The following is a 144,179-nucleotide window of genomic DNA, read 5'->3' as shown; positions in this document are numbered from 1 at the left end:
ACAAAAGCCACACCAAGTAGAGCTTCTTGAATGGAATGATCACTTGAGCTGGGTGATGCAGCAACAGCTTTGCACCTTCAGGTGGATGTGAAGGCAGAGATTTTGCACTCTGACTGGATGTGCTCTGTGTTGTACCTTCTATCTACAGGGAGGAGCCCAAATGCTCTGCTATTGTCTGATACCTCTCTCCAACCATCCTTTGGGAGAGCCCCGCCACCCGGTATACTATCACAGGTCACATTTCCCAGCACCTTGGGGGTATTGCTAGAATATAGTCTAGTTTCCAATATTGATGATGCAGTATCTGCTGTTGATCTAATATTTGTTCCCTTGTAGTTCACCTACTTTATTTTTCACCACAAGTTTTTAGTTTAATTTAAAATCTTAAAGGATAAGAACACAGGGATTCTAGAATAAAATAATGTACCAGTAATACAATGCAGAAAACTTCATAAGCATGGAAATAGCAACAAGTAGACTGACATAAGACAAAGACATGAGCAGACTGTGTCCTTAACCAGCCCAAGCATATAAAACTAGCCTATGAAAAAAGAGAAAAAAGGAGAGGATGGAATATTGTGAGCCATGTTTTACTTCTTTTGTGCTTGAAAACTTAAGAATAAGTTGGGCATGAAGAAGTATTGGTGGTAAAATAAGCATGGGGCCTATATAACCCAGATTTTATAGGATAATCGTATTTTCTCTTCTTGATAAACTATTGAATTATCATGGAAATTTTATTTTCTCAGCAAATAGCAATTAAATGAAGTTGTGTAGTTGACCTACTTTAAATGTGCACTTCCTTTCTTCCTCCTCCCCACCCCTCTTTCTTTCTTTCTTTCTTTCTTTCTTTCTTTCTTTCTTTCTTTCTTTCTTCCTTCCTTCCTTCCTTCCTTCCTTCCTTCCTTCCTTCCTTCCTTCCTTCCTTGATAGGCAAATTATAAGGGAAAAAGCTGGTGAATTGAACTTTGTCAAAATAAAAATTTCTGCTTCTTGAAAGATACCATTAAGAAAATAAAAAATATTCATAATACACATATCTGATGATGGACTTGAATTCTGAATGTATAAATAATTCTTACAACTCAATAATAAAAAGATGAACAACTTAGTAAGATATTAGTAAAATATTTGAATACATACTGCACCAAAAAAAGTACATGAATGTCCAATAAAAATACATGGAAATATACTTAATAGCAATAATCAGAAACACAAATTAAAACCACCATGAGTTATCACTTTACACTAGACTGGCTAAAAGTAAAGAGTCACAATGCCCAGTATTATCAAGGATGTAGAGGAACTAGAAGTCTGATAATTACTACTTGGGATTTAAAATTGTTTAATCATTTTGGTAAAAGTTTGGAAGTTTCTTATAAAGTTAAACATACACTTACCATGAATTTAGTGATTTTACTGCTAATTACCCACAGAAATAAAAATTTATTTAAAGCTGCTCTGAGAATCTGTGTAGTACAAAAAGAATGTAGTAGTACAAGACACTAATAATTTTGAATTAAGACAAAAAGAATGTACTACACAGATTAGCAGAGTGGCTTTATTCATAAAGCAAAAACAAAAACCTGGAAATAAACACTCAGAGGTAAATCCATGAACAAACTGGAATATTTATACCATGGAATATTTCTCAGCTATAAAAAGAAACAATTTCATACATGTTAGATTGTTCTCCAAAGTGGCTCTTTAATTTATATCCCTACCAGCTTTGTATGAGAATTTCCAATGTTCTATATATTTTCCACATTTGGTATTTTCATATTTTTGTCAGTTTGATGACTATACTTGAAATATTATTTAAAAAAGAGCCACAGTACAGAAATAAACAAGTCGAAGGAGGAAAATAACCCAGAGATAGACCCACTCTTTGATGGAACCTTAGCGTAAAAGAATGGATCATTTATTAAAATAAGTAACACTATAAGACTAAAGAGATTAATTCCTATCTCATATCAAATACAAAATAAATCCTAGATGAACAAAGGACCTCAAGGTGAAAATCAAAACTTTACAGCTTTTAAAAGATCGTATAAAAGACTATCTTTATCACATCAGAGTATGGATAGAGTCTCTGATCGGATACGGAAGGTATCTGCCACAGAGGAGAGGATCTGTATGTCTGACTACATCACAGTTAAAACTTCTACATGGCAAAGAGTGCTGTAAACAAGAGGAAATTTAAAGATTAACTTAGATGTTTTCAACATATTTACTGATAAACTGTTTCATATCAATAATAAAAAATTCATTAAGAATTCAATAGAAAAAAAAATGTGCAATTCACAGAGGAAACCCAAATAGTAACACAAAAAAAACCCAAAACAAAAAGATTTTGACCCTTACAAGTTCATTGTCATAAAAATTAAAACAAACACATGATATAATTTCTGATCCTCAAACTGGTACATATTTTAAATTTGATGCTCACAGGGGACTTGTCAGGGGACTGAGCTGATCACAGGGTTGGGACTTCGTTTTTGAGGTCTCAGTTTAAGAGACCCTACCCTTTCAAAGCCCCAATTCTCCCCTGCCTTCACATTCCTCTGGAACAAAATTGTTTCTTTGCTTTGTTCCTTACTGTTCATAAATTTTTCTATAGTTTTTTCTCTTGTCTGTGTATCTGTCTATTCAGTTAAACAAAACATCAGCACAGGGAAAGCACATGTGTCTGCTCCTGATACTGTTCATGGCTTGCAGTGGGCTTGCAACCAATGTTCACCACATTGAATAGCAACCTTCTTTTTTCTTTGAGAAAAGTACAGTGGCAAGTCACCAGCAAGTTAATCTGAGTTTTTGTAGATCGGACTGATGACATAAATTATGGATGAGCCTACTTTAGGACATACATGGCTGGGGAAGAAGTGGATTGTTAGAAACAAATGCATGGGGTGTTTCTGCGGTTTATCTGTACTCTCTGTACTTATTCCAAAGATTATTGGAATATAATCTGGTGGGAGAGACTAGGAGAAAAGGGGCATCGGGGGCATATATGTGAGGCATTAATAATTTGAATCTAATTTGAAATTGTCTACAAGTTTAGCCTTTGGGTCCTGAGATCAACGTGACATCAATTTTTAAAAGAAATACAAGACACTGATAATTTTGAATTAAGACAAGGTCCCATGTAGCAGAGGAAATTAAAACTCTGGTTTTGCTCAGCTGTCTCTCTTATGGAACTGTTTTTGAAGATCTTATTTCATTTTTAATTCAGGGATTTTATGGGGCCTTTAGAGAGATGGAGAGACAAGGAGAGAGGAAAGCAGGACATAGTGCTCTGGTCAGTTATATCAAGCAGAGGAAAAGGAAGTAGGGTATGAACTTCTGGTGTGTGTGTGTGTGTGTGTGTGTGTGTGTGTGTGTGTGTGTAAAGAGAGCAAGAGAGGGGATAGGGTGGTAGGGCAGCAGTGGGAAGAATGATTCACAGCTACTTGATTATATATCTGTCTCTGGACCTAACCAAAGATATTTTTCTATCAATCAGAAACCAGCTCTTAGGAGAGAGATCAGGGCTGTAGATACAGATCTAGGAACCACCTGCAGAAATGTCTTAGCTGGAACTGAGACGATAGATGAGACCTTGGGAAAAAGTGAGAGAAGAGGCTAAGGACAGGGCCTTGGCAAGCTATTCATTCAGCAGGCCTTTACTTGAGACCGTTATTATAGAATCTGGAGCAGACAGCCCACCTCTGCCATTTACTTGGGCAAACACTCTGTGCCTCAATTTCCTCATCTATAAAATAGATATATCAATAGTGAGAATTTTAAAAGCTAATACATGTAAAAATGTAGAGTATAGCAGACCTCTTAGGGCAATGTGTGCTAGTTACTATAGAAGGGTGAGCTGCTCCTCTCACAGTAGTTGCTAGAAGGGTTGGGCCCTGAGCTGGATTCTGTTAATACACCTCTTACTGAGCAGCACGATGGTGGAGAGAGCAGGTAAACAGCCCATATGGTAACATGTCCATGCTACAGTGGAGGCACATGCAGGCCTTTCTCCAGCTTATAAATTATGGATGAGCAATCTACGTGTTGTGGGAGGTCAGGAAAGCAGCCGATTGTCAGAAGTGAATGCATAGATGGTTTCTGTTGCTTACCTGGATTCTCTAACACTCTGTTCTTATTCCAAAGAGTGTTTTCTCCTGGTGGGAGAGTCTACAGGTAAGAGGGATATGAAGCGGGTCAGGCATCAGGACCATTCCATCAGGCATTCATATTTTGAATGTAATCGGTTCTGAGGAGGGGTGCCATCCCAAATAATGAGGTGCAGGAGCTACTTCCTTTGTTCTTTTCTGGAGCCTGTGCTTCTGACCAGCCCCACCCACACACATGGGTCTCCTTGGCAGCCCTGAGGCCTAAAGAGGCTGGAGACCCAGGCATCCTCCTGGCCCCCAGGCTGGGAAAGGCCTTGGCCTGAGCCAGGAATTCCAGGCGTCTCTCCGTCTCTCCGGAGCTGAACTGGCCAGCCTTGGAATTCAGCCTTACTTAGAACACATTCAATCTCTTCTTGCCTCTGATTTCATTTCCTTTTTATCCAAACTGCCTTTCACGGTTTCCATAGAAATGGAGGCTTGTGGCTGGGCTGAGATTAACAGGCTCCATTGCCATATTCTGTTTCTTTCTCACTTTCTGGTTTGATAAAACACTCACAACTCCAACTCTCTATCTCCCTGGTGTAAGTGAGGGGAAATTCATCACTTTCTTAGCAGGTTACACATAACATACACATCAGATTTGTGGCCGGTGCTCTTTGGTTGTGTCAGCATCATAGTTGGTGGCTTGGAGTAAGAAACATTAATTTCCATAGATGCTGATGATAAATGAAGTGTTAGCTGATGGGATCCTGATTAACAGGGCACCATGCTGTCCGTAGGTGAGGATGGTCGTGCTGGTTCTGAGTGGCCCTAGTATCACTCCAGATCACACATGGCCCTTCCTTCCCTGGACCAAGTCTGTGTTCCACAGAGTGACAAGTTCCCCAAGACATGGAGGTGTGGGCAGGCAGTTTTAGAGGACGTAGGAAGTATGGGGGAAAACAGGCTTGGACTAAGCTCAGCAAGCTCAGAGGTGCCATCTAAGCCCATGGGGCTGTCTCCAGCGGCTGGCATGAGAGAATTATTGTGTCCATGCCTTTAAATCTGCCATGATTTTTCAAAGCAAGTTTACTGAGTTCTATTTTCTGCACAGTGAAATTCATCATTTCTATGTACAGTTCTGTGAATTTTGACACTAACAGACATGCAGCCATCACTGTAATCAAGATGTATAACAGTTCCATCACCCTCCCCCCCGCCCAAATTCTCTTGTGCCCCTTGTCCACCCTTCTCTCACCCATCACCTCTGGCATTCCATGACCTGTTTTCTGTCTCTTTAGTTTTGCCCTTTTCCGAATGCCATGTGTGATGTGGCCTTTTGAATCTGGCTTCTTTTCCTTACCATAATGCATTTGTGATTCACCTGCGTTGAAGCATCTCTAATTCTTATAGTAACTCCTCAAGGTAGGAGTCATCTGAATCTCAGAGAAGGGGTTCACAAGGCTCCAGGGGATGCCGTAGGGGAAGAAAGACTTAGCCTCTGCCCTCCTAGTCTAGGTCCACGAGGTACACTGACAATAGGCAGATTAGCAGGAGGAAGGTATACACATTTATTCATTTTTAATACTCTGTGCACAAGGGCACCACAAACAACATTGAATACCCTCTCAAGTGGTGAGGTTTGAGAGCTTATGTGCCATCTTAATAGGGGAAGGGGTGTGGGCAACTTAGGGGAGAACAAATGGTTTCTAGAAAAGATGAATGAATGGGACTCCCTCTCCCTCTCCCTCTCCCTCTCCCTCTCCCTCTCCCTCTCCCTCTTCCTCTCCCTCTGCTGTTTTTCAAGCGCTTCAGCTCAAAATAATCAACATAGCAAAATGGCACATTTGAGGTTGGCATGTTTTTAACTCCATTACTAAAGCATACCAGCTCATAATCAAGGGTGGAAATAAAGACCGCCCACATGAGAACAAGTAAAGGCTACTTATTCAGAACTTGCTCTATTAAGGGAGTCAACCACCATCACTTGCATCTAAACAGAGACTTAAGAGCAGGCAGGGGAGTGGGAAAGCTTTGTAATGGACAGAAAGAAGGCTTTAATTGGCAGCTGTTGGCATGAGGAAGCTGGATTCAGGCTATCTAGAAGCAGAGCATCCTATGCGATTGGTTAGGAGAACATATTTAGCTTTCTCTGGTTGGTTCTCAGTTGGGAGTGAGGACAAAGCTTAGGGAAGCTGCCAGGTATTGATTAAATCCCAGCCACACAGGACCGATTGCCTATAGAGGCTGTGATTCAATGTCATGGACTGGCTGCTACAGGCTTCACCAAGGAGGTGCCCTTTAGGCTGAGACTTGAAGCAGGAGCAAGAGTTTGCAGGTGGATACATGGGGCTGGGAAGGATGGTGTCTGAAGCAGAGAAAATGGCAGTGCAAAAGCACAGGGGACTAAGACGACTTGATGTTTGGGGGCACCCATGTGTGGCTCCATGCAGCTAAAACAGGAAGTGCTAAAATGGGTGAACAAGACGGGGGGAGTATAGGGATCTGTCCTGAAGTCATGAAAGGTCCTAGAAGCAATGCCGAGGGGTTTCTATTTTTATTTGATGGGTAAAGACAGCTACTGAAGGAGGTTAGTGTGGGAGTGACATAAATCAACCCAGTGTGCTAGAAACATTACCAACAGTGGAGAGCGTAAATTAAATGTGAGCTACGTTATGATCAAGGGAATATGTGGGAGGCGAATGCAATACTCAGAAAAGAGATGCAGGCTTTAATTATGTCAGTGGTGGCGGGGCTGGAGAGAAGGGGGTAAAATAAATCAATAGGCCTGCAGTGATTGGATATGACAGGTAAACCTTAACTTCCAAGATGAGAAATGCCGGAGAACAATGGGGAATTAACTCTGCACTAGACTTGTGGAGTTTGAAGAACCACGGTCCAGCAAACCTCTGATCCATCTTCTCCATAGTCCAAACTGTTCATTCTAATGAACATACCCGATCGTGTTACTAAAAAGATATCTTAGGCTTCTCTTTCTGACCTAATCTACTTTTCTACTACAAACTCATACTTCAGACCCACCCTGGAGCATATCCTTGCCCAAATATCCTCATGCATTTTCAGGCAGCTGTGCCTTTGTTTAGGAGGTCCCTGATACCCGTGCACCCTTGCTGTCTCCTACTTGGCTGCTGGGGCATTACACATCCTTTAGAATGTAGCACCAATATCTGTGCAGCCATCCTTCACCACCACTACCACCCCAAACTTGGGTTCAATTCATCATGTTTCTTTAAATCAAATTTTCCATATTTATACGTGAACACTCAACATAATTGGACTTGAACACTCTGTCCTTGCATCTTTTCTGCAAATCTAAAATTATTCCAAATAAAACATTTAGTTTTTTTGGTTTTTTTTATTTTTTATTTTTTTATTAAATTATTATCTGTGTACATATTTTAACATTGCCCCCCCCACATACCCTCCCTCCCCAGAGTTTTGTGTCCATTAGTTGTACTTATATGCATGTATACAAGTCCTTCGGTTGATCTCTTATCTCTCCCAGATCTCCCTACTCTCCCTGGTGTAATTTTACAGTCTGCTTGTTGCTTTACTGTCTTTATATCTATCTTTTGGTTTGTCAGTTTATAATGTTTTTTAATGTCCATAAATGAGTGAGGCCATGTGGTATCTCTTTTATTGACTGGCTTATTTCACTCAGCATAATGTTCTCTAGTTCTATCCAGGTTGCTGCAAATGATGAGAATTCCTTCTTTTTTATGGCAGCATAGTATTCCATTGTGTAGATGTACCATAGTTTTTGGATCCAATCATCTGCTGACGGGCACCTAGGCTGTTTCCAGATTCTAGCTATTGTAGATTGTGCTGCTATGAACATAGGGGTGCATATATCCTTTCTGATTGGTGTTTTTAGTTTCTTGGGATATATTCCTAGGAGTGGGATTACTGGGTCAAATGGGAGTTCCATTTTCAGTTTTTTGAGGAAACTCCACACCGTTCTCCACAATGGTTGCACCAGTCTGCATTCCCACCAGCAGTGCACGAGGGTTCCTTTTTCTCCACAACCTCGCCAACACTTGTCGTTTGTTGATTTGTTGATGTTGGCCATTCTGACAGGTGTGAGATGGTACCGCATTGTTGTTTGATTTGCATCTCTCGGATAATTAGTGACTTTGAGCATGTTTTCATGTGCCTTTTGGCCTTCCTTCTGTCTTCTTTTGAAAATATTCTATTTAGGTCCATTGCCCATTTTTTAATTAGATCATTCATCTTCCCTTTATTTAGTTGTATAAGCTGTTTGTAGATGTTGGAGTAAACCTTTATCAATGGTAACATTTGCAAATATGTTCTCCCACACAGTGAGCTTTCTTGTTGTTTTGCTGATGGTTTCTTTTGCTGTAAAAAAGCTTTTTATTTTGATGTAGTCCCATTTGTTTATTTTCTCTTTAGCTTCCATTGCCCTAGGGGCAGTATCAGTGAAGAAGTTCTTTTGGCATACGTCTGAGATTTTGTTGCCTGTGGATGCTTCTAGTATTTTTATGGTTTCCCGTCTGATGTTTAAGTCCTGTATCCATTTTGAGTTTATTTTTGTGCATGGTGTAAGTTGGTGATCTAGTTTCATTCTTTTGCATGTATCTGTCCAATTTTCCCAACACCACTTATTGAAGAGACTGATTCCATTGTATATTCGTGCCTCCTTTGTCAAATATTAATTGAGCATAGTGATTTGGATTGATATCTGGGTTCTTGATTCGATTCCATTGATCTATATGTCTGTTTTTGTGCCAGTACCAGGCTGTTTTGAGAACAGTGGCTTTGTAATACAGTTTGAAGTCTGGTATTGAGATCCCTCCTACTTTACTCTTCTTTCTCAGGATTGCTGTGGCTATTCGGGGTCTTTTATTGATCCAAATGAACTTTTGGAGAGTTCTTTCTAGGTCAGTGAAATATGCCGTTGGTATATTAATAGGGAGTGCATTAAACCTATAGATTGCTTTAGGAAGAATGGACATTTTGATGATGTTGATTCTACCAATCCATGAACATGGTATGTTCTTCCATCTGTTTACATTTTCCTCTATCTCTTTTTTCAGTGTCGTGTAGTTTTCCACGTATAGGTCCTTTACTTCCTTAGTTAAGTTTATTCCTAGGTATCTTAATTTTTTTGGTGCGATGGTAAATGGAATTGCTTTTTTAGTCTCTGTTTCTATAAATTCGCTGTTGGTGTATAGAAATGCCATAGATTTCTTGGCGTTAATTTTGTATCCTGCTACATTGCCAAATTCATTTATTAAGTCAATTAGTTTTTTAATGGAGTCTTTTGGGTTTTTTATATACAATATCATGTCGTCTGCAAATAAGGATAACTTTACTTCTTCTTTTCCAATTTGGATGCCTTTTATTTCCTCCTCTTGTCTGATTGCAATGGCTAGTACTTCCAGTACTATGTCAAACAGGAGTGGCGAGAGTGGGCATCCCTGTCTTGTTCCTGTTCTTAGAGGGAATGGTTTTAGTTTTTGCCCATTGAGTATGATGTTGGCTGTGGGTTTATCATATATAGCTTTTATTATGTTGAGGTATGATCCTTGTACTCCCACCTTGTTGAGAGTTTTTATCAGGAAAGGGTGTTGGATTTTATCAAATGCTTTTTCTGCATCAATTGATATGACTATATGATTTTTATCTTTCAATTTGTTTATGTGATGTATCACGTTTATTGATTTGCGGATATTGTATCAACCTTGCATTCCTGGAATAAATCCTACTTGGTCATGGTGTCTGATCTTTGTGATGCTCTTCTGGAGCCGATTTGCTAGAATTTTGTTGAGGATTTTGGCATCTATGTTCATGAGGGATATTGGCCTGTAATTCTCTTTCATTGAGTTGTCTTTATCAGGTTTTGGTATTAGAGTGATGCTGGCTTCATAGAAGGAGTTTGGAAGTGTTCCTTCCTCTTGAATTTTTTGGAATAGTCTGAGGAGGATAGGTTTTAGTTCTTCCTTGAATGTTTGGTAAAACTCTCCTGTGAAGCCATCTGGCCCTGGGCTTTTGTTTGCTGGAAGCTTTTTGATGACTGCTTCAATTTCTTCCCAAGTCACTGCTCTATTGAGATTTTTAGATTCTTCCTGATTGAGTTTTGGAAGTTTGTATTTTTCTAGGAATATGTCCATTTCCTCCAGGTTGTTCTGTTTGTTGGAATAGAGTTGTTCGTAGTATTTTGTAACGATCCTTTGTATTTCAGCGGGATCTGTTATTTCACCTCTTTCATTTCTGATTTTGTTTATTTGGGTCCTCTCTCTTTGTTTCTTGGTTAGCCTGGCTAGAGGTCCATCTATCTTGTTTATCCTTTCAAAGAACCAGCTCTTGGTTTTGTTGATCTTATGTATTGTTTCTTTGGTCTCTATGTCGTTTATCTGTGCTCTGGTTTTTGTTATTTCCTTCCTTCTACACTGGGCTTTTCTTGTTGCTCTTTTTCTAACTCTTTGTGTTGTAGAGTTAGATCATTTGTTACCATTTTTTCTAGTTTTTTGCAATAGGCTTGTAGGGATATGAACTTCCCTCTCAAAACTGCTTTTGCTGTGTCCCATAGATTTTGGATAGTTTTGTTTTCATTGTCATTTGTTTCCAGGATGTTTTTAATTTCTTCCTTGATTTCTTTGGTAACCCAGTCCTTGTTTAATAGCATGCTGTTTAGTTTCCATGTGTTTGATTTCTTTGGATTTTTTTCATTGTAGTTAATTTCCAGTTTTATGCTACTATGATCTGAGAAGATGCTTGATATGATTTCTATCTTCTTGAATTTGAAGAGACTTTGCCTATGTCCCAAAATGTGGTCTATCTTTGAGAATGTCCCATGTGCGCTTGAGAAGAATGTATATTCTGTGGCTTTGGGGTGGAATGTTCTGAAGATGTCGATTAATTCCATCTGGTCTAGCGAGTCATTTAGGATTGATATTTCTTTGCTGATTTTTTGTTTAGATTATTTGTCAAAGGGTGATAGTGGGGTATTAAAATCTCCTACTATAATTGTATTGCTATTAATCTCTCCCTTAATGTCCTCCAGCAGTTTTTTTTATATATTGGGGTGCTCCCGTGTTGGGTGCATATATATTTACCAGGGTTATTTCTTCTTGTTGGATTTCTCCCTTTAGTATTATGAAGTGGCCTTCATTATCTCTTGTTATGTCCTTCACTCTGAGATCTAATTTGTCAGATATAAGTATTGCTACCCCAGCTTTTTTTTCATTTCCATTCGCCTGGAAAACCTTTTTCCATCCCTTCACCCTTAGTCTGTGTGCATCTTTCTTTCTGAGGTGGGTTTCTTGTAGACAACAGATATATGGGTCTTGTTTTCTTATCCAATCCGACACCCTATGTCTTTTGATTGGAGCATTTAGTCCATTTACATTTAAAGTTATTATTGATGGATACTTATTTGACGCCATTTTTATTCTATACCCCTGTGTTCCTTCTTTGCTTTCTATTTCTTTAATTTTACAGTAGATCCTTTAGCATTTCTTGCATTGCTGGTTTGGTGGAGATAAATTCCCTTAGTCTGTTTTTGTCTGTGAAGCTCCTGATTTCACCTTCACTTTTGATTGATAGCCTTGCTGGGTATAGTATTCTTGGATTCAGACCCTTCCTTTGCATGACTTTGTATATTTCATCCCATTCCCTTCAGGCCTGATAAGTTTCTGTGGAGAAATCAGTTGCTAGTCTGATGGGGGTTCCTTTATATGTAACTTTCTGTCTCTCTCTGGCTGCTTTTAAAATTCTTTTTTTGTTGTTGGTGTTTACCAGCTTAATTATAATGTGCCTAGGGGTTGGTTTTCTGGGGTTCATTTTGCTTGGGACTCTGCGAGCATCTTGGATTTGTGTGGGTTTTTTCTTCTCTATCTCAGGAAAGTTTTCTGTCATTATTTCTTGAAATACATTTTCCATGTCTTCCTCAATTCCCTTTCCTTCTGGAACCCCTATTATTCTAATATTGTTTTGTTTTGTATTGTCCCAAAGTTCCCTTAGACTTTCCTCCTGTTTTTTAATTTTTTTCCCAGAAGTTGTTCTAATTGGGTATTTTTTTCCATCTTGTCTTCTAGCTCGCTGATGCGGTCCTCTGCTTCTTCTAATCTACTCTTGATGCTTTCTATTGAGTTCTTTACAGTAGCAATGTCATTTTTCATTTCTTCTTGGTTTTTCTTCATTTCCTCTTGGTTCTTACTCATATTGTCAAATTTGTCTTCCATTCTTTTTAGCCATCTTATGATCATTACTCTGAATTCTTGCTCAGGTAGGTTGCTTGCCTCTATCTCGTTTACTTCCTTTTCTGGTGAAGCCTGCTTTTCTTTCATATGCGAGGTGTTTTTTGGTCTCCCCATGATCTAGGATGTCTGGTTGTGTAGTTCTCTTTCTCCTGCTGGCAGGACAACCACATCTCCGGCGGCGTCCGCAGCCCACCGCTCAGGCTTAATGCCGGTCCAGGCGGGGGCCAAAACATTTAGTTTTTAAAGAAGTTTCACGAATGTTCCCTTATGCCCCCAAAGGATGAGAACCACAATCCTAGGGTATCAGAGAAGTCTGATTGGACACAAACAGATCTGAGCACCAGTCCTGGCAAGACCATTAGAGGACCTTTAAACATTTATTTAAAGTCTCTAAACATCAGTTTCCTTATCTCTAAGAGGGAATGATACATCTCTAGAGTTGCTCTGAAAATGAACTGGGAGAGCAAAAATCTAAAATGCATAGTTCATGCCTGAGATTTAGTAAGTGCTCAATAAATGATGATAATAGTGACCGATACCACTGCTGCTTCCACCACTTCTCTTCTTGCAATGGGCACCCGAAATAATGAGTACCACTACCTCTTCAAAGTTGTCCTTATCAGAGATTCTGGTGTTGGAAAGAGTAATCTCCTGCCTTGATTTACACAAAATGAATTTAAATTTGAACGCAAGAGCACCACTGGAGTAGAGTTTGCAACAAGAAGCATCCAGATTGATGGGAAAACAATAAAGGCACAGATATGGGACCCCGCTGGTCAAGAGTGCTATTGAGCTATAACATCAGCATACCATCATGGAGCTGTGGGTGCCTTGTTGGTTGATGACATTGCTAAACATCTCACATATGAAAATGTAGAGCGGTGGCTGAAAGAACTGAGAGATCATGCTGATAGTAACATTGTTATCAAGCTTGTGGGCAATAAAAGGTATTTGCATCATTTTAGGGCAGTTCCTACAGATGAAGCAAGAGCTTTTGCAGAAAAGAATGGTTTGTCATTCAGTGAGACATCAGCTCTAGACTCTCAAAGTTAGAAGCTGCTTTTCAGACAGTTCTGACACAGATATACCGCATTGTTTCCCAGAAGCAAATGTCAGACAGACGTGAAAAGGACATCTCCAAGCAACAATGTGGTTCCTATTTGTGTTCCACCAACCACTGAAAATAAGCCAAAGGTGCAGTGCAGTCAGAACATATAAGGCGTTTCTCTTCTCCCATACAAGGCTGGGTATAGTCCACTTCCCAGGTCTGAGATTTAAATATATTTGTAATTCTTGTGGTCAAAAATAAACAAACAAACAAACAAACAAATAATGATAATAGTAATAAATATTAACTATTCTTGAAAGCTTCTAAAAATAAAGCTAATCGCTCTTCCACAATCCAGCTGATAAGATGTTTATAGGAAGTCTCCAAGGACCTAAGAGGAAAAGGGATTGTAAAAAAAAAAAAAAAGAAGAAAGAAAGAAAGCCTAATGTGAGATAACATGAATAAGCCCCCAGCACAGTGCCTGGAACACAAAAAGTGTTCCATTGGTGTTTGTTAACTCTGCAAATGTAAATTCTAAGGTTGATTAGAAGGCAAGACCCGGAAGGAGCCCATGCTTATAGGTCAAGACCTCAGCCAAGGTGCGAAATATTTTATTAGCTTCACTCCACCCTCGAGTGGAGGCAAGATTTCACCTGGAATACCAGCTCCTTGGCCTGTTACAGTAGGTGAGTAGCTGTTGGTAGGAAAGAGAAACTTCACAGACACCCCAGGGGACACCCACATTCTCTGCCGAAGGGACTGAATCCTCAAGCTGGTGGCTTTCCAATCTCCCAAAGGAACCACCTCTATTCAGTACATTACTGGCACCAGTAAAGGGAAATACCTTCTGCTGGGCACATTCGCAGTAGAAGTGAAGATGGTACAGGGGGAGGGCCCAGCACAAGCCTGAAAAGAGTCAGGGAAAAGACTGGTTAACTTGAAAGAAAGCCTGCTCTTTTCCAAGTTAGAGATAATATTGATATAATCAAAGTTTAACCAAGGCCCAGAGTTCATGCGTTCTCTCTCTATAGCATCACAAGGGCTCGCCCAAGCCCAGTGCCAGCCCCTGCTGGCGGGAAACAGAGACTGAGCTAGACTACTGGAGCTTCTAATATCAATGCCCAGGCAAGGAAATAGCATCTCTGGACCCTGGTCCTCCTGGCTTGGTGAGGACAAGTGTGGGCCTGAGGCCCCAGGGGCTGGACTTCTTTCACAGTGAGACCACCTTGTTATGGCTGAGACATGGCCTAAGTCCTTCCTTTGTTTTTGCCCCAATAAATCTTGCCACAATGCCACACTTCCTCCTATACCTGTATCCTTGAAATGCTTTTCCTACGATAGTGAAAGAATCCTCTTTCCACTACCAACAGTTCCACTGCTCTACAACCACACCGGTTCTGAGAGAAACATGGACTAACTGACTGGAGACCCACCAATTCCAGGAAGACTGCTCTTTGATACTTTTTCTCAGGAAAACAACTGTAAGAATTAGAACAGAGCCAATAAATATGGAAGCTTACTAAAATCACACATGAATGATCAGGCAGGTGAGTGGTGGCACCTCTAAGGCAGAGATGATCGGTTTTGACTTTATATTAAAAACATCTGGGCTGCTCTGAAAAATCCCAACACCCAACTCAGTTCAATTAATTAGAATCTTGGGGGATGAGGACCAAACATCAGTATGTTTTAAAAGCTCCCCTGAGCATCTTGTAGGTTTAAATAAGGTTAAGAGTCACTGCTCTAAGGGCAACCCTTGGCTAGCTGCCCAAGAGAATACAAACAGCCCATCCTGAACTTCCTCCTGAGCATTCGTCTCCTCTCTCCCAGGTTGGTGTCTATTGTGCCTCCCCACCCACAATTCACTGCTGGCCACACTCCCACTCAGCTACTCGTGTTTGTCTCTACAGACAGCTGGCAACTGAACTGATTTTACGCTGATATCCTAGCCTGATTCTCAAGTGGGACGTGACTCTTACCCCCACTGTAGTCACAACCTTCAGTCTCTAGCTTTGAGCACCAAACAGATTCACCTAGCATTCTATGCTACTGTATATAATTCCAAAATTACTTCCAGAAAGTCTCACTTCCTTAAAGAGATTTTTAAACTCCTCAAAATCTGAGTCTTAATCTATTTCCAGAAGGCACTAGTATACTGTTCAGCATATAGTGGACAGAGCCAGTGTTTTTATCTGCAAAATGAGAATATTTGTAAAGTTATTACAAAACAGAGATATCTATACAATTTGCAGACATGCAAATTATATCCTATTTCAACGGACATATTTGAGGTGATGCATGCAAAGTGCCAGTATGCTCTGGAACACCTGCTAGTGTCCCGTAAGTGGTAGCTATTGTTGGATCAATAATAGGCAGTGTGCCTTCCAGATTTGTGCTTCTTCTAGATCTTAGCGAGTGACCCATGATCAGGAAATTCAGTCTTCTTCAAGCTGTAAGTGGAAGTGCTAAATGATTGGCTTCATTGATTGGCTACCAACTACAACCTGTGCCCAGGAAATGAACATTTTGACCAGTGAGTTTTGCAAAGCCAACCGTGATGAGAATTTTATGTCAATATGACCTACCAGAAAACAATAGTGCCTGAGTCATTCAAAGTACTAATGGTGTGACACAGGGACTCCCATTAGCCATTTCAGCATGCCTGTGAACATCATGCCAGGCCCATGCTTAACCTACTCTATGAAAAACATGAGTGGCTGGATTAGACCCTCTCCCCTCTCTTCATTCTGCCTGGCTCTTCTGGGAAAATTGTGAGGACAGCTTGTTCTGCCACTCAGCAGGAGGAAGGACACATGCTTTGTCATCAAAGGAAACAGTAGTGTAGCCAGAGAGAACGGAAAACTTCCCAAGTCCTACCTCAGTGTAGTTGTTTTTATTAAGAAGAATGAATAGTTGTCAGGTGGGAAAGAACAAGGTTATGTTAGCCAGAGGGCACAGAGATCCAGGAGGAACAAAGGTCACATAAGGGCTCAGAATTAATCCAAGTGACTTGGAGACCCCTCCTCCACTGATAAAATATTTTCTATTGTACTGGGAGACATTGCAGTTGAAATTTTGGAACCTTTGTTGGTGCCTCAGAAAAAGAGGGTGGAAGAGAAGTACAAGACAGAGGAGGCCAGTTATCCCACCTATTTTAGTGCAAGTGATACTAGCTGCTATAGCATCTCAACCCCAAAGTCTCAGTGGCTTAACACAATAGAGTTACCCATCTCTATTACACAGTCTGATATGAGTAGTGTGGCCCAGCCACCTTCCACATCAATATTCAGGGACCCAGGTTCTTTCCATTGTGTGGCTCACCCTCCTCATATGTCTGAGTTTTCCCTATTCAGCTTATAGATGAGGGCAGAAACTCTAAAAATGTATACCTCTTTATTTGCTTCTGCCCAAACATCACCTCTGTCATATTTCATTGGCCAGGGCTCAGTCACATGGCTTCATTTAGCTGTGTGGGCTCAGTATGACAAAGCAGCAAACCAATACATAAAGGTAACTGAAATAAAGATTCCAGACCACAATGTCAGCTTAAGCCTCACTCCTCCTGATATACCATTCTATTTTCTTTTGAAGACAGTTTGAATTTTCTTGCTGATTCTTTTTCTATTCTTACTTTGTCCATTACAAAGCTCAACTGTAAAAGCTTACAATGTGTGCTTCTAGTATAACTAGAGGCCTGGTGCACAAAATTAGTGTGGGGGGGGAGGAAGGGGTCCCTTAGCCCAGCCTGCACCCTCTGGCAATCCGGGACATCCCTCTTTGCAATCAGGGACCACTGGCTCCTAACTGCTCTCCTGCCTGCCTGCCTGATCTCCCCTAACCTCTTGCCTGCCTACCTGATTGACCCTAACCACTTCTTGCCTCGGCCTCCTCCACTGTGGCTTTGTCCAGAAGGACATCTGGAATGACATCTGGAAGGTCACTTGCTTGTCCAGTCTAATTAGCATATTATGCCTTTATTATTATAGATTTTTTTCTTCTAGCCTTATATTTCAGTTCTCCATTTATTCCCTCCTTTATAACATTTCTTTCTCACTCTTGGGGAGACAGATTTGTGTATGAAGAAGATACCTTTGGGCTCCTACTTTTGGGGTGAACCCAAATCATGTTTCAAAGTCTGGTTGTTTGCTAAGGATCTTATAGATTTGTTTTGGGCTCTGCTAGGGTCTAGTTTTATAAATTGATAAGAATAGGTGTTTGCTTACCTCTATGTTTGGGAGGAGTAAGGGAAATTAAGGGAGTGGAGTTGTGTGTCCTGTGCTTGAGGAGACATTCTGAAATGATGTCCATTGAGAAAGTGTCCAGATATGAGCCTCTGTGTGAATGCATAGGACCTCCGGCTGCAGGGGTTGGCTCAAGATGAATTTTATAAAGTAAGGCAATGAGGTGACAAAGTGCAACCAGAAGGGAAAAAGGGGGCCTAAGTTCCTTCCACCACCACGAACCACAGTGCAGCGCTGCCATGGAAATGCCGTAGGCCCAGCAGTGGCAAGTACTCTCAGGATGTCCCCAGCCACAGAGGTGGGGAGACATGGCTTGGTGCAGAGCAAGAGCACAGGAGTGTGAGTGTGGTCTTCCCCCCTGGTGGGAGAATCGCTCTTAGGTTTGTTGTTCAGTTTGGTTTTGGAAGGGTGCTGAGGTTCCCTTTAAATGGGCAGAGAGAACTTGTTAGTGTAATTAAGAGATTAATGCTGGTATGAATACAAGCCTCTCAAGCTGGTGAGAGGCTTGGGCTATCACAGTTACATTCATTTTTGTAAGTCACTTCAAACATTTTGAAAATGAGATCAGGCTTATTGTGAGTTTTTGTCCCCCAAAAAGATATGTCAAAGTTCTAACCCCTGGCACCTGTGAATGTGACCTTACTTAGAAATAGTGTTTTTGCAGATGTAATAAAATTAAGATGACCTCATTATTAGAGAGCCCTAATCCAATATGACTGGTGTCCTTATAAGAAGAGGAGAAGAGACACAGGGAAGCAGAGATTGGAATGGTGTGCCTATAGCCAAGGAACACCAAGAATTGCCAGCAACCACCATAAGCTAGGAAGGGAAAACAAAGGAGCCTTCCCCAGAGCCTTTAGAGAATGCATGATTCTGGCAACACCCTGATTTTGGACTATTGGGTTCTGTAACTGTGAGAAAATACATTTCTATTTTAAGATAGACAGTTTTCGATTATTTGCTATGACAGCCCTACAAAACCAACGTGGGGCTGTTAATAATCATTAAAATGTGAAAGTAGAACATAGCAGGCTAACTGGAGAAGATTGAGCTGCCCAGGAAAAACAACTGGGAAGATAGGGCTCTGTCTATGGTGCTGAATCAGCTCCCAGCCAAGTTGACCCCATCTCCTCTCTTACTTAACCCTGATCACTGCTCCTTTGATCTTTTACTTTTTCACTGGTCTTGGAACCATAATCTTTACCTCATCTCATTAGGCCCCTGCAACCAATCATGGCAAATTTGTATGTGTCCTGACCAGAACTTTTACCACACCTGAGGGTGTCTCTGTCCTCAGTCATGCAGAAATCTACCCCTTCCCCAACTCTCCTGCTGTACCTATGGCTTTCAATGTGGTAACTTAAGGCTCATGGTACAAAGAGCCAAGGGCATTGCTGAATTGGAGAAGGGAAGTGCAGCTGGGCATGGCTACATGTGCTTCTTTGTATGCCAGTCTGAGCTCTACTAGAGAGAATGTCAGTCCAGTATGGAGTCTGCCAGTACTAGTCAGGATAGGGCAGGTCATGCTCTGATAACAAGCAATCCCCAGATCTCATCTGACCACAGGAAAAGTTCTTGCTGAAGCAACATCTGCTGCAGGACCAGGTGGTTCACCAGAGCAAATGTCCTCAATATGCTGGCTCATCATTTCAAGCTGCTTGATCTTATGGCATCTCCATATAAAAGCTTGCTTCCATGTGTTGAAAGTTGTAACAAAGAAAGAGGGAGGTCCTGGTGAGTTGACCAGTGAGAATTAAGTGCTTTGGTCCAAAAGTAATGCAAATCCCTGTTGTTCTCATTTTATTGGCTATACTGGCCAATATGAACAACCATGTCTAGCTTTAAGAAGGAAGGGAAGGGCAATTCTCCATTTACCTGAAAAATAGAGGAGAACCATGTGTGGGTAATGATTTGTATTGTCTACCACACTGTTGGTGCAATGAATTCAAATCAGACATACCTTGTTTACCAGTTCCAGCTCTGCCGCTCACGATAATGTGTCCTTCCATTGCCCTGAGTCTTATTTCTTCTCTTTGTGTAAAATGGAAATGACACCTGTCTTTCTTGTTGAGATGCAGAGGAACTCATGTAATTGCAAGTGTTCTGAAAGCTGTACACACTGGCTTTTGTTAAAATTAATAGAAATTCTTGTCAAGATTTTAATAGAAAAGGGAGCTGAAGTTTCTAAATAGAGAAACAAGGAAATACAAAAATAGCTTTAGGGAAACTACTGCTAGCAGCTGTGATTAGAAAAGGGATTGATTTTTCATTGGGTCCTTAGTCCTTACTGCCTCACACAACTATTTTTTTTACATTCCTTTTACTCATGAATTTGGTGTGTGTGTGTGTGTGTGTGTGTGTGTGTGTGTGTGTTTGTATGTTCTTTTTTATTGCATTTATTGGGGTGACATTGGTTAATCAAATTATATAGATTTCAGATATACAATTCTATAATACATCATCTGTATATTGTATTCTGTGTTGACCACCCAAAGTCAAGTCTCCTTCCACCACCATTTATCCCCATTTTCTTTTACTTTCCCCAACCTCCCTTTCCTTCTGGTAATCACCTTACTATTCTGTAGATTTTTTTTCTTAATCTGTTTATCTTTTTCACCCAGCCTACTCAAGAATTGATAGACTCTTCATGAACATATTTAGAGATTAGGGGAAAATAAATAGCATTCATCATCTTACATGATTTTGGGAACTAACTAAATGTAGAAAGGAGTGAGGCTCAAGGAGAATAAAATACTAGTTTTGTTCATAATAAAGTTGACATTGGAGAAGATGAGTGTATGTGTAGCAGTGGATTTCTGAATCCTAGAACTAGACAGAAATAGCTCCTAAAATTATTCCAATGTAACCTAAATGTGATGGGATAAAATGTATGTAAGGAGCCATGGAAGCAGGAAAAGGTCAAACCACTTCCCAGACTTTTGGTGCTTTAATAGAATAAATTACTGTAACCAGTCTTTCTGATTCTATCTTGCTTGTGCTTGCCCAGTTCCCATAATATTCCTATTAGCACTTCTGCCTAGTCCTGCACATAGATATACACTATTCATTTAAGGGATCTAACCTGTAGCCTAGGAATTACTGAAACAGCTCACAATAGTACTGGAAGATAGGGCCCTGTCTATGGGGCTGAAGGAGATAAGGAAGATATCTATAAAATACTGATTATTTAGCAAAAGGTTTATAGGAACATTGTGACTGGGACCATGGCCATCAGAGTTTGTTGACCGAAAGCAAAAAAGTTTCACCACCCCCCTGGGACCCTTGCTGACATCCAGATGTCTTGAGTTATCAATCACCTACTGACCCCAAACCCCTCCCATTTCTCCCACCCCACTTCCCTTGACATAAAAGAAGCCTGAAGTCTGCATTTTCTCATGATGGTTCTTTAGGATGCTAGTCTTCCATTTTCTAGGCTTGCTGGCTTTCTGAATAGTCACTTTCCTTGCCCCAACTCCTTGTCAGTTGACTTATTGGCTGTCATTGTGGTTAGCAGAAGCAGCTTTCACTTAATTACAATGCCAACTATAAAATGAATGTAGAATAGAATGCAGGCTCGCTGTCCATGGGTGTGCATTGCACAACACTGGGGGGTGTTATAGTCTATGTGAAGCCCTCCCGTTCACCTGGAGTTGTGGCTGCACACAGTGACACTTGTAGAAAGAATGGATAACCTTTTGGGGTCTAAACTGCTTTGAGGGTCTGATGAAAAAACAGGAATATCACTATCCCTTAGAAAGGTGCACATCCTATGGTGAATTCTACAAATAATTTCCAGAGCAATACAAACTGCTGAAGCCCATCTCTAGAGAGGTAGTTAAGAATTCCTTGAGAAGATGATCTATAAAATACTATATAGCTCTGACATTCTTTAATTCTGGGGCAACCTTCTTATTAGATTGCAGGCTTTGCTTGCCAACAACCTGGGGGAAATGCATGAATGCTAAAGTTAAGAGACCACCTACAAAACCCAAGGCATGCATTAGGACAGAGCCCAAATGGCTAAATACTGAGAAGCTCATGAAAAATCTACAGTCGTCATTAAGTTGGCTTTTGAAAGGATGGATTTGTTTCTTTCTCTTTTGACATTTAAAAATTACACTTATTTTCATATTTAAAAGGAGAAGGATGGAGACAGAGAAACAACCCCTGTGGTTTCTGTGCTGCTGGCATTTATTTGGAACAGCCTTAGTTGCAGGGGTCATGAGGCTATATCACTCCCTGAATTGCTATGGCTGTTGACTTTCCAGTGGTTGCTGTCATCTCCATGCCCTGCTCCTCATGTGGTTTTGCCTCTGGAATCATGTGGAGGAGAAAGACAAACAGGGTTATGTGAGGGGCTGACCTTGATGGAGCTTTGAGATCTCCCAGGATGTGGTGGATATCCCCGGGAAGAAACAGGCAGATGCATATAAATATTCCTGCTGCTTTATGTCTATAAAAAAAGTGCCTCTTTTCTTCCCTTTCTTTCCTCTGTCAGTTAACACTCATTTATCACATCACATAAAAGAAGTGCCTCTTTCCTTCCCTTTCTTCCCTCTGTCAGTTAATCTATCATGAAATGACAATGCAATATTTTAAAGCATATTTTTTAAGACCTCACTCTTAATGTGAAGCATACCCCCGTCTTTTTGTGGGAAGAAACTGATTTTCATTTCTCTACAGACATAGGACCACTGAGAGAGCAGACAGAGAAGGCACATAATCCTTGAAGTCCTCAAGGACACAGGAAAATATGAGTGGTGATAATGTGGACAACAGTATTGATATTTTCTCCTTAAAATGACTTTCTTCTTCTGAGAACCCCCGTCCAGAAAATTGAGAAGGCAGAACAACAAGCAATAACCTGCTGGGGAGTGGTCTCAAAGAAATTAAGGTCCTCCATCCTTATCAGCTTGACTGGGCTAAATAGAAATTTTACATCCTATAAAGTGGTTTGAACCAGCCATTCTCAAGCCTCAGATTCATCTGGATGTTTGTTAAAATGGTTGGTGAAGATAGTTGGCACCACCCCCAGAGTTTCTGATTCATTGGGTCTGAGGTGGGGACCAAGGATTTGCATTTCCAACAAGCTCCTGAGTGATGCTGCTGCTACTGGTCCAAGGTTGCACTTTAAGAACCACTGGTTCAACTGCTCACATTTTCCCATTTCCTATTTTCAATCTAAACCAAGAGGGGTTTGAAGAGCATATACAGAGAATTAGGAATGCTGGTGCCCATTGGGCAGTTTCAGAGAAAGGCTGGGGTAGAGGAGGTGGTTTGAAGGATAAAACGAGGATCCAGGGCTCTGGGCTCTGGGCACAGGCTATTGATGATTGTTGAATAATCAAATTCAGGTTCAGGCCTCTGATTTCTAAGTGTGTAACACTCATTTATCACATCACATAAAAGAAAATAAAGCAGTAAGTAAAAATACATAGGACATCTACAGATTGTGGTATTGGGTAAATTATATTACAACACTGGACATAAAGCAATTCCTAGGCAGAAAGGAAAAGAGGTACAAGAGGAACGGAGGAGAAAGGTGCAATAATATGGGGGTGGGAGACAAGGTTTTGACGTTTCAAGAAGGAAGGCATTTAGTAGTAACATATTTGATTTTTTTGTGGGTTTTTTTTTTTTTAAATATGTTTTATTGATTTTTTTTACAGAGAAGAAACATCGATGAGAGAGAAACATTGATCAGCTGCCTCCTGCACACCCCCTGCTGGGCCGGAATCGATCATGGGACCTTTCAGTCCACAGGCTGATGCTGTATCCACTGAGCCAAACCAGTTTCGGCAACACATATTTGTTGATGAGTGAATGGATGCAAAGCTGTGTAACTTAACAGTGTCAAATTCAAAACTGCCAAAAGGAATTAGAATGGGGCAAACCCAGTGCCTTAATGGCTCTGAGCTCACTGGCTTTGAGATCATGAGAATGAATAACCCCATTGGACCTCTGCTTCTTCACACTGCAAAAGGAAGACTCATAGCAGAGCATTTTGAATTGACAGGAAGATGGTGGCTCTAGAAAATCCCTAGACTAGAAGAAGTAGCCCATGTCATCTCGTTTTGGATATCTGCCTTTGATAGCCATTAGAGAGTTTGTGTCCTCCATGCCTTCTAAATGTCCCATCCTGATCCTTATCATTCCCTTAACTGCCAAGTTATGAGCAGATCTGGCCCCAGGTTCACACTGAGTCCCCCCTCCACCATCAGTCTCTACCTGCCCTGCTCCTGACATGATGGAGACTGACACCTCGCCTGGAGCAGCTCAGTGATTCTGAGAACCAAAGAGATTTAAAATGTCTTTGCTTGTGAAACAATTTCCAATTTTTTCCCCCTGCAGTTAATTCCTGACATTTGGCAGGATTGTTTCTGGATGTTGTTTCATTTTGTGCTGCATATGTCTCAAAAGCTGAGAGATAGCTTATGGCACTGTCTCCCCTGGATTTGGTTCAGAACTGAGGAACTTTATCTTCAGCATGTTCTTCTGATGGGTCATAAAGAGTGATTTCTATGGGTAGTTGGGTTTCAGAGCCCTATAAACTCTGGGTAAAGTACAATAGAGCTTTTGCATTAGATTTTAGTATTTCACTTTTTAAAAAATCCTCACCTGAGGGTATGTTTTTATTGATTTTGGGAAAGAGAGAGGAAGGAAAAGAGAGAAACATTGCTTGGTTGCCTCCAATACATGCCGTGACAGGGGATCAAACCCACAACCCAGATATGTGCTTTGATGGGGAATCAAACCCCCAAACTTTTGGTGTATGGGATGACCAACTGAGCCTCCCAGCCAGGGCAGTATTTCACTGTTTTAATAGGCTTGGTTAACTGTGCACATGAGAAGCCTGGCTGTAATCCATGTCTCTTTTTCAAGCCCAGCAGTTCATCTCATGAAATCTGTTGGCATCTGCAATGAGCCTCAAGGCAAACACTTCTGTCTCCTTATCTTCATTTCTATACAAGGGGGAAAAAGTACTTGAAGCTTTCCACAGCCAAAAATACTCTGTTTTTGGTATTGGTGTAGGCATACTCAAATCTAAATTTAGCTTTTTAAGAATGTCATGTTCTGCACGTAGTATTAAGTAATGAAAATAATGTCTAATTTATATGGAGCATGTTCTGGCCTAAGCACTTTACATATATCATCTGATTTAGCCATGACATTGGGAACAATAACATCTGCCACATGGTGTGGATTTCCATAGACCTCAATGCCTTCTGTAGATTATCCAGTCGATCTTCTCAACAACTCTCTGTTATTGTCCCTATGTTATAAGTGAGAAAACTAAGGGTCTAAGAGGTTAAAATAATAGTACAATAGCAAACACTTATTATGTGGCTGAACTGCAATTTGAACCCCAATCTGTCCAGGGCAAAGCCCATAGTCTAGGCCTCCCTGGCTGCCTCAGAGGGCAAAACATCATGGCATGCCCAGTTTATCCAAGCCCTAAACTCCACAACCTTAGGGCACTTGGACACAGTTGGCTTAGCCAGTCATATCCTGGCCTGAGGACAGTCATGGCTCCTAGTAGCTGATGCACAAATAGGGAGAACAATGTCAGACCACTGGGAGTGTTTCATTAGGGGTGCCATGAAGGCTGTTATAGGTGTGGTTCCTGGCATATTCAATTTGGCACTTTTATTTATTTTATTTTTTACATTTTCTTTATTGATTAAGGTATTACATATGTGTCCTTATTCTCCCTCTTGCCCTCCCTCCCCCCACCCTGCTCATGCCCTCACACCCCTAGTGTTTGTGTTCATTGGTTATGCTTATATGCATGCATACAAATCCTTTGGTTGATTTCTTCCCCTTACCCTCACCCTCTTCTGCCTTCCCTCTGAGATTTGACGGCCTGATCAATGCTTCTCTGTCTCTTGATCTGTTTTTGTTTGTCAGTTTATGTTGTTCATCATATTCCACAAATGAGTGAGATCATGTGATATTTATCTTTCTCTGACTGACTTATTTCTTTAGCATAATACTCTCCAGGTCCATCCATGCTGTTGCAAATGGTAGAAGTTCCTTCCTGTTTACAGCAGGATAGTATTCCATTGTGTAGATGTACCACAGTTTTTTAATCTAGTCATCTGCTGATGGGCACCTACGCTGTTTCCAAACCTTAGCTATTGTAAATTGTGCTGCTGCAAACATAGGGGTGCATATATCCTTTCTGATTGATGTTTCTAGTTTCTTAGGATGTATTGCTAGAAGTGGGATCATTGGGTCAAATGGGGGTTCCATTTTTAGTTTTTTGGCCCTTACTTTTTAATTACCACAGAAACATTTTGTGTGATATTAATAGAAGGCCTTCAGTCAGGTCAGTCCCTCACATTTTTTAAGCCACCTGACAGGGCACTAGATGAGGGACTACTTCCCTCGCCCAGCAAGTCCTCATGACTGGTCATTTGGCACAAGATATCCCCCCATCACACCTTCAGAAGCCCTCCTGATTGCTTCAGACATCTACTTTTTCTCTCATTAAAATATATATTCATTTATTCCTCAAATATTCTATGAGTGTCTACTATGTGTCAGATACTTGCTATTGGCTGGTGCAAAGTGCTAGTAATAAATAACCCTGAATTGATATCGTCTTTTTAGAGCTCATGCTATATGTCCATGACCTCTACCTGTGCTGGTCTCAATCCAGAGCCCGGGATGACAGCCACTGTCTGGAACATTGCTAATTGCTGTGGCAGAGGGAAAGGGAGCACTCACTACTCACTGGCTCTTCATTTGACTTGTCAAACTCACAAGGCCACCGTTAACTCCAATGGGGCAGAGGGAGAAATAAACACCAGGTGAACAGTGTTCATTGTTATTGCTCAGAGGTCTGAACAGATTGTGCTGGGAGCATGAGCAAGGGCATTACCAACTCTGAGCCGGTAACTGGGGGGCTTTTCAAAGGGCAGCTGCCGCTTGAATGGGATCCTGAAGTGCAAATACTAGTTACAGGGTCTGGGAAGCCAAGACTTACAGGGTTTGGTCTGTAGGTAGGTCAATCACGTTTGTGCTGCCTGAAGGTGCCCAGGTGTTCCCCCAGTGCAGGTGTGCAGTGCATAACTCTGCAGGAAGAGTAATGGTTTCTGCTTTGCTGATGCTTAAAGTCACTGATGGTTGTTGAAGCGCTGGCTCTGTGCCCAGAGAGGTTGATTGGGAGCAGAAAGGGTCACCTGAGTAGCTCATTCACAGAGGACTACACATTTAGACTATGAGTGTTTTCAAAAAGGTTATAAATATAACCACAGAGATTTCCTGAGAAGAGGATATTCATCGTACACTGTTTCTGAACATAGAGTCTACAAACTCCTTGAGTTAATATTTTCTAGGATTCCTGAAATCATCTTTCATTGTGTTTTTGATATGAAAGTTATCATTCACTAACTAAATGTTCACATTTAAGCTTTCCCCAATTTATGAAATATTGTTTAGCTGTTCATTTTCTATCCAGAGCCTTAAGCAATGGAATGGACTGAGCCCATCTTGACTGCACACCCATCTCACTGTTTACTTTACTAGGTTTACCACCATCCCCACCTTTCTCTTAGGGCTTCTGCTTACAGTTGCTCCTCTGACTCAGATGGGGTGGCGCTTAGAGAAGAAGCAAGCCCAGAATCAGTGTGGGCAATCTGGAGTGTTTGTTTGTTTGTTTGTTTGTTTTAGCATAAAGTCAGGAAGGAGTCCCACAGTTCTATTAGAATCTGATGATTCCCATAGCGACAGAATGGATGGGTCAACCAACAAGAAGTTATTGAGTGTCCCTGTAAACTCAGCCCCTTGTTGCAGAGCCCAGTTGAGGAGTTTGGAAGAGGGGAGTGGGTAGGGAGTTGAGATATGAAGACAGGGACACCTGGGCCGGGCTGTGGTGTGGGTGTGGCTAGTTCTCAGATCTGTGCACAGATGGTGGCTGTGATTCAGAGAGGCAGACAGACATCATTTGGAGCTGCTGTTCATGGATCTGGGCCCCATAGCCACCGGCTGGTCCATTGTGGTCAGGTTTTGTGTGTGTGTTTTTTTTAAAAAGTTGTTGTTGTTAATCCTTGCCCCAAGATATTTTTTCCATTGATTTTTAGACAAAGTGGAAAGAAGAGGGAGATAGAGAAGTATATATCAGCTGTCAACTGCACAACCCCTACTGGGGATTGAGCCTAAAGCCTTTTGGTGCATGGGAAGATTTTCTAACCAACTAAGGCACACTAGGCCAGGGCAGATCCAGGTATTTTAACAGGCACCCTGCAGTTCCTGGATGTTGATAGAAAAGGTAATGGGGCAGCCATATAGTGGGTTTCGGTTTTGTTGTGAAATTATATTTACATGCCAGGCATACTGACTCTGACTTAAATTGAATGTAAATTTGAGAGGTGGGTCTGCTGAAGGTTATGAGGGATTAAGGAACCCCATAACCACACTGACAAGTACAATATTTACTAAAGATCTGTTAACCTCACATCATTGTGCCTTTGCTGGGGATTTCACGGGCAGAACAAAGATTGAAAAGAATTGAGCGAACTCTAAGGAATGAGGAATTTAATATATTTATACCTTAACCATGAATTTAAAAATTGAAATATACCTTACTCCAGTGCAGCTTGGATGCCATCTCCAGTTCTTTCTCCCTGGGCAATGGGTAACATTCTCAGCAGAAAAGGCTGGGGCCTGGGCTCGTTCTACCCACTGACCCACAGCAGGGGACAGAAGCCACGCCAGCTGCAGGCAGCTCTCTCCCCATTGGCTGCAGGGAGCAGAGTGCCCGCTGCTTCCGTGGTGATGGCTTGCAGATGCTTGTTTAAAAGTGGAACTGCGGTGTCAGGGGAACCAGTTCCCAAGGCTCATGGCACAGATGAATCACATGCAGAGCCTGTGAAAGTACGCTTCCCATCAGTGCTGCATTTCATCAGTGGATTGGAGGCAGCAGGAATCTGCATCTCCAGACACACCGGGGGATCCTAGTGTGGGTGGCAGTTAGGACCATGAATTCCAGTCAGGCAAGTCTCAAGCCTGTGCTCCTGCCTCTGAAGCCACCTCCTCTTGATTTTAAGTGGGGAGAAGGGCACCTTCCCTTGGGAGGCCAGGCAGCCACCCAAGATCATGAAACTCATCAGTGGCAGGGCCAGACTAGCACTCAGGTTTGCTGGTCCTGATGCTGCACTTAGCCTGGTGGCAGAGCAGCTCCAGAGGCTGTGGGTGGCTCCTCCCCAGGTCTCCATCCTCTGCAGGTCATGTGGGAGCGCTTGGCACAGAGGCGGTATGAGGAAACATCTGGATGAACAGACTATTATAGTGGTATAATTTTTTGGTGTCCCTTCTCTGGGCCTGAGGAAGCACTAGCTGGCCTACCCTACCTATCCATGAAGTGACCACTAGGTGATGGCTACCAGCTTTCCCTCTCCCCATCTCAGGACAAATCAGGGCATGACTCCCTCATGCAGCCTCTCTTACCCTCCAATTTGCCTCCCCATTCCCTGTGTCAGCCCTTATGCTCCTCATCTGTAAAATGGGCATAATCAGCCCTCTCACCTGCACAAGGAAATGGCACCAGTCCTAAAACATCATGCAAAGGGACTTCCTGACCCTTTTGGTTCCCTGCTCACTAAGGATGGCCTTCACATTAGCAGCAACTAGCCCTGAGTTCAGAGTGGGCTCCACAGGAACCAGGGGTATGGTGCACAGGAGGGGAAGGGCTATGGTGCACAGAGGAGGGGAGTGGAAAAGGGTATGGTCACAGGGCCAGCAGGGTGCCCCGCCCTTGAAACGGTTCACTGGTGCTGTTTTGGGGTTCTGTGAATGCCAGGGCCCTGCAGAGCACTGGGGATTTGTCTGGTCTTAGAGCTGGCGAAGGAAGTTAGAGTTATGTATGTGAGAATGTAGGGGTCAGCAGGCATCCAGAGGGTCCTGGGTAGGGGTATCCTTGGGGAACTCGTTGTTTCTGCAGTTCCTGAAAGCTTCAGTTTTCCTAAGCAGATTCTGCCACCTCTGCTGGAGCAGCCCCCCTCCTTCCTTCCTTGGCCCAGGGCAGGGTCGGTGGTGCGGCACAGGGAGGTCACTTCATTAGAACAAGGCATTCCCATCACCTAGGAAATTACCAGGGTTTCAGCATCCCTGTGTCAGGAACTGGGGTGAAAGACCGAATACCAGAGCAAAAGATGCTCCTCATGCTCTTGCCACTTAGGAAGTTATCAGGGGCAGAGAGCAATACATGTATTTTCTATTATCTCACCAAGTGATCCAATGCCTGTAAAGTATCCAGTGCCTGACACATGATAAATTAATAATCCTAACTCTTGTCAACTTCTCTCAAGCCACATATATTAGTGATTTTTTGTTTTGTTTTCTGTGTGTGCTCTCCAAATACCCCCCCCCACCCCACCCCCATGAGCATATATTACTGTTCTAATTAGGGAAACATGTATACACCCGCTGGCAATTCCCACCCACCAGCCCTGACTCCTCTGGGCCTGGATGCTGGATCATCAGAAGCCTACAGCGCCCCATCCTCCTTTTTACGTCTGCAAATTGGATGGATTCTTATTGTGAGACACCCACTATGGACCTGCAAATGCAGTGGAAGATTACCACCTGTGAGTTAAAATAGGACAAACACAATGAATTCTGATAAAATAATGAGAACTCGCATTAGGCTTAGACTCTCTGTGCCAGGCACAGACACTGTCATAAACAAGTAGAAACCCACTTATGTGCTCCCACATTGAATCCTCACAATGGTCGTCTGAGGTAGGTGAGATTATCCCCATTTTCCTGTTGAATATGGAGCCGTAATGAGCTTTCTGAAGTCATGCAACAAAACCACAACTGGGAGCCAGTCTGTCAGCCCGCGGAGCCCACTCACTCAACCCTCTTTAAATCTATTTGGGAAAGAATTCCTCCCAAGCCAGCAATGCTTGACTGAACTGTTGTGTGTTGACAGAGAAACACATTCGAAGATTACGATGTGTGTCCTCTTCCTGAGTAATTCAGTCCCCAAATCATTACGTGGGCAAAACAAGGCAGGTGTTTATGGAGAGCTGTGGCTCCATGTGGAGTGTGGGTACCAAGGTGAGTGAGATGGACAGACACCCAGTCATGACTGTGACTCCGGCAGGACAGGGGGGCAGGGCCTGGGAGAGGGAGCAGTGACGGCAGGATTTTGACTCCTTATGTTTCTGTATTGCCTGATTTTTTTAATTTTTGGAAATGAATATGTAATCATGAAGAGCTTAATCATCTTTATTTTTTTAATTAAAAAGAAAAGAAGAGAGAGAAAGGAAAGGAGAGACCAAGAGTAACAGTGACCTGTTTGGGGGTGAGAGTGGGGAAGGCTGGAAGGGAGCCCAGGGCTGGGAACAGGAGCGCTGATGTCTGAACTGTGTGGTTTCCATCAGCGCCCACAAAGGCTGCACAGGGGTCTGGGGGCGGGGTTCCCCTGTAGCTTCTCCAGCCTCCGCTCCAAATGCCGGAGGTTCTCGCCCACGGGGCCCATCTGATGTATCTCTGGGGACTCTCTGAGTCAGGGATATTCCTGAATCGTTTTTGAAAATACCCGTCACTCTTACAATTCTCCGCTGTCTTTGCTGCCATTCCCTTGGGACTCAGCCACAAAACTCCCCTCTTGGAAAAAGTGGAGATTTCCTTGTCTTAGAAATGAACTTTCCACAATCCTTATCCAGCCCAATGCCCCACCACTGGGTTCTATGAAGACATGCTCAGTGCCTGCCCTTGCAGTTTACATGTTGTGAGTGGTTTATTTCTATTTGAGATAAGCTAATAGGTATTATTTGTTGACTTATTGAGTGTGACCTTGGTTTACATTTTCTCACCACAGCCCTGAAAGACAGACATTGGTACCGAAAGACATTTATTTTAAATGACTAACCCCAGTCACTTCTAAGTATTAAAGCTAAGGCACCAACCCAGATTTTCCTAATCAAAACCCAAACTGAATCTTTCAACATACCACACCGCCTTTTTATTATGCTGCAAAAGTTTGGGATTTTTTAGGTTCAAACAAAGTTTACTTTGTCCTATTTGACTTTTTTTTTTTTTTTTTTTTTTTTTTTTTTTAACTATTGAATGTTTCTATGAACTGACACTGTCTATTGCCTATATTTAGACATCTACTCCAATCCTCAACCAAACCCCCCGACTGCTATGTGACAGATGAGGAAATCATCAACCAAGATCTCACAGTGGCCACTGGTGGCCTTGAGACAGAACTCAGGCAGCTTGTCATAAGCACCCTGTCCCTTAACCACTTGACTATGTGCCTCACCCCAAAGCTAAGGAAACATTCTCACTGGCTTGAGAAGATTTAGTGAACTAATGTACATATTCACAGGTTGTTTATGGAGACCCTTACTGGGCAGACAGCTCACAGAAGTGAAATAATTGGAAATTTAGCCCGAGTCTTTCTCGTCCTTCCCCTTCCTTTTTGCCACCATCCTTCCTAGAAAACTCCATGAAGCCCAGGGCCTGTTAGTTTGTTCAACTTTATAGCCTCTTCGCTGGTCACAATAGCCTTTGCTGAGTGAGTGTATGCACAGAACTTTGCACATACACTCAAACGAATGCATGTAAAGCTGGGTGAAGGGTAGAGAAGACCTCTCTATTGTTGCCATTTCCTGAAGGTCTCAATGATTTTCACCTGCAGATGGAAGATCTGAGGCTCTTGGAGCTCACAGACCTCTGAACAGGGCAGTAAAGATTCTATTCCACTTCTCCTCTGACCCCTGAATTGTGAGCTTCTCTCTGCTCGGCAGGCCTTGAGCGTGGAAAGGGAGCTGCCAGAAGGTGGCCCACACAATCCTGTTATTCTCCACTCCAGGGGAGGGTGTGGAGGGTCCATTTCTTTTTCCACCTGGGCAGTGAGACTGATGACTCAGCCAGCTCATAGGTGGGAACACCCTTGTGGAGGGTGTAAACCATGCGCTCTTATCACCCTTCTTTACCCACCTTCCTCAAGGCTTTGATTGAAGGAGAAAGAATGATCCCTGAACACGTACAGTTTGATTGCTCTCAAATTTCTTTACTTTCTCTCAGCTACTTCTCATCTCACTTCATCTTTCTGTGTCCTTGGCACTTGCTAGACTGAGGCTGGGTGGAGAGATCTATGAAGACACTTAGCTAAAAACTGACAAGGACTTAATGGAGCCTATAGCCTGTTTGAGTAGAACAAGAGCAAGTAGCAAAAACAAACAAAATAGCGACAGCAATTAATTCAAAAGAGTATGTGGGTTGGGAAGCATCCATCAGCTCTTACTCCAAACTAAAGCTGCTTCAAAGGGAGAGGTCTTGTGAGCACGTGGTAAGTACTCACACACTTGTTGAGTTTCAGGATAGTAGAGAATACACATCCCATTGTTTCTGATGGGAAGGACAGATAATCTTTCAGAAAGGAGTTAGTCTTCCAGGGAAGAGAATCCCAGGCCAAAAGAACATCTACAAAGACACAAGTACATTAAAATGCATGTCATTGGGTAGCAGCAGCCATGGGTAAAACATTGATTTGACCTATTCTGTCCCTTATGGTGGCCACTGAACACATGTGACTATTGAACACTTCAATTTTTTAAGTTTGAAAAATTCTCATCTCACCCCTCCCCTTTGGTAACCATCAACTTGTTCTCTATATCCATGGGTCTGTTTCTGTTTTGTTTATTCATTTATTTTGTTTTTATTTTATTATTTTTTAATATATATTTTTTACTGACTTCAGAGAGGAAGGGAGAAGGAGAGAGAGAAATATCGATGATGCGAGAGACTCATTAATTGGCTGCCTTCTGCATACCCCCTACTGGGGATTGAGCCCACAATCCCAAGATGGGCCCTGACCTGGAATCAACCACTGAGCCATACTAGCTTGCTGGGCTATTTATTTTGTGTTTTTAAATTCCACATATGAGATCATACAGTATTTATTTTTCTGTTTGATTTATTTCACTTGGCATAATACTCTCTAGGTCCATCCATGTTGTCACAAATGGCAAGATTTCATTCTTTTGTATGGCTGAGTAATATTCCATTATTTATAAGTATCACATCTTCTTTATCCATTTATCTATCACTTAACTAGGCTGCTTCCCTATATTGGCTATTACTGGTAATGCTGTAATGAACATGGGGGTGCATATATAATTTTCAAATTAGCGTCTTAGTTTATTTAGATAAATACTCTGAAGAGAAAATGCTGGGTTATAAGATAATTCTATTTTTAATTTTATGAGGATACTTCCATACCTTTTCCCATAGTGGCTGCACCAATTTGCAATCCCATTGTCAGGTTGCGGCCCCTCTGCTAGGGACTGGACCTTCGGCGACACAGGAATTGAAAGAAGACATGAGTAGCAGAGGCAGAGGCATATGGGAAAGACTTTACTGCAGACCAAGGAGCCATTGCTAACACAGGAGCCATCAGACAAAGCAGTTCTTCAAAGTAGCCCCCCACCAAGCAGCCACCCACCGCCTGGTCAGCAATGCATTTGTACCAACTTAGACAAAAGAGGCTTCTTGCCAAATGGTGACACCAATATTTGGGTTATAGAAAGGTACACCTGTGCAGAGCATACAGTAAAACTGCTGTGTCATTGCCTTTGCACATGCATAGGGCACATGGGCCTTGGAACATCCGGTGTACTCTGGTCCGGGTACAGAAAAGGAAAGTAAACAGGACAGTATATTCGTTTCCACTTCTCACCAACAGTGCACAAGGGTTACTTTTCCCCACATCTTTGCCAACACTTGTTTGTTGATTTATTCTGACAGCTGTGAGGTGATATTTCATTGTGGTTTTAATTTGCATATTCCTGATGATAGTGAAGTTGAGCATCTTTTCGTTTTTCTACTGGCCATCTGAATGTTCTCTTTGAAGAAATGTCTATTCAGGTCCTCTGCCCATTTTTTGATTGGATTGTCTGGGGTGGGGGTGGTGTACGTTATATGAGTTCCTTATATATTCTGGATATTAACCCCTTATCAGACGTATCATTTTAAAAATACCTTCTCCCATTCAGTGGGTTGTCTTTTCCTTTTGCTTTCCTTTGCCATGCAAAAGCTTTTTAGTTTGATGTAGTCTCATTTATTTTTTCTTTTACTTGGTATTTCTTTTGCTTGAGGAGATAAATCCAAAATGATTGCTAAGAGCATACTGCTTATGTTTTCTTCTAGGCATTTTATGGTTTCAGTTCTAACATTTAAATGTATAATCCATTTTGAGTTTATTTTTGTTTATGGTGTAAGAAAGTGGTCTAATTTCATTTTGTTGCATGTATCTATCCAGTCTTGCCAATACTATTTATCGAAAACACTGTCTTTACCCCACTGTATATCCTTGCCTCCTTTGTCCTAGTACTGAGCTTTTTAAATGAGGCTAGTCTGAAATGAGATGTGCTGTAAGTATAAAGTCCACACTGGATCAAAGACTTAGAACAAAAAAATGTAAAAAATTCCAACACTTCTTATATTGATTACATGTTCAAATAATGATATTTTGGATCTATTAGGTTAGTTAAAATTATTACTTGTATTATTGTCAGGTGTTTCATTTTTTTTTTTTTTTTTAATGTGGCTTCTGTTAGAGTTGCTGAAGGATGAATGCACGAGGCCAAAGTGATTAGGGATTATAAATGTATTAGGTCATCTGCATAACAGATGGGCTGAACCCCAAAATGGCGCCAGCACCCAGGGATGGAGAGTCAGAGATTTTAAAGGACTCTAGGCGGATTTTTTCTGGGCAGAGAATTCTTTGTGCAGGTCCGCATTCTGGGAAAGTCTGGAGGGGAGAGATAATGAACTTAACAAGTGGAATGTGGTCTAAGTGAAAGGAAATGTCTATTGTGAAGTGGCCTAAAAGGCAGTTTCCAGAGGGAGGGGGCATCAATCCAGTTATTTGACTAAACCTAACAGCTAGCAGAAAGTTAAAATGACTTATGTGGCTCTCATCGCAGGCTCTTGGGTAACCTGACTTGGCCATCCTTTTTCTTTGTCTAATGCTTGCTCTTTTTTCTGCTCATTTTCGAAGCAGCCATAGTTTGGGGCAATTTCTTTTCTTTTTTCTTTAATGAAGCCTTCCTTATCTCAAGAGATGATGATATTTATAAAGTACTTAGAAAGATGGTAAAGAGCTTCAACAGCCTCTGTGTTTATCAGTACTTTCTTAGTAACATACAGTTTTGATATTCAAAATGAATAAATGCATTGACAATTAAAATCTTTAGGGTCTCTTTACCTCTGAAATTACCATTAGAACACTTCGTTTTACATTCCATAAGTTTCCATGGAAGCTGGGGTTCTATTGGACTCCTTGTTTCCTGAAGTAATGCAAATTACATTTCTGGGGATTTGGAAGTGATTTCTGACAGCACTTTAGTGACTCTTGTTTTTTTTCTTGTGTCTGAGAAGACACAGTGAAATGCTGGAACAGGTCTGTTGCTTTTCCTACATTCCCCACACTTGAGTTGCTTCTCCTTTCCCGAGGGCTCTGCAGTGTCTAGTGTACCACACAGTAGCATTTATTTGTTCCTTCCCTTTGTTCATCTCAAAGTCAAGAGAAAAGCATAGAGCCAGAAGCCCAGATCAGTAGCCTCCACTTCGGGATCTCTCCCTGAACCCTGTCCTCAGCCCTGGGTGGTGGTGGTGGTGGTGGAAAGCATCATAGATGAAGCCTCTTTTCTGCCTGGGCACAAATCATGAACAGAAAAGGTGTTATCATTCTCCTCTCACTACAGTGGTATCAGTGTTCAATACTAGTTCCGCCTGCAGGGTTCAAAAAAAGTGGTATATGTTAGTGAGGAGACAAAAGCAAGCCAGTAGTCAGGATTTGAACATAAAGTCCTCATCCATGTTGTAGCATGGGTCACGGTGAGACTTTTAGAGGAATTCGGGAAGTGAAGGGGAGAAAGTAGACTCAGGAACCCAGCTAGACAGAGTTACTAAGGCAACCCAACTGGACAGGGTTGGGAGGGTACGAGAGGGAGACATAAATTTTAAAATGTATTAATGATGTTAAGACGGGCAGCATGCAGATAACTAATCACAAGACAGTGAGATATAAAACCAGTCCCGAGAATGTTATTAATATAGAATTCTTTGAAAGGACCAATCAGAATCTAGCAAACATATATATAAAAAAAGCACACCCCCTTCGGCTCTTCACTCTTCCTCTCCCCCTGCCACACACACACACACACACACACACCACAATCTCCCTCTCCCTCACCCTCTCCCTCTCCCTCTTTTGGGTTGATGGCAGGAGACACACTCCCCTGCGCCCATGTGGCCTGTGGCCATGTGGGATTCCAAACATGTACTAATAGACTTTGATTTGCTTGAACTACACCAGCTGCAACATGGAACCCCAGCTGCACCTTTCCCAGGACTGGCTTCTCTCAAACTTTGCTTCTGTTAACCGTTTTTGTTTGTGAATTCGTTCTCCAGTTTTGTGAGACAATGGGCTTGGACTGGAACCCAATATTTTGGTTTCATTAGAACCTGTAGAGCATGAAGTGAGGCAGCTCAGATGTCACTGAGCATGAGTGCAGGTAGAGGAACCGCCAGCTCCTTCTGAAAGACCCCCTGTAAGCCCTCCTTCACTAAAGTGGGAGGACGGAGGATGCCTTGTCCTTGGCCACCTCACACTGGTCCAAACGGAGGAGCAGTAATGAGAACCATGATGGGCCTGGGGTCAGTTCCCTTCTAATATGGAGCTCCTCTCCACACTGGGCATCCTCAGAAGGTATTCATGGGAAACATGAAGGCATAAGTAATTCCTTAGTGTCAGGCCGGGGGCCAGATGCTGGGGATACAGGAAGGCACCACCCCTGCCTCCGAGGGCCTCCCCCGCTGGTGGGAGACAGACAAGAACACCAGGGCAGTACTGCAGTGCGCTGAGCATGGAAGCAATATGAGAAACACCTGAATCTGGGAGAGGTCACTGAGAATTTCCCTCGAGGCACATTACAGCTTTGTTTTTCTATTGTGGTAAAATATACACAACATAAAACCTACCATCTTCACTATTTTTAAGTGTACAGTTTAGTGGTGTTATGTACATCCACATGGTTGTGCAAATCTTCAGAACTCTTTCGTCTTGCAAGACAATGCTGTATCCATTAAACAACTACTCTCTGTTCTCCCCTGCCACAGCACATAGCAACCACCATTCTACTTCCTGTCTCTATAAATGTCATGGTTCTAGTGACCTCACATAAGTGGAATCATATGTATGGTTTGTTTTTGTTTTTTGCTTTGGTGTGTGTGAGAGAGAGTGGCTTATTTCACTGAGCATAAAGTCCTCAAGGTTCATCCATGTTGTAGCAGGGGTCACAGTGAGACTTTGAGGAATTCAGGAAGTGACCAGAGCCTGACATTAGCACTGGGAATGGAGAGAGGCCTCAAAAAGATGTGGAGGTTCTACCACAGGTTCTGAGACAGAGAGGTTGGGATTAGGACAACTTCCATAGCAGGCAGACCCTAGGGTGGCCCCCATGGTCCCCCTGATGTTCATGCTCCATGTAATCTCCCCCCACCCGACCCCACACCAGGGGTAGGTGGGACCTGAGACTTGCTTCTAGGCAACAGAATATGGCACAGGTGAAGGGATTTTACAGATGTGGTCAAATTCTCAAAGCAGTTGATTCTGAGTTAACCAAAAGGGAGAATTATCTTGAGTAGGCTGATGTAATCAGGTAAAAACCTTTAAAAGGGGGATGGAGCCCCAGCAGAGGTGAGAGACATCCCTTATAGGCTTGAGGACGTCAGCAGTCATGTCAAAGAAACTCCTCATGTGGCAAGGATCTGTAGGCGGCCTCCAGCCAACATTCAGTAAAAAGAAGTCAGACAATCAGAAGGAAATGAATTCTGCCAACAACCTGTGGGAGCTTGGGAGCTGCTCCTTCTCCAGTCAGGCCTCTGATGAGAATGGCACCCATCCACACCTCCACTGCAGCCTTGTCAGACCCTGAGCGGAGGACTCAGCTCAGCCATGTCCAGACTCTTGACCCAGGGGACCTTGAGATAATAATTGTGTTGCTTTAAGCTGCTAGGGTAGTGGTAATTTGTTATGGAATGATAGAAAACGAATACAGCTTCCAAGGTTCCTGGGATGCCGCCCTAGGAAACAGCCAGGAACAGGAGGAATATCACCGCAGATACCATGCACGGAGCACTCACTCGATGGCAGGCACTGTGCTAAGAATTTGAATGGCTCCGATTTATTACCCACAACAATTGTGTTAATTGACCATTGTACAAAGGAGTCCCCCTCTTGAGAGAAGTGGGCAGGCCAATCATGTTTAGCAGCCCAGAGTCTGTACTCCTTCCTCTCCAAGCCCAGCCAAACAATCCCCAATCAGAAAGCCTGTGATTTCTGCTTTAGAAATTCCAGAATCTGTGGGCCCTTAATCAAGCCTTTCTTCCTTCCGTTGTCACCAGCTGGATTTTAGTAAGTACCATGGAGCCCACTGAATTTTATGCATCCAGCGGAGAAGAATGAGCCTCAAGACATTTCAGGACTCATCTTCCCTGAAGAGGAGGCAAGGAATATTCAGACATTTTTTTATTACTCAAGAGAAGTTTTATTTAGGTGGACACAATAGTGCAGAACCAAAACAGCATTTCACCTTTATCTATGGACACCACAGCCTTGATTTTAGCTTGTTATCCCCCCCTTAAAAGAAGTCAGCACGACCAGAAGGAAGACCTGGACAATTGACCCATGTGGGAATGAATACAAAATACAAGAGTGATAACCACCCAAACACAGAGCTTTCAAGGTGCTCGTACTGGTTTTAAGGATCGTTTTCTAAACCATGATATGTTCTCATCCTTTGTGGAATAGAAGCCATCATTCTTTCCAAATGGCACAGCAAAAAGAATAAACATATTTTCCTTTAAAACTTTTGAAGAAATTTAGTCACTAAAAAGAATTTAAATTACACCTAGAAGCACCACTTACAGAATACCATTAAATTGTACTTAGGATGCTTTTAAAAAGCCACCTCGCTACAGAGGAGCTGATGGCTTCAGTTTTGTAGGGACGCCGGTGACGCTGTACAACTCTACAAGATTTTCCTCTTCTGGTGGGCGGCTGGGAGACACTCAAGGCACCAGGAGCTTTTATAACTTTCAGGAACTTGAATAACAATTACTGACCAAGCCCGCATGCTTTCAGTGGCAAAGCATTTTCACTGCTACAAAGAGAACCCAGAACACAAAACATTTCATTTCAAGCAGGCAAAACCAGTCACAGGTGAACATTTATGATAGTCCACAAATAACACATTATCTTCTTTCTTTAAAGGTTTCACTTTACATGTGAACAAAAGGAGCCAAAAGGCCAATGATTGCCCAGCAGGAGCTAGTTCATCTCAATGACCAGAGATTAAACCTCAATTACCGACAATGGTGGCACCATTCAATCAACGGTTCTCTTCATGAGGTTCTTCGGGGAAATTACGGAGACCAGGACCTTTACAATGTTCATTGCCCTAATCATTGCAGGGCAGCATTGAACTTATACTGAACTTGGGAGGTGGTCACAACTACCTCCACAATAAAAAGCTAAGAACGGTCACTACTTATCAGTATAAACCTATTCATCTTCCCCCTCTACCAGGAAGCTAAGTGAGCTCCCTTCCCCTCTCCTGCGGAGAACCATCTGCCTTTTAACATCAAATCACAGTTGCCAACAAATGAGGAGTTATCACACTGGTGTGTTTATGGATTCAACAAACATTTGAGAATGCCTATTACACGACAATCATTGCTTTAGGAGCTTCAGGTACAGCAGTGGATAAAAACTCTCAACCTTGTGGATTTTTCTATTTACTCTGGACTGACAATAGCAAAATGAACCAAACATGCACGCATTAAAAATGAACCAAACATGCACACATTAAAAAAAAAAAAAAGTGTGCACCCGCCTCTAAGCGCTGAACTAATTCTCCCAGGAACGAGGCAGTACTGCCCTGCAGTCCTACGTTGGCTCATCCTTCGATAGGAGAGGATACCCCGTCAAAAGGCTGCTTCCACAAATGAAACATGAACATGCCACAAGACCCACCACACAACCGGAAGTTCCCAGCTTCCTCACAAGATCACTACGAAGCAGGACAAAGCATTTTACAAGTGTTAGTCCACCCTCCTCACATTCCAGCGAGGCTGCCTGGGGACAATGATTCTGATATAGAATAAGCAGCCCCTAGTGGCCGGAGAGAGAACAGTGGTCAATGCCAACTGCCTGGCCGATCCAGGCTACCCACGCCAACTCTTGTAGCTTTTCCATCTGATTTAGAAAATGAAGTCAGTTACTCAATAGGAACACTTCCCTCAAAAGGGAGCCTTCCGCTGAGGTTCACTGTGGAAACACAAGGGCAGTGGGGGCCTCCATGCTGCTGTGCAGTGGCCTTCAGCCATTAGAGCACAGCTTAGCCCTGGGTGTGTGGGCTGTGACCCCAGAAGGTTTATGTAGATCTGAAAAGAAGGTATTTAGCTTTAAAAAATATTTCCAAGCGAGTTTGTGACCTCCCAGAAGTTTAAGAACCTCCGCGTTGGAGGGTCTCTGTCTGTTCTTGGTAGGATTATACACGCAGCTGGTCACTGCATTCAGAATGAAGGGCTCAGTCCCAGCTGCAACTCGGGTGCTACGAGTCTGGTTCAGAGGCTGCCTGGTGGTTTACTAGGCAGACCTGGCTCAGAGATAAGGTCAAGTGCTAATTGAGGGTAAGGATAGAGGGATGAGAAGTTCATTTAGGAAGTTTGTCTCCTTTTATAGAGCAATGAATGTCTCCTTACTCTCAGGAATCTGGCTGCTCAAATTGGTTCACTAAGCCAGCACCACACAGTGGATAGATGGGTTAACTTTCCTAGGAACACTTTTTTTTTCTAAGCAAAGATGTATGCCACCCACCTCCACTTCCTGGCGGCACGACTGTTGTTCTCAGGCAACCAGCCCATGGGCTTGTCCTCCCCACCCCATGCCAGGTCAGGTGTGAAAGGTGATCGGAGTGACTGGAGCTCTTCACTGTTCAAAATCACCGCCTATATCGTGGTTTTGTCCAGGCTTCCACGTGGGGGCACATGGCTGTAGAGCTTCTGGGAAAAACTGGAACTAGACTCTCAAAGCCATCAGCCTAAGACACTATGAAAAAGAGAAAAACGACAGGCATTTCCCAGGAGCATAGAGCAGCGGCTGTGCGTTTTCTGGAAGGGTCTTTATTTTGGCTCCTCTTCTTCTTGCACCTGCCTGTCTTCGCTGCCTTTTACTAGACTCTGCTCTCCTCGAGATGGGGACGTGTCTTTTTCATGCCCACCTAGTCGGTGATTAGTGTCACAGACCCTCTCAGAGCTCTGAGAGTGGGAACGGGGACACGAACAGAAGCCCATTAGAACCCTGATGGGAGGATGACACATGGCGGGACTTAGAGAGTTCCTGTCTCCTAAATAATGTATCCACTTTACTGCTTCAACATGCACATCAGGGACCGTCTACAGGAAAGATGAGGCTTTTTGGAAGAAAAGCGTAGCATAGAAAAATATGTATTTTCAAATTATAAAAAGCAATGAATGTAGAGTATGGTGACTTAACACCTCAGATACAATGACATGAGCATGTAGCAAAATTGGTTGCTTAGATTACTGCCATTTTCACTATAATTTAGTGGTAATAAATATCATATAATAAGAATAATTTAAAGCATAGATTGCATCCTTAATTATTTATTATTAGCTCTCCATCTCAGAAACCATCACAGAAGCACAAATGAAACCTGCCTGCCTTTGTGAGTATTTTGAAAGACAAAGAGCAGCTTATATAACTTTTGTTCTTCACAAAACTGTTATTCCATCAGGTCAACACTGTCCCTAAGAGCCACATGTAAACTTCGAGGTACCTGAGGATTGCTTACATTAGCAATGTGTTCACTCTCTAAGAATAAAAATGGGGAGGTCCACAGATGTCATTTTTTAAAAGTTTGTATAAAATGTAAACATAGTTAGGATGTCTTTACATGGTCAGAATTGGTTAGAGTTGTTATATATTCTTAGCTTGAAAATGTTTACAAAATAACACTTGTATTTATAATAGGTACCCTTTTGTCACATTTATTCTATAATTCTCCATCAATGTTAGAATGCTCTTCCCAAATGGCCTCAATTCTGACACCGTATGACACTAAATTAAATGTGTAAAAGATGTGCTTAAATATAAATAAAATACACTGCCAACCTGTGCTGGCTTCAGGCACACGGTATGGCAGCTGTCATTTATACGTTCTGATCACAGAAGGTAAAACGTTCCTCATTTTAAACATTCTGTGTTCAGTTAAGTTTGTTTACGCAGCACCCTGTTTCAAATGCTTTTGCTAACAGGGACTGCACTGTGAACGCCCCTTGGACAGTGCCTGAATCAACCTGTGCTGAATGTCCGGATTTCCTCAAGGGCTCTTTCAGAAGCCTTCTTTCCGGCACAGAAGTTACAATTCAGTACCCTTTAGACTCTGTCTTATAAACTAACTTGTCAGGCAGAGCAGCACAAGGGCATACCAAGCTGCAACGAACAGCGGTTAGTGTGGCTGGCCAAGGCTCTCAGGTGACAATGTAGAGAGCGCCAGGGTGTGCGTCTCTCCCAGTTTAGGACAAGTTTCTCCCAAGAGCAGGTCCGCCTCTGGGTCCACAGCCAGTGAACGTTTTCCTTGTCCAGCAGTACCGAGGGCACGTAGGAGGTGCACAGAGTTGTGGTCTGACATGCTTATTATTATTTCACAAAACAAAACAAGTCTCCCATGTCCATGCTTTCCCGAGTCTCATCACCCCATCGGTACAGAAAGGTGTTGCTCTGAGGCACAAAAAGGGCTACCACTCTTACTCTGATTAGTCTCTTCCCTTTTCATCTGATGAGAGCTCACATACTTGCTGCGGCTTACTCATCTCTGCATCGCTTCTCAAAGGAAGTGCATAGACGGCTCTCCTACAGCATTTGGAGGGCCATCATTTTCATCAGGGACTCTGTAAGTAGTGTCCCGCCATTACCAAGAGCCATTTCCTGCGAACCAGATGAAGCCCAGCAGAAGCGCTGCAGCCAAAATGAATCCCACATCACAGAAGTCACGGCTCTGAAGTTCCTGAAAACGATCATCAGCAAGAAGAATCCAGGAGTCTCTGTCGAGCATTCTGCTCCCCATTATTTGCTTTAGTTTCACTGTGTGCATTCAAATCTGTCAAAATGGAAAGAATATGTCTGTGACAGAAGTCACGCAGCACAAATTAACTTCTCTGCTGCTCTACATCTATCTCGTGTTCTTTGCCTTAGCCAACTTCACTGCACAGTGAAGTTAGGTCGGGGCAACAGTTAAACCAATACACTATCATTCCCCACGCCCCACCCCCTCTACTCTCTTTTTAAAAATATATATTTTTATTGATTCCCGAGAAGCAGGGAGAGAGAGAAAAAAGCTCCCTTTTATGAATGAGAGAAAAAGCATCAATGATGAGAGAGCATCACTGATTGCCTGCCTCCTGCACACCCCTTACTGGGGATTGAGCCTGAAACCTGGACATGTGCCCCGACCATGACCTTCAGGTCGACAATCAAACAACTAATCCATGCTGGACTGGTCTTCCATTCCCTTTTGAAAGAGACAGAGAATAAAAGACAAAAGGATCCGGGAGAAAAGACAAAAGGTACAGGGAGAAAAGCCAGTAAAACAAGACCGAAAAATAAGCAAGAATGACAGTAAGAAGAAATGCCTGAGCAAGAGGCAGAGAATGGAACAGAGAGGAGGAGAAAAAAGAGAGGACAGTCAAGAAAAAGCACAGAAGCTTTCCTTCACTGGAAATTCGGGGCCGCCCCAATTCTTTCCCTTTCTCTCTTAGTACTGAACGGTTAAGATCACACTAGGAAAATGGTTTAATGCAGAAGGGTGGGGGGGCAAAGACTGTCAATCATTCATAAAAGGGAGCTGCCAAGGCTCTCTGTGGGTTGCTTCAGGTGGAAGCTAGCCCTACCTTTGAGCTCTGCCGTCTGGTTCCCCTGCTCCTCTCCCGTCATCTCAGACTGCTTGCGATTTTTGCCGTCGACGGCATCCACCTTGATCATGCCAAGGTTAGTCAGGAGAACCATGGGGTCGATGCCCTGGCCGTCACGTTTAATATTCTCCAGTACCTTGAGGCACCTGTATGACTTGAGTTCACTTATATTCTCCTCCAAGAAAAGGTTGTAGAGGCTCAAGTCGTTGTACCCTTCAGACTTGTAATGCAGAACACCGAAAGTGGGCAGGATTTCATACACTTTGAGAACCTCCGTCTTCTGCCGGAATGGAACAAACAGCGTGTAGACAACCACGGGGACCAGCAGGATGTAAACCACCAAGTTAATGGAACTGAGCAGCTGGAAGATGCCGACGGCGATGAGTTTGCACTGAATCCGATCGGGGACGGTGCTGTCGTTTCTTAGGATCCCTGTCTTGATGCTGCAGACAAACTCGTCGGAGAGGGAGGAGAGGCTAAAGTAATAGCCCAGGTAGATGCATGCTAACACTATAATGCTGAGGGTCAGCAACCGGCAGGTGATGTACTTGACAATCAAGTTATTAGATTTTTTCTTTGTCTTCAGGTATTGTTCCACGATTGGGTACTTGAAGTGGCTTTCAGATATCTCCCACAAACTAATAAGAAAAATAAAAAGTGTTTAAACCCTTACCAAGACCACCAAATAGTTAAAGACATAAGCACATTTAACAATAGCATACTGAAAATCTCAAAAGCCTTCCTGCCCAAACTCCTCTACTGACAACTTCACTCGCACACAAGAGAATCGAATCAGGTTTGGAAAAACAAAGAATGAAAAGCAATAACAAAACACCTTTCCCCTTAATATTTTTTAAAAGGTCTACTTGGTTAAATGAGTTACATTTGTAAATTCTTCGAACACATGTTACCTAGGGAATGTACATGTTTGTTACATAAATTTTATAGTTCTTATTCTGCTGTTTTTAAACTGTAATTTTCTGCTCACTCAAATGTGCAGAATAAAGAAGAATATTCTGGCCCGGCTGGAACACACGTGCTTCCTGTTGGCAGGGGCGGGAGGGGAGGCAGACCGCTCAGTGGGTGTGGGCCCAGGCTGTGGGCCAACAGACCTGGCTCAGGCCCCATCTCGCTCACTGATTGCTACAGGACAGTGTTTTTCTCTGCAAAGGGGGAAATAATTGCTTTTGATGCTCTGAGGATTAAACGAGATCATGCACTTAGAGAACTCAGCATGATGTCTGGGATAGATTAAGTATTTTTTAAATGAGCTATTGCTAATAACAAGAATCAGAGGAAGAATGTAAAAAAGGCATCACCTACTAATTCGCTTCTGTCACACCTGCTTCCTAAGCTCAATGGTCTCATAATCCTCCGTGGTCCCCCATTAAGGTGTAGGTCAAAGCAAGTGAGCTACACCTGGTGCCCTAACTTGTTACCTCTTCCAGTGAAACAGTGATGGTTCACTCAACAAGGAGAGGACTCGATGTGAGGACAGATGCTGGGGCATACAAGTGGGGGCGAGCTTCACCCCCCACACACACACACACACCAATATCTACTAGCAATGGGAGCCCGAAGCCCAGATGGGCAGGAAAAGGGCAGAGAATGTGTGTAAAACAAAACCTGACTCGGTGCCTGCAGGGGACTAAGTTACCTTTGTCCTACGTTCTCATTAGAACCGGGAACTGCGCAGGGACCATCTCTCAGGTCGCGGTCACACATGCTCTTGGCGGCTTTAATGGCGCGGTTGTACACTCTGTCAAGTTCTTCTATGGTGAACTTCAAATCTGAGCAAATGTGCGGAGCAGCTGCAAAGCGCCAGAACAGGGAGGGCAGGTAGAGCAGGATGGCGACCAGCAACAGGATGTAGGGGAAGAACTGAAACACAAGAGAACACACCGTGGATCAAAATTCCTCTGAGGCCACCTCGCCACGCGCGTGGCTTCCTCATTCTGAGACAGCGGTGAGCGCCCGTGCCGCTGTGGGAATCAGGCTCATTACCGAATAACCGCTGCTAATGGCTAAGTCCATTTGTCCAGATAAGCTTTGATACTGGCAATCACCTTTCTCCTTCCTTTCAATAGACTTTAATTGGAAATAATTGGCCATTACAGGATGACACAGAAAGAAACAAAAATATATAAAAGTACTCCCATATCCTTTTGAGTAATTCCTCAACAAAACCCCAATCAAACTAGAGATCATTGTCACAGTGGCCTCTGCTAGGCTCTATTTTAAAAATTGCTCTAGCTTTTAAAAGGTCACTAAAATTAAGAACTCTACTTTTTTTTTTCTTTTCTTTTCCCTCTCACTCCTTCTCTGGAATCTGGGAGAATGACACAGAAATGCATAACTTTGCTCACAACAAATGAGATAAACTTTGGCTTCCGTGACTTAGGAGTCATCCCACCAAAACGCTGAAACAAGCAGCTCACCATCAGGAAAAGAGAACAAACCTTCCAAACCGGGACAGACCTGAGCTGGGCTCGACCCCCGACCTTTCCCAGCTGGACAACCTCAAGATGGGAGAAGCCGACCACATGGGCAGCAGTGTTAGGAGGAGGAGGGCATCCAGATGGAGATGGTTGTGCAAAACAAACAAGAGGGGGTCCGGGAGTTGGGAGACAGCAAAGAGCACCCTGCACCCAGGTCTGTGGGGTGGTCAGGGAAGGCTTAGCTGCAAGAGAAGACACAGGACATCCAGGAACTACAATCAGCACCCATCTGAATTTCAGCTCAGCCAGTGGCCTTGGGCAGTGAGGTCATTGAGCCTCTGACCTCAGTTTCCACAGCTATAAAATGGTCATGCAATACAGATATTAGGAGAATTAAATAATTTATGAAAAATGCTTGGCGTGGCATGTAATAGGCACTAAAACATACCAGCTAAAAGCAACGAAGGGCTCCCTGCCGGGCATGTCATCTTTAGTCCTCACGATGACTCTGGCCAGGCCTTGGTGATGGCTGCCTGCTGCAGGGAGGGGAGAGAAGTCCACAGCCATTTCCTGGCTGCAGAGCACGAGGCTGGTGACAGACAGAACACAAAGCCTGGCTTCGGACCCCAGAGGCATGCCTGTCCCACCATAATACGCGGTGAATTAGTTTGATTCTCTGGAAAGCCTTTTCCTGCTTTTGGATTGCTCCCTTCCCACAGTTCCTCGGAGTTGGATCGGGAAGAAGCCCGAGCTGACACAAAACCTCCACTCTACACCTCTCTGAGAGCGGCATTAGCCCGGGTACAGAGAGTTCTCGAATAGCCTGTTACCATCTATGTTTCTGTGGTACGCCCGTCAAGCCTAAGAAACCGTCATTGGCACATTACTGGGAACTAAATTACAGATTTTACTTAAATTACTCCAGTGTTCCCATGACTGTCTTCTTTTTGTTCCCAGAGCCATTTTGGGGTGTCCATTACACCGAGTTGTCACATCTCCCTCGTTGTCTTGGTTCCGTGACAACTCCTGAATCTTTCCTTGTTTTCCATGGAGAATAATATTTATAAGTGCATAAAATACTTCCAACCATTTTGCATGTGATTCTTTTTTATTTTATTGTTTTCAGAAAGAGAGAAGGAGAGGGAGAGAGAGAAACATCAATGATGAGAGATATCAATTGGCTGCCTCCCGCATGCGCTCCACCCCCCCCCCCCCCCCCCCCCCACTGGGGATCAAGCCTGCGACCAAGGCACATGTCCTGACTAGGAGTGGAGCAGAGACCTCCTGGTTTATGGGTCGACACTCCACCACTGAGCCACACTGGCCAGGCTTGCATGTGATTCTTTACTAACACATTCATAGAATCTAACAGATGGTCTCACAGCAGTAACTCTGAGTTATGAAGGGGAGACAGTATTCCCAGTTGTCTGTGGTTTCTGTGGGTGAAAAGTCCTAAGTACCACTCATACTATTATGGATTGTGGCACACACACTTTAATGTTAAGTTAGTTAGAAGTGCATAAAAAATAAAGCTGTCGTGTGTTTCCTATCCCAGTTACAAACTCCCTGATGCCATCACAGACCCCAGGTTAGGGATCCCTGCCACAGAGGAGAGAGAGAAATTACACGAATGGCTCGAGTTTTGCCAAGCCCTCTCACCAACATAGCGGCTTTGCCCAGGGGTTCTGGCCTGGGACGGGCCTTCTCAAGATTAGTAACCCAATTTGCATAGGGCTGCTGCACACTGACACCACAGCCAGTGGTTAGCTGAACTGGGGCTGCATAATTCGGGGTTGGCTGCATTGAGAAAGAAGCAGTGTTCCTTCAACCCTTGCCCACTCCGAAGGGTGCCCATTAGCATCAAAATGTAACTGTGCCACAGAGTTTGTGGTGTTTCCACCACCAGGCATTCTTCTTCTTCTTCTTTTTTTTTTTTTTAAATACATTGTATTGATTTTTTACTGAGTGGGAGAGGGATAATAGAGAGGTAGAAACATCGATGAGAAACATCAATCAGCTGCCTCCTGCACACCCCCTGCTGGGGATGTGCCCGCAACCAAGGTACAATACATGTCCTTGACTGGAATTGAACCTGGGACCTTTCAGTCTGCAGGCCGATGGTCTATCCACTGAGTCAAACCAGTCAGCTCCAGGCATTCTTCTTGAGAGTCACAGAGGGAACTATTGATATTTCTAACTCAGGGATGTGAGATCTTTTTATAGAACACTTTTCCTGTCAAAGCTATGTGAATAATAGCATTTTACCTCAAACTGTTCTGAATTAAAAGGTTACTTTTTACATGCAATTTTTCTAACATGCCCACTTGGTGTGATAATTAGTACCAATTGGCCATTCGGCCTGGCTTATTATAATTAGGAAAATGAATGTTTAAAGGTATTATGTAGTGGATGTTTGATTTCTCCCCAAAATACCTTTGTACCTTGACCACCCCTTGGAAATGTGGTTGAGCACCACCATTCCTTGGTGTTCTCCAGTTAAAGCTTATTTCCCACCATCAAAAATAAAAAGCAACTTTCAGCCAAAACCGATTTGGCTCAGTGGATAGAGTGTTGTCCTGCGGACTGAAAGGTCCCGGGTTTGATTTTGGTCAGGGGCATGTACCTTGGTTGTGGGCGCATCCCTAGTGGGGGGCTGTGCAGGAGGCAGCTGATTGATGATTCTCTCTCATTGGTGTTTCTAACTCTCTATCCCTCTCTCCTCCTCTCTGTAAAAAATCAATAAAGTAAAATATCTATCTATCTATCTATCTATCTATCTATCTATATAAATATGCAACTTTCAGTTAATCTGTAACAAGGTGGTATTAAACTCAATTCAATTAAAATACAAATTGAAAAAAGCATTCAATTATAGCCCAACCTTGGTTCTCGAACATCTCCCATCTTGAACAAGTTGACTCTCACCTCGAGAAGCCTTTCATGCAGACACCTGTATGACCAGTCGTGTTCCTCAGGTGACAAAGGAGCAAATGTGCGAGTAGGAGTCCGCTTACCGCTAAACCTCACGCTGTTAACATCTCAGGAGATTGTTCTGTGAAAATTTTTGTAATTTTTTTTGCTTTTGTTGCTGCTTATTAGTATTAAATTTTCAATTTTTACTGTACATTTCATTTTTTTAAGTTTTCATTTGCATTTCATGTCCTTTTTGTTTTAAAAGTGTTTATTTTTAAAAAATAATTCTTTATTGTTGAAAGTATTACAAATGTCTCCTTTTTTTCCCCATTGACCCCCTCCAGACTGCCCCACCCCCACCCCAAGACCACACTGCCCCATTGTCTGTGTCCATGGGCCATGCATAAATACACACACAGTCCCTGGTTGATTACCTCCCACCCACTCACCTTCCCCCACCTTCTCTCCAAGATTCCACATTCTGTTCCATGCTTCAAGTCTCTGGATCCACTCCCTTCATCAGTTTATTTTGTTACTTAGATTCCACATATGAATGAGATCATATGATACTTGTCTTTCTCTCACTTAGCAGGATACTCTTCAGGTCCCTCCATGTTGTCTCAATGGGTAAGAGATTCTTCTTTATTACCGCTGCATAGTATTCCATGGTATAAATGTACCACAGCTTTTTTATCCATTCATCTTCTGATGAGCACTTAGGCTGTTTCCAGATCTTAGCTATTGTAAAGCATGCTGCTTTGAACATAAGGGTGCACACATTCTTTCTCATTTGTGTTTTGGGTGACTTAGGATAGATTTTTAGAAGTGGGATCACTGGGTCAAATGGCAGTTCCATACTTAATTTTTTGAGGAAACTCCATACTGTTTTCCATAATGACTGCACCAGTCTGCATTCTCACCAGCAGTGTACTAGGATTGCCTTTTTCCACATTCTTGCAAGCACTTGTCATTTGATTTGTTGATGGTAGCCATTCTGACAGGTGTGAGGTGATACCTCATTGTCATTTTAATTTGCATCTCTCTGCTAATCAATGACTTTGAGCATTTTTTTCACATTTTTTTCACATGTCTCTTGGTCATCTGCTAAAGTGTTTATTTATAAACAGTATATTAGACATGTCCTGTATATAAGAGGGGTTAAAACAGGTAATCATTTGGGGGTCTGGAACAGATTTATTAAATTTATGTTATTTTTAATGGGAGAAAATGATTTGGTTTTCCAACAGCCTTTTGGAACGAATTAAGTCCGAGAACCGAGGTTCCACTATACAGTCTTTACAATCTTTTCACCCAAGTAAGCTGAGTTTTATGACTCCATCTGCTGGATGGACACAGCTCTGTCCACAGCTCCCTCTCCACCCAATTAGGTCTGAGATGTTCAGCACCTCTCACAGCTGTGACAGCAGGTTTTTGCACGATGCCTGAGGGGCACTGAGTTCTTCCAGTGATGATGAAGCTTCTGAAAGCAGCGCGGGAACAAGCAGTTGGCACACTTTTTGGTCTAACTGTCTTAAAAAATTGTGTTTTGCCCAGCCAGTGTGGCTCAGTGGTAGAGTGTCGACCTATGAACTAGGAGGTCAGGGTTTGATTCTCGGACAGGGGTTGCAGCCTCGATCCCCAGTGTAGGCATGTAGAAGGCAGCTGATCAATGATATTTTATCATTGATGTTTTCTTCTCTCTCCATTTCCCTTCCTCTCTAAAATCAATAAAAACATTAAAAAATTGTGTTTTTTCCTATAAGGGCTATCATGAGACCAATAGAACTTCCAGGTAGGAGGAGGCATGGAGGGGATCCAGTACAACCTCCCTCCATGTTCAAATCTCTTCTGCCTCATAAGGCGAAGAACTGTCCAGTTAGGACTGAACAACTCCTCCCTGAAACGTATATGATCATGTCTATGGGATTAAATGCAGGTGGGAAAATTCATTCAAAAACATCTCCTGGGCACCTGCCAGGAGCTAGGCAGTGGGCCGAAAGTGTACAACCAGCATGTCAAACTCACGGCCGGTGTGCCTCATTTATTTAACCAATCAAAACATAAGAGCGATGGCAGCAAGATACGTAGGTACTAAGTATTGAGGGAACAGAAATGTTCTTGGGGAGGTCAAGGAAGGCTCTGTAAAGGGGGTAAAGTCTGAGCTATGCTTTAAAGCAGCGGGCGCCAACCTATGGGACTTCACGGACCACCAGTTGGCAACCGCTGCTTCAAAATACAGCGAGGCAAAAACAACCCCCCATCCCCCCCACACACAAAATATAAAGCATTATTATATTAAGACTCAGCTATATTATATATACTATATTATATTTTCACCTTCTCTGTGGCCCTTCAGACATCCTCTTTCCCCTACTGGGATCCTTTCTCCTTGCTTGCTTGGTGAATTCTCTCCCATCCCAGGCACCAAATGTAGAGAGTGAGCCCACAGAGAGCAGCTGTCAGAGCTGAGGCTGCAAGTGTATACTAGGTCGAATGGCGTTCTCCAAAACTCATGTCCACCTGGAACCTCAGAATGTGGCACTGTCTGGAAATATTGTCTTTGCAGATGTAATTAGTTAAGCTGAGGGCATAATTAATGAGGGTGGGCCCTACCCTGGTGACTGGTGGCCCTCTAAGAAGGCCACAGGCAGGCAGACACACCGGGAGAAGCTATGTGAGGACGGAGGCAGAGATTGGAGTGATGGTGCAACTCTGAGCCACGGCGGAAGGCTGGCAACCACTAGAAACTAGGAGAGAGGCACAGATTTCCCCCTGTGAGAGCCCTCAGGAAGGAGCCAACCCTGCTGACACTGGTAAGGGCAGAAGTAGAATGTTGGGGGATCAGCTAGGACTGTAAGAAATATTAATCACGCTCTGTTAACCGTGCTTGTTTTATTCTGATTAAAGAAGGCACATTCTAACCTGGCTGGCAGCCACACTCTGGAGGTGCAGCCCTTCCTCCCCTTTGGGAGCTGCCTATCATCGTGGAAAGATGAACACCTTTGCTGCAGAACCAGATTCGCCAGCCCTTTGAAGACCCCAGCCCTTTGCATGTCGGTAAACTGCCCATTTGCCCTTTTGCCTGCCTTCTTTTGTACTTCTACCAAGATAAGCAGCCGGCTTACGATGGGGTGCAGAGCAGATTTCTTGTGGCTGACCTGCTGCTCTCCCGCGCTGCCGGCAGTCTTGGAATAAACACTCATATAGGATTCAACCCTGTCTCTGCTTAATTGGCTCCAGTAGTGACAGACAGCACAGACCTGTTGTCTGTCTGGTTATTAACACCTTAATTTCTAACTTCTGACCTCCAGAACTGTGAGAGAGGGAATTTCTGAAGCTACCACGTTTGTGCTAATCTTGTATGGCAGTCTTTGGGAACTCACAAAAGGGTAAGCAGGGACTGAATTATGAAGCCCTCGGCTTCCTCCCATACACACAATGGGAAGTCAGTGGTGGATGTCGTGATAAAAATTGATTGTGCAAAGACTATTCCAGCCAGCAGTGGAGACGGGAGAGCACTGGAGAGGAGAGAGACCCAGCAGGACTCCTGCCGCGGAGGTGGAGAGTGGCAGGCACTGAATTGAGGCTGAGGCAGCAGCAGTGGGGAGAAGGGAAGGTGGGTCTGAGAGCTACACGCAGGGGGAAACATACATTTCAGTGCCCACTTGGCGGTGAGGGATGAAAAGGGGAAGAAGTGAGGCTAATTCTGGGTTTCTAGCTTATCCAAGGGCGTGGTGGGGGTACCATTAGTTAAAATGGAGAAACCAGAGGAACAGATTCACAGTAAAAAGGGTGAGATGGGAAGCAGACCCTACGATGAGAAGTTCTGAACGTGAGATACCTGTAGTCAGGAACATCCTGGTAGACACACATCGTAGATAACTGAAAGTAAAGAGAGAAGGTCTGCAGCCTGTAGATGGTTGAAGCCAAGAGCCTGGCTGAGATCATCCAAGGAGAATGTAAAGGAGTAGGAGATAAAAGGAGGACCAGAGAGAGATTTGAGAGCCTGCCATTTGAGGGTCCAGAAACAAGAGAATTGAAGAGATGTGAAGGAATTGTTAGAAAGCAGGAAGCAGATTGATAGATCCTCCCTTTCTCCAACTGACGGACATTCCTGAGCACTGAACCACTAATCAGCACCTGCCAAATACCCTAAGCCCCATCCCCTCTCTTTCCTCCCCTCAAAAGGTGCCTGAACCCCAGCTCTCACTCTCTTTCTCCTCTGGAAAGCAGCCGGCAGGGGTACTCTTCTCTTCAATAAAGCCCATGTCCTGGCATCCCGGTCTCCGGCCCCCTCTCTGTTTCATCTTTCACAGATAAGCCGAAAACAAATTGTACTGAGGAGGTGAAATAAAAATATGTGCAAAAGATATTTGTTTTTGGTTCTATGATGTTTAGACAGTACCCCACTTTTAAAAAATCCCAAATATAGATGTCAAGAGTGAGGGGTTACCCAAAAAAGCTAGTGCATTCCATGAGCAGCTGACAGAGGACAGAGGAAGAGGTGGTAGGTCATTCCACTCTGCAATCAAGGGAAGACAAGAGTGTTATTCTGGGTGGACCTAACATCAGGAGAAACATGGAAGAGATGGTAGCACAGCATTGGTGTGTGTAAGAAGGAAAAGACGCCTGTCGACAGGATTAAAACTCAGTTAATGGAAGCAAGGAAAAACCTTCCTTAAACTCTGTATGAAAATGGAATGGCCCTGGCTGGGTGGCTCAGTTGGTTGGAGTATTGTCTCCTACACCAAAAGGTGGCAGGTTTGATTCCAGGTCAGAGCATCTACCGAGGTTGTGGGTTCGGGCTCTGTTTGAGGTGCCTACAGTAGGCAACAGATCAGTGTTTCTCACATAGATGTTTCTGTCTCTCTCTCTCTCTCCCGTCCTCTCTCAAGTTAATGAAAACATATCCTCACATGAAAATTAAAATAAAAAAAAAGTGAAATGAATTGTCCTGTGAAGCAGGGAGTTCCCTTTCCATAGATCCACTGGATGGGCTTTAAGCTCTAGATCAGGGGAGGACAAATTTTTTCCTGCAAAGGGCCAGGCAGTAAATGCTTGTGAGCCACACGGCCTCTGTGGCAACTATTCAACTCTGTCACAGCGTGAAAGCTGACACAGGCAATGAGCAAATGAATGAGCATGACTGTCAAACTATGTGTAGAAGCAGGTGATGGGCCACATGTGGCTGGAGCATGGACGTGATCATTTGCCAAGCCCTGCTCTGTCTGCACCCTTGCTTCTCGAGAGTGATCCCCAGACCAGCAATTTCAATACTGCCTGGGAACTTGTTAGTAGGTTCGATGGGGCCTGCATTCTGTATTTCTGAATATGAGTCTGTATTTCAGCAAAGACCTCCATTTATAGGCCCATACCCAGAGAGGTGACTCACATGCACAACAGAGTTTGGGAAACATGGGTGTAGATGAGTGGTATCTACATTGGAATCCAAGCTGGGCCAACAGTGTCAGGAGTCTCCCCAAAATGGATAAAAACCATACTCTTGGCCTTAACCCGCTACCGTCAGTTCCAATCCAGTGGTCTGAAGGGGCTCAGGAACCTACATTTTCACACAGATTTGAAACCTCTCGCCTGGCATCCTCAGAGGACCCCTCTAACTAAGTCTCTGTAAAGCCACTTAAGAGAACTAAAAAGAGCTCTAAACGGTTTGGTTCAGTGGATAGAGCATCAGCCAGGTTTGATTCCAGTCAAGGGCATGTACCTTGTTGTGGGCACATCCCCAGTAGAAGGTGTGCGGGAGGCAGCTGATTGATGTTTCTAACTATCCCTCTCCCTTCTCTATTAAAAAAAAATCAATAAAATATATTTTTTTAAAAAGAGAACTAAAAAGATTTGACAAATCTGTTAATTTCACTTTCTTGTTTTTGTTTCCCTTCTGTTTTTTCAGTTTGCTTTCCTGTTTCAGAAACAAATCTTGCCTAACAGTTGCCTACATTATGAACTTGACAAAGAACGGAGCGCCCCAAAAAGCCAGTTATCAAAAAGTCCTTCAGCGCCACCTGCTGGTGTCCTTGAGTGCACCAACATTTGCACAAAAGACTTCCCTCAGGGGCTACCAGAGGCCACCAGCAAGAGATGGGAGAGGAAGGGAGAACGGAAAGGAAAGGAGAAATGGAAGAAGCAGGTGGGGGAGAAATTACAGTATTCATTATACCACTGCCATGAACTCTATGCTGATGACAAGCACACTGAAATATCACATGGAGTAACTTCTTTGGGGGGAGTTTGGGTTTCCTGGTTTTAACCCTGGCATCAGAACTGAACTGAGAAGTGTCCACATCAACTCTGTGCCTCTCACCCAGAGTCAGATGCTCCTAAAGAGCTACGCCTGCTTCTGGACAGGACATACGAGACCCTCATTCCTCCCCTTCCTCCGTGTGTCCTTCCCTCTATGGATGTGTTCTGCACACCCACCACGAGTTACACACTGTCCTAGCTGTACACCAACGGACAAGCCCCGAGCATGGTATCTGCTTGTATGGAACCGAGTCCTAGAAATAAACCATCACTTAAGTAGAATTAAGTAATTGCCATATCCCTGGGTGATCCTAGGGAATGTACAACCAGGCACCACAAACCACAATGGGGTACAGCTGGTGTTCTGCTTAGCCAGCACCCCATTCTTACGCTCTGTCTTTAGCAGGGCTTGTGACATTTCCTGGAGGCTTCACGTTGACCCCGCTGGCTCTGGAAGCAGTTTGAACTGGCAACAGCCCTCAGTCTAAGGATTCAGAGGAAGGTTCTAAGAGGAAATGACATTGAAGCCACGATCAGAACAATACATTAGGAGTTTCCCAGGTCTGGGAGCGGGGGAGGGTGGCCAAGGGAAGAGTCTTCGAGCAGGGTGTGACTGAACAGAAACCAGGGACCTGAGGGAAGTCAGGTTGCCTGGTGAGGCTACATCGAGAAGTGAGGCTGGGGTGGTTCACAGGGGCCAGAGGGAGAGTGAACACAGATACAATGGTTTGCTTTTTCAAAGCGATAGAGTCATTTCATAGGGACTTAAAGGGCTGTTACTGTTTTTTTTGTTTTTTTTTAGGGAGATGACAGTCAGTCAGGCAAAAAAGAGCACCTGTGATTATGTGGAAATGGCGGGAATAAATGAAGCAAGGTGAGGGATGACGGCCGGCCACCCTAGAGAGGTGGACGGAGGAATGAAGGATTTAAGAACTACAGAAATCAGAACTGATGGGGCTAGGGGACTGACAGGAAGTGGGCGGGTGAGGAAAAAGTCAAAATGGCTCTGATTTCTGGATGAGGTCACAGGGTGAATGGTGTGACCTCAAGAAAACTACAGATTCGGGGGGGGGGGGGGGGACAAGAGAGAAGGTGAGTTCAGCCTTGAACTAGTGCTGATGCACATGCCAGACCTTCAAGTGTTCAAGTTCAGGATACTCTAGGAGTGTGGACTGAGCTGAGGAGAGCAAGCTGGTCAGAGATCAAGCCCCGGTGTTGGTGGCATATGGAAACTGAAACCAGGGAGATGATGTGACCGAGGGACAGGATGAAGCGGGAGAAAAGAAAGCAGCCTAGGACAGAGCCCAGAGGAGCCCCAACTTCTCAGGGATGGGCAGAAGGGAAAGAGTCTGCCAGGGAGACTTTTGTCTGCAGGTGGGCATGGTCCACAGAATTGGATGCCAGAGCGAAGCCAAGGAGGATGAACCCTTATGAGAATTAATTTAGCAATAGGGAGGTCGTTGGTGAGCTGGGCAAGATAAGGTTGGTGGAAAGAAATGCGCTGAAATGTTGATGGGAAGAAAACATGCAGAAAAAAAAAAAAAAAAGGAATGGGAGCTGAGCTCCTTCAAACTCAGATTGGGGAGATCTAGAACACAAGTGGGGCCCAAAGGGGTCCTACATTTGGTCAGGAGAAGGGGCCTCTTCCATTTATCAAAAGGGACATCTGGTAGGTCTGATGACAGAAGCTGAGCATGTTTTCATGTCTGAGCTTCCATTTCCTTTCAAAGTGGTGGGGGAAGGGAGGTGGACGATGTAGCTGGGTGTCAAGTATTATACATCCTGGGAGCCAGGATTCTACATGAAGGAAGTGCGGCAAGGGTAAGGAGGGAAAATATGGGAAGAGGACACACAGCTTCGTGCCCAGCCTGAACTAAGGATCACCCAGTCAACAGTGGGCTCTGCTGCTGGACAGAATTCTGCTTGGAAAGGCTCTTCGTGTCCAGCTGGGAACTTCCACCCACAGGTTAGAGTGCAGACGTCTGAAGCCACACACGTGTGAGAAACATCTGAAATCTGAAGGAGGCCATGGGACCTTGGACAAGGCATCAACTGCCATGGTCCTCAGCATCCCTTCTGTGAAGTGAGAGCCTGGATGAGGTGACCCCAGTCATCCTCACAGACACGAGTTCACTGAATGTGGGCAGGGCTAAAGAAAACCAACAGGAAAAGTTTTCTGAGCTTGAAAAAGAAGCCAGCAGCCCCACGTCTGGGTATCTACTCAAAAGAACTGAAAGTAGGGACAACAGATACCTGATATACTGATAAAGGACATCAGTCTTTCATTCACACAGCACACCCTTCTCATTTTCCCCATGACCCCCAGGTCTCTCTCCCCTGCCAACGCCTCCTACTCCACCACCTCCAAAGCTGGAGCACCCCTCAGACTTCACTCCCTAGCCAACCCCACCCACTCCCACAGCTTTAAATCCCATCTATCCTCTGTCAACTGCTATACAGGGTAGGACAAAGGTAGGTCCACAATTATGAGCACACAAAACAGCTTATTCTTGTATTATTATTTTTTAACGAGAGGCCCAATGCACAGATATTCGTGCAAGAATAGGCCTTCCTTTCCTTGGCTGCCGGCACCGGTTTCCCTCCAGCACCCAGGACCTGGGCTGCTTTGCTCCAGCTGCTGCCAGGCACCTGGGACCCAGGCTGCTTTGCTGCAGCCGCATGTGGGACCAGGGCTGCTTTGCTCCGGCCGCTGCTGCCACACACTGAGGGCATGCTCTGAGCCATGCCGAGCCACTCAGAGTATGTCTCCACCCCTGGGGTGTGTGTGTGTCGCTTCAGTGGGGGCGTCCACTGGGGTGGGGGCATACCCAGGGGCAAGCTCTGTGCTGCGCCCCAGGGCCCAGCTCGGAGCACAACCCCACCCCTGGTGTGTGTGTCTCTTGGACTGGGGGCAACACGCAGTCCCCTCCCACCCATCTGCGTGTGTGCGCAGCTCCTCCTGAGCGGTCGTGAAGCCCTGCTAATTTGCATATTGTGTGTGTGTGTGTGTGTGTGTGTGTGTGTGTGTGTTGTATTAGTTTCCATACAAACAAGTGTAAACCTACTACTTTTGCCCCATCCTGTATTCATGCCTCCACCTACCCTTGGATCTCCAGAACCATAGCCCACTGCCACCTGGGCCATCAAGTATCTTGTGTTCAAGCAGAATTACTTGGTTTTCCTCCTCAAACTTCTCCTTCCTCAGACTTCTTCAGTGTAGCAAATGGTCACCTTTTCCCAGAACCTAACACCTTGGTCATGTCAGGTCCTTGACCCTAATCTTTCCTTCTTCTTCTTCCCAGTCCAATCAGGACATCTTGTTGGCTCCACCTTCTGTGATGCCCCAGCTCTGCCTCCTACCCACCAGCCCTGCTGCTACCAACCGCCTGAGCCCAGGGGACCAGCTCCGCTGCCCGAGAGCCAGATCCAGCCACAACCAATTGTGCACATGCCCTCCACCTCGGCAGAACCGAGTACCGGCAATAGTGACCACATCTGGCAACAATGAAAAAATGTGCCCTCTAACCCTTCAGGGCAAAGTTTGCTGATCTCTGTTCTAAGCATCTGATCACCGTTGACAATCCTTGCAGTGTTGACTAATGAGTTTGCCGGCCACTGGCCTAGACTCTCGATTCCAATAATTGCAGGCTGTTTTTGTTCCTTGTGTTTAAGCCCCTAGTGTAATCCTCTAACCCAGTGTTTCCCAAACTTTTGACGTATGTGTACCCCTTCCATAATTTTCATAACGCTGAGTATCCCTCGTACTCCTGAGAACCTAGAATTAGGCGCAGCTAAGCATGGTGCAGTGCATATCCCCACCAAACTCTGGTGCAACGTGTATCCCAACCAAACTCTTCCTGTACCCCTGGGGGTACGCGTACCACACTTTGGGAAACACTGCACCGGCAATAAAACACAACGTGCTGCTCTTTGAGTGTTTGTTCTTTGCCTTCTCAGAAATAATGACGTCCCTTCCTCTCCATTTTCTGATCAAAACCCTCTGCCTACCAAATGGCGCTCTCCCTGACTCTGTTCTCTCCAGCAAACCCTCACTGAGGATTAACTCCTGGAAACAACATGCTCACCCTGCTCAAGGACCTGCAATGGCTCCCATTGTCCCCCACCCTGTAGTCTATACACGTATGTAGTTTTCAAAGATTCTGTATAACCCAGCCTGACCCTCCAAAGCTGATCAAGGCCCCACTGCTCCCCAGTAGAATAAACCAATGCCTTCTCCTCTCCCAGAAGGTGCCATGTGCCTTCCCCAGGCAGTGCCTGCCATCCTTTTTCCCCCCCTATGCCTTCTTATTTCTATCATTTCAGTAAGTTAAAAACTCTCTCACACTGAAACCAAACCAAACTTCCTAGACCCCAAACCCTCCATTTACCATCAAGTTTGTGGCTTTCCTTTCTAGGATAGAGATTTTTCTAAAAGTGAAAACACATCTGAAGAAACTGTCTATTACTGTCATCTTTCCTCATCTCCCACTCACCCACTGCCATCCAGCACCCACTTCTCCACTAAAATCACTCCTGTTGTGATGACTAATGATTTCATCAAATCCAGTAAGTTCTGTTCCACCTTTAGTGCACTGTTCTCTCAGTGGCATTCAACCACACTCTCCTTTTTTCATGCAGCTTTCTGTTTATTCCTTCTCAGTATCTTCAGTATCTTCTTCACATGTTTCCCCCCCACTAAACAGTGAGTTCCTGGAGGAAGGGCCCACGTCATGTGTGGTTCTCTGATAGCAAATATACCAGAATGTATACGGCAGGCCCTCCGCCAATGTTAGCAGGCATCAACTCCCTGCCCCTTACTGTTTTCAGTTTGAGAACTTCCCTTTCCCTGGGAAATTCTCCATAGTATCTTGATTCTTTGAACATTATATTAATGATTATTTTCAAGTGTGTGTCTGATAACAACTATTATCTGGAACTCCTGTGGGTCTTTTCCTAGTTCTGGTTTTTCTCTTGACTTTCTTACACCCTGCTTATTTTTAATTGAGTGCTGAACATTACATGTGGGAAAACTGGTGCAAGCATCTGAGAAGGGACACCCTCCTCCAGAGAGATTGGTTTATTTTTGCTTCTGGTTGGCAGTTAGGCTGGGAGGACGCTGACAATCTCGTATCTCACTCATTCCGTTGGTACTGACATCACTCACACCAGGGCTCTAGGCCCTCTGAGGGCTGGTTGCATTTTGGATGATCACTTCTCTTCAGCAATGGCCTTTCAAGCCTTGAGTGTTGGACAGTGTCCTTCCAACTAAAGCAGGTCCCAATTTCAATTTTCATCTCCATCTCTATGAACCTGGCAAGAGCTCTGCTCAGATCCCAAGCCAAGCTTCCATCCAAACTACCTAGACCAGGCGTCTTCAAACTGCGGCCCGCAGAGGAGTCTGATCCGGCCCGCCAGGTTTTTTGGGCAGTGAGCGCAGCCGAGGTGTTACAGTAGGAATTAGTAGTTCATATAGTCCGGCCCTCCAGCTCTCTGAGGGACCGTGATCTGGCCCCCACTTTAAAAAGTTTGAGGACGCCTGATCTAGACCTACACAGACAGAAGAGAGCTCCTTAATCCTCACTCACACTCAAAACCTAAGGCTTGCTTACCACGCTGCTCTGTAAGATCGCCTCTCCCACCCTGCAGGAGCAATGGGAGCCCAGAGACCCAATTTTAGTCTCAGCCAGAAACTCGTCCTGTGGCTCCTAGGCTTGGCCTTTCCAGGGGCCCTTATCCTCCTGTGTAAAATGCAGTTGGATCAAATCTTTAGCTTTCCTCCTGCTCTAAAGGTTTTGCAATCTCTAACCCATCTGACATAAGGACAATCCCATGCTATACAATCCCCTTCTGTGGATCCTACTTGGCCCGGCCCGGTGACGGATTACAACTTTCTATTCCCTTAAGAACATTATCACAAATGGATTTACAACTACAACAGCACGGATTTAGATTTGCATGAAAAGTTGTCCCATTTCTGGAACTGTGCCCTTTTGTCCTGAAGAGCCTTATTATTTCATGCCCTGGCTGTAAAGTCATGCAAAATGGATGAGAACCCAAGCAACGCTAAGGCTAGAAAGTCGAAGAGGGGGGAAAAGCCCAACTCCAAAGAAGAGAGTCACTGTAGGGCATCACTGTGCTAACGGCACGCAATGAATAAACATGAGGGGAGCAGGCCTGGGTCACAGCCAAGGACTGAAATTACTCTTTGTACACAAGAGTAATTGCTGACTGTGTTTGGCAACAGGCCAAGGCAGGAGAGAGTCAAACAGACATCATCCTTTGCCTTTTCCGAAGCTAACCTACCTCACTTCCCTCAGTGGAGGAAAAGACACACACATACACACACACACACACACACACACACACACACACACACACAAACACTTTCTATCTGTGTTCACCCTGGACCAAAGAACCAGTGGAGAAGACAATGACAGGCTGAAACAAAGCCCTACTTTCATAAATGCATAAATGCAGGGAAGACCTACTGGGGCCTCGTCACTCTGCTCAGCCTCTTTGCTCCCTTCCTGGGCTCCCTCCCACCTCCACCACCGAGCTCCTGGCCTGTACCTCTTCCCTATAGGACACAGGTGTCTCCTATGCAGCGTCTCCCCTTCCTTGCAGTGTCTGTGTCCCTCAGAAAGCAAAGGAATCTATTCCAAAAGCTGTGCTGTTAAGTCCACACGCCCAGAGGGAGTCATCCCCGGGCGCCTCGGTGCTCAGACACACGCTGGCTAGAAGCAAATGAACTCTCTGTTGGTCCCACGGCTGTTTTGGTCCCCTCTGCCGCGACCTAACAATGCTCATTCAGGCGTTCAGAATGTCCTCCGAGCCCACTGCGGGCCAGGCACTCAGGCGGGCATTAAGGATAGAAAGGTGACGAGCATGCAAGAGGTGCCTGCTGTGGTGGAGCTACAATGCAAAAAGTGCCTCCGTTTCCCCATCTGCTAAATGAAGGGGCTGGACCATGCTCCTCGGGGGCTCCTTTGGATTTTAAAGTGCTACGGTTGTACAATCAGAGTGAAGCTTTGGTTGGCTGTATGAATCTGGGCGGCAAGGGATGGCACAGCCTCTCTGGGCCTCGGTTCCCACATACAGCAAACGGGTGACATGTGAGAAAGTCCCCATTACCTTGTGTAGGCACAGGGCGAGGATTCCAGGGTCGCCCTGCAAGGAGCCCGTCTGCTGAACGGCAGCCCAACAGTAAGAATCCACGAAGGCAGCCTGGCGCCAGGAGAAAGAACTCGGGGAGAAGCAGCTGATCTGTGTACCTGAGAAACAGAAACAGATGGTACCCAGGTGGACGTTAGCCCAGGGTCTGGACCCCGCCCACCCCGCCCACCTCTCCCCGCTGCCTCCGGTTTTCAGGTGTGAGCTAAGTTGGGGAGCACCACGCAGGTGTAAGGGCAGAGCTGAACCAAACGCCCATGTGTGTGGAAAAGCTGAGCACTGGAGAGTTTTGGAGGGGCAACACTGTCATGACAGTAGCTGGGGCTCCGGTGGGGAAAGACTCTTGGAAGAAGCAAAACGACCATAAAAAGAAAAAGCGAGCAGGAAAAGAACCAGAGCCGAAAATGTACGGAGGAAACCTGCATAGAGTTGGTTCCCTTTGGGATGAAGAATGAGAGAAAGGAAGGGGACTATAGGGTCGGGTCGGGGCAGGGAGGAGGAGAATCAGAGCAGACAAGCAGACTAGGAAGGAAGGCCTCTTGGAACAAAGAAACAAAGACCTTTTAGCCTGAGGAAGGGAACATTTGATGGAACATTTGGCAATCCTTTGCCTGATGACAAATCAGCAGTTTTCCATCTTCTTTAACAAAACAGGCGCATGCTGAAACTGCAGCCCAAGTGTTTACATTTGGAAGGCAAGCCTCCAGGCAGGGAGATGGGTGCTGGATGGGGAATTGGGAGAGCTGGGTCCTGTTGGCTGTTACCTTGCTCTTCTCAGAGCTCAGTCTTCTCCTCTGCAAACTGGGACGGCATCACTCTGCAAATGCTGCCACTACCTACTACCTGAAGACACTGCATGCTCCCCGAGAGCCCCTGACTCACACAGGCCATGTGGGAAATTGGCCTGGACTTTTGGGGTGCAGGGCTGAGGCTGTGTCCCCCCTCCTTGACCGCAGGCAGAGCACCTGGCACTGAGCCTCTCCTGGCAGCGCCTAGCCCAGCCCCACTTCCCTGTCCCTTCAGCCACACGTGGGTGCCTGGGTGTGTCACAGGGACCAGCTGCTGAGGCCTAGAGGAGGCACACTCTTTTCCACATCCTGTGCAGCATGAGAGGAAGTGTCAGGCGCCGGGGCTCTGGTGTTAGCTGTACCGAAACCTAACTCTGCCACTCATAGCTGCGTGACCTCGGGTCACCGAACCTTCCCAAAGCCGAGGATCTCCAAAAAAGCGATGGCATTAACGTCTGCCTTCTTAGCACAGCGCCTGGTTCCCAGCAGTTGCTTAATAAGCATGATACTCTTCTACCGGAAGTAGCTAGTATATTCTGTTAAACGCGGGGGCATGCCCACCTTTCCCTCCTCCCTCCCTACAGAGAGGGGACAGGGATGGTAAGAAGACACTGAACTGAATTTCCCTACCCCCCAGGACACAAAAAAAGCCTCGAAGGGTCGCCTTTCCCTGGGGAGGGGGTGGCCTTTATAGCTGTGACAGGAGAGGGCAGTGATGGGGATGTTGTCCAGAGAGTAGATTCTTGTGATGGCAGAAGGCACAATGGGCAAGGTCCTGACATCCCTTCTCCTTCACCAGTGCCTTTATGTCCACGGGCATCTAGAAAGGACCTCTCAGGAGGAGCCCATGGAGGTCATTATGAAGAGTCAGGTGCCACCAGAACATGCCTATAATACCTGCTAGTAACGGCTTACATAGGAGTTGGGGGTAGGTAAGGTATCTCAAGGTCCCTTCCAACTCTGTCAACCCGTTAAATGTGAGTTCTTACATTTTACAAGCCAGGACAGCACAGGACCATGGTGCTGACGTCACACTGCTCTCCCCTCAGCAGGACTTTGTCAGATGCTTCCCGTGTGGTCCCGCCCACCAAGACATCCTGAGCATGATGACAAAGGCACAGAGGAATCTTCCTGTTATACATGGGTGTTGAACAGTTGAGTGTCCTTCCATCTAAGGCAGGTCCCAATTTCATTTTTTGTCTCCATCTCTATGAACCTGGCAAGAGCTCTGCTCAGATCCCAAGCCAAACTTCCACCCAAACTATCTAGACTGCTTGGTTCCTGGACCCTCCTGATCCATCTCCAAATGTACCCCCACATCCTTTATCCCACTTTTCTAAATAATATCAAAAGGTGCACAGGTGTCTTATATTTTACCTAGTAACCTTCCCATTAGGAAAGCTTCCAGTTTCCCCCTGAATTATTCAGTCCTAAAGCTCAGTTCTAATCCTGACATTCTCTTGGCTCAACTGTTTTCACCAGTTCTCCTTTGCACAGCGTATAAATCCAAATGAATGCTCCAATCCAACCCCATTATTGCTGCGGCTTGCACAGGCCTCATTCGTTCCTAACGCTGAGCCTTTCCTCACAGTATTCCCTCTACCTTGGGCCCTCTCTCCAATACTTGTTAAGTCAGTAACCCTCCACATCCACCTCCATGGCTCACCTTTCAAAACCCACCTCATATGGTCACCTTCACCATGAAGCTCCTTCCCCAATGAGTTCCCAGAGCCCTTTAAAGTAAGGTGACCAGACGTCCCGCTTTTGGTGGGACAGTCCCGATTTTTAACAATTTGTCCCACGGCGTTTTAAAACAGTCCCGATTTTTCAAAAATCGGGACTGTTTTAAATATATTTTATTGATTTTTTTACAGAGAGGAAGGGAGAGAGATAGAGAGCTAGAAAAGTCGATGAGAGAGAAACATCGACCAACTGCCTCTTGCACACCCCCTACTGGGGATGTGCCCGCAACCAATGTACATGCCCCTGACCAGAATCGAACCTGAGACTCTTTAGTCTGTAGACTGACGCTCTACCACTGAGCCAAACTGGTTTCGGCAAAAATCGGGACTGTTTTAAAACGCCGCAGGACGCGGAACAAATTGTTAAAAATCGGGACTGTCCCGCCAAAAGCAGGACGTCTGGTCACCTTACTTTAAAGCACATGTGTCAAACACAAGGCCCGCGGGCCAAATCCGTCCCGCCAGGCCTCGCAATGTGGCCCGCACCGCGCTGTCATCACTGCACTCCGCTGGGTTTCCATCACAATGACAGTTTATGACTGTTCAGTAAACCATTCGGCCCGCGATTTAGGCTGGATTTTAGATTTTGGCCCCTTCTCTGATTGAGTTCGACACCCCTACTTTAAAGCCATCAGAGACATGCAGATAATCACCTTCAACCATGCTGTATCAACATGCAGTTATGTCTCATCTCCTCTAGTAAGATCTCAACTCTTGGCTGGTAGGGTTGACAGAGAATCAATCTCTCTGCCTCGCTCCCCTTCCCCCCTCCCCCCCCCCCGCCCCACCTCGCAATATCATATACATAACATCTATCCAGTATTTTAGACATTTCAAAGTACTAATATAAAGTCTGTCTCAATGTTCAAGTAACCCTGCTTGATAGCCAAGAAAACAGCCCCCTGACCCATAGTGATCCGAGGGCCGAGGGCCCGAGTCCCACACTCTGCCTCCACCCTGCTGTGTGTTGGCTGCATGAGCACTGGTTCCTAGCGGGGAGCTTCAGGGAGACATGCAGCGAGTTTCCGGTTTATACAGGGAACAGAGAACACCGCTTTCCCCTGGCTGAGAGAGCAGAGGGAGCTGCGGGCTTTACCCTCGTGTGTCTGGCCAGATATTATGAAAGACCACAAGGAGGAAACATGTGTTCATGGGCATTGTGGAAGCAGCGACAACAGCCAAGTAAGTAACCCAACCACAGACGTCCTCCCTGCCCCTCTCCTTGGGCTCGGCTTGGAGCCCAGGGCGTCCAGGTGAGGGTCACACCTCCCTGAGTGGCAGCCCAGGCAGCTTACACCCGGAGCAGCTGGTGAAGAACCCGAGAGCACAGGACCAGAGCCAGAAAGGGCAAGCCTGTCCAGTGGTTTCTCAACGACACCCACGCAGCTTGTGCAAGGCCCTCTCTGTTCCCAGACCAGCCTCAGAAAGAGGGACTTTGGCCTAGTTAGCTAAGTCCCGCTCTCTTGAACAGGCTTTCATTCTTACGCATCCCTGACCCCCATCGGAGGGGCTGTAGGTTCTGAGCAAGCCCCCCGTGTTCCCTGACAAACACCCACTCCCAGGGTGCCATGTGAGCATGTTCCTGGTATTTGCTTCTGTATTTATATGCTACATACAACTGTGAGGTGGCACAGGACTCAGGCCTCTTGAGGAATTAAGAGAACTCATCAAAACCACAAGTTTAACAAAAAATAAAAACACAAATAGAAGGATCTAGTTAACTGGCTGGGAGAACTTTAGAGGACCCTTCAAATAGGAGAGATTTGAAGCTGAAATAACCAATACATTGGAAAGAGTGAAGAGGCAGGAGAAGGCAAGCTCAGGGACCTATCTCTTGTGCCCTTGTGTGTACTTTTAGCCCCATTTTATTTATTTATTTATTTTAATATATTTTATTGATTTTGTACAGAGAGGAAGGGAGAGAGATAGAGAGTTAGAAACATCGATGAGAGAGAGTCATCGATCAGCTGCCTCTTGCACACCCCCTACTGGGGATATGCCCGCAACCAAGGTACATGCCCTTGACCGGAATCGAACCCGGGACCCTTCAGTCCCCAAGCCAACGCTCTATCCATTGAGCCAAACCGGTCTCGGCTTTTAGCCCCATCTCAACTTTAGAGGACCCTTCAAATAGGAGAGATTTAAAGATGAGAAAAGTGAGGTACAGGATCATGTGGCAAGTAGGTTGTAGAGCTGGGTATCAACCTGGGTGTCTGTCTTCACCTTCCAGACACAAGAGAGAGGAGACATAGAGCACAGACATGTAGTATTCTGGAGAATCACTAAAATTAACAAAATTTATGGATATTATAGGATTAGGGCCTATCACTCAAAATCTCTGCAGATTTTTAGTAGTTTAAAATTTTTAATGTGGGCATTATTACAGGTGTCCCCTCCTCCCCTTCTATAGATTTTGAACCTAGAACACTAACAGCAACAATCCTGATGAAAACATCCTAGTGGGATAAAGGGTGTGGTAAGTTGGAGCTGCTGTGCAAGGCACACAAAAAATAAAAAAATGCAAAAAGATGAGAGAGCACTTCCGAAACAGGGCAAGTGACCAAACAGAGCCAAGAGGAAGAGCTAGGGGTGAAAGGCACTGTGTGCCTGCCACACTCCTCTGCAGCTTGCTTCATCCAGAACCCCTAAGTTGGTGGCACAAATCATTCACATGCTGGGGGGAAAAAGGCATAAGAGAATCTGTGATTCCCACACTATACTGGTATTTCCCTATGTCAGGGGTGGGGAACTTCTTTTCTGCCAAGGGTCATTTAGATATTTATAACATAATTCGTGGACCACACAACATTATCAGCTTAAAAATTGCCTGCTATATTTGGTCAAACATTTAAGGAAGTCACCCTTAATGCCTTGGCAGGGCCAGACCAAATGATTTCATGGTCTTTATATGGCCCGAGGGCCAGACGTTCCCCATCCCTGCCCTATGTGCGGATAACAGAAGCTACGTCCCATCACAGAATCACCTGCTGGAGGAGAACACATGTCATTTACTAACTACTATGACTGGGTAGGAATTAGTAAGAAGCTTTAACTCAGTTCACTAAAAGAACCCGTAGGGGCACCAGTCGTCATATTTAGTCCCATTTGTCAGATGAGGAAATAGAGGTTCAGAGAGATTAACATCCAAAGGCGGACAGATGATATTTCGTATAGGTGGGATACCATCTCACGAGTGTGGCCCTACACTTTCCCCAATGTGCTGATGCCCTGGGAATGAGTGCCCAGGGCATGGGGCAGGGCGGAGTGGAAAAAGGCAGGCACTGTGGAATGCAAGGCCTGTTAGTAACACACGAAGCAGCAGGAGAAGGCCAGCCTCAATCTCCCCAGAAGCCTGGTACTGAGCTCTAGACCCAAAGTTGACATTCATAAAAGTGTCATAAAAAACCAGAGCCAACAAGAGCAGCCCCATGTGTTCCATGGCTGGTGTGTGAAGGCCTAACCCAGAGCACCTAGCGCTGCTTTGTGTGGAGGCAGACAGACTATTGGCAGGGTGGCCAGAACTGCAGGCATGGAGTTAGTTCACCCAGTAGGGGCAGAGGCTGGACCCATGAGGGAAAGGACCAGAAAGAATAAACTATATCATCAAAAATGTCACAGCAAAATCTGACATGTGAGAGCCGGGAAATAGGTCCTTGGTCATACTTCCACCACTAACCTAAATTTCTGCTTTGTAAGAAGGTAGGGGGAAGCTGGGCACCATTCCAAAATGAACATGAGATAATGGATGTTGCCCCAGGCAAAGAGGGAGGAGGGCATCTTAAGAAAAAAATTAAAGGAACAGATCATCTAATGTCAAGGGGCAACTTAATAGACATGTTTAAGTATAAAAAGGCTTAGAAAAAATTACTGTCCAGGTGATCTTCACTGACACAGAAACATAATATAAAAGTCCAGTTAGATATGGGGAAGGAATTTTAGCCTAACGTAAAAAAAAAAAAAAAAATTAGGTACATCTATAAACAGAGGCTCTTGAGTTTTTATTCCTGAATATTGTTTTTAAAGATCTCATTATAGCCAATAGGCACTGAGTTTTCCCTTTCACTTGCTAGCAAGTTACTTAGCCTCTTTGAACCTAATTTTCTAATTTGTAAAACTTACAGAATTCCTGTAAGGATTAAAAGAAATGTTGGCCGCAGTGTCAGCACATAGTAAGAACTCAATCAGTGGTGGCCATTATTTTTTTAACTAATTAAAAAAAATTTTTTTTAAATTGATTTCAGAGAGGAAGGGAGAGGAAGAGAGGGATAGAAACATCAACAAAGAGAGAGAATCATCAACTGGCAGCCTCCTGCATGCCCCCTACTGGGGAACAAGCAACGCTGACATGTACCCTTGACAGGAATTGAACTCAGGACCCTTCAGTCCGCAGACCAACACTCTATCCACTGAGTCAAGCCAGCGAGGGTAGCTAATATTTTTATTTCTATGTGACAGATACCATGATGAGCATCGGAGATACAAAGATATATGGTTCCTTTGTCACATCCTGTATTATTTTCTTTCTTTTTAAAAAAAATCCTCACCTGATTATATGTTTCTATTGATTTTAGAGAGAGAAAAAGGGAGGGAGGGATAGAGGGAAACAGAAACATCAATATGAAAAATAAACATCTATTGGTTGCCTCCCCCATACACCCCAACTGGAGAGCAAACCTGCAACTTGCTATGTACCCTGATTGGGAATTGGACCTTTTGGAGTAAGGATGACAATCCAACAGGGCTCCCATATTATTTTCTTTTTCTTTTTTTAAATATATATCTTTTAATTGACTTTAGAGAGGAAAGGAGGGAGAGAGAGAGATAGAAACATCAATGATGAAAGAGAATAATTGATCAGCTGCCTCTTGCACAGGGGATCGAGCCTGCAACCCAGGCAGGTGTTCTTGGCTGGAATCAAATCTTCAGTCTGCAGGCCAATGCTCTATCCACTGAGCAAAACCGGCTAGGGCCCGTGTTATTTTCTTAGTGCACTTATAATTATTTCAATTTCACCTGCACTTACTGGTTTACTTATCTTCTACAACTCTTGAACATACAGTGGGCCTTGGATAACTAGGATCTTAGATTCAGTGGGGCCACAGCCTGAAACTAGACCCAACTTTGTTAAGCTTTTTTGTATCATCTTTCCCTCAAAGATGCCTTTTGTGAACAAAAAGGGGCCACATGCTAAAGCCCACAAACTCAGGAGAGGCCTGAACGTGGGTGCTACAAACACAAAGACTGAAGGTAACCACACATAAAAATCACCAACTAGCTGGGACCGGTTTGGCTCAGTGGATAGAGCGTCGGCCTGCAGACTGAAAGGTCCCGGGTTCGATTCCGGGCAAGGGCATGTACCTTGGTTGCGGGCATATCCCCAGTAGGGGATGTGCAAGAGGCAACTGATCGATGATTCTCTCTCATCGGTGTTTCTAACTCTCTATCCCTCTCTGTAAAAAAAAATCAATAAAATATTTTTAAAAAAATCAATAAAATATTTTTTTAAAAAAATCACCAACTAAATGCCACTAATGGCAGATAGTCAAGACATAGGCCAGTATCTTCCGTAACAAAGGTCAATCTTTATCTTAATTGAGCATGTCTACTTACTGTCCTTTTGCATTTAAAATAATATACCTTTGAAATGTCAGAGCAATCTCCTTCTCCAGATCCCAAAGGCACAGTCTCCCACCTTCCTTGTTATCTTATTGCCTAAATACCATCTCTGTGCTGTAAATAGTAATCATTAACTATCCCATACTCACCAGTATCAAAGAAGTATGTTTTTCCATTTTACTTTTTATCCAGTCTCAGAGAATTCCCCTCTTTGCTTCCTCTCATTTCCCTAATACTAGTGCATCATCAATGGATTTCATGTAACACCCCCCCCCCCCCCTTACCTCTCCTCCTTTGGTTAAAATGTATAAAATAAGCTATAAAACTGCCATTCTCGAGAGCATTTTCTCATTCAATTGAGAATTTGCTTCTCAGCAACTATCATCATTTTGGCTCAAACAAACTCTTATTATAAGACTTTTTCTTAGGCTGGACGTTCTTTCTTTGACACTTCTAACAACTAGCTTTTGTAGTTTCTGCAGCAAAGAAACCCTATTTTGTAGGAGGAGGCCTGGACCATCTAAATTCAGTACTGAATCGATGATGAGTGACTCCAATAAAGTGAAATGAACTTCCAATGACTGTCATCATTATTTAGCCTGGCCATGCAAACACAAAGACATTCTAAAGAGACCATCAAGGGTTTCACGTGACAAATGCAAAACCTAAAAAAAAAAAAAAAAAAAAAGCTGGTATTAAGGCCACAGGGCCACTGTGCCAGCAGCTTAGCAGAGGGACCCAAGGACCCTGCCTCCCCAAGGACTCTGTTTTTTTCTGTCTCTATTATGGTACCAAAAAAAGCACAGATATCCTCCCTAACGCACTCAGAACTCAGTGGTGTTGAACTCAACCCCAAAAGCATTCACTGGGCACCTCCTATGTCCAGGATACCACGTGGGAAATGGGGGATTCAAGAGAAAGAAGGCAGGGTCCCTGTCCTCTGAGAGCTTACAGTCCAGTGGAAGCCAAGAAACGAATCACTAATGTTATGGACAAAAAAATTATCCAGGGTAATGGCTAAGCCAGGGTGGATGTTCATATTCAAAGGGAGGAAAAATCCCAGTAGAGGCAAACAAACAGCACAAATAAAGGCTTGGAACTTTAGAGTGACAGCATGCTATGAAGGGAGCAGACTTCGTGCCTGGAACAGAGTCCAGCGAGGAATCAGATAAAGGACACCCTGGGACAACATGCTGGGAAGTCCAGACTGGATTCTATAATAATGGCAAGGACAGTCTGGCAGGGCAGGGTGGAGGTGAACTGGGGACAGGGGAGCTGTGGTTTAATGTCCCTGGGACTGCAATCCTTACAGCCCTGGTCCTGATGACCTGCAGAGACTGCAGTGCTGAACTGGGGGCCGGGCTGGCTGTGACTCTAACAGACCAGGCACCCCCTCCAGGGTTGTGTCAATAGACAGAGCACAGGGGACCTTCAGGGCAGTGAAAATACTCTGATACCATAATGATGGATACATGTCATTATACTTTTCTCCAAACCCACAGAGTGTACGACTCTGGCAGGCGATGTTGATCATGAAAAGGCTATGCACGTGTGGGGGCAGGGATTACATGGCAAATCTATGTGGCTTCCCCTCAGTTTTGCTGTCAACCTAAAAACTCTCTAAAAAAGTCTTACAGACACACACACACACAGAGTAGCTGTTAATCTGGTCCTGAGGAGGGGGGAGGAAGGCATTAGGAATGTCTGCCTAAGTGCAGAGGTGAGTAGCAACATTTCCTTCTGGTCCAACCCTTTGGCTGTCTAACCTCCAGGGCCCACGTCAGCCCCCCAGAGCTGCAGCTTTGTGCAGCCCCTCACCAGACAGGGCTTCCTGCTCTGCCAGGTGATGAGAGCCAACTGTGAGGACACCCCCTACCCTCCACCCCCGGACCTGGCTCCTACCCTGGACCTGGCTCATTCCCGCCAGACGCAGCCTTCTTCCTCAGCATCCACTGTGCCGGGCCGGGCTTCGGCGGTGTCCATAGAGCCCTGGGGAAGAGCTGCTGAACGTGACCAGCTCGGGTCCTTCCCAAGTCAGCCCGGGCATCCTGGGACAGTCGGGAGGCATCAGGCATCCCCACAACAGCTCCTGATTAGCTTTGATGAAATACTTGACCCATACGAAGTACCATGGTGGAGACCAAGATATATATGATAGTCCTGTCCTCAAAGTGCACAGAGTTAGTAAGTCTGAAATTAACTGCAATAACCCCTAACTAACTTCCCCCACATCTCCAATCCAGTGTCAAAGTATCTGGGGGGAGATTTTAAAATGCATATCTGATCATGTCACATTATAGCCAGAAGCCCTCTGACTGCTCTGGATAAATTCTACAATCCAAATCCCACAGGCCCTCCAGGATTAGACCCGGGCCCATCTCTCCAATCTCTGTATACCAACCATGTCAAACTCAAAAGCTAACACAGGCTAAATACACAAGGCATGCGGTCCGCGGGGTTTAATGTCCTCGGGGGTTTTTTGAAAGGATGTCACTAATTCAAATCTAGCTTCTGCAAAGGTTCAGAGACGTATGTTTGGTTTTTGCTGCATATGGGAATTCCAACTATTTTGAAATAATAGAATATTTTCCACAGCCTCATTTTCTTTTCTTTCTTTTTTCTTGAGATGGTGGGGTGGGATGACAGAAAAGGGGAGAAGTAAATCATTAAATACTAGAAGCCCAGTGCATGAATTCATGCATGGGTGGGGTCTGTTGGCCTGACTGGTGATCAAGGCCTATCGGGAGGCTGGCTGGCAGGGGGGAGAGACCCCAGGAGGTTGGCTAGCTGACAAGTTTGACATGCTTGCTTTATACCATTCACTCTTCTCCCTGCTTAACAGGTCCCAGTAATGCCAATCCTGTTCTGTTTCTTCAAGAAACCACATCCGAGGCTTCATTCTGAATGAGGATGCACGTCCGGGGATGCTCACTGAACCATGTCTGCAGTGAGATGAAGTGAAAAGAACTTGCATTTCCTGTAGCGGAATGGGTAAATTCTCCACAGTCAGACTCTGGAAGATGATGCCACATCTCAACGAAATGAGGCAGATTTATACACACTGACATGAAAATACCTCCAGGACATATTACAGCAAATAAACAAATTGCATATGTTTAATGCATAGCAGAATACTTGTTAAAAATTTAATAATGGTAAATGCTAATAGAATCAAATTTTTCCTTAGGAACATAGATCAATGTAAAAGGAAACACACACATACACACACACACACACACACACAGTAGTTACCTCTGAGGAAGAGACCAAAATTGGGTGTGTAAAAAAAAATAAAAAAGCAAGGATTTAATTTAATTTCTTGTTACTGTCTGATCTTGACCACAAAGACACAGACATTAAAAGTATCTGGGAAAGTCGCTCTGCTGCCCTCAGTAACCCAGGGCACACAGCTGTGCCCACCTCGCTTCACCAGACCCAATGCTCCCAAACTGCCTCCCCTTCTCCAAAGTCTTACTGCCTCAGTCAGAGGTTTGAGAAGAAAGTAGTCCAAGGATGCAATCTGCAGAGAAGGATGGAGTTGGCATGGTTTTTTGAAAGGATGTCACTAATTCAAATCTAGCTTCTGCAAAGGTTCGGAGACGTATGTTTGGTTTTTGCTGCATATGGGAATTCCAACTATTTTGAAATAATAGAATATTTTCCACAGCCTCATTTTCTTTTCTTTCTTTTTTCTTGAGATGGTGGGGTGGGATGACAGAAAAGGGGAGAAGTAAATCATTAAATACTAGAAGCCCAGTATTCATGCATGGGTGGGGTCTGTTGGCCTGACTGGTGATCAAGGCCTATCGGGAGGCTGGCTGGCAGCGGGGAGAGACCCCAGGAGGTTGGCTAGCTGACCCCTTCATTCCCCCCCCCAATCGGGGCCAAGTTGGGGGGCTGGCCAGCCAGCAGGGGAGCGGCTGTGGGAGGTTGGCTGTGGGAGTGCACTAACTACCAGGGGGCAGCTCCTGTGCTGAACATCTGTTCCCTGGTGGTCAGTGCGCATCAAAGCAACTGGCCAACCGGTCATTCAGTTGTAACAGTCGCTTGGGCTTTTATATATATAGATGGATCTTGTAATTCACTTTTAAGGTATTTTTATGTGTATTTTTAAAATTTTATTTCAGAGAGATGAAGGAAGAGAGAGATAGAAGGAACATCAATGATGAGAGAGAATCATTGAGTGGCTGCCTCCTGCATGCCCCACTGGGAATCGAACTGTGACCTCCTGTGACCTCATGCTCAAACACTAAACCACAACAGCCAGGCTCATTGGGTCTTTTAAAGTCAGGTAACAATATGTACTGAAACAGAACAAATGCTATTGGGTAAGTTCTAATATATTTTTTAATTGATCTCATCATTACTAAGTGCTTGCTATTATCTGTCAAATTCATATACCTTGCTCTATTAATCACTCCTTATATTGTAGATAATCCCAAAATGCTGACACTCCTGATAATTCTTTTCATTTACACCCTCTACTGAATGTCTACTGTGTATCAGTTTTCTGCCAAATGCTATGGACAGAGCAGTGAGCCCAATAGAGAACAGGTGTCCCTAATTAAAGTACAGTCTGGTGGGGAAACATTATTCAACAAATCTACACTAATAAAAGAGTAAGATACAAATTGACTGTACTTTCATGACACCCACCAGCCAATCAGGCATGAGTATGTAAATTAACCCAACAAAGCTGGCGGGTTAGTTTGCATAAGCAGGTGCCAAGTAGTGGGGGGTGAGGGGGGGCAAGGTGGGGATGCAGGTATTCCACATCGCTCCAGCCACTTCAGGCCTCTAGGCAGCATGGGAAGCCAGAAAGGTGGCTCCAGGCCAGAGCGAAGGTGGTGCTGGCAGCCAGGGGAAGGTAGGCCCATTCTTGCACAAATCTTCATGCATTGGGCCTCTATTAATACAAATAATTACCTAACTGCAACTTCAGTGTCAGGAAGGAAATTTACAGTGTACTCTGGGAACACATCAGGGAATCCACCGAAAGTTGCAATTTTGCTTTCTTAAAACCAGAAGCACATCCAAATGCCTCCTCCAATCTTCTGATAGAGTGGCCTTTAGCAGGAGTGAGAGGTGATGGGTACACAAGGCAGCATTTTTCCTACTTATTTAAAATAGGGTCTCGGGATTGCAAACTATCCTTGAAGATGATTTTATCCTTCGGGATAATGATAATGCTCTCTCCCTTTCCCTTTCAATGTTGGGAGGAGAGAACATTTACAAAAATTTACACACATATACACACACACACACACACACACACAAAAGCTTCATTTGTAATAGTAGACATTTTGAAAGAACCTATATGTACTTTACTAGGGGAGTTCTTAGAAGAATTATGTTAAGAATATACAAGGCTACAGAATATGCTGCCTGACTATTAAAAAATAGTGAGGTGACACTTATGCACTGACACAGAATGCTATCCAAAATATTAAGTGAGAAAATGCAATTTGCTTTAAACACACACACACACACACACACACACACACACACACACAAACCAAGTTTTATTAATGCAGACAAAAGGGATATTAAGGCTGCACAGGTCTCTACACAGAAGTCACCTCTAGCATGTGAGGAAGTTTATGACTCCTTTGGCATGAGACTATATTTAGTACCTAGACATTTTGCAAAAATATCTAGGTACTATTTGTATAATAAAAACACAACGAAAAAAGTTAACGAAGAGATCCACATGCACATCAGCAGCCTCTCGGGACAGCAGGCGTCTTTCTGGTAGGGGCCAGGAGGCTCTTGGGCTTTAAGTATGAATTGAGAGTGTGCTGTTACACGGGGGCTATGCTCTGAGACCCTAAATATTAGCCCATTCTTACAGGTGCCCTAAAAAGAATCAACCAGCTTTGCCGTCCAGTACATGCTGAAAAGAAGCCTAAACGTATTCCCAAAGATGTGCCTAAATTTGGGCACAGCAGAGCAGATGACTTAAGCCATCTGGCTGCCGACTCGCATGGAGAAAGCACAGGGGAAACGGTAACCAAACACGCAGGATCTGAAGCAGCTGCCGTGATATCTGTCCTTTGGCTCTCTGAGGCTGGCCCAGTGCCTGCCTATGATGACAGCAGCAGAATAGAGCTAGCCCAAAGGGACCAAATCCCTCTGTGGCCGCCCGCTGGGAGCGGAGACAGCTCCCTGGCCAGACTGGACTCCCTTTCCCAGGGTCTCCTCACACACCAGGGTAGGGCCCCGGGAATCATAGCAGCCCTGAGAAGGCCTGCACTACACAGCTTCTCAAACGTCCCCCAGAGCATGAACCCCGTTCAGAGTCTGGTCTCCTGAAAGAGAGCCACACACTCTGGGAATTCATTTCTCCAGTAATTTGGGCAAATACTGCTAGAATTTCAGAGCTTGGAGGCCACACCGTCGAGTTATGCTTGTGCTAGAGGCCCAGGGCACAGGTTGGTGCACCGGTGGGGTTGCTCAATCGGGGCTGGGGAGGGACTGCAGGAGGGCTCCAGATCAGCTGGACCGCAGCAGCAAGCTAACCTACTGGTCGGAACACCTGCCCCCTGGAGATCAGTGCGCACCACAGTGACTGGTCAAACGGTTGGTCAAACGAATAGTTGGACACTTAGCAAATTAGTCTTTTATTATATAGGACTAGAGGCCTGGTGCATGGAAATTCAGCCCAGCTTATCCCCTCACAGTCCGGGAGCCCTTAGGGGCGGGAGGTGACCCAGCAATCAGGGGAAGGTGATGCTCCCATCACATCTCTACTGCTGCTGCTGCTGCTACCAGCAGCACAAGCCTCGACCGGCCCTGGTTACCTGAGCCTCAGGCGGCCCTGGATGGCTGGGCAGCTGCCACCCAAGGTTTGCCTGCATCTCGGGCGTTGGCTGGGCAGCTGCCATCTAAGGCTTGCCTATGTCTTGGGCATCGGCTGGGCAGCCACCATCCGAGGCTTACCTGCACCTCAGGCCAGCCCTGGGTGGCTGGGGGACTGAGGGCAGATCCAGACACACTGTGCGCCTGCTGCCACCCTGGCTGGGCTGAAAGAACTGGGGGACTCCAGTGGGGCTCAGGGGACTGGGCGCCGCCATCTTTGTGACAGTATGATGATCAATTTGCATATTCCCTCTTTTTTAGATAGGAGGATTCTACAGAGTTGTCACCCAGTTATGTCCTAAATCACACACTCACACACAACTGAATGATGTCACTTGTCAGCATGAATGGTCTAGTGGCAAACTGGATAGTAAACTCCTACAGGGCGAGGAGAGGACGCTGCCTCAAACTCCTTTCATGTCCCCTCCACACCTAGCATTGCTATGCCCACAGCCTAAAGCCACACCCTTGCTGCATCAACCCACTCCCAATGCCAATGAAGTGCCTCTCACACAGCCCATCAATGTGGATGAGTCTACTGGTACAGTTCCCTAGGTGCCCCTCTGATATGTGGCCAGGATGGTAACCAACTCCTCCGTCCCAATCAGGTGCCCAAGACCGTTGCTCCCCCATGACAGAGACCATGACTCATGTACACCGAGTCCTCGGTGCCCAGCACGCGGTCCAGCCCTCAGCGGGTGTACTCATACTCAAGGAGCACTTGCTGCAGGGAGAGACTATCTCCAGAACCCAAGCTAGGCGGTGGTTTTCCTTCCTGCTGGGAGCCTCAGCAGCCGGCCATCAGGAAGGTGGAAGGGAATGCCTACCCAGACACAGAGAAAACGGCACGCATATTTTTCCACAACAAATTTGGCAATTTCCTGAGTTGAACAAGTTAGTGTCCAAATCAAACGCATCATAACCCTCTTCTAACCAACTTTTCCCGCCATTCACTATTTCCTTCAACAAAAACACTACTCTCCCCTCACCCAGGCCTGCAGCTTTTCCAAAACTCTGACCTGTCTCTTGCTCTTCATGGCCCATTAAAAATGGGGTACTCAAGTGCCGCTTGATGCTCCTCCATCTCTCAGAAATCACCTCTTCCCATCCTTTTCTTTCCACTCTTGGCCCCCATGCACGCACAAGACCTCAACGGATGCCCCATCTTGAGGCACCCAGCCTCCCTAACTCCACTCTCCTCTCCTTTGCAGACCCTATGTGCTACCATCGGGCTATTATTTAAGTGCTGTTTTCAACCAGTCCATCCTTTGCTCAAATAAGAACCTCGTGCGAAACTGGTTTGGCTCAGTGGATAGAGCGTTGGCCTGCAGACTGAAAGGTCCCGGGTTCGATTCCAGTCAAGGGCATTTACCTTGATTGTGGGCACATCCCCAGTAGGGGGTGTGCAAGAGGCAGCTAATCGATGATTCTCTCTCATCGATGTTTCTAACTCTCTATCCCTCTCTCTTCCTCTCTGTAAAAAATCAATAAAATATATATTTTTTAAATTAAAAAAAAAGAACCTCGTACTGTTGACTCAGGCCCCAATCACTCTCCTATTCCAGGAACCCTGACTAATTCTCCTGCCTCAGCTAGGACCGCCACTGTCCCTCCCCCTTCCCCCCCCATCCCCCCACCCCCCGCCACGCCCCACCTTCCCCCTTCCAGTAACATGTAACATCTTTTGCCATCTCAGCATCTTGGCAAAGCTCTCAACTCTGCTTATCCAAATCCCTCCCACACTCCAAGGCTCAGGCCCAACTTCTCCCATAGGTCCAGCTCCACCAGCCTCTGCACCCCCGCCCCCACCCCCACCTGTCTCCAGCTGTCAGTCACACACGCTTTCCCTGATGACTCAAACACTTTCTGAAAGTCAGAAGAGCTGAGGTGGAAGAGCATACACTTTTCAGCCACCTGACCCTGCCCAAACCACCAGATTTTCGAATCTCACAGAACTGTTATTATGATCAAGTGAGAATTCACACGAAGGGGACTCATTCATCTCATTCATAATAAGAGCATCTACCGCGGAGGATGTTAGTATCTGTCTATTACCTGCCAGCTACAGGTATGTCCTATCATCCGCACTCCCCAAGTTTCAGTAAGTATCAATTAAAATAAGATATCAAACTTTATCCCTTTGATATCTTATTTTAATTGATACTGAAACTCCATATCCAACGTCCAGCCACGCAGGAACTTCTCTGGCACAAAAACCTTAGATGACAACATGAATGTGTGCAGGGGACAAGAGGGGAGACAGGTGTTCGGGTCAGAAGAGTGGAGATGGACGAGAGGCTACGGTGATGATCAGCAGGGCGCAGGAGACACCACTGGGGACTAAGGATGCGAGCAGGGTTCACGGGGCACACATGACGTCCCCGTGGACAAAGAATGCTTCAGCCCAGAAAACCGGGGGGCTACCTTTCCGCCCCACGTTCTCGCAGCTCTGCAGGGAGCACCGCCGGGGGCACCGGGTAGGATCCCTCCCCAGGGCCCGGCCCCTCCCAGAGCGCTGGCCCCGCCCGCCACGCCCCTCCCGCCCGGCCCTACCCACCGATGGAGATCTCCTGCGCGTAGGCCAGCGAGATGAGCAGCAGCGGCAGCCCCACGGCGATGTACGTGACCATCTTGTCCACGGCCAGCTCCAGCCGCAGCCCCTTGAACTTGGGCTCCGAGGGCTCCTTCAGCAAGAAGTCCGAGAACACGTACTCGGTGGCCAGGTGCGCGATGGCCATGGCCGCGGCGCGCCGGGCTGGGTCCCTCAGACCCCCGAGGGCAGGCGCGGGAGCTGTCGGTGTTGGGAGCGCAGCGCTTGGGAGCCTTCACGCCGGGCCCCGCCGAGGCTTTCGCTTTCCTTTTGCCACCTCCGCCGGCGGCCTGCACACCAGCCTTTGTGCCTCGGCGCGCGCGGCAGCCAGCGCCTCTGCCGGGCGCACGGCCTCTGCGCGCCCCGCCGCCGCCGCCGCCGCGCAGACCCGCCCTCGCGCGCGGCCCGCGCAGGTCCCGCCACGCGCGCGCCGCCCCGCGCTGCTCCGCTGCTCCGCTGCCCCGAGGCGCGAGAATCAACCCGGGAACAAGGCTCTCCGCTCTAGCCCGGGCCCCGGATCCCCTCCGCCCGGCGGCTGAAGCTGCTCCCGGGCCGGCCCGCGTGCTCTGCCCGCTCGGCTGCGCTTTTCCGGAACCCGGAGGCCGGGGGAGGACCCGGGGGGCGTGGAGTTCCCGGAAACCGCGGTGACGCGAGGCGGAGGGGCACGGCAGCATCCCGCGCCCCGGGTATCTGCATCTCCAAAGAGATCTTCCCACCGTAGAAGGACCTCAGTCTGATCCTCTTCGCGCTCCTCCCGTCCTCCTATTCCCATGTCTAGGCATCCGGAAGTTTTGGAAACATTTCTGAAAAACTAGCTGCCCCTTAACGCGGTGTACAGAATGGCCCACTTTTACATCCCACCCGCAACATTTCCACCCTGTGATTGAGGTTAAAAGGAGCTGCTGTGAATGCTTCAGAGAGCAACAAGGCAATCGCGCGGTGTAGTCTGAGCACGTGGGGAAAATGGGAGCCCTGGGCCCTTCTAGGAGCTTTGAGTGGCGGGAGCACAGGGGCTGCGGTGGGGAGCCCTGATGTGACTGGGTCTCAGGCCTCAACGCTGCTCAGTGGAGCTTCTCCTGCGTTCCTTGTAGGAGCCTTGGTCTGGGAGCCTGCGGAGCGGTGACCGAGGATGAGTGGATGTTGGGGTGGGGCAGCTTTGGAATCACTTACAGAAAGTGGATGCTGAGAAATAGACAGGAGATGCTCTAACCAGCAACATGGGAGCAGACAGGACCTTTAAACATGTCTTCTTGGAGCCGGGCTGGACTGTCCTCTACTTTGTGTGTGTGTGTGTGTGTGTGTATGGAGGGAAGGGTGGCGCCCATGCACACAAGCCTCTTCTATATGTTATTAACATCGTATATTGGTGATACATTTGTTACAATGAATGAACCAATATTGATACATTAATATTAATTAAAATTTCCTTAATTTTTACCTCCTATCCTTTTTCTATTCTAGGATTCTATCTAGGATACCATATTATATTTAGCTGTGTGGACGAAAATTCATAATTCTAAAATTAATATGGGTTAGATGGGTGGGAGCTGCCCAGAATAGGTAGGCAGGTGGATTAGAAACAGACTGTCTAGCTAAAAGAAAAGGAATGATCAGTGAGCGGACTATTTAGTGAATGAGATAAAATAAGCTGATAGTAAGTTGACTCGTGTTTGTGCATTTATTGTTTATTTTTATATTTCTAGTGTCAACAATTGGGGAATTTTGGGTTTTTGCAGAAAGGAAAAAGAAAGTGAAATGGAAAGACACGGCAGGATATTCGCTGGGGGAAAGTGATGTGTCAGATGTGGAAGAACACTGCTGCAGCTGTGTGGGCTGGGTGGAAGGAGCAAGAGTGACAGGGAGGGCTGGTTAGGGGGCTGCGGGAGTGATCCATCCTGCCTGAGCAGGATTCATGGTCTGCAGACTAATGAGAAGCAACTTTGAATTTATTGTATTGTATATAGATGTTTTTCAGATCCATGAAGATGGATGGAATAATCTATGAAGAGGACTAGATCAAATTACCACACATTTGGTGGCACACAGTTATTCTCTTTGAGCTCTGGAAGCCTGAAATCAGTTTCTCTAGAGTACAATCAAGGTGTCCGCGACCATGCTCCCTCCAATGGTGAAGAATTTATTCCCTTGACTTTTCCAGCATTTAAGGCAGCATTCCTTGGCTTGTGGCCCCTTCCTCCTTCCCAAGAGCCAGCTGGGAAGAATTTTGCTTTGCAATGCCTTCCTCTGCCTCTCATTTGGAAGGACACTTGTGATTACACTTATGGCCTATGTGGGTAATCCAGTATCCACTTCTCATATTGACACATTGTGGACTAGTGGTTTTATTGCTAGCTTTCCCCAGTGGCCAAATAAGTGTCTACTGAACGATTACAAAAAAATGTTACATAAATGTTAAAGGCACACTTTAAAATTAAATGCCCATTGCATTTTGAAATTACTTATTACATGTTCTTACAAGCTAATATCCTTTTAAAGAATTTTCATGATTGTCCACAAGCCTTAGAACACAAAAAAAGAGAATTCTCATCATCCATCCGCAATGTGTTAAGATCTTTAACTTGCTCATAACTGCAAAATCCTTTTGTTTTTCATATAAAGTAACATTCACAGGTTTGGGAATTAGGACAAAAATCTTTGGGGACATTATTTAGTCTACCCCTGAGAGCATAAGACAGAAAAGGTGCTGGTTTCAGTCCCTGAGGCATGCTGACATCGAAGTCCGAGAAAGGACAGGTAACTAGCAGAAGAGACTGAGACGGAATAGCAGTTGAGGAAGATGGAAGGCTGACAGCGAGTCATGTTGCAGAACCAAGAAATTAGAGGATGTTTGGAAGGAAGCGGCTCTCAATTGTTGCTGAGAGGTTGAGTAAGATAAAGATGGCAAAAAACCAGTAGAAATGGCATGATGGTTATTGATTTTGGCAGCAGCAGATTGGGATGTGGGAGAAGAGAGGACAGGGCACCCTGGATTGGAAGCCATTGGAATGGGTTGAGGAATGCATGGGGTGAGGTGGTACAGCCAGCCAGTGTGGACAGTGTTTTAAGTTCTGCTATCAAGGGAACAGAGAAACTGGGCTGGAGGGGTTTATGGAGTTAAGGGCAGGGGCTCTTGTTTTGCTTTCTTTTGCTGTTTCAATTCTCACCCCAGAATATTTTTCCATGGATTTTTAGAGAGAGTGGGAGGGGGAGAGACACAGAGAGAGAAACATTGATGTGAGAGACATATTGGATTGGTTGCCTCCCACACTCATGCCTGGGGCTGTGGATCGATCCTGCAACTGAGTTACTTGTCCTTGACTGAAATCAAACCCGGGACCTTTCAGTTCAAGGGCCAGCATTCTATCCTCTGAGCCAAACTGGATAGGGCAATTTTGCTTTCTAATGTTAATGGTGGGTATTGCTGATGACTTCATGCGGGAGGAAAACCGGATAACTGAGGAATGAAGTCCTTGAGAAAGCACAAAGGGATGAGGTCCAGAGCCAAGTGAGAGACTAGCCCTCCCAGGAGCAGGGACATTTCTTCTATTGTGACTGGAGGAAAAGATGTGTGTAATGTGGTTGATTTTCTCAAAGGAGTGAGGCTGAGGATGAAGAAGTGTGATACATTTGAAGAAACAATGGTTGGGGAGGGTCATATTACTAGTGGAGATAAATTGTTGTTTCATTTCCCTTAGTAGGTATGACTGGGATAGCTGCTGAGTATCTGAAATATATTCTCCTTTAAGCGATCAACTGAAGGACTTGTATGCATGCATATAAACATAACCAATGGACATGGACACAAAACTCTGGGGAGGGCGGGCATGTATGGGAGTGGGGGTGGGGGACAATGGTAAGATATGTACACATATAATACCTTAATAAAAAAATGAAAATAAATTAATAAATAAAATATATTCTCCTTTACTCCCCACACCAGGTTATTGGTAGGTAATTTTTAGTTAAAAGACGAACAAACATGCAAATAGCCATCTTATGTGAAACTTTATTAAAAAGAGAAATGGTATAATCAAACTACTGTGTGGTTTTAAGTTCATTAAAAAAAAAAAATAAGAGGAAAGGGGGAAAAAAAACCTTACAACTAAATAATTTATTGTCTAAGTGAGTTATAAGACATTTCTCATAATCATTATTATGAAATGATGCAGTCTACACATGTATGAAAACTGTAGAGCACCTATTACAAAATCACATTATCAGTGGTTAGCAGGGGAGAGTTCAAACCCCTGCTTGATAGGGCATTCAGCCAAACAATGAACAGAACTATTAGCATTCACATCCTGTCTTATGTAAAAATAGCTTCTACCAAATCCCGTTTCCCCTCACCAAGATGAAGACAGAAAGTATGAAAGTTCCCTCCACCGGTATTTATTAGATCCTACTCATTCATCTGGACATCCAAGTGATCCATGGTGAGGGCAGATGTATACTGTCACTAGTCTGGCATCGGCATTGGCATCACAGAGCATCTTGCCCTGAACTAAGGGCAATTTCTCAGTCTAGTAATAAACAATACTGCTTTTATTAATCTTACACCTAACCTTTATGCATACAAAAAGAATGGATTGCCTCATAGTGGATTGAGTTTAATTGTTCAAGATGTTTTTTTTTGCATTTGAGCCTGGAAAACTGTAATACTTATTTTAAAAGCTGATTTAATGGTGTCAATAATTGCCACTGGGACTCTCTTTTTCTAGCATTTCCTTTCCCTTTTTTTCCCTTTCTAACAAGAGGCTATATCAATAAGAGGCATAGAATTAATGATTTTATGAGATTCTCTTCTCCCAACCAGTCAGCTGCATTGCTGAGTTCTTCCTAATGTTTCTGACATGATGAGACTGTTTTTATTTGCTAGAAGATGGAGACTTGGAAAGAACCCCGAGGTGAATAAAAAAATCAGACTCAAGCCCAGACTTGCCTCCTGCGAAGTTTCCTTCCATCTTAGAAGCTCCCTCGAAATTCTCAGGGAGCCCGCTGTTTCAGATTCCAGCCCTCCACTTCCTGGAACACAGATTCAAGTTCTCTAGTTGATTCTTGAAAATACAAACGTTGCCATAGAAACATACAGTAAAAACTAATAATATAAAGTGAGTCATACACATTCAAGTATCTCTATTAGTTTGCATAAAAATAGCACCAATATTTTAAAAATTGTTTGCGTATAACTTTGCCTTCTGTAACAAATAGTGGACCAGTTATTTTTATATTAAAGTGGGAAAGGCCAGAGAGCTGGCTAACGCTCTAAAATATTCCCTTGTGCTTTCTATCAGCAGATACTGACATAGACATTTCCATGAACTCCTGAGAAAGGCCTTCCCCCTGGAATAGCTAAAGGAAGCATCTTGTTGAACAGGGTTGAAAAATCAGTGCTATTCTAGTTAGATGTCTGAGGCAGTCTAACTTTCTATATAGAAGCTGTCCATCTGAAAACTTCGATGATTAGCTGAGGAAGCACTGACTGTCTAATCTAAGAAGTGTGAGAGCTGGAAACGAAAGACATCTTTCAAAGGGAATCCACAGCTTTAGCAAATGTATTCTGAGAACAGGCCAAGGCTGTGTGTCAGTCACACCTATCCTCCACTCTCTGTATTTTATACCTGAAGATTAGTCACAGCCCATTTAAAACAAATAATTAAAAGCAAATTGCTTTGATTGTGTTCCCGAGGATCAGCGCCCATCCAGGGTACCGTGTGGACCGTCCTTGGCAAACCACGTTTTGTCCAGTTCCCCTGCGGAGCAAGAGCAGCCGCTCACAGGGCGTCGGTGGGGAGCGCGCAGGACTGCACGGCCTGGTAGGCCACCTGCTTCCGTGCAGAGCGCAGTCTGAGGGAGAGGGTCATGGTGGCAATCAGGAGGAGGAGCCCAATGATGAATAGGATGACCAAGGCGGCTTTAGCTCCTCTGGGACTCAGATTCTTGCCAAAGAAATAGAGTTGCTCCTCGGCAGGCTCTTCTGTGAAAAAGAAAAGTGAGGTGTCAGGCCTCTGCCTTTCCCTAGAGCGTGAGACTGACCATTCCCACGCAGGGGTCAGGGAGGGGTCCTTACCGTGGGAGGGCACTGTGGTGGTCGGATGGGAGGTTCTTCCAGAAGGAGACTTGGTGGAGTAAGGAATCCTGTTGTCTGGACAAAGAAGGCAAGTTTGATTGTTTTATAAACAACAGAAGTAGTAGGTTCTTTTCGTGGCATGAGCTGTTTCAAGGGTTATTTCCTTTCACCGAACAGAACTTCCCCGTCAGTTATCTGTAAGCCTTTCTTGGATTCTCAGTGTTACTCTCCCTTCTACTATACATGTGGTTCCAACCCCAGTCACCTTTCAAGTTTCTACTCATCTGTTCAGGCCCGTCGGAAACGATGGCCTCTCTGGAACCTTGGCTCATATCCCCAGACTGTTGACCATTGCTTCCTACTGCTGTCACTGAGCCCTGTACTCTGCACTCTATGTGGGCATGTTGCAGATTTTATTACGGTTATTATTTACATGTCTGTCTCTCATGCTTGGCTCTGAGCTCCTTGGGGGGGTCTCATGCCTCCTGTTTTCAGGGTCTACAGGAAGCCTAGCCCCTGGCATCACTGGCAGACAACAGGATACCTATGTTCCGAAGGACTGTGTAGGTTGTTTCCATGCCAGCATGGATGTGATCGGATACATGACAGTGTAACAGCCATGTCCCTGGGTGATCTGCAAACAGTTCGATGGTTTGGAATGTCCCAGGAAAGAGGTCGTACACATCTTCTCGGTAAGATTTATCTATCTGCAAAATGATAAATGTAAGAGCAGAAATCAATAAAATCAAAACTAGAAATATAATAGAGATAAAGGAACCAAAAACAGTTATGTAGCAAGAGATAACTAATACAAACTTCTAGACAAACTCACCAAGGAGAGAAAAGCAAAAGAAGGAAGACACAAATTGCAAATACCAGGAAGAAAAGAGGGGTCATTACTGAGTTTTATAGACACTAAAGAGGATAATAAAGGAATATTGTGAACAGCTGTTCATCAATTCTACAACTTAGATGGTATGGACAAAGTCCTTACAATAAAACTGATAAATATCACTATTCAGATCACCTATTAAAAAACTGAAATTATATTAAAACCTTCCATCAAATAAACTCCATATCCATAGGCCTTCATTGGCAAATTTTACCAAATTTTAGAAAAGCAATGATACCAATTCTAAACATAGCTTCCAGAAAATAGAAGAGGAGGGAACACTTTAAACTTATTTTATGAGGCCATCATTACCCTGATACCAAAACCAAGACAAATAGTTTACAAATAGTTTACATGAAAATAAAGTGACTACTAATATTCTTCATGACCCTAGATGCAAAAACTCTCACTTGAAGCTTAAAGAGGATTTTTGTTTGTCTTTGTGGACTTTTTACGAACGATAAAATATATGTACATATTAAGAAATATCTACCACGGGTACGCTATCACCACACTATTCTGTTCTATTCTCTAATATTGACTCCCCTCCCCCTCCCCCAAGCTTTATTGCCAAATAAACCTCTTACTTTATACTGGAAATGCATTGAATTTATTGGTTCAAAATGTCTCCTCCCCAAAGCATTTTCCTTATACTTACTTTGAAAAGAAAGCTCTCAGCATGATAATGGATGGTATGTATATCCACTTCACTTCCTATTCCTAACAAATACCAGTTTGTCATTGTATCTTCATTCATGATGAGGCCATGGAGATTCCCAAAAATCTTTCCATTAATAGCTAGTATGGTGAAGAGAAAATAGCTTTTTATTAAGCTCATTCCTTAATCTGGTTCAAGCCAATCTTTAAGTCACCAATGTTCTCACCTGCCTGATAAAATGGAACAATCTTATTTACACTTGCCAATGTCCCCACCATTCTAGACCCAAAATTCACATTCCTAAGAAATCCTTATACAAAGATTACTAGGAAAGAGAATAGCAGTTTGTTTTTAAAGCTGCATCTTGAGTAGCAGTGGGAATTGTTCGTTTGTTTATTCAGTATATTCTCTTTGTGGAGTAGATTACAGCCCCATTTGTGAGGTAGCCAGATTTATACCATTCTACAGTTGAGTGGACTGAAGCACAGATAATCGAGTTCATAAAATCATGATTGAACCAATTAGAAGCTATTTCCTTAATATGTACTTTCTGAGAACTACCTTGGGGCAAGTTTCTAAGCCTGGCTGACTCTCCTAACAGCATCACACCAGCAGAGCCCATGAGCTCACAGGGACCAAAGCAAGCTCAAGGTGGATTGATGTGATGTGGGACTCTCCTTCACTTTCTTCTGTTTGTGTTCTACGCATCATGACACAGCCAAATGAATTAATCCATTAAAAATACAGGGCATATCAAGAAATCTCTGGGAAAAGGAAGCAAAATGGGTAGGGGAAAGAGTAGTTGAGCCAGAGATCAGGCTAATTCTAATCTGTATTAGCAATTAATCAGCTTTGTGACTTCTTTTGGTATACCATTAGTCAAAAGTAGATCTTGGTGAGAGAGTATAGCTGTGTCAATGAAACACATTACTCCTCCTTAAAAATAAAACTACCCTAAATGACATAGAATTAAATAATAGAGACACATTAAAACAGAAATTTGGTGATGGTATTTTATGTCCCAGAAACAGTTCAACCAGGCCCTTAAATTTGATCAATTAGAAGTTATGATGTATTCTTAGAGGAAATATACCAATAATTGATGATTCACTTTTAAAGAATTATTTCATAGTCTTAAAATTTAGGGTTCCCAACATTCAGGGTAGAGCTTTCTAAAACAGTAGGTCCACAGCCTGGCTGGACCTTGCTGGCAGCCATCCAATGGCTTGACTGGTTCCCTGTGAAGGAAAGCTTGAGAGCTCTGGCTTCAGCCCAGGAGCACCTGGGTTTGGGGGAGGGCTCAGAGAAGGAGGCTGGGGACCTCCTACAGTTACAGGAATTTCTATGAGCTTATCTCACCAAGGGTCTTCTTTTTTAATCTCTGATATACCATGCATTCTGTTGCTCTCCTCAAAATCATCAGTGGGCTTAAAATCTCGTGGATCTTTATTGAGATACTTCTTAATATTGTCGTCCAGATACCAAGATTCATTCTCGTTAAATACCAAAAACAAGAGAGCAAATTCATAATCAACATCGCTTCTTCTTCCTTTCTCATTCAACACTCCTTCTCTGCATATAATCAGAGGGCCCATCAAACCACTATAAGTATCCTGAAAGAAAAGAAAATTGAGCAGAAGAGCCTTTAACTAATTTAATAATACAGATTTAAGTGCTTGTAGCAAAGTCATTTTCTTAGAAGAAAGTTATTTCTCTTTTTCTGTTAACAGTGCTATGATATTACCTGTCATTTAGATCAGATAACTTTATTCCAGTATTAAATTCCTCTTTCTTTCTCAGTTGGTCTCGTTTCAATAAATCTCAAACCTTATACTTATTTTCCCTCACCATGCCTCTCCATTCTGCGACTTCCTTTCCAGACCATCTGCCACCCGTCTACTGTAGGACCATACACCTCACCCTGGACTGGAAATCGGTCCCTCTCTGGTCTCTGACTCACTCACCTCCAGCCCATCCTGCAGACTGCCATCAGATTAACCTCATTGTTCCCATATCTAGAAGTCCTCAGTGAATCTCCATGACCTACTGAATAGAATGTCAATCCTCAACAGGTCCTTGAACCCTCCTCCACTGCTTTCCTTTATTATATTGGCCAAATGGGACTCTCAGCATTTCCCAAACACACTGACTTTCCTATTTTCAGCTTTGCTCACAATGCTCTCTCTTCCTAGACTCTCTTTCCCGGTCACTCCGATAGAACACACCAGATTCAGAATTTTGTTATAATTATGGGAGTGCATATGTATTATTTTCCCCAAAGAGTGTAAGTCCTTCAAGACAAGAATGTTTGCATAGCTCATAGTACAAGTGCTCAATAAATATTTTGGGGGATGTACAAAGAAATAAATGAATAAATACACATTTCCCATAATTCCAAAATATAAGTTTATTTTTTTGAATTGTCTTTAATGTCACCCTGTAACTCCATTGTCCAGTACAACTCAAGGACAATAATGCAGCCATCTAATATTTAAAAGGTAGGTTAAGAGAATCTTTTACTTTTTAAACAAAGGGCATTATTGAAATTTTATATCATACTAGAGGCCCAGTGCATGAAATTTATGCACAGGTAGGGTCTCTAGGCCTGGCTGGCCATTGGGGCCTCCCGGCTGCCTGCAGGGGCCTCCCTTCATTCCATGCCACCCCCTGGTGGTCAGCACACGTCATAGCAAGCGATTGAACTCCCAGTCTCCTGGTCAAATTCGAGAGGAGACACTTTCCATATTAGCCTTTTATATATACAGATGTGACTTTAGTTTGGACTTTGATTTATGACATATAATTAAAGACTAGTTGTTTTACCATATACATCTCTGACTCAATCACTAGTGAATCTTGCCTTTCATTTCTATATAAAGTTAGCCTATTTATTATTCAAATAGTTTATAGTTTCAGTTACTATGTTTGGCATGTGTTTTCTTTTTCTGAACCCCTATAGCAGTGGTGATGCATTTAAAAATTGTAGATTCCACATAAAAAACCATGGTATAAATTATATTTAAAATATTTTTATTTTGTGGCTGCCTATTTACATAAACTACCTTGTAAATTCTAAATGTGATAATTGAAACATTGGTATTTGATTTGATCTTTTCCGCCATTCATTAGATTAGCGTCAACTAACTTATATTATGCAAAGCACCAGATAATAAATATTTTTTACTTCATTGGCCATACTATTTCTTTCACAGCTACTCAATTCAACCATAGGAAATATAAATAAATGGCCATAGTTTGAGACCCCTGCTCTAAACCATGACACCTTCACATATACCCACCAGAATTGTGATAACTTAATAGTCAACTTACAGCCATATTACTATGAGCATTCTTACCTTCACAAAGTTTACTGTTGAATAGTAAACCCATGGAATACAATTTGGGTCCGATGGCCCTGGACCTGACCTTTTAGGGACATTCCATATGTAAGTTTTTATTTCTCCTGAAAAGAATGAGAAGAAATAGAAAGGATTTACTAATGTTACCTCTTATTCCCGGCGATTTAGCTGGAGAAATACTACAAACAGATCTTTATATATTTTGGTTAATGTTTCCTGCTGGGGAGAAGTACCCATTCATTAGAAATGTTCCCATTAAACTCACATCTTGATTTTCTGTGGTTTCAAAGTGGCATATGTTTCATTTCAGAATAAAGCTTCCCCTCTAGTTTGCTCTTTCTATTATCAACTTATGTTTATTTAGGAAATGAAGACTTATGTTATACTCACTGCTTTTCCCCCTCAAATGTCATGTCTCTTTCTCAAGAGCTATGCTCAAGCTAATTTGAATTACCATAGATTTCAGCCTTGGCTTCCTATGGAATCACCAGGAAGCTTTGTGAATCCTCACTGCTCAGGCCTCATCCCAAACCAATGAAATTAGAGTGTGGGGGGGTCTAGGATTAGGGTACTGGCAATTTTTTTTAAGCTTTTCAGGTGATTTTAATGTGCAAACAGGTGAGATCTAGTTAGAACCAGAGAGATCTAGTTCCAAATTTCAATTCCATGACTTCCTACTTACCCAACTTTTGACACACTACATCACCTCCCTGACCTTTAGTTTCCTTACTTATTAAGTGGGGAAGTTATCCAGTCTTCAGCTTGTTGTGAGGATAAAAGGAAATAAAACACCCAGGATAGTGCCTCACATTGAAGGCAGTCAATAAATGTTAATTTCTATCTATACTAATAACAAATGTGTGCACTGCCTGTTGCTAGGCACCATATCTGTGCAAACTCCCCTCCCCTCCCGTGACCAATCCAGAGCCTTGCAGAGGAGTCATAAATATACTCATGAATTAGCAAGATAATCCCATTGTAAACATCTCAAATAAAAGCCACATTTAAATCATTATCTCCTCTTGAACTGTGTCCCACCCCACCACATCAGGGCAAATAACCTATAGCTGAATGTGAGCCACAAAACAAAGCAGAAGCATTGCTTAAGTGTAACTTTGCTCCATAAGTGCTCACACACCAATGAGTTAGCAATATAACTTTAGATCTAATTTTATTAAGTTTCACTATAGCCTCTATACCTTGTTAATCACAAGATAAAATTCTAATATTTAGCTTCCTAAATGCAAGTGGCTACAGGTGTGGTATGATTAAAGCTGGAACAATCCAGCAGAGAGCACAGACTTAAATTAAAACAAGATGCTCAGTAAATGTTTTCTGAGTCGTGTAATTTTAAGAGAAGAGAGGGGCTACTTACTCTTCTGACCATGATATTCTCCTTATCCCAAGCATATGCCCAGATTACTCTTCTCCAGCTTCCCTGGACTTCCTGCCCAGAGTTAGTTTCTTGTTCCTACCCTCATGTTGGGGCTCTCCCATACCTTTCAGCCTGTCAGACCCTTGTGGGGATTCTCGCTCTCTGATTTCCAGTAAGAAAAATGCCCCTTCGTCTCTTCCTAATCATTATTCTCCCCTCTTCCATAACCTCACATCAAGGGCTCTTTGAAGGCCAGCCAGCATAGAGGAGCTGTGTCCCCTGTACATCCTCACCATTAAGATCAACTGCCTGCAAAAGGTCACCCGACCTTGTCCACAGCCCTACCAGGGTCCCATCAATGCCTGATTGGCACCTTTCTTTCTCCCCATATACCCCTGAGATGCTTTCAACCATCAAAAATAAATACCTTAATGGCTTTTGGACCCATTTTAAAACATGTTCCTCTTCATCTAAAAGAAAATCTAAAATGTACAATAAAATGTAAAGAAGTAGAAAAGAGCATCACTCTGCTACTCCAATACCACCACAAAGATATAATCTTTATTAACATTTTGGCTTATTTCCCTCAGGCCTTCCCATTACACTTGTATTTTGCTTAACATGATACCACTAGTGTTTCTCATGTCATTCAAACTTTTAAATTTCATTTAATGGCTGTATAACAGTCCATTGTAAGAATATTCCAACATTCACTTAACTGTTTTCCTATAGATAGACATTTAGGATGTTCCTGAGAAGTTTTTCGAAGCAGCAAAACACAGGCTTCTGTTACTGGGGTGGGGTGGAGTGGGGTGTAGCAGAAGAATATCAGCCAATGACGATTTTCCTTCCCCCAGCTGCATGCTTGTATAGGTAGGAGGTACCTTGCTGATGTTTCTAGTGATGCGTGAGATTGTTTTGTTTTCTACTTTTTATGTGTTTTTATTTTTTTTAAAGTTCATATGACCTTTCTTGTAATTACTATAGTATTGGGTATTACAATATTACTACACAGAAGAGATAAAAAGTAATATAACTCCCCTGTAATTATACCAATGGTTGCTGTCAATTTCATCCCCGAAGGTCACAGTGGCTCTTCACATTTATTACAACCACACTTCCGCTGGGTAAATGTTATGGGAAACTGCTTAAATTATGAGAGTTTTCTCTCCCTTTGGGGCATTATTTATTTTTTTATCTATCTTTTTATTTCAGAGAGGAAGGGAGAGGGAGAGAGAGAAATATACATGATGAGAATAATTGATCAGCAGCCTCCTCCATTCTCCTTACTGAGGTTGAGCCAACAATGCAAGTTTGTTGCTCTGACCAGGAACCGGACAATGACCTACTGATTCATAGGTTGGTACTCAACCACTGAGCCATGCCGGCTGGGTTCGGTTTATCTTTTAAAACCTAACTTGAGCCGAAACCGGTTTGGCTCAGTGGTAGAGCGTCGGTCTGCGGACTGAAGGGTCCCGGGTTCGATTCCGGTCAAGGGCATGTACACTGGTTGCGGGCACATCCCCAGTGGGGGGGGTGCAAGAGGCAGCTGGTCAATGTTTCTCTCTCATTGACATTTCTAGCTCTCTATCCCTCTCTTCTCCTCTCGGTAAAAAAATCAATAAAATATATTTTTAAAAAACCCAAAAACCCAACTTGAGGTCTACCTCCTTTATAAAGCTTTACCTAATTAGTCCTTTTCCTAATTGTTTCTAAGTAATCAATCAGTCTATATGAATTTTCCTTCTCTGGAATTTTTATAAACACACCTAGACATATCCTTAAACTTCTTCACTACTTAGAATTTCATCATGTATAACCCACACTACTGCTGAAATGATTGAGCTTATTTGCTTTTTTTCCTCCCAAACTCATTTGAAGCATCTTGAGAGAATGGTGTGGTTGAGAGTCAGGTTCTAATATCAAACAAACTGGGGTTCCCTCATTACCAATGCACGACCTGGTCACGTTCTTTACTCCTCTGTGCTTTTGTCATTTGTTAAATGGATATAATAACATATTTCATCAATTATAGGATAAACATTTTTCACAATTTAATATCGATATAACTGAAGTCAAGATGTGTTTTTTCAATCAGTGGCATGTTAAAGTTTAATTGGCAGCATGTCTTTCTTTTTTAAGAAACAGATAAATGATGGACATTATAATCAATGGGTTATTATATAATATTATATAATAACCTCATTGAGTTATTATAAGGATAAATTAGTTGTGTTGCTTTAAAATATATAAAGCATAGCATCGGGCACAAGGTTAACATTCAATTTATGTTCGCTATTACCATGTCTTACTACATTTTTAGGTCCCTAATGGACCACAGGACCTCCATAAACATTTGTTCATTGGGTGAATGATGACCTCATATTGGGAGTGACTAGGTGATGGCTGGAACGTATTAATATTAAGATGAGATCAGAAATGATCAGAGAAGGGTTGAGTCTGGTGTCCTCATCAGGATGCAGCAGCTATCGGGGGTAACGTACCTGGCTTTGTCATGGACACTTGGAGTCGCTTCCCACTCTCTGTGTTCTCCACACCATGGGCTGAGATGGAGTAGGGTCGATCGGCTTTGTTCTTAAATATGATCAGGATAGAGTCACCCATCTCAGCATGTATCATTGGGCCTAAAGGCAAAACACAGGTCTGTGTGCATTATTGCTGCTCTTTTCAACATCTAAGTATTTTAGATGTAGGTAGTATTTGGCAAAATAAAATAAATATTAGCTTCTTCATTAGTGTATTTCCTTTAGAGGGCCATATATGTAGAATGAAAGAGCATGTAGTTTTGGCAATTGGACCAATTTGGGCCCAAGTCCTGCCTCCTTCACTTATTAGAGAGGCCTTATAGACAAGGCCTGCCTGAATCTCAACTTCTTCTATAAGATGGGTTTAATGATGCTTTTATCGTAGGATTTAATAAAATAACGTATATAAAGTGCTTATTTCAGTGCACTGAAACACAATAATAAGTGCTTAAATTTCTACTACTGCTTAGACATAATCTTCAGGAAAAGCCATATTCACAATATGAAGCCGTTCAGATATAATCTCCTTGTCTGTAACTTTTGTTAAGTCTGAAATTGTTCACTATCTGGTAAATGGATATAATAATAATAATTAATAATACAATGAAGTAATGTGTATAAAAGGAATCTGAAAGATAAGAACAAAATGTAAATATTTATATGTTGATTTATGATCAATACAGTGATTTCACTAATGCATGCCCAACACTGTTTCTCAATATTTGGATAGCTGAGATGCGCTCTCTTCAGTCCTCATGTATGCACATTTCTGTTAGAAGCAACCAGCCTGTGTGTCAATGGAAAAAAAGGGAAGCCTTTGCCAGCATGACGATGGGATGCCATTGCCCATGCCTAGTGCCTTTTACCTCCTAGTGGCCCAGGCAGTGGGATGGAACCAGACTCCTATTTTGGAAGCACCTGAGACCAGTTCTCTATTTATTCACATTCTTGGGCATTTATTGAATTCTACATTCATGGGGAGATATACTCGTGAAAGGGAGGTCAGATCACACCTATCCATTCATTAAATCATGATTCAGACCATGATTTAAACTGATTTTTCTGAGAAAGACCTAAAATAAAAAATCTATTATTTGTTGGACTATTATTATCATTGGAAGGAAATAGTGCAAATTAGGAAGTGTCTGTAAAAAAATTATAAAGCTAGCAAAGAAATTTTTAGGCATATTTTTAAAAAGTAAGCTCGGTATAATTACAAGTAGGGCATGTGTAGACTAAATTAAAATCAATATTTGTCTGTTCATTACCACTCACATCGCACAGGCTTGCTGCAGTGGTAACAGTGAATGCTTTTGGATTTGTGGCCTGGTGGGTCACAGGGAGCAGTAGTGAGCAGTACTGTGCTTGCCTTGTGCCTTTTGTAACTTCAAGATGCACTCCTCAGGCCCGGAGCAGCCGGGTCTGGTGTGGCCAGGCCCGGAGCAGCAGCTGCCAGGCTGGGAGCGACCAGGCCCGGAGCAGCAGCAGCCAGGCTGGGAGCGGCCAAGCCTGGAGCAGCGGCTGCCAGGCTGGGAGCAGCCAGGCCCGGAGCAGCAGCAGCCACGTCCAGAGCAACTAGGTCGGGAGCAGCAGTGGCCAGACCCAGAGCAGCTGGTTGTGGAACGAACCAGAGCAACAGAGGCCAGGCCCGGAGCAGCCAGGCCCAGAACAGCTCGCTCCTCGCCTGCCCCTGCCCCACGGCTGCCTCTCAGACATGGCTGGAAACTTTTGCGGGAACTTGAGGGTCTGCTGAATCAAGTGATGAAGGCTTAGATCTGGATGTGTTGAGTTAGTATAGCGCTGGGGTGTTGATCTGTGAGCGCCTTGGGTGGGGCCTGGATGAGGCTGGTTGACCTATTTGGAAATGTCTTTTGTGTGAAGTGTATCATTGGGCATGTGGAGGTATTATTGATATGAGAAAATGCTAAGTAACAGATTTACTATCTGAAAAGGGATTTACTATCAGGGAAAGGGAGGGAGGAAGAGACTGAACATAAACTGTGCACCTATGGATGAGGACAATGGGAGATGGGGAGCGGGCGGAGGCTGGGGTGGGAACCTGGTGGAGGGGGGAAGAAATGAGGAACCTTTGTAATAATATGAACAATAAAGATTGATTTAAAAAAAAAAAAAAAAGATGCACTCCTGTCCCTGAGCTGCAGAAAAGGAGTAGGTGGGCCTCCTGTTCCTCTGGCTGAAGTGCTGCAGGACTTGCCTCTGATGGAGTCATTGTTTGTGTCATTTTACTGAGCAGAGTCAAACTGGGGCTCTCTGAGGGGCAACTTGGCCCCCTTGGCAGGACCAGCACGTTGTCTCCAGAGCTCAGTTGACATACACAAGTCTCAAAAGAAGAAACGCTCCCACCGAGGCTGACTTCACTTAGTGTGACAAGCAAGCCTGTGCACCAGTATTAATAGGTGGTGAAGGTGTGGTGTGGCTGGGTGGGGCATTTGGTCATTTATCGAGCTAGCAGCTGTGGGCCCTTATCTTAATATTAAAAAGTACTCCGTAAGTCATGTTAGGCACATAAGTTACCATGTGCCTAAATGGGAATGAATTTCAGAAAGTCATCCAGATTAGTGCTCTGCCTTGAGATCACATCTTCACGATGGGATCAGGTTTTGGGGTTCTCAGGTGGAGAAAGGAAGGAAGGGAAGGAGGGAGGAAGGGAGGGAGGGTTAACTTGATGGCAGGGTCAGGCAGGCTCAGGCGTCAGACAGGCAGAGTGGGTCTAAGGCCATGACCCAAATGGAAATCAGGCCCTTCACCCTGAGCACCCCTCCCACATAAGGGCTTCCTCTTTCGTCAGAATTGTTTTTATGTGTGTTGTTATGGTCCTGTGCACGGGTAATCGAGGACCTGGGAGAAGCTATGCAAGCGCTCTGTCCATTTGACTACGCGCTGGATGGGCTGCGCTCACAGCCTGCTCCCTGAAAGTGGGAGGGCAGGAAGATGTTGCACTCGGCTGAATGCAGGCAGGCTACTCTGTTCCTTTCCTCCATTCTCAGGTGTGAATTTAACGGACCTATGTGAGTGTGAGTGTGTGTGTGTGTGTGTGTGTGTGTGTGTGTGTGTGTGTACGCACGCGTCTGCCATACCCAGCAGTTCTAAGTGCTCCTCTCTTGGTGGCCGGGCTTTGATCTCCACAAATTCTCCATCGGTGTATTCCCTGTAAACCACCTTCTTGTACTGAGAGCCAATCCAGTTTTCAGTGTGGTTCATAAATATATCTCCGTGTCTGCAAGTCAGAAGCAGCAGGAATTAAGGTTGTTAGATGGCAGAAAAACCTTGAGTGCTTCCGAGTGATTCGGGGTGCTCTGGGCAGTGCTTCCCAAACCTCACTGCAGTTAGGATCTCCCTGGGGAGCTGGCCTTTTGGGCCAAGCTGTTGGGGGGTGGGGCAAGGAATCCGAGTAGAAAGCACTCAGCGGTACTGCTGCAAGCAGCCCAGTGCTGGCCCGTGGCTCACTCTTGGGAGCCATTGCTCTACAGCCCTGCTGGGTGCTGAGTAAGGGTCAGGCTCAGTGAGAGACTCCTAAGGGCCCCTTGCGGTTGTAACTTCCTTCTGGTTAGTAACTACCTCACACACATGCCCGTGCGTGCAAACACCCATGCACTCATATTCCTCCAGATTTCATATGTTATCATTCTGTTCCTTGGTATGCTTTCCCACTTTGAAAGATCTCAAGAAAGCCTGTGGTATGTGCATATGCCAAATATAGATACAGTTGATTCTCATTAATCACAGTAGTTTTGTCTTAGAAAGTCACTGCAAACACTGAATTAACAAATACTGAACCACATTCCTTGGGGAAATACAGGGCTGGATTCCATCTCACCTTTGGCCACAATATTTCCAACAACAGATCAATATAGAACCTTTTTTCTGTTTAAACACATCTTGTTTACTATATGCTTCTGATTCATTAACATTGAATTCACAGCTAACAGCCCTGTCACTCAGGTCTGAATGAACTTGTCTAACACAAATATTTTCTCTGTAAGGCCTCTTGGGCATTCAGATACTGTTGGGGGAAGTTTTAAACAGCAAAATCACCAATAAAAAGCATTAAAATGGGGGAGAGGGGGAGTGTTGCTAAATAAACAACAAATAGAACATTTATTTTCAGCATAAAATTGGAGACAAGAAGGGAGAGCATGGTCTTGCTTGACATGAATATCAGGTGACACAAAATTGTTGCCTCCTTATGCATATCTGCAAATGTTCGCAAAGGCACCCCAGAATTTGTTTGGGGGTCAAAAATACATTTTAGTGAACAGGCAAATTCACAAATGTGGAACCCACCAATAATGAAGACTGACTGTATACTTAATCTATCACCAAGATAGACCATCACAAAAGATTTTTTAAAATCTACCAATTTTATCTCTAAACTATAGAGATACGTGAAGCTGCCCACACTCCAATCTAAGCCACCTGCATTAACTGGAATTTTTCCCAATCATCCTCCTGCCAACTACACTCCTCCCATTCCTCTATTCTCTACAATGCAGACAGTGATCCTAAACAATACATTCAACCAAGCCGGTCCTTGTGGAAAGCCTTTTTATGGCTTCCCTCTGCCAAACTCTTTAAATTGGCTCGCATGCCACCACTTCACTCTCTGCCTCTGCCAGCTTCCCAAACCTTGTTTCCCATCACTAGCCCTCACATACTTTATGCTCAGGTCATTCTAAACACTCTAAAAAAAGAAAAGGTTTTATTGAGAGAGAGGAAGGGAGAGGGAGAGGGAGAGAAACACTGATATGAGAACCATTGATTGGCTGCTTCATGCATACCCTCTATGGAGATCAAGCTCAAAACCTGGGCATGTGACCCAACCAGGAATGAACCGGCTACCTCGTGGTGCATGGGACCATACTCAACAAACTTAGCCTCCCCTGCCAAGGCTAAACATTTACTCTCTTGAACACCACATGCCCTCTCCACCTCCAGGCCTCCCATGTGCTGTTCCCTGTGCCAAGAGTGCAGTTCCTGCCACTTCAATTTCTTTATTCCTCATGTTCCTGGTCAAAGATTTCTTCCTCCCAGAAGCTTTCCTTAACCACTTACCCTATCCCTGTCTCTCCCCCAGAGGGGGTTGTGTGCTCCTGTTGTGAGTTCTGGCTGCACTTTGCACTTCCCTCTCATAGTGATTGCCTCACTCAGTGTGCTTGTCCTAATGTCTTCCCCAAGGACCATCAAGTCTGTGTGAGAAGGACCTTGTCTGCCCTTCTCAGCACGGTTTCACCAGCACTTTGCACAATGCCTAGCACACAGTAGGCATTTAACAAATGCACATATACCTTCTACCCTACACTGTATGCTTTCTAAAAAAGGAACATTCCTTCTACTTTTATTTTCCAGGTGTACAGTAATGCTTGTGGTAGTGCCAAGCACAGACTCTGGAGCCACGCTGTGCTGTTTTCAGCTTTCCTTCCCTGCAAATGGGGTGATAATAATGTGTCTAGCTCCCAGAATTGGAGTGAGGATAATATGAGATAAGATTTGTAATGCACCGAGTCTGACACTTATTAAGCACCATGTAAGCACTTGCTCTATCATTATCTCTTTAGGATGTCCTGTGTGATGCTGAGTCAAAGCTGATCAAGTGTGTTGTGAGGGTCATACCAGGTAGTTTGTAAAAGCCCTAGCAAAATGCCCGGATCACAGTGGGTGCTTAATAGATGGTGGTTATTATCTTGAATCCCGGGTTAGTTACATTATCTGCATGTCAATCAGGAATGCTAGGAATTAAACTTTATTGCTCTATTGCAACTGAAGTTCTGTTTTCAAATTCCCTCCCACTGCACAAACCCTGCCATTTTTGCTTTTTGAGACCCTGGTGTGTTCTTAGGAAGCCCCAGGGAAAGACTTCCTGTACCCAGTGGTGGTTTGGAAAAAAACAGATGTGTGCCATGTGATGGCCTTGGGTCAAAGGGCAGAGAAATAGCAACTGGGGAATGGAAGGGACCTTTATTCCAGGTTCATATTGACAGGGGTACCACAGAGGTGCCAGTAGGGGAACTTGTTTCATTTCTGTTCTGTTATTTTATCTACGAATTGTTTGTACTTTGAACATGTGAACATACTTTCATTTTACTTTGCTTTTATCTATTTATTTGTTCATGGACAATATCCAGAGTGGCAGAGGCAGAGTGCAAGTACACTCAGCACCTGCTCTCCTTCTGTATATCTTGGGAGACAATCCCAGAGGAATGAAGCTAGAACTTCCTGCCAGCCCAGAGGGATGGAGATGGAGGTCCGGATCTTAATACTGAAATTACACCGAGTTTCAAGAAAATAAAGAAGGCTATGTATCTTACACGCTCATGAGCTAAACTTGTACATGCAACACAATTAATTCTTTAGTTATGGCAGCCATGTAAAGGAATAATCGTTTTTTTATAAAAGGCCAAATTAGCATTCATTCCTATTCCAATGCATCGACATCAGTTCTTAGCTTGCATTGGCAGCACGGGTATTGCAGGAGAGGGGTGTCTGGTTTAACAAATGGGTTATGGAATAACTGGATTAATTTTAAGTCATCTTGTCCCCGAGGCAAATCTTTTTTAAATGTAGATTCATTTTGTTTCTTCAGTTATCCATAAGGTGGCACTGTTATACTCTCTTTTCCTGGAGTCTGAATCCTCAAAACAGGTCAACCAGGTAGAAGAGAAACAACATACTGGGTCAGGAACAGCTGTGCTTAGAGGAGTTTGAGTGCGGCATAGCCATAGGATAAGTATGAGGAGTGTGGAAGGGAGGGGAGAAGGAAGGATGATAATAAAAAAACAAGAGAACAGGCACCAAAGTCAACATGTCCTGGTATTTGTCCTTCAAAAAGGTCTGTGTTCAATTCCAGCCCTCCCAGCGACCAGTTGGGCGATTTTAACTCTCTGCATGGAAGTGTCCAAGTCTGTATTGGGGGGGGGGGGGGGGGTAGGGGGTGGGGTGCGGAGGCAGTGATAGCCCAACAGAGGGAAGCTGAGAAGTGGGAGGAGATGAACTTTGGGGGAGAAAGCCTGCAGGTCTGAGCCTGACACATACCTGTCTACCTTGTCTGACTCTACCGCAGTGCATCCTGGGGGCTTAGGAGGACCAGGGCTCACCAGCCTTCAGGAGCTCGAGCCTCGCTGATGCTTTGCTGCTTAGCATGACTGACCGCACTTTCATGCAAAAATCAGTTTTGCAGACTTCTGGGTATAGGGCCCCGTAGAGAAGACCTGCTCCTCCATCCTCCACTGGCATTTCTGCCTGCTGCTGGGTTGTCTCCCACCCGGGTCAGCACTTGCTCAGTGCCCCCCCCCGCCTCTGGCCCCCTTCCTCTCGGTCCTCAATCTACACCCTCTCTGCACCTTTTGTCTTCTCAGTCCCACGATCCCTGGGATCTGCCCCATTCCCCTACATCCTTTCGCTCTACACGCTCACTCAAAGTCACTGTCATTGTCACAGCCACACGTGGACCAGCCCCGCTGGCGGAGGTGTGCTGAGCCCGCCCGCGGAGTGCCCTCCAAATGACCTCAGGTGCCCTTCCCGGGATGGAGACCGGCAGCTTCCTTCATCTTTTGTGCTCACAGTCAAAGTCTCTGACAGACTGTGCGGGCAAATACCAGGGCGGTTTCTGAGGTTTCCACATTTGAAAAAACGTCTACAAGCGCGTGTGCAATCCCACCCAAGAGACTTGGCGGCTTCGCCCGTGGTACCTTTCCCCTCCTGCGTCCAAGTGCTGCTTTTCGAACTCCCAGTTTTTGTTAGGGGCATAATCCCATTCTACCTCTTCAGCGGCGATGTAAAAGGTTCTTATCATCCCGTACGGCTGCTCGGAGGGGTCCTTGTTGCCGCAGCTGCTGACCTCGTATATCTGATTCATGCCTCTGGTGAAGTGGTGCATGGTGGAACAAAACACCCTGAAAATGCCTGGAAGAGAAACAGGCTTGGCATTGGGTGTGGTGTCGATTGTGTTTTTTTGTTGTTGTTCTTGGTTTAGGTTTGCTAGCAAACTTACATGTGTTATCCTAAAATCAATAACCGGGAAGGTAGATTTTTTTTTTTTAATGTCAACTGTATGTAATATTTCAAAATCAATGCCCCAGGGAGAAAAATTTACTTGGAATATATTTACTTAGGGGGGGTAAAGGGAAATACCATCTAAAATAATTCATTTGCAACAGAAAAATAAAACTTGTGAAGTTGCTGCCTAGAAGTGATTTACCTGGGTCTTCCCTGTTGAGCACACCTGTTAGAAGATAGTACTTCTGGGAAATCACAGCTGGGGATGATTATCTTAGCCCAGCCCAGATGAAACAGAACTAATTACCTGTAAGATTAATATCCTAGACAAAGTTCAAATGAGGACACATTTCCAAAGCCACCTATTTGCCCTAAAGGATTTCATAAACTATAAAGCACAACACACATATAAGGTATTATTAAAACCAAACATATATTTCATCAAGCCTTTGAGCCAACGAGATTCTCATTACCGATGATAGGTCTACATTATGCCAGATGAAAAGCAAAAAAATAAAAAGTCAACTAGATCTCCCCACATAGGGCCAAAATTCATATATGATTGAGATTATGTAATTTTTAAAATGGATTCTCTAGATGCATTAGCATCAGGTAGATATATGTTAATTGAACTCAACATAAAATCATATAAAACAAAATTCTTGGGAGATATTTACTGTTAGATCAATAAATCTTCTCTTCCTCTAGTAGAGTCTGTTCTTAGGGGTGAGTAATTACTGTAGCTTTCATTATCTATGATGCATAGAGAGAATTTTTGTCATGCTACGTATGTCTAAATACTAAGTTATCCCTTCGGGATGAGCAAAAATTGTTGGTTCAGTGGCTACCTTAGAACCCTCAAGCCTCTGGTGAGTACCTTCATGAGGAAGAAACCACAAGGGAAAGCACCTGTGAGGACAAACTTGGAAAGAGCTTCTTCTGCATATGTTGTGTTCTTTGTGTTCTTCAGTAGTCAAGGAATTATCTTCTCTCAGAACAAAGAGGAGTTTATGGTCTTTTTTGTGGTGATGGTTTCAGAGATGTGTACGTATCTCCAAACTAGTTCATTTGTAGATATTAAATGTGTACAGCTTTTTGCATATCAATCAGACACCAATAGAGTGATTTTAAAGAAAATAAAATGTTTGAGTTGCAGACTATAATCTACTCTGCCCATGTTTGGGGCATTCTTTTGGCTGATAGACGAGGGACAGGAATTGGGGACATGACCAAGCTTTTAAGCAGCCACAGATTTATACTTACCACCAAACATAAACCGGAAACCATTATCATAAAGCTCTTTAGAAGCCTGTAGAGCACATGAGTAATGGCATGTAATAAGTAGCCATGTCTCTAAAATTATCCCAGCCAGCTCTAGCTTTGAATGTCTGTTTTAATGGATTAAAACTATTTGGCGATTCTCTCCCCTCCTCTTTTTGGTTTTGGAGTATGTTAAAAACAAAATTCATTGTGCCCAAGGCATCCTTTGGTTTGGGTGATTCATAATTGAACAATTACATTAAAAGAGAAAGGTTGAATACTAGATGTTTACAAGACACAGATTATGGAGTTCCTACTCTCAGGCAATTATTGGGCAAAAGTTGTGAAACCCAAATCTCAAGTTCTTAACCAATGGCACCAGGAGGCACCTACACTGCAATTTCAGTGTTAATTAAAGAAGTAAACATCCATTCATGAAGGAGGTAGAGTTGGCAAGAACTCATCTTGAGTAGCATATTGGTTTCTTTTGAAAGCTAATGAAAATGTTGGGTGTAGAAACATGTTGAAAGCCCATAGCACTTGCTATCCTTACTTTTTATGCAACAGCAAGCATATGCTGCCATGTATTGCTCTGTATCTCTTAAAAAAGTGCCCTGAGTACTTAATTGGCTTAGGAGTCTCTAAAAGAAAAGATGAGGAGTGCAGGCACTTCAATGGGCCTTCCATGGACTTCAGGCCCAGTGCAGCGTATCCTCTGGGGAAACCAAAGGCGCCCAACAGAATGAAAATAGAGAAGCCCCTAAATAAGTCATCAAATGGGAAAGTATCAATCTCTAGAGAAGGCAGACCAGGCCATGTCCATAACCTAGAAGCCCCCCCTGGGCTGTTCATACCTGGTAAGATGCTTCAGAGTAGCAACTAAAATGATGTTTGTGGTTAAAGAGAAACTATTAAAACAACAACAACAACAACAAAAAAAAAACCTGTATTCTTTTTCGGGGATAAATTATTCATGGATATGAATCAAAAGCATGCTTCTAGGATTTGTGCAGCAAGGTTATTTAGAGGACTCGCACTTCTGCTTTATGGATGTTATTTTAGATGCTTCTCCTTTTCCTTTATGCTATATGTTTGGAATAAAACAGGATTCTCTGATTCTAATCAAGACTGTACCTATTTCTACACACCCCAAAGTGCCCAAATTTGATGAATGTTTTCTAAGAAAGAACCCGAAGAGTATATGCCTGAAGATAGAAACTTGGTCACCTGGGATGACTCTGCCAAGTTTTACCTGCGTGGTCTGGCTGCATGAATGCCGTTGTAGCCATGTGAGGAAACAGGGCCAGGGTGTCACGGTGAGTGCCTCGTAGGTGGATGGTGTTGCCTTGAAAATAAACTCCGTGCATGTCGGTGTCAGTGCCCATTCCAATCATATGCCAGGAAACTCTATCCTTTTTGCACATGGTAAGGCCTGGCTGGTTGCCGTACATATATCCATTAATAGCTAAATGGAAAGAAAGACGTAGTCAGAGCCCACTATAATTTGGTAGAAATACTGAGAACACATAATCTTAAATGAAAGCTTATCAGTATGCATGGGGGTGGGGTGTTCAAGTGTTCAAACTCTCTACAGAAGATCCTTATTATCAGAGAATAATAGTACTGGGGAAAAGTCATGGTGAATCAATTTCAAATGGAAACTGAAATGAACAATGAATAATACAATATACGAAAACTGTGAAAATGTTATATGTAATAACATATACACAAGGGCATGCGTGAATTATAAGAATTAATAAGGAATAAATCAGGTTGTGTTCTGGCATCCTTTTTTTCTGATAAGATTGTTTGATGGTTAAATGATATCTTTCATTTTCAATTTTAATTTTGCAGATTATAAAGAGGATCATCCTTGTAAAAAATATTTAGGGACTTTATCAATTTCCCCAAAGTCTTCCCTAAAACTTAAAAAAAAAAAAAAATAAATATATATATATATATATATATATATATATATATATATATATATTATTGATTTTTACAGAGAGGAAGAGAAAGGGATAGAGAATTAGAAACAATGATGAGAGAGAAACATTGATCAGCTGCCTTCTGCACAACCCCTACTGGGGATCGAGCCCACAACTTCGGTACATGCCCTTGACTGAAATAAAACCCAGGACCCTTCAGTCCACACGCTGATTCTCTATTCACTGAGACAAACCAGTTAGGGCTTCTCTAAAACTCTTGATATGAAAATCATTTTATTTTGAGATTCTTATTCTGTCATCTCCCTTTAAAATGTCTTTTTCTCAGTTATTAACTCATATATATAATTTTGTCAGATCCTTATTTGTCAATGCTTGGCATTTGATTCTAGAAGATATCAGACTTTCCTTTACTGACTTCATGGATCCTACATCATTTGAAAGATTTGCAGTTAATTGACATTATATTGGCTATTGTGTCAGTGGAGATGAATTTGGGGGGGGGGGGGGGGGGCCTAGGGAGGGTGTTGAGGAGGAACACTAATTTTATAAGAAGGTAGTCTTTGGGTAAATAAGTTTGCCCTATAGTAACTTTTCCTATCTCAGTAAAATAATTTAAAGAACTTAGAGTACTTCTTTTTTTTTTTTTTTTTTTTTTTTTTTTTTTTAAATATATTTTATTGATTTTGTACAGAGAGGAAGGGAGAGAGATAGAGAGTTAGAAACATCGATGAGAGAGAGCCACCGATCAGCTGCCTCCCGCACACCCCCCACTGGGGATATGCCCACAACCAAGGCACATGCCCCCGACCAGAATCGAACCCGGGACCCCTCAGTCCCCAAGCCGACGCTCTATCCATTGAGCCAAACAGGTCTTGGCAAAAGAACTTAGAGTACTTCTTACTTAGATGTGAATGCCATTTGTATCTTCAGAAATGCAAACTGTTTTTATCTTTTACATCAACCCCAAGGTATTGATATTGGCTACCTGGAGCAGTGCATAGAGAATTTACAAAGTACATTCTCACTCTGGGGTGGAGGAAGGGGGAGAGGCCGGGGTGAGGGGTGAGGGGGGAAATGAATGCCATGACTGAACAGCACTGTCTGAGGGCAACTGCACATAATTATATCTCATGCTTGATGTCCATTAGAGAGATCAAGATCCATCCCTGCTCCCACTCCTTACTAATGCCCAACGTAAGAAAAAAAACAAAAAAACAAACAAAAAAACACACACAAGTGCTATACCCTGCATGATCTTCTGTTATAATCCCGTTCTCAAACAAAATTACTTCTTATTTCTGTGTCTGCAGAACCAGTGGCGGTTGGTAATTTTCCTCAGATATCTAAGATTATTGGTAGAAATTCCAAGAAGCCCTGGGACTTCTGAGAGGGAACATATCAACTTCTAAGAAAAGAATCTTTGATCATGCTTTGCAAATAAATTATCTAAATATAATTTAGATAATATAAATTATCTGAATATCAAAGAGATATCATTGTAATAACTTGATCCTTGGCTGGCTGGTGAAGAGTCTTCTCTTGCTCGGGAACTCTACTTTAATGGCTCTCTTTCTGGGACATTCATTCATTCATTTGTTCATTCATTCAGCAAACGTCTTTGAATATAGACTATAGAATAGGTGCAATGCAAAGCATTGTATACCATGTGAGAGGTACTTTCTCTTTGGTATTGTTGCCACCTTTCTTCTTCCCACTCCATGCAAGCAAGACTGGAGAGATAATTTAATTCATCATTAATGTAAAATTTAAATCAAAATACATGATTTTCCTTGAACTTTGCTTTTTTAAAAAATATATATTTTATTGATTTTTTACAGAGAGAAAGGGAGAGAGATAGAGAGCTAGAAACATCGATGAGAGAAAGAGTCATCAATCAGCTGCCTCTTGCACCCCCCTACTTGGGATATGCCCGCAACCAAGGTACATGCCCTTGACCGGAATCGAACCCGGGACCCTTGAGTCTGCAGGCCGACGCTCTATCCACTGAGCCAAACCGGTTTCGGCTGAACTTTGCTTTTAAAATAACACAGTCTGCATGTCCAAAATAGGAAAACATATTCTCATTGCCAAACCAGGATGGGGCTGGATTTGACATGGCCCATGAGGTTGTTGAATGTTTTCTATAGACAGGCCTCTCATGATAAGTTTCATTTGCCACTTACTAAGGAATTGCTATGTTTCCTCATTTCTAGTTTTAGTCCCTCCCTCTTTTTTTATTGGCTACTAGGCAGATTGAAAACAAACTTTGTATTGAGTTATAACAAAGCTTTTTGTAGAAGATGATAATGAAAATGCATTACTCCATGCTTTCTATTGGAAACTGTTAGCATGGAGCATCCAGGACCTTAGGAATCTGTGAGCTAGGTGCTGTGAGTCACTTGGAACCTTGGACTTCCTTGTGGGGGAGGGAGATTAAGGGCTGCTTTATTATTTTCTCATAATGCCTTACAGTCAATAAATAGATGTTTATTTATAGACAAGCAGGTTAGCACCTTTATCTATGTCACAGTGTTTGTTTTAGGCATTTATTTATTTATTTATTTATTTATTTATTATTTATTTATTTTGGCTGCACACTCTTGCAGGCATTTGAGTTTGGACTCTTGCAGGGAAGGTGAATTAAGTAATTCCTCCTAAATGAACATCTGGAATAGGAATGGTTAGAATTTTTCAAGTTAACCCTTTAGACAGACACCCATACAACTTGATAAGAGCTCCTTTGCTATATAGTGCTTAGATCCAGTTATCACTGGGGTTATCAGACTTAACACTATCATCACGAAATCAAGGGAGGCATTTGTCAGTGATTTGATACAATTAAGATGCACTGTGACCTTTGCAAGTTCTAATTCTGTGTTGCTTCATCTAAGGCTGACAAAGTGTTTTAGACTTAAGATCACAACCTCTCCGGGAGATACTGAGGGTTCCCGATACCTTGTGAGGCTGAAGCCATGAACTAATTTACTCATCCAAGAACACCAAAAATTGAGACTGTTAAAAGCATGCCAAAAGTTTTCACTTCAAACGCAATGGCACCTGTTCTTTCCAGGGGAGAAGTCATTGTTCATACCATGCATCCGATTAGACTTCACAAACTCCTTGTCCTCTTTGTCAACACTGGAGGGACGCAGGGTAAACTTCTGAATGTTTTCATCCAGGTACCTGCTCAGATTCTCATCAAAGACTGTGAATAGTAGGTAAAACTCCTTGTCTATTCCTTTCTACAGAGAAGAAAGAAATGAATATATAAAAAGTACAACTTGGAGAAATTCTTAGCTCGGTTTCACTTTCAAAGTTAACACAAAGTAAACAAGAATCAGCCTCAGCCATAGATATTTGGGGTAATATAGTAAATCAGCATTCTGAGGATGATTCTGATAAATTTATTACACTCCCCCCAAAATTTGTCATTCTCATTAATTCCTTCTCCTTTTCCAGGTGGGAAATAAGACCCTGCTCAGGAGACTTTCTACCTGTGGTACTGCTATGGTCAGCGGGTCCTCACTGTCTTACTCTCCTGACCGTGGCTTCAGTCTCTCTTTCTTCCTGATTTCAGGCCCTCATACTCGCCCCCCTGCTTACTGCAACCACGCTCACACCAACCTCGCTCATTCCCCCCTCAGGGCCTTTTCAAGGGCTGTTCTTACTGCCTAGAAGGTTCTCCCAGGTTTTGCTTGGGTCACTCCCTAACTGCATCCAGTTCTCTGCACAAATGTCACCTCCTCAGGTGCCTTTCCCTGATACCCTGTTTAAAACAGTCACTCACCTTCCACCCTGCCTTCAAACTCACTCACTTTACCTTACTTTGCTCTTCATAGCACATTTCTCTACCTTAAATTTTATTGAATATTAATTTTTTATTAATATTTTATTAAATATTAAATATATTTTATTTATAAACTTATATATTTTTATTGTTTTCTCACTGCAATGTAGGCCTTGTAGGAACATTCTAGGTTCCTCTCTGTATCCCAGCTAAACAACAAAAAACAAAACAAACAAACAAACAAACAAAAAAACAGTCTGGAAAAGCAGGCACCCAAAACATGTTTGTGAGTGAAATAATGAATTGAGTTAATCCATGAGATTTTGCTATATTATGTTAACTTGAGTTGGCCTTGAAGGGACTACAGATTACTTCCCATTGTGTATATTCCTAATCCTTCTAGTTGACCATATCTGACCACACAGCATCTCGAATTGATGGAATATGCTTTTCCTTAATGCTGAAACAGAGAGGAGACTGTATTTTCTGTCCCTCAGTGTCTCCTTTCCCTAACAAGCTCCTATCTAATCCACCCTTCATCCTGCTGCCTGCTCCAGAGAGCTCCTCAGCAATGCCATCTGATCACATCTCTTTCCCTCCTGGACAATACAACCTAAACTCACAGTGACCCGGTCCCTGCCCGTCTGTACTGCCTCAGCTCCTGGCATTTTCCTCCTGGCACTTTGACCAAAGAGAGGCCTACCTTCTCGCACCAATCTGAGCGTGCTGTGTTCTGGAGGTCTCTGTCCTTCATGCATGTATCCTGTAACTTTGATGGTCTGCCACCCTAATGCAGCCTCAAGGGCCAGCTTAGCAGTCCCATCTCTGTGACGCTTTCCTAACACCTATGGAAGATGTGGATACTGCTTGCTTTACGCTTGTACTGTACCTGTACACTTAACTGCTTTAATCGCATGGTGCTTTAGCAGGCAGAAATTTAAGATAATGGGCTATAGAAAGAAACAATGTAGGCTTGAAATTTTTCAAAATAAAATATAAAAATTTGAGGGGAGCAAAGGGGTCACAAGTATATTAAAGATTATGGGTTATGGAAACAGGCAGGCCTAGATTCTAATGCCATTGTTTTTTTCATGATTTTATGTAAATGGACTGACCATAAAAGGTATGTGGCTTAGGTAACAACTCCCAGAGAATAGTTATAAGACACTTCTAGCAAACCTCAAAGTTACCATTGAATGGATGCAACAGGGACAAAATTAGAAGTACCTAACAAATTGTTTCTGGCACACTATGTTTTTGGTTCAGGTATTTAGCTAATAGAAATCAGGGTAGTGTATTGATAAAAGGCCAAAGTTGGATGCTCCAAGTTCCATATTCTGCTGACTATCACTGTTTACTAGGTGTGTTTCCTGGGATATCATTTAATGTATCTGAGCCTCAATTCCTTCAGCTTTAAAATAAGGATAGTCACTCTGCTTCACCTTATATGATTGTTGGGGTTCAGTATAAATATTCACTCTTATTGCACAAGCATTATTGAGGATCATTTGGGCCAGGGACACACTGAATCTCTAATACAGACTTCCAGGATTGGTCCTTTGCACGGGGAAATGAGAATTCGAGGCAGACCAAGACACTTTATGTCCTATACTTAGAAGTCCCTGTAAGCCCAGAAGTGGGTCCATACAATGCAAACATTATAACTATACTATTTAACTAAATAGTCTTGCTATTTCTGATTGGTGAAATAATTTCAAATGGTTAAATGACTGGACTTTCCTCTTTTTATCAGTGCATTTAATAGCATGCAGTCATGGCTTGGAATGCTATGTTTTGCCACACTAACCAGTGCAACCATTCAAGCCTCTAAGGTGGAACTTGCCAGAAGTTATGTATATGTTTCTTGTTCTTTCATCCAGAGTGATTAACTTCCAGTTTGTAGTGAAGAGTTAACAGTGGTTCTCACTTAGCCCTGGCTGCTCATTGGAATCACCTGGAGATTCGATGGATTGGTCTGGAACACATGAAAAAAAAGGTGTTTAAAAGCTCTCAGGTGATTCCAATGGGTGGCCAGGCTTGAGTAACCTTGTCCAAGAAGAAAGGATCCCAATTTGCATTCCATGTAAATCTCAGAAGATTCTACAATCAAAGCAATGCACAGGGAGAGACCCACCAAACCCCAGCCAACAAGCAGAAATCCTGGGGTTCTGGGTGGACATCTGTAACTCAGGAAAGTCAGATGTAAATTTACAAAAAAAAAAATTAGAATTCCCATTGTGTAGAAGTCAATTTCAAGAGGAAGAAGGGGAAATTGCTTTTTGTAACCGACTCTTTATTATGATCTAATCTCTAACCATATTGCTGATTTTTTCTACATAAAATCCTGAGAAGAACTTGGTAACATTTGTTGACTTACCTGTGTCCCATCGGCATTGAGAGCACCTTTTTTACAGACTAGCAAAGGCCCTACAAGGCCAGCGCTAGTGTCCTTGATTGGCTCAACTGCTGAGAAGTACAGGTAGGTCAGACAGGGAGGATCACCGGCTGTTGGGCTTACGCTTTCAGGCACTGTCCACCTGTACGTGAAGGTTTCACCTGGCTTAACATGTGCCCCTGGTTTCACAAATCCTGAGGAGATAAATGAAACAATTACTTGAAGCAACAACCAGGAACATTATTAAACTTGTCAGGTTGGGTCTTCTAGCCCAGAGTGTCCCTCTCTGATAGGTTTTGCAGAACAACAGTTGATTTTGCTTATGTATCTATCAAGGGAAGCTACAGCCACAGCATTCTGTTTCATGAGGTAGAAGCTTCTATCAAAGGATTGCCTTCTTCATAGATCACATTTATTATTTTCATAGATGCTATTCTTATTCAAATATTTAAAAAGTAATAGTTGCCCGTTTAGCAATTAAATGTAACCATAAAGTGTAGCCATATTTTACATTTGGCCCAGCAAAGTATACCCCAAAAAGTTAATCAAAAGGCCTATCTTTGAAGAGCTTGAAATCTTGAAGGTTGAACTAGAAAATAATCCAAGTAACTACAAGAAAAGTTCAAGGCTGCAAGGCTGATCTGGAATGCAAACCCTGGGCCGTTCAATTGTAAAGACTGTGCACTTAATCCTCACATTACACGGCAATGAACACATTGAATCTCTCCTGCTAGACAGAGCCACTCTGCCTCTTGTTCAGGGCTTTGCAAAAAAAAGGTGCCCTAAAAGTTTACTGAGTTAAACAATAGAAAATATTGACATTTAGGTCGTCACTTTTTTTTTTTTTTTTTTCTGGACGCATACAAAAAGTCATTGTGAGCATTTTAACCAAGGAAGAGAGTGCAGGTACAGGAGATACTACAGCAGGGAGGGCTAGGGTGAGCCTAGGGAGGAGGAAGTCTCTCTCCATTCCTTCATCCTCTATCCTCCTCATCACCCCAAAGCCAGCTCTCGATAGGCCTGGCCTCACACTGGGACATGAGGAGGTAGCCTAGACAGCCATGAGAAGCTTTCGAGGAGACCTGGAGCTTCCCAGGAGCAGAGTCATGAAGGAAAGGACACTTCTTGCAGCCGCGGGGCAGAAGCTGCCTTCCTTACTCACAGAGAGCCTGTGTCACCTACTCTGTGATGGGGAGAAGCCATCGATGATGGTAAGCACACAGTACAGTTTTAAATAAATATTTTGGCCGGAGCTGGTTTGGCTCAGGGGATAGAGTGTCAGCCCGCTGACTGAAGGGTCCCAGGTTCGATTCCAGTCAAGGGCAGGTACATTGGTTACAGGCTCGATCCCAGGCTCTGGTTGGGGCATGCAGAAGGCAACCAATCAATGTGTCTCTCTTACAACTGTCTCTCCCCCCTTCTTCCACTCTAAAATTCAATGGAAAAATATCCTTGGGTGAGGATTAACAAAAAAAGTAAAATAAATAAATAAACAAACAAACAAGTAAACATTTTGTTGGTAGATTTGGAGCAAAGACCATGTGTAAAAATTTGATGTAAACAAAACATTTCCCCCTCATCCCACACCCACAGAATTCCATGTAACCTGCAGTAGAAAAGTTATTCGCCTTAAAGAAGTGGGGGTGACTGTGCAAGTGGCTTGCTTTGAGATTTATTACATTACTAAGGGGAAAAAAGGAATTAACGTTTCCTAAGAACCTACTGTGGGCCAGACTCCATCCTGAATTCTCTGCATTGCTTCCCAAAGCCCTGTGAGTTGAGTGCCATTATCTGCATTTGATGGGTGAGAAGAATAAGGTTTAGAAAGTAGAAATAATTGCCCAAGCTCACGGAGCTGATAAGTGAAGGGGACCAGGATTTGAACCTGTTCTGTCCAGTTCTAAGTCCTTTGCATATTCATCCTGTTTCCTCCTTAAGCTGAGGCTGAGACTTACCATCTATGTTTGGGGCTGCATCAGAGGCCTTGTCATAGACGACACCATGGGGCAAAATACTGTAGACTTTGTCAGCTTTGTTGGCAAAGGTCACTAACAGGGTATCACCCACCTCTGCCCTGATGACTGGGCCTGAAAAATAACAACAACACAAAAGGATGAAAAATCGAGAGATGTAAATATAGGCAAGAGAAGAAGAGTTATTCCAAGTAGATGCACATGACTTACAACATCTCCCCTCCCCCATTCAAAAAATGCCAGTGGTTTTACTCTACCAAGAATTCCAAGATGGGCTTCTTCCTCAGAGAGTCTCTTTCTTCGTGTGAAAGTTGCATCAACATACTCTATATATTGAGCCTTCCAATATTTTCCTCCTATTCTATTGTCCCCTTGGGTGAAGTAGAGCTCAGAGTCACTGTGGAGAGAGTAGGAACCTGACTGAGAACACATCTCTGATATCTAGGAACTGCCTTCATTATGGAGCTTGGTTTTGTGATCTTCAGCCCATTCACCCACCCATCTCCCAAGAAACAACAAAACAGGCTTCAACCAATTCCCAGGAATAGTCAACCAGCCTTAAAAGTCATTGAAAGCTGGATGATGCGCAAGCTCATTTCTCTCTTAGCCACTGCACTTCTTCCCCAAAGGTCCAGCAACCGAAGAAGAAGGCACAGGTAACTCCTTACTGACCAGTATTGGAGTTGTAGAACAGTGTCCTACAAAGTAACAAAGAGCTAACTGATTTCTTTGCAGAATAAGCAACCCTCTCTCTCTTGCTGATGTCAATATGAATATCTCTGCATAGCGTAAGCTCCTTGATTAAGGAATGGAGTATCTAGTTAATCAAATTGTCTAATTAAAGGAGAGTTATTATAGAAGCTACATACATGAAATATAATACTACTTCAAAGTTATGAAATATAATACTATAATTCTGACTAGTTCTAACTCTATATTATCTTATTTCTGTCAATGGTACCATCCCTCTTGTGGTCACACAGGCTGTTTATTACTCCCCTTATTTTGTTTATTGGTAACCTTTTAATGCACCCTTCCTATTCAGCACTTTTTTTTTTTTTGCATCTTTTTCTTTCCTTTCTTTCTGCTGCCATGACCCAGTTCGTGTCCATATTACCTGTGTTTGGATTATTATATGAACCTCTAAGTCTCCATCCTCTATTTCACATGGGCTCACTCAGTTTTTTTCTGAAACACTGATCTCCAAAATGGCAATTTGTACTGTCCAATACCAGTTTCAAAATTATCATTGACTTCCAATTGCCAATCAAATGAGGGTTAAAGGACCTCTGCAATTGATATCCAGTTTATTTTGCCCCAATTCTCTCTATGTAAATGCCTACTCACCTATGCATATCCCCCTCTCCAGTCATTCCGGTCTAATCACTCTCTCTTGCATAGAAGGTGCTGCATGAACCCCTACATCTAAAATTTCACTATTGTGTAACAAAGTCTGTCATTCTTCGTGGCTCTGCTTAGGTCCTGCTTCCTCTGTGAAGGGTTCTGTCTCTTTTAGTTCTCTCTGAATGCCCAGAGAACTGACTGAACAACTCCCTCCTATTTGTAACTGACAGTTACCTCTCTTCTGTGTATTCAGATTCTTTCCTCACCTTAGGGTGCAGACATTGTCTGAGATCATCTTGCATCCTCATGTCACTTAGTGTATGTTGTGCTTTCATTATTACATTAAATATCAATTGAATACAGCTTAATCTAACTTCAGATTTTAAAAGGTACTTCATACTCTGTAAAGCTTCTAAGACACAATTTTCAAGACTAATTCTCATTATTCTGTTTATTGAGAAATACTGGTCAATAGAGAATGTTGATATTATACTTTTTCATATATGGTTCACACACATTCTTTAAACAAGGATCAAGTGCATCAAGCAGTTTGGTGGAAGAAATGAATGAATGAATGAAATCTGCATTGGAAAAAACAAAGGGTATCTTATTGATCAATAAGAGAATTAAAAAAAAAAAACATTTCCCCAAACAAAAAGGATTATAGGGTAATAGCAGTACTTTTTGGTATTACAATGTACATTTTTAAATGCTGTCACAGGCATCAATGCATGTGATTCTACAATAAAAAGTTATAGGAATCATCAACAACTCAATAAGCCATTAGATTCCATGTTCTATGGGAGCCAAGAGAGAAAATTATCAATTATGACTCAAGACTCAGGCCTCACTTAAGAGGTGACATTAGTGCTAGATTTTGAAGGAAATTGGCATTTTACTCTACAGGGAGGCTTATATCAGGCTGTCCTCGAACCAAAAAGGGTAACCTTCCTTGCCAGGTCATCTCCATTGAAAGAGTCCTGTCTTACTCCCTTTTCAAAACTGTCTGCTCCATAAGTTCAGAGAGGCTTTGTTCAGTTTTCTGTCAGTTGAGTATTGCTCATGGCACTTAGCACTCTCATTTGCACATAGTAGGTGCTCAGGAAATGTTTGATGACTGCATGAATGAATCTGGTGTTTTGATTTGGCCTTAAAATTGTGAAGCAATAGTCTGCCAGCTCTCAGCAGTATATCCAGGGCTCAGAACTCCTTAAGTGGTATCATTATGTCATCTCATAAGGTGTGCTCATAAGAGCGGTGCTAGGAATATGAATGAGATCTCAGGGAAAAGGCCAACAGGTGCCGCTTTTATGAGAGGCTCAGAAACACCATCAAAAAAGCTTACCTGCCAGAGGCATTTAGGGCAAGACCACTGAATCTGTCATAACCTTGAGGACCATAATCCCAAAGAATTTTTTCAGCTGCTATAAAGTAGCGCCTCTGTGGACCATTCATCTTGGGATGAGAAATATCCTTTTTGCAGTTACCAACGTTGTATTGCCCCAGCATACCAGCTGCAGAACAGAGGAAAACCATCAGCCAAGGTATAACTGCTAACAAAATAAATCATACAGAAAAAGACTGATATATTTGACTTCATGAAAAAACATTTAAAACTTTTGGATAGCCCTAACCAGCGTGGCTCAGTGGATAGTGTCCCAGTTTTTATTCCAGCCAAAGGCACATGCCTGGGTTGCAGGCTCGATCCCCAGTAGGGGCATGCAGGAGGCAAGGGCTCAATCCCCGGTGTGGGGCATGCAGGAGGCAGCCAGTCAATGGTTCTCTCTCATCATTGATGTTTCTCTCTCTCTCGTGCTCCCTTCCTCTCTGAAATCAATAAAAATAAATAAATATATTTTAAAAACAACAACAAAATCTTTTGTACAGAAAACAGGACAATAAAACAAATTTAAAAATAAAGGATAAACACAAAACTTTGTTCTTCTTTGTCGCTGTGTAATATTCCATTATAAATGAAACCATATGGTATAGTTTTGATATTTCCATTGACCTAAAGGGTATTATGCTAAATGAAATGTCAGACAGAGAAAGAAAATACCGTATATTTTCACTTACATGTGGAATCTAAAAAAACAAAACAAAATAAAACAAACAAGCAAAACAAAAAACAGACTCATAGAAACCAAGACCAAAGAGATGGTTACCACAGGGGAGAGGGTTGGGGATGGATGAAAAGATTAAGGAGAATAATACAGTCGGTAATATTGTGGTAAATTTGCACAATGACAGATAAATACTACCACTGATTATATCTCTAGTGTGCCTATAGATCTAGAAGGACTCACTATTGCCTTCTAGACACAGTCCCACCTCCTTACCCTTATCTTTTAAAACTGCTCTTACAGGGGCCAAACTGCCTCTCTAGGCTTCTCTCTCATCACACCTCAAGCATGGGTCCAGCTAAGTAAAGACCTATACGTGGTTCCAAAGAACCAGGACCAAGTCATTCAGCAGGCTTTTAAGCCAACAAATGTTTACTGCACACCTTTCATCAGATTTTGCATAAAAGGGAGAATGTTCTAACAGAGCAGCCCAGAAATGAAATTTAAAAATAGATCCTCCAAAGGAAATTGAAGAATGAGATGGGGGATTGATCCAGATTATCTACCAATTCCTTGACAGTGCTAAAAATGTACTATTCTGATTACAGCTGCTCATAGAGAACATGTTTTTCCCAGCCCATGCTGATTCCTCTATCCGGAAAGTCTTCCTTCCCTTCTTCATCTATTCAATTCCCACCCATATTTCCATGCTCAGGGTAGGAGCCAACTCTTCAGGAAGCCTCTGTGATTGCGCTAGAGAAGTGACTATGGCACCCAAAGAGCCTTTATCATTCTGCCTCAAATGTTAGTCATTTTGCAAGTAACTATTAGACTATAGATTCTTTGAGGGGCCATATTTCTTTCAATCACCTCTTACGTGGTTCATAGGGAGGGGATCAACAAATATCTGTTGACATGCTGTCACATAAGCATTGTGCATTTTCCTATATATTTAATATTTAATTAAACATAGCACATAACAGCGGGCACTAACTGAGCACCACTGACCGTGTGGTTTAATTGTTCTAGTCTAAGCTTCTTACACTGGTCTTTTGTCCCTTTACCTTGTAGGTGATCACTGACTTGGCAGGTTATCATCCATTTCCCAGGATTCTCAGCTATCATTTCTGTTGTCAGGAAGGTGGCTGGGAACAGGTTGACAACGTCAGTCCGATGCCCTCGGCTGATGAAGGTGTTACCATAGAAATAGATGGAATGGATGTCTATCTCATTCCCCATCCCAAACAGGTGCCAGGACACTGATTCACCAGTGCACATCTCAGGTTCGGGGAAGTTCCCAAAGAGGTATCCATTCAGGGCTGAAACACAGAAGCACACAAGAGGAATAGTCTCCCCTGCGGAGGCAAGCAGAACCACGGGACCCTGATCATTCATCCTCCAGCGCAGCTGGAAAATCAGCGCAGATCACTGACCGCAGTGACTTTGTGCAGAAAAGCTCCTTTTATAAAACGTAGTCCCAGGAGGAAATGAAAGGTATTAGTCTTTTTGAGAGAAAAGCACTCAATAAAAATGGTCATGGGCACGCGAGAAAACAGCCTTGGAGCTGCTGTGTGGGCACAATGAGATCAGGAGTAAACAGTGCCTCTCAAACTGCCTGGACGGGTCAGCCACCTCTTTCCCAATCCTTCATTTGCATATCTGCCTTCCCCATTGACTGCCCCTGGCAACCAGAACCCTGTCTCACTTATCTTACAGCCACCAGGGCCCAGCAGAAAACCTGGCCCATAGTAACTACCTATTGTAAGTGACAAAAGCAAGCAGCGAGATGGAAAGAAAAGGTGCTGATTAGAAAGGACTCATGGCACAGAGTGAATGCTCAATAGATGGCATTGATTTAAAGAATGTCTGGGGAAACATGAATTCACAAGCAGGTGTTTAGCTCAGGGTGTAGCATCCTTCTTGACGTTTAGCAGCTGCTTAGAAAATAGTTCCTGGATAAAACAAGAGGCTGTAAATCACAGGACTGTGATAGGATGATGATTTGTTCTTTCTTATGTCCACCCATCCTCTGGGGTCACCTCCTGATTCTTTCCTGATTATAACATCAATCCTTCCACTTGCTGTACCATAGCTTTGTCACACACAATTTAGCTTTTATCTATTATCTTGTTCCTTCTCAGGCTGTTGTGGGTTCTGACACGTAGTGTGTTAACATGTTTCATATCACTTTCTAACCATTCTCATCGCTAAGTTACAAATCTTGGAAAATTAGGTTGGGTATTTCTGTGTTTTTGCATCCCTCATAGCACCAGACACACAGAGGCGGTAGGTACGCATTTGGGAACATGGGAGACACTACCATGCATTTTGTTACTCCTCTGGAAAACAGGATCTTCCTTGTCAACGGAATCAGGCTCAGTGCAGAAATGCCTGATATTTTCATCGAGGTACCAGCTTTGATTCTCATCCACCAGGGTAAACATTATGATGAACTCTTGGTCTACATCCATCCTTGTCCCTGAATATTTGTTCAGGACACCTATCAAATTGAAAAGAGAAGGGAAAGAAGTTCAGAGTAAACTAAATCAAGATGAGTTTTATTTCCTGCCAATGGTGCCACATAAGTGTGAGGTGTTTCAAAGAACTACACTGAGTGACCAGATTATTATGATCTCTGAATGCATAATAATCTGGCCACTCAGTGTATATGTACAAGAGTAACCTGCAACATAGAAGCAGTGCAGGGCTTTAATGAAAATGACAGAACTGCAGAAAAGAAAAGCCATCGAACAGAAATCTTCACAACTGCAGATTTGGAAATCTGTCCATCCCAGAAGGAAGCCAACTTTATGGATAGAATACAGACACACCAAACCAACAGGGAATGAAATAGCAGCGTGAATATGTGGGTGAAATAAAGAAGTAAAAGCACTCCTGGTCATTTGACTACATTTTTTTCTTTTTCCTGTGCATGGTATCAGTGAGGTACTAACAGCTATTACTAGAGAATGTCCTTATTTTTTTCTTTAAAAAAAAATAAATAAAGCATGTATGTTTCAGAAGGCTATGGTGGTCCTTAGAAGTTTAAATTATTGTCCTTGCTATGGTGTTAGACTGATCTTGTGCATTAGAAGAATTTCTCCCATCTTATAGAAAGTTTGGAAGAAAAGGCACATTGCACATGAAGCAGAGGAAGTAGGCAAGACAAGACCTGAAATGTATGCATGCTTTTTATCACACCTGGAACAGCCTACTTGATTGTGGGGGGTGGGGGGGAGGGGTGGGAAGGCACCCCCTTACCTTCCTTGCACACCAGCAGTGGGCCAATGAGCCCAGAACAGATGTCCTTAGGGGCATCGATGTGCGAATGGTACACCCAGGTCAGGCAATTGGCATCGGCTGGAGCAGGAGCATATTCTTCTCTCACTGGCCAGACATAGGTATAATTTTTGCCAGGAGGAACCATATCATCATCTTTGTTCTTTCCAGATGTCCCATCTGGGTACAAGGCTCCTTCCAAGAAAAGAGAAAACATAGTTAAACACAGAGACCACAGGCTATCGTGGTTAGGGCCAGGGGTTTGGAATCAAACACATACAAATTAAAAATTTATTTCCTGTGAGATTAAAGGAAATCACTTACATTCTTAGTGCCTTCATTTCCTATCAGTACAGCTGGAATGCTACTGTGTGCCCCAGAGGGATGTGAGAACTAGATGACCATGTATATGACTGTCCTGCACAAGACCCAGATGCCTCCAAGGTGTTCCTAGGACCCCTCCTGATCGGTCTTCTGCATCAATCAGGAAGCGAGCAATCCATTCAACGTCAACTCAAGAAGGAAAGGAGAAGCAGCAAAAGAAATAACAAATACCCTTGGGCACTTAGAACAGATTCAGCACCTATATGAGGTCTCACAAAATATAGGAAGAGAGTGAAGACATTCTTCCTGCCACCAGGGATCTTACAGTTCCTCGGGAGAGACAAGAATGTGAACTATGGCCGAAACCGGTTTGGCTCAGTGGTAGAGCGTCAGTCTGCGGACTGAAAGGTCCCAGGTTCGATTCCAGTCAAGGGCATGTACATTGGTTGCGGGCACATCCCCAGTAGGGGGTGTGCAAGAGGCAGCTGGTTGATGTTTCTCTCTCATCGACGTTTCTAGCTATCTATCTCTCTCCCTTCCTCTCTGTAAAAAATTAATAAAAATATATTTTAAAAAATGTGAACTATGAACTCTGAACACAGAGGTCTACTGGAGGATAAAGCAGGATGTGTGTTTTATGTAACTTAGGGTCTATGCAAGGTGGAGGTTCTACCACAGAGAAGGGTGGGGCACACGGGTGTGACATCCCCTTTCTCTGTTTTATAAACTAAGGTTTTTCCATAAAGGAAGGTCTATTGCTAAAAATAGTTTGAAAATCATCTGGGGCTAAAACCGGTTTGGCTCAGTGGATAGAGCATCAGCCTGCGGACTGAAAGGTCCCAGGTTCGATTCCGGTCAAGGGCATGTACCTTGGTTGGAGGCACATCCTCCGTAGGGGGTGTGCAGGAGGCAGCTGATCGATGTTTCTCTCTCATCGATGTTTCTAACTCTCTCTCTCTCCATTCCTCTCTGTAAAAAATCAATAAAGTATATTTTATTAAAAAAAATCATCTGGGTAGAAGGCAGAAGATCAACCTGTGCAAGTTATAATTATCAGAAACAGAGGTGGAATTTGAGGGGCCTTGAACCATTGGGAGGACTTGGATGGTACTGAGAAGAAGGCTGGAGGGTGAGGGCTGAGAGAAAGATGGATGTGAAAACACTCCAAGTTCATTCTCATTCTCTCATTAAGTCACTCAACAACCCTGTATTGGCTATTGACCAGAGGCCAGCAAATGTGCTGGTGTTAGGAATGCAAATTCGAATAAGGCAGCAAGAGCCAGTATATCCAAGGCAAGCCGCAGAAAAGATATATCTAAAAAAAAAAAAATCTAACATTAGTTTTTAAATGAATTCTACCATGAATCATAGTTTGATTTTTTTTTAGAAGAATACTAGCGAAGAGCCTATTACGTGCCAAGCATAGTGGGTACTTTGTGTAGATTACCTCACTCCTCAAAGCAATCCCATCTGGTGTGTATTAATACCTCTTTAAGATTGAGTCAAGGCAACACATTAGCATATGGCTGAGCCAAATTTCAATCTAGTTGTGTCTAATTTCTCACTATACTGTGATACCTCCCCCAAAATTATTGGGAATATAGTGTATGAACTATTTAACATATTTATTCACTTTATTTTTACATACTTTATTTTTTTAAAACATTTTTATTGATTTCAAAGAGGAAGGGAGAGAGATATAATAGAAACATCAATGGTGAGAGAGAATCTGGTTGGCTCTATCCCATTGGGGAATGAACCTGTAACCTGGGCATGTGCCCTGACCTGGAATCGAACCTTGACCTCCTGGTTCATAGGTGGACATTCAAACACTGAGCCATGCCAGCTGGGCTAAATACTTTCTTTATTTATTTTAATACATTACAGAGAGGAAGGGGAGAGATAGAGAGTTAGAAACATTGATGCGAGAGAAACATCTATCAGCTGCCTCCTGTACTTCCCCTACTGGAGATTGAGCCCACAACTAAGGTACCTGCCCTTGATCAGAATGGAACTCAGGACCCTTCAGTCTGCAGACAGACACTCTATCCACTGAGCCAAATTGGTTAGGGCTACATACTTTCTTTTTATGTATTATGTTTATGTAAAACTTTCTTTTAATCTGAAAAATATGGATTATTTTTCAATTTATACCCAGATACAATATAATACTAAAAAGATAAAATCTGAGAACAAAACCTATGTAAAAGTATTGGGAGATTGATTTAATTAGTTAGACCTCTTTAGTATTACCGTTAGCTCTGAATTTCCTGGTTATATCTAGGTTATATTAAAATATCTGTGTTATTATATATATTAGGTGATATAATTAGGTTATATTCTTTCTTTGTCTAATAAAAAGAAATTTACCAGTTCCTTAAGGGAGAGGAACTTTTTGTTGATATTTATTCTAAGATAATATTTTCAAGAAAATAATTATATACAAATTATTGAGTAATATAATATTCCTCCTGTGCCATTTCCAAAGCACCACAGGTCCTGTCTTTGTTTCTTCAAGATGTCTCCATTTGTATCCATTTCCACTATCACAGTCCTAGTCCAAACAGCATTATCTCTCCCCTGGACTTCTGCAGTGACCTCCTAGCTGATTTCACAGCATCTCTTGCTTCTCTGATCATTTTCCAAGCCATAGAAAGAGTGTTTTGTTTTGTTTTGTCATCTCAAATCTGATCATATTATTCTTTACTTAAAATCATTCCATGGCTTCCCATCACTTTGGGGATGAAGGTCAAATGTGTTGAAATAAATTACAAGGCCCAGCGTAGTCTAGTTCAAGCAATTCTGAACTCCCTGGACTAGGCCAGTTTTCTAAAATGCATCACACAGAGAGAAGGGCAGTAGATATAGCAGTTAAGCTCACAGCTACTTGCTTGGAATCAAATCCTTTCTCTATCCCTTGTGAGCTTGTGATTTGGGCAATACCCTTCTCCTCTATGAGTCTTAGTTTCCTATCTGTAAGATGATAATTATAATCCTTACCTCATAGAGTAGTTGAGGTTTACATGATACAATGTCTATAAAACATTTATCATAGTGCCTATTATATAGTAAGCATTCAATAAACATTGGTTATTATTTATTAATAGCACTTATCTAAGTTTTTAATTATATATGTATACATATAAAATGTGTGCAATTGCTTGACTAATGCCTGACTCTCATGTCAGACTGTATCAACCCAAAACTGAAAGCAACCTAAATAATCATCAATACCAAAGTGGTATATTCATACAAGAATATTGTATAACTATAACTGTTAAAAGGAGGTCTCTTTATATGTAATAATATGAGAAAATGTCCAAGATGAATTAAAAAATGAAAAACAAAATGCAAAATAGAAATGCTCTAGATAAATAAAGGTTGAGTGAGTTTGTTGCTATCTGGCCTGTTTTATAAGAAATACTAAAGGAAGTCCTTTAGACTAAAAGGAACTACCACTTGGGATTAACTTAAATCTACAGGAAGAAATGAAAAGCAACAAAATGGAAAATATGTGAATCAATATAAAAAGTTCTACAAATATTTTCTTTTCTTCTCTTAACTCTTTCCAAGTCATAAGATAATATAAAGTACTGAGTGCAGCATCATATTGTTGTATTTATAGAGAGACTAGAGGCCTGATGCACAAAATTTGTGTATGAGTAGGCCTTTCTTCCCCCCAGCTGCCGGCACCAGCTTCCCTCTGACACCCAGGACTGGGGCTTCCCTAACAGCCCTGGCTTCCTCCGGAAGGTCATCCAGAAGGACGTCTGGAAGAACATCCGGTCTAATTAGCATATTATGCTTTTATTATTATATATATAGTTATAATGACAGCACAACAATAGTAACACAAAAAAGGGGAATAGAATGAAGCACTGTTGGAACAAAGCTTCTATGTATTTTTTTTTAATATATTTTATTGATTTTTTACAGAGAAGAGGAGAGAGGGATAGAGAGTTAGAAACATCAATAAGAGAGAATCAACGATTAGCTGCCTCTTGCACACCCCCTACTGGTACATGCCCTTGACCGGAATCGAACCTGGGACCTTTCAGTCCGCAGGCGGATGCTCTATCCATTGAGCCAAACCGGTTTCGGCAGCTTCTATGTCTTGACAGAACTAGGTCATAAAAATATGGAGTATATTGTGATCAGTTAAAGGTTGCATATTATAATCTCTAGGCCAACCAATAAAAAAATAACTCAGCCGAAACCGGTTTGGCTCAATGGATAGAGCGTTGGCTTGGGGACTGAAAGGTCCCGGGTTCGATTCCGGTCAAGGGCATGTACCTTGGTTGCGGGCATATCCCCAGTAGGGAGTGTGCAAGAGGCAGCCAATCGATGACTCTCTCTCATCGATGTTTCTAACTCTCTATCTCTCTCCCTTCCTCTCTGTGCAAAATCAATAAAATATATATTTAAAAAAAAACAACTCAATATGTATTAAAAAATAAATAGAGGAATATAAAGAATACACTTAAAATATTTAGCACCAGAAAGGGCAATAAAGGAGGACCAGAGGAACCAAGAGACAGAAGGCACATAAAAAATAATTAGCAAAATGACATATGTAGATGAAACCAATCAATAATTATATTAAATATGAATATTCTAAGCATCCATATTAGTATGAAGAGATTAAGCTGGACCAAAAAAAAAAAAAAAAAAAGATATCCAGCTATATGCAGTCTATTTCCTAGATTCAATGACAGAAATAGGTTAAAAGTAAAAGAATGCAGATAGTAACAACAGGAGAGTTGAAGTGCTGTCAATATAGACAAACCATATTGTAAGATAAGAAATATTGCTAGAACAAAGATAAGTATTTCATAATGATAAGAGTTAATGTGTCAGGAAGATATAACAATTATAAATGTATCCACATCTAACAAAATAGTCTCAAAACACACACATCAAAACTGATATAATTAAAGGAGAAATACACAGCACAACAAAAATTGTTAGAGATCTCAATACCCTCCTGATAGTAACAGACAGAACCAGATAGAAGATCAGCAAGAATGTAGAAGACTTCAACAATACCATCAACCAACTAGACCTGTCATCTATGTAACATTCTTCCCAATGACTGCACAATACACCTTGTTTACAAGAGCAAATGGAACATTCCTCAGGATGAACAACAGGCTACATACACATAAAATAAATCTTGATAAATTTAAAAGAACTCATAGGATGCAAAGTATGCTTCCAATCACAATGAAATTAAATTTGGTATCAGTACCAGAAATGAATCTTTTAAATTCTATGAGTATTTGGAAATAAAACAATGCCCTTCTAACTAACCTATAGGTCTCAGAGGAAATCACAAGATAAATTGTAAAATTTTTTTGAACTAAATAAAAAAAGGAGAAAAGACATACCAAAATGTGTGGCATACAGCTAAAGTAGTACTTAAAAGGAAATTTAGAGCTTGAAACACTTAAGTCAAAAGGGAGTAACAGTCTCAAATCAATAACATGAGCTTCCATCTTAAGAAACTAGAAAACAAAAGTAAAACTATGCCTAAAACAACAGAAAAAGAAAAAAAAATGATAAAGATTTGAAACCGAAACCAGTTTGGCTCGGTGGATAGAACGGCCTGTGGACTGAAAGGCATGTACCTTGGTTGTGGGCACATCCCCAGTAGGAGGTGTGCAAGAGGCAGCTGATCGGTGTTTCTCTCTTATCGATGTTTCTAACTTTTTATCCCTCTCCCTTCCTCTCTGTAAAAAAATCAATAATATATATATATTTTATTTTTTTTAAAAAAAGATTTGAAGGGAAAAGTGAAAACAGATGTTGGCTCTTTGAAAAGATGAACAAAACTGAGGAAACTTTACTAAGACTAACCAAGAAAGAAAGAGGGCACAAACCACCAAAACCAAGTGGAAGATGGAACATTATTCTGATCAGACAGAAAATAAAAGGATTATTAGGGAATATTAGAAGTAATTTGTGTCAAAATATTACACAACTTATGAAATTAATGAACTCATATACAAACACAAAATATCAAAAATATCTCAAGAAAAATAAAAATTTGAAATAGACCTATAGCATATAAATAAATGCAATTAGCAATTAAAATCTTCCCTCAAAGAACCCAGGCTCTGTTAGTTTCACTTATAAATTCTATAATACACTTAAAGAAGATATGTTGCCAATACTTTACAAAATTTTCAGAAAATAAAGGAAGGAATTGCCCCAAATTCATCCTGTGAGACAAACATTACCTTCCTACCAAACCAGATAAAGATATCACAAGCAATGAAAACACTGACCAATATTCCTCATGAATGTAAAAACAGATATTCTTAACAAAAGACTTTAGCAACATATCAAGAAAATTATATAACATGACCAAATTTATTCTATAATTGCAAGGTTGGCTTAACATTAAAAAAATAAAGTGTCTCAGTGGTTGAGCATCAACCTATGAACCAGTAGGTCACAGTTTGATTCTTGGTCAAGGGCACATGACCAGGTTGCAGGCTTGATCTGGGGTGTACAGGAGGCAGCTGATGAATGATTCTCTGTCATTATTGGTGTTTCTCTCTCTCCTTCTCCCTTCCTCTCTGAAATCAATAAAACATATATTTATAAATAAATAAAGTGATGTAATATAACACATTAATAGACTAAATGACAAAAGCCATAGAATTATCTCAATATGTGCCAAAAAGCAATTAACAAAATCCATATCAAATTAAACTTAACAAATTAAAAACTCTCAGCAAACTAGGGACAGATAGAAACATCCTCAACCTGACAAAGGACAATCTAAGGAAGACTCACAGCTAACATTATGTTTAATGGGAAGGAGACTGAATGTTTTCTTCTAAGATTGGGAACAAGGCAAGAAAGAATGTCTGCTCTCATCACTAATATTAAATATTGTCCTGAAGGTGCCAGCCAGTGCAATTGGGCAAAAGAAGAAAAAAAAAGTGAAATACACTGATTGGTAATGAAGAAATAAAACTGTCATGATTCTATATATAGCAAATTCCAAGGACCCCTCTATCCACTAATAAACCAGTTCAACAAGATAGTAGGATTCATGATAAATATACAAAAATTAATTGTATTATAGCCGAAACTGGTTTGGCTCAGTGGATGGAGTGTCGGCCTGTGGACTGAGGGGTCCCGGGTTCGGTTCCGGTCAGGGGCATGTACCTTGGTTGCGGGCACATCCCTGGTGGGGAGTGTGCAGGAGGCAGCTGATTTATGATTCTCTCTCATCAGTGTTTCTAACTCTCCCTTCCTCTCTGAAGAGAATCAATAAAATATATTTTTAAAAAATACTTTGGAATAAATGTAATAAAAGAAATGCAGCCCTAGGCAATTTGACTGAGTGATAAGCATCTGCCCAAGGACTGAAGAGTCCTGAGTTCGATTCCAATCAAGGGCATGTACCTTGGATGCAGGCTAGATCCTGGCCCAGGGCAAGTGTGGGAGGCAGCCAATTAATGTGTCTTTCTCACATTGATGTTTCTCTCTGTGTGTGTCTCTCTCCCTCCTTTCCACTCTTTCTAAAAATCAATGGGAAAAAATATCCTTGGGTGAGGATTAACAACAACAAAAAGAAATGCAAATCTTGTATAATACATTAGAAACTAAAACATTGTTGCAAGAGCCTGAATCTCTAAATTGCATGTTGACGGGCTGGAAACTCAATATTATCTAGATAGTAATTCATTTTTAAAATACACATGGCAATTCCTCCTGCCCCTCCCTTCATGATAGAGCAACTCAATGCAATCTTCATAAAAATCCCAGCTGTTTTGTTTTTTTTTAATTAACAAGCAGATCTAAAATGTATATGGAAATGCAAAGCTAAAAAGTCTTTCAAAGAAGAACAAAGCTGGAGGATTTATTTATCCAATTTCAAAACTTACGATAAATCCCTAGTAATCAAGACAGTTTGGCATTGGTGATAGGATTAAGCACACAGATCAGTGAAATAGAATTGAGACCCCTAATATAAACCCTTACATTTATATCACTTAATACCACTAATTATATACTTAAAATGGTAAAATGAGAACTTTTGTGTAATGTGTGTTTTACCACAATTTGTAAAAAATGGTTCTGTAACCTTATCAAGCTTTAGAGTTCCAGGTCTAGCTGATCTACCAGAACACCATCAGCTCTATTAAGGAATGCTTCCCAGAAATATATGAAGGGGTAAAGACAAAATTAAAGATTCACTGATGATCTTACTTCCTCTACAGCTGAAAGGACAGGAATAACACATTTTTGCTTTCTGCCTGCAACATAAATAATCTTTCCACAAAACTATGCTAAAGAAAATGCATCAGTTGTAAATCCTTAGAGCACATGTGTCAAACACAAGGCCCGCGGGCCAAATCCGTTCCGCCAGGCCTTGCAATGTGGCCCGCACCGCGCTGTCATCACTGCACTCCGCTGCGTTTCCATCACAATGACAGTTTATGACTGTTCAGTAAACCATTCAGCCCGCGATTTAGGCTGGAGTTTAGATTTTGGCCCTTTCTCTGATTGAGTTCGACACCCCTACGAGTCACAGAACTCTCTTGTCACAGTTTTATGTGCTCATCCTCGAGGACTCAGGAACACCATGGGAGCTTTTGCTACACACTTCGAGTGGAGGAAAAAGTTGGGTAACTTTTGAAATCTCAGAACTACTTTTATATCAAAAGTCCAGGAATATTGCTTAAAATTAAAAAAAAAAATCATTAGGGAGCACTCAAGAATCTGTACGGTGGAAGCTCTTGCAGTGCACAGAAAACTGGGGAGTTTCAGGAGCGAAGCGCCAAAGACAGTAGCCTTAAGCAGGGGCGTGGAAGTCAACACACCCTGAGATGCATGCGCTGCCCACACTGAGGCTGTTACTGCTGACAGGCCCTGGGAGCTGTTGGTATGTGCCCTCCTTATCCAGTGTGCTAGCCAGTCACGAGTGATTGACAAGGACGGAAGTTAGTGTAATGCTGAGGGAGTGGGGGCACTTGTGCCAAGGGAACCCAGCACCCAGCTTGGAATCAACATAAAAAAGAATGAGAAAGAAGGGAGGGTAGAAACAAGGGAGAGGAAAAGAAAAAGAGAGAGAGAGAAGGGGGAAGAGATGGAGATAGGGAGCAAGGAGACAGGGAGAAGACAAATGAATCCAGCAATCATTGGGCTCTTAGAATCCCTTTCCCTGTAATGGGCAGTTGCCTGATTTATGAAACAGAGATGGGACACCAATACTACAGGATTGACATTTACCTTCCGAGTCTTTGTTGTAGAAAACGCCATGCGGGTGCAAAGAGTAAGGCCGGGAAGCAAAGTTCTTTAAATGGATGACAATCACGTCCCCCACTTCGGCCCTCAAGATGGGGCCCAGGAAGCCAAGCCAGGGCGGTTTGGGGATCTCCGTGGAGTACGTCTCATCTGTGTAGTGTTTGTAAACAGCCTTTTTGTAAAGACCACCTATCCTGTTGGGCCCTCTTTCGAGAAATAAGGTTGCAAGTCTAAAAATAAGGAGAAAAATATTAAAAGTGGAAATTGAAAGGAAAATCTTAATAACTTGTCTTCACAGGTCATAAAGTACATGCACTTATACTTTCTCCTTTGGTGTTCACCATAACCCTGTCACCACTGGAGAGCTGGTAAGATTATCCCTGGTTTATTGATGATGAAACGGAGGCTGAGAGAGTTAAGTGACAAGCCAAAGGCACAAATTAAAACAAAACATAAACACCCTAAAATCACGCTGCCCCTTTGCCCCCTTTCATTCAACAACCCCCCCCCCCCCTTTGCTTTTTGTTTGACAATCACTTAATATGCACTTGCTGCATTCCCAGCACTTTGCTGGGTGCTAGGGGGTGGAAGGGGGCGGGGAGGGGGAAACAAAAAAGCTTGTGACCTAATAATGGAAAAATTAAGGAACTGCCTAGAGCAGTATTTGATCAAGTGCCAACTGAGTGGTTGAAGCCTCAGATACAGATCACGTTTTCTAGGAATAATTAGTTCAAAGAAGGAAAAGGTTGCAGTGGTTGAAGAGGTCAGTAAACACCTCATGAAAAATGCAGGAATTGAGGAGGAGGAGGAGGAAGAGGAGGAGGAGGAGGAGGAGGAGGAGGATTAGATAAGAAAAGAGAAAAGTGAGGACACTCGGCAGGGACCGAGCATAAGCCATGAGAACAAAGCAGAACCCATCGTTTTGGGGGAGAGGAGGTTTGAGGCTGGAGGTTATGAGTCCAGAAGGGGAGGAGCAGTGAGAAGTATGGATGCATGGAACATCTGGAAGAAGACTGACCAGGAACTTGAATTCCAGGTTGAAACATTTAGGATTTGTCTTGGAAGCACTGAGGACTCACGGAGGTTTTCCCTAACGTGGTGACATGATCATCAGACTCTCAGGACCATCCTTCTGACAGTGGTGTGCAAGCTGTAGAAGAGTCGGGCAAAGGGGAGAGCATGAATGAGGGGGAGGGAAGCTGTCAGGAGACCAGTGGAGATGGGGGCGGGGTGGAGTTGCAATAGAAAGAAAAGAGCAGATGTGTAAAAAGTAGGACTGTAAGATGTGATGTGAGCAAATGCCCTCCTGGAGCCCAAGGGGAAGGGGACACTCAGTCCCAGGGTCTGGGAGTTTGAGACAATAGCAGCACTGCTGACACCACCTCAGAGGTGGCCACACCAGCTCCCGGGAAGGTGGGCCTCCCCTCCCCACTCTCAGTCTGTGTGCTCAGCACGGGGCTCCAACCCCCGGACAGACTGCTTCTGCTGGAAGGAAAGCTCCACCACTTCGGGTGCAGCCATCCTAGTGTAGCTGTGCCTTCTGAGGGGAGAGGCAGGCTCCCCTCTCACACATACTCCTGCATATGCACATGCATTCCCTCTCGGTCCCTCAACAAACTTTGGGCTACAGAACAAAAAGGCAAAGCCTGGAAGGAGCTCTCATGCTAGGAGAGTCATGAGAACACAGGTGATGTTCTGGGGCATCTAGTCTGGAGGGGAAGACAGATCAGGGAAGGTTTTCTAGAGGAAGTAATGCCTAAATATGGTCTCGAAGATCAAAGAGGAGCTTTGATATTGAAAGGGCTGATATCGTAGATACTGGGGAGCTGTGCCAGGTCAGTGCCCACTCACCATTCTTTGATCTGATAGCGCACCTTCCCATTCTCATGCTAAGTACTTTGGAGAGGGCTCCACCCCCAGCTCCAGAGATGGGGCAAGTGACTCAGCCTAACTGATTAGACACAAAATGAGACGTTGTCATTTTCTCCCCCTTCAATGTCATTTCCAGTGAATTTTGTCTGGAAAAAATTCAGATAAAATTTTCAGATAAAAAAATTCAGATAAAAATTCAGATGCCTGAAGTGCCCTAGGGACGTTCTAGTGCCCTCCAGAGCTGAGGCCCAGATGTTCCACCTCTGGCTCAGCTGAGGATCCCTGGAAGTTCTCCCACCTCCAAGGCCAAGGGCTTTCTCATTTAAAAGGGGCTTTTTGCTGACAGGTTTGACCTTGTCCTATGATCATATTAGGCGGTCTGGGGCAGGCTGCACGCCTCAGCTGGTTAGAGTGAGGAAGTGATAAGGCTGTGAAAAATCAACTTGTAACTTTAAAACCCTGCTATAGTCCATTTAAATGCCTTTCTTTTAATTTTGTCATGCAATAAACGCCAATTTATTAAGGCAAAGTAAACCTTCCTTGTTAGCAAGTCCCTGGGACAAAGAAAACAGTCTTTGAAAGGCAAGCCCAGCAGACCAAAGTTCTTAAGGTTACTTGGTGGCTTTCCGGAAAGATGTTCACTGATATTTTCTTGTAACTCTACCCTGGACCCAAGCATCATCGGATACAGCTGATCTTTGAGCAATATATGTTTGAACTGTGTGGATCCATTTACACACTGTTTTCAAGAAATAATGTTGATCCTTTGTATCCTTGGGTTTCACATCCGAGGATTCATTTAAGCACGGACAGAAAAACAGTATTTTTGCATTCCCAAATGGGGATTCGCAAATGCAGAACAAAAATACTATTGAACATCTGATCTCACGTCTCTATTCTGGGCTCCCAACACACACATACACACACACACACACACACACACACACACACAATACACACACACACAATACACACACACACATTCATACCAGTAAACACACATGTAAATGCATGCTGAGCAACAGTTCCTTATCATGAATTGTCTAGCAGAGCCAGCCAAACAAGAGGGAGGAGAACTGTTGGTTGACTTCTTACAGCACTTATTGCATATGTTGCATATTTTAGCACTGAGTTATATATTGACTTGTTTTGCACCTTCCTGGACATGTGTCAATCTTATCACCTACACAGTCATCCTGAGAAGGGATTAGGTTTACTCAAGCCATGGCTCCCAAATGTCCACCTAGGTACTAACTGTATCCGAATTATTTGGGACATTTGCCAAAAATGTAAGTCCCCAGGCCCCATTTCAGGGCAATTGAATCAGACTTTCTGTGTCAGGGGCATGGCATCTATGTTTCCTGAGCTCACTAACCCCGTGGTCGAGCCACATTCAACCCTTTGGCCCCTTGAGTATGGCCCTTCCACAAAACACCACGGCCTGGGTGAGTCTATCTTGAAGAAGTGGCATTAGAAGAAGTTTAAGTTTAAAAAATTTGGCTCTCAAAAGAAATTTCAATCGTTGTACTGTTGATATTTGGCTCTGTTGACTAATGAGTTTGCCAACCACTGCACTAACCAATTCTCACAGCAGAGCTTTCCAGTGCTTGCCCAATCGGAGTCTTCTTTCTTCCCAGCAGAAGGGGAGAACAAAGAAATTTTGCAGTTTTGGCCAGTGAGCTATGAGAGGAAGTGACATGTGCCACTCCTGGGCCAGGGCCTCTCAATACAAGGCCCCTCACTTCCTCTGCTGCAGGGGAAACCTTCAGCATCGACAGTGAAGTCTCCAGATCTTGGCAGCCTGGCTCGCTAGTTCACCCAGGTGCCCTGCAGTCTCATGGCCCTGGGTGAACCCCAGTGGGCGAGAAATACACCTCTGTGGCGTGAGCCTGAGATTTGGAGGCTATGTTAGCACCAGCTGATGTATTCTGATTAATACAATTCTGAGGTGAATGCAAGTTTGGCAATCACATTTCTACTGTATTTAGCACAAAGCCCATAGAAACAGCCCGAAACAGTAGCTGTTTGAAACCACAGGGACTATTGGAAGTAGAAAGGCAGGAAAGGAATGGAAGTAAGAGAATGTCCTCACAGCCAACCACCCCTAAGAACACAGTATCCTTTGTAACAGTTGGACAGAAACTCAAACTCACATGAGTTCTAAAAATGCAAGTTTTGCCCCAAAACAAAGCAAGGGGTGATTTCATGGAAGGCATCCTCAGGAAGCAGCCAGAGGTTAGCTGGAGTGCACGCATTAGGATGCTTCATTGGTGGGCTGTATATTGTTTATAGTGCAGCTACAGGACGGTCCCACTGTGATGGACTAAGTGATCACTACCCCTTAGGTCTATCCCCAACATATATCCTAACATTTTGACTCAAATTAAGCAGGTATCTCTGTCCTGCTTTAGAGGAATCCAGTTGGGCTGGGAAGCTTCACATTAGCAACTGCTTTAAGGACAAAACGAGATTCAAAATGCTCACATTGCCAAGGCCAGGGACAATATTGAGAAAGAGACACCTTCTAAAAGCAGGTGAGATTAACTACTGCAGGAATGAGCCTGCCTCTGAGAACCATCTAACTAGTGCAGAGGTGGATTCCAGGTTAGATTCCAAGGATTTTCATAGCTCACAGGGGGTGTGCACCTTGTCAGAACCACTGTCCCCCACAGCCTGGATCTTTTAGCAGGATTCTTCCCCATCCATTCCACCACTGAGTAATTGTAGAACCTCTCCTGTACACGGAACATTCATTTAGAATTGAGGGCCAAGATGTGTGAATCTCAGTCCCTGCACTCAAGAGACATACCATCTGGTTGGGAAGACAAAACATATGCATTGGAGAATAAATAGCAACCCCCAGCTTTCCATACTAAGTGGCAAATATATCGTATAGAGCTGATTGTCTAAGTGTGTGTGAGTGTGGGTAAAGATGAGCTTTGAATAACATCAGCAGAGGTATGGTCAGGAAAAGCATGAGAAATCATGATAGTCACAATATGGACAAGCAACTGTTGTCTGAGAAGGGACATTGTTCACTGAGGAGAAACAGGACTAGACAGATACAAAAAGACACTTGGCAAAGACAAGGGTGGAGATGGTGATTATGCATTGCAACTCAGGTGTAGCCACGCTCTCCCTAATTAGGTTAATGATTTCAAACCATCCCACCTAAGCGATGTGCTCCCATTCACGTCCTCTCACTCTGGTTCCCTGGCACTACCTGAGTCTTGAGTTCCTCCTCCCACTTCATTTCACAGAAGCCCCTCAGGACACACATAAGGCAAGTTGAAAACAAGTTCACACCGTGAAGGGAAAAGGGAATGAGCTTGAATCCCAACTTCCCCACTTGATGGTGTGAGACCTTGGGGAGATTTGAACCCCAGTTTCCTTGGCAGTCAACCCGGTGGCGATCATAGAGCCATCAAGGAGAGGAAATGAGACGAGATGTGTAGCCACATGCACAGTGTCTGAATGTTGTAGCAATGATAATTATGGGAGTAATGATTATTTCTGGCAAAGCTCCAATCAGAAAAGAAGAAAATGTGACCATTTGAAGTGTCTTTCCCACAGAGCTCCAGCTCGCAGGAGTCCTAGAGATAGGAGAGATAGCATGATGGCTAACATGTCTTGTGTGCTTAACCCAGAGGCTTTACCTCTGATACCTGTCTTATGTCTTGATAATGGCTTCCAAAGGAAGTCCACGACCTAATCTCCTTATTTGGAAAAGGGGCCTTTGTTGATGTTAAGGATTTTTTTAAGATGAGGAGATGATCCTGGATTATCCAGATGGGTCTTAAATGCCCTTAAAAGTGTTTTTACAACAGGGGGATTAGACACACAAAGGAGAAGGTGATGTGAAAATGGAGGCAGAGATTCCCCTCCTCAAGCCAAGGATTGCCAGTAGCCACCAGAAGCTGGAAAAGGCAATGAATTGATCATCCTTTAGAGCACATGTGTCAAACACAAGGCCCGAGGGCCAAATCCGTCCCGCCAGGCCTTGCAATGTGGCCCGCACGGCACTGTCATCACTGCACTCCGCTGCGTTTCCATCACAATGACAGTTTATGACTGTTCAGTAAACCATTCGGCCGGCGATTTAGGCTGGATTTTAGATTTTGGCCCCTTCTCTGATTGAGTTCGACACCCCTACTTTAGAGCCTTCAGAGGGAGTGTGGTTCTGTCAACGCCTTCACTTTATTTTTTAAAAATATATATTTTATTGATTTTTTACAGAGAGGAAGGAGATGGATAGAGAGTTAGAAACATCAATAAGAGAGAAACATCGATCAGCTGCCTCCTGCAAACTCCCTATTGGGTATGTGCCCACAACCAAAGTATATGCCCTTGACCAGAATTGAATCTGGCTGACACGACGCTCTCTCCACTGAGCCAAATCAGTTAGGGCAACACCTTCATTTTAGATTTCTGGCCCCTAGAGCTGAGAGAGTACATTTTTTATTGTGTTAAGCCACCCAGTTTGTGGTAATTTGTTATAGCAGCCACAGAAAACTCATACACCCCCACCACCACCACTAAGAAAGGAATATCATTATTTCCCACTTTACTGATAAGAAAATTAAGGCAGAGATTCAATTACTTGCTTAGTAAGTGGAACAGGAATTCTAAGTTTCTAAGTTGATGCTAGAGCCCCACATCCACCAGAAAGCCAGGCTGCCTTGGCATCTCTGCCAGACCACTGCTGGGCCACACTTGGCTGGGGAAAACCCGCCCTAGGCCTCCTGGTCCCTGTGACTGGGCAGAAGATCTGTCACTCCTCTGCATGGCATGAAAAGCTTTTATGACAATGCCTGCAACATAGTAAGGACTCAATGGCACGGAGATATTAATGTTGTCTAGAACCCCACTAACCAGGCCTTGGGGTGGGAAAGAGAAGAGGGGGATCAAGAGGATTTTGCAGCCGAAACCGGTTTGGCTCAGTGGTAGAGCGTTGGTCTGCGGACTAAAGGTCCCAGGTTCGATTCCAGTCAAGGGCATGTACGTTGGTTGCAGGCACATCCCCGGTAAGGGGTGTGCAAGAGGCAGCTGGTCAATGTTTCTCTCTCATCGACATTTCTAGCTCTCTATCTTTCTCCCTTCCTCTTCTCTGTAAAATATCAATAAAAAATATATTTTAAAAAAATTTTTTTAAATAAATGCAAAAAAAAAAAGGATTTTGTGAAGGATGGGGAACAGGGTGAACTGAGGAAGGGGAAGGTGGCAGGGGCTGCCAGCTGCTTTGCAAAATTTATGCCCCACTTATTAGTAAAAGAATTAAATCCTACTGTTTTCAAACCAAAAAGCACATAACTGAAAGATTATATCGTCAAGCTCCTTTTGAGGTTTGGAGTATCCAATGAGATATAAGTAGAATTAATTGGGTGGCATATACATGAGAGCACTTTATAGGGCTGCTGCAGCAGAAATTTGCTCCTTCTACCTTTTTCCTTCCTCTCTTCATCCCTGGAACATAGACAAGAAGGCTGGAGTTCCAGCAGCCATCTTGTGACCCTTAACTTCCTTGAGGAGTAAAATCACATGCTAGGGATGTTGGGTCAGAAATTATTAAGGTCCCTGAAATCCTATCATACCAGCTGTCCCAATAACCTTGGACTGCCCACATCTGGATTTCTTTCAGAAGACAATACAAAATCCTAATTTATTTAAGCCACTCTATTCTTGTCACTATTGGCAGCCAAAAGCAATCACTTACTGATACAGGGAAATAACAGCAACTCCAATAGACTCACATGACATCAAGCCTAACACAAGATTTTTTTTTTTTTCTGCTGATATGATAAAAGTTGAGATTTTAAAGTCACTGTCCGTCTAAGATTAAACTCTAAAAAGATGAAATCTTCCCCTTTATTTTAAAGCTTGTCTTCTCCCACCTGTTTCCTCCAGTTGAATCTTTCAGTAGACATACAGGACTCTCCTTCACAGCCATCCAAAGGCCTGCTCAAAACCCTTTGCCATCAGCTGGTCTTACACAGTGCTGTGATCAAGTGAACTCCCTAAACTTGGGATTTGAACAGTTGCCAGCCACACTCAGTCAAGTGTGGTTCTGCCTGTGAGCTAGTGCCCACAAAAACCTCTGAGTTTCACTGGGAAGCAAAAGCCTGCATGTGTCGGTTGCCTAATGAGGGCTTTGGTGAGAATTATGGCTTTAAGTAAAGTGAGCCCACTCTCGCTCCATGCAAGACCAGGCTTTGCCCCCGAAGCACAGTCATGCCTTAAGTGCTTTATGAGCTCGAGCAGCACTAGCCCGATGGATCAAATGCTGACACATCCCCAGGCAAATCAAAGGAGCCCTGAGCCCCCATTATGCACAGGAGGGAAGAGGGGGAATATAATCACTGAGGAAAAATATTTCTAGATAGACTATAACTCTATATCCTATACTTTTTAGGAAAATGTTAGTGGATACAATCTCAATTATATTTTGAACCCTGTGATCCAGCAAAGTTAAAAAGTGGGAAGGAGCAAGGACTAGAAGTTAACAAGTAGGGGGCAGAGCAAGGACTAGAAGTCAGGTCTCCTGACTCCTATTTCAGGTTCTTTCCACCCATAGTGAATGCTGGGAACCTCTAAATACCAGGCATTTGTCTGGCTCTGACTATCCAAATAGCAGCCCATCCCCAGAAACACTACCTACTCATCCTGCGGGAGGCTGAGTGACAGCATGGCCACATCATCCAAGATGATTCCTTGCTCCTGGGGAAATGGCACCATGCAGAGCACACATACATGTTCCACAATCATGGCATCGTCATGTGATAGCTGTGACAACTGTAAACTGTAGTATCTGAGACATGTGCTCTGTGGTCTTCAAACAAGGATCAGCAGCCTTCTTGGGGACTTGCCCTGAGCCACCTGCCTCACCAGTAGCACTTCCTGAGACAATTGTTGATAAAAACCAACATACATGGCACACTCAACCAGGCTGCCCATTCAAGAGTCAGGAGTCACCCTGCATTAATTTGTCTCTTATACACCAGAAGGAAGCATGTGGGGACCGTGGCATCCAATATGACATATACTGTATATACTAGCTGTCCCTAAAAGCACGAGTCCTCTCATGTGAAACCACATTTGTTAAACCATCTCACTCTAATCTGATACCAAACTGTGTTTTAGTCGTGGCTCTTTTTTCCATTTCTTCTCACCATAACTATTTTCACACATTTTTAAATATATTTTGTTGATTTTTTAAAATATATTTTCTTGATTTTTTACAGAGAGGAAGAGAGAGGGATAGAGAGTTAGAAACATCGATGAGAAAGAGTCATCAATCAGCTGCCTCTTGCACACCCCCTACCGGGGATGTGCCCGCAACCAATATATATGCCCTTGACCAGAATCAAACCTGGGACCTATCAGTCTGCAGGCAGATGCTCTATCCACTGAGCCAAACCGGTTTTGGCAATAACTATTTTCATACATTTTTTAATTGAGAGAGAGAAGTGAAAAAGAGAGAGAAGGGGGGAGAGAGATGCAAGAAAGAAACATTGGATCATTTGTCTTCCATACATATCGAACACCCAACCTTTTGGTGTATGGGATGACACTCCAACCAACTGAGGCACCCGGCCAGGGCTACCCACTTTTTGTGTTTTCTTCAAAGCACCATCTTATGGCTGAAAAGAGAGCCCCTAACTCCTCCTGCACCCAGAGCCTTGTGAAAACAGCATTCCAACATTTGAGGGTTTACGTATTTTGGGCTTCTCAATGAATAGGTCACCAGTTTGGTCACTGACACGAGTGATCACTTTCAGTGTCTCTCTGAGAAGAGTGACAAGTGGACTGAACCTGCCTCTGGTAAGAATTAGGTCTTTCTAGAACTTTTAATTGCTGGGATCCCTGGCTTCTGCAAAGCTGAGTTTAACTCAGCTGGAAAGGATCACCTTTGCCAAGAAACAGGTTTCATGGTTTAAGCGGGGGGAGAGGGGGGGCCTCTGGAGCTAAAGCAATGTGTGTTTGGTGCTACCTTCACTCCATAAACTCTGTCAAGTACTTCGTGGAACCTCAGTTCCTGTCTTGTAAAATTGGAATAATAATATGTACAAGCTTCAATGAAATGAAAGTCTCTAATGGAATTCCTAGTAAGAACAAAGAACAAAGAATACTGACATGGACATTTTAGGAGAAAGATAGCATTCCTTTTTACTCAACCATATGGGAAGGTTGTCCAATATCATACTGAGCTCAGGAATAAACTCACTACACTCAGCACACACATTTTGAGTAGCCTTGCATCCAGTGGTGGCTCACAACAACTATTTTCTATTGAGTGTATTTTGAGGATGGCAGAGTTCCATATTTTGGGAAGGGCACCAGCAGGGAGGGTAGCCTTTCAAATCCCATATCCAGGAAAGACTACCACCACGAAAGGCCAACACAGGTAGGATTCAAAGAACACAAGAGCTTTCTTTGGAAATAGCCCCTGGACATTAAATTTCCTGGAACAAAGCTCAAGGAAAAGACTTTCTTGGCAGCCTGGCTGGCACAAGTATCATCCTTCTTTAATTTTAAAACAAACAGACAAAATGCCTATGACTATGGCTGTGTCACCATTGTGGCATAGCCTGGAAGCCGTGTGTCCAAGCCAACTGGATCTTTGGTCTTTGCCCACGGCAGGGGGACCTGGCTCTGAAAGACTTGATGGCAGACCCTGTGCTCTTACTGAAGCTTAGCAAGTAATTTCATCTTTAGAAAATGAAACTTGAATATCGAATGCAATGGGCTCTGCCTATCAGAAAAGAAACAAGCATCCAAAAATCCAACACTGGTTACCAGAACATCTCAAAAGTTATTTTAAGAAGCACAAAGTTGAAAATATGCATAACAACTTTTGGAGCCAGGGGGTGACTTCAGATGGATCTCCAGGGAACAAATAAGAGATAGAAGACACTAGATCCCACAAGAAAAACAGGAAGCGAGAGCTATATTCTACAGAAAAAAACAAAAACAAAAACAAAAAATATGGATATAGAACATTCTAGAACCATCTCATCCAGCTACACCATGGGATCTGGAGATAGGCTATTGCCCTCAGATTGAATGAGTCAGCCTGGAACAAGCCTCTCACCAGTGAAAAAGCCATTTCTCAGAGACTCATGAAAGCTCTTTAAACACCAGCCAAATCTATTGTAACAGTCCCTCTCTTAAATATTGCAAAGCAAAAACAAAAATGATGATGTTTCATTCCAAAAAATAAAAACTAAGAAAACACTGTGTTTTAACAGTAAAGAATTCTTAAAAACTCTCAAATTTTCATCTCAAAGATTGCCATTCTTTTTTTTAAAAACAGAATCTAGAACTTCCTTGAGTTACTAGAAATGTCTAATGAAAACTGTCCATTTATAGAATGAGCCATTATTCAAGCAGCTGGTTGTGTCTGTGGTTCTTCACAGATAAGGCTTTGAATAGAAGGTTCAGCAAATAGATGGAGTTAAGAACGTCTCTTCCAAACTCCACGCCCACCCAGACTAGGCTCTCCAAGCAAATGCAAAACCCCACCTGTTGGTTTACATTAACTCACCCATTACCACCACCCAAGGAATACAATGTCCCGCACGTCGAGTGGAAAGGAAGCCAAACCTGGGAGTCCATGGGGACCCCATGCTCACTCACTTGTCTTCTGCGAAACTTTTCCCAGTAATAATGTTCTTCCCCTGGGGTACATAGTCCCAGTATTCTTCCACAATTCCGATGTGGTATGTTCTGGTAACTGCGCCAACCAGCCCAGACACACCCAGGAATGTGATGAGAAGGATGCAGGCAGCCTGCTGCTTCCCAGGCATTTGTGAATGTAACTCAGGCAAGCAGCATGTGCAGGAGGCAGCCCTGCCTGTTCCTCCCCCTCATTCGGAGTTAGTTATAAATGAGAAAGAGACAAGGCCCAGCTCCAGCTCCTCCTCCTCAGGAGCTTGGGGTTGGGACAGAGGCTGACAACTCATATAAGCAGAGCAAGCTGGATGGGGGAGTTGCTATGACGACAAAACCTTTGCCAGCCATCCAAGAAATGTGTAACTGGTTTATTTATATAGTGCCCAAGCCAAACAGGCCTGTTTCTGTAGGTTTTGGGGCTCTGCTCTGATATTAATTATTCATCATTACCAGGATGGCAGTACAACTAGTTGGGCTAATAGGTTTCCCCGCCTTCTTCCTCTTCCCCCCACTCCTCCACACCCATTATAGGAACATATTAAAATCTGAATACTGGGCTGGCCTGAATGGAGCATCAGGAACTATCTCAAGCTCTAAAGAAGGCTTCATCTCTGTAGGCTGAGCAGAGGGCATGATGCAATCACTCTCTGCCATCTGCAACTTGTTTTATAGGGCTACATGAAACAATCAACTCACATCGTAAAGTTCATAACAACATTGTAAAACCACACTAATTCTTCATTTGCTCATGAATCATCTCCACCAAATTCAAATTCCACCGGCAAAAATTAGGAGTTCAATCACCCGGTTCAGCCACAATTCTAGAGGTTATCACCCCTAAGACTGAGCTGCCTTTCCGGACATTTCTGGAGGAATACCCTTCAGGCACCTGAAGACCTAATTCAGTAGCAGGTCTTTGGGTCAAAAAGGTGAAGGGAGTGCCCATTCTTCTGTCTGTTCAAATGTGTGTCCTAGAATCTCAGTGCTTAAAAAGAACTCATCTGCATCAACCAGCCTGGCTCAGTAATAAAGCATCGTCCTGTGGACTCAATGATCCCAGGTTTGATTC

General features: G+C 43.4%; 2 protein-coding genes and 1 pseudogene across 3 annotated transcripts; 1 reads left to right on the top strand and 2 right to left on the bottom strand.

Annotated features, from left to right (window-relative positions):
* Window positions 1-12,904: 12,904 nt before the first annotated feature.
* Window positions 12,905-13,640, top strand: LOC118712714 (annotated as a pseudogene).
* Window positions 13,641-42,312: 28,672 nt separating this feature from the next.
* PANX1 (pannexin 1) lies at window positions 42,313-81,757 on the bottom strand. Of its 2 annotated transcripts, none has more exons than XM_036426715.2 (5): window positions 80,989-81,757; window positions 63,389-63,528; window positions 46,306-46,529; window positions 44,628-45,286; window positions 42,313-43,860 (listed from the first exon to the last, which is right to left on the bottom strand). In XM_036426715.2, exons 1-5 carry the CDS (start codon window positions 81,167-81,169, stop codon window positions 43,841-43,843), a joined length of 1,224 nt encoding a protein of 407 aa, XP_036282608.1. In that variant the 5' UTR covers window positions 81,170-81,757; the 3' UTR covers window positions 42,313-43,840. The 2 variants fall into 2 exon arrangements, with proteins under 2 accessions (XP_036282608.1, XP_036282607.1); XM_036426714.2 differs by having other exon boundaries at window positions 42,313-43,837; window positions 80,989-81,755.
* Window positions 81,758-84,904: 3,147 nt separating this feature from the next.
* On the bottom strand, window positions 84,905-143,292 carry HEPHL1 (hephaestin like 1). The gene is made up of 20 exons (XM_036427932.2): window positions 143,075-143,292; window positions 131,555-131,799; window positions 121,964-122,176; window positions 121,023-121,202; window positions 119,767-120,021; window positions 117,985-118,153; window positions 115,553-115,692; window positions 115,278-115,409; window positions 113,305-113,516; window positions 110,232-110,382; window positions 106,444-106,656; window positions 103,625-103,838; window positions 99,017-99,156; window positions 95,877-96,017; window positions 91,995-92,101; window positions 90,029-90,251; window positions 88,639-88,778; window positions 87,633-87,795; window positions 87,089-87,163; window positions 84,905-86,995 (listed from the first exon to the last, which is right to left on the bottom strand). The coding sequence occupies exons 1-20, from the start codon at window positions 143,242-143,244 to the stop codon at window positions 86,793-86,795; spliced, it is 3,486 nt and encodes a 1,161-aa protein (XP_036283825.1). The 5' UTR covers window positions 143,245-143,292; the 3' UTR covers window positions 84,905-86,792.
* Between the last annotated feature and the right edge of the window lie 887 nt (window positions 143,293-144,179).

Source organism: Pipistrellus kuhlii, unplaced genomic scaffold (assembly GCF_014108245.1).
Source record: "Pipistrellus kuhlii isolate mPipKuh1 unplaced genomic scaffold, mPipKuh1.p scaffold_m20_p_9, whole genome shotgun sequence".
In the NCBI taxonomy this organism is placed as follows: Eukaryota; Metazoa; Chordata; class Mammalia; order Chiroptera; family Vespertilionidae; genus Pipistrellus; species Pipistrellus kuhlii.
The sequence above is the reverse complement of the archived record's forward strand: the minus strand, read 5'-3'. Positions and strand labels throughout refer to the sequence as shown.

Bases quoted from the DNA above. Each gene is read 5' to 3' on its own strand.
- PANX1 (XM_036426714.2), bottom strand. From the start codon at position 81,169: ATGGCCATCGCGCACCTGGCCACCGAGTACGTGTTCTCGGACTTCTTG. The intron at 63,529-80,988 runs GTGGGTAGGGCC...TCTGTTTCTCAG, and splicing joins CGCGCAGGAGATCTCCATCG to GTACACAGATCAGCTGCTTC. The intron at 46,530-63,388 runs GTAATGGGGACT...CTTGTGTTTCAG, and splicing joins TCGCCCTGTGCCTACACAAG to TTCTTCCCCTACATCCTGTT.
- HEPHL1 (XM_036427932.2), bottom strand. From the start codon at position 143,244: ATGCCTGGGAAGCAGCAGGCTGCCTGCATCCTTCTCATCACATTCCTG. The intron at 96,018-99,016 runs GTATGGCAGACG...TTTTGCCTTTAG, and splicing joins GGAGCACTTAGAACTGCTGG to GCCCAATGATACATGCTGAG. The intron at 92,102-95,876 runs GTACGTTACCCC...CATTCTTTTCAG, and splicing joins AGTGTCCATGACAAAGCCAG to GAGAAATAAAAACTTACATA.